Below are 103,582 nucleotides of genomic sequence, written 5' to 3' on the forward strand. Positions count from 1 at the left end.
CTCTGCGTCACGCCAGCCCTGCCTGCCCCAACACCCAGCCCCTGCCTGCCCCGGCCACGGGCTGCCTGCAGAGGGGAGGCGGCAGCCATGGATTTTATCTGCTACATTAAGACTCCATACAGAGAGGGGAAAAAAATGAATAATCTCATCAGCTGGGCTTTTGCCAGTCGATGGGGTCACTGTACACAGCAAACAAGCAAACAAACAAATAATTAAGTGGCAACTGCATCTAAATGAAGTCTCTCGAGCCAAAGGGATAAAATGCCACCTCACTATCACCTTTTGGCATTCTAACCAGCACTGTAGCCCTTGCCATACTGGGCAGGGGTGCTTAAGGAACTGAGCAAAACCTCATCCTGAGGGCAACACCGGGGATGCAGCAGCACGGAGCAGCGCTGTAAAGAGGTGTCCTCTCAATGACCAAAGCAAACGCATGTCCTGCTCCTGGTTTCCGAAGTCCAAGTTTGGGCGGATTGACACAAACTACTGCCCCCACCTGATTTGTTTTTAGAAACAAACACAATTTTTGTACATGGCCCTTTGTTATGGCACAGCAAAGCCCAGGCTTGCGGGGCAGCACTCGGGGTGGTGCAGAGCTGGCAGTGCAGCTGGGACTCCAGATGCTCCGGCGTTTGTCGTGGTCGCTTGGACGCTGGTGAGCCAAGAATAGCCCCGGCACTCGTCAGCAAGCTCGTAGGGAAGCGAAGGCTGCCTCTGCCCTGTCAGCTGCTCAGAATGAAGCCTCAGAGACAATTGAAATAAATAAATAAGCGAACACTTTTTAAAAAGAGACAAGTACGGCGGTTGCCTGTGGGGGAGGATGATGCTACAGAGCGTTAGTGCTGACTCACGGGCTTGTTGGCACAAATGGAAGGTCTTTTTGTCCTTCCCACCTCCCAAGCCAGCTCGGACATCGTGCTGTCCAGCTCTGGGGATACAGCACTGTGAGCTGCCAGGAAAGCCCCTCCAGGGACCACCATGAGGTCCGTTTGGCTTTGGGCTGTAGCCATGCTCCTGCAGCGCCTGCACATTTTAGCCAGGCTGAGTATGTGCTGGGGGGATCGGGGGCACGTTACCGGCACTGTGGCACCCCTTTAGCCCCTCTGAAATGGCAGGCACAGCCTGCGCTTATTGCCGGCTCCTGGACAGACACCGACACCTCTGGCTGCACCAGCTGTCTGAGAGGAGAGTGATGTTGGGCACAACAGGACATGGACCTGTTGGAGCGGGTCCAGAGGAGGCCGCAAAGATGATCCGAGGGCTGGAGCACCTCTGCTGTGGGGACGGGCTGAGAGAGTTGGGGTTGTTCAGCCTGGAGAAGAGAAGGCTCCAGGGAGACCTTGTTGTGGCCTTCCAGTAGCTAAAGGGGCTACAGGAGAGCTGGGGAGGGACTCTTGATCAGGGAGCGTAGAGATAGGATGAGGGGTAACGGTTTTACACTGAAAGAGGGGAAACAGATTTTTTCACTCTGAGGGTGGTGAGCCCCTGGCCCAGGTTGCCCAGAGCAGCTGTGGCTGCCCCATCCCTGGAGGTGTTCAAGGCCAGGTTGGACAGGGCTTGGAGCAACCTGAGCTGGTAGGAGGTGTCCCTGCCCGTGGCAGGGGGGTTGGAACTAGATGATCTTTGAGGTCCTTTCCAACCCAAACCATTCTATGATTCTATGTTGAAATTAATAAGCTTTCCTGGGGCTTCACCCTTTTGCGGTGTGACCCGCTCCTTCAGCATCCACCCCGCTGTCAGCATCCACCTTCATGGCAGCCCTCATCCCACGCTTGGCCAAGAGCTGTGCCAGGACAGGCGTCCGGGCTCAGTGAATGCAAGAGGTGATGACTCCTGTGTGTAGTTATTTGCCTCTCCACGGCCAAAGCCACCCGGGGTCTGGCACTGTGGGAGAGGATGGGATGGTGCTGAGCTGATGGTGATGGCCATCAGTTGGGTACACCACGGGGCTGCTGATGCTGCAGCAACGGGAGTGATGGCCTCACCCCTCAAATCTTCCCTTTGCCTCTTGCATGTAATAAACATAAAATAAAGCCATGCTGGAGTTTTTAAGCCCAATTAATACAAGCCGCCAACAAACAAGTCAACGCCTGAGCAGTTTGTAAAAACCCTTCACAGCTTCTCTGCTCCGCCTGCAAGCTGGACGGGCCATAAATCAGCGGTGTGCTGAGGCGGCTGTACAACACACACACAGACACGCAAACACACAGACACACAGACACACAGACACACAGACACACAGACACACAGACACACTTTTGGGGCAAGCCAAGCAGTGCGTGCTCTACCCCGGCCCTTCCCAGTGCGCCCCGGCTCTGGCTGCACCCGGACAGACAGAGGGACAGACAGACTGGGTTCACTCATGTTGTCGCGTGAAACCCCGCGCATGTCAGGTATTTTTGCAGCTGGTGGTGGAACGCAGCGCGTTAAAAGCTCATTGACAGTTCTCAAAATAAAGTACCTGAGTTCTCCAGTTGTTCATTTTGCCATCACGGTAATGCCGCTAAAGCCAGTGGGAGGGGAAAAAAAACCCAAACAAACAACAAAATGAAACAAACAAAAAAAGGCAAAACAAAACAGACTCCAAGATTTTTGGAAAAAAAAAAAAACTGAAAAGATACAATAAGATGCCAAGAATTCATGTTTACAGCAATTGTATCACGTGTAGGGCAGGAAATCGAGCACATCCATAGCACAGACAAAAATTAAACAGCAAATTGAATGCCATGATTCAATTCTCACCTAACAACGGCTGTAACAAGCGCAGGAAATGGAATTCCTTGACTCAGTTGTCATGACAATACTCTTGAAAAATATCTGCCATAGGATAAACCCTCACTGCCTCCGTGTGACTGGAAGAGAGCGCACGTTTCTGCTCGTCTTTCCCCCCACTAATGCAGCATTTTCCTTCAGATCCAGGACTCACCAGTTACTGCTGGGTGCGAGGGCAGCAGGTACCGATGGTGCAGTTCATACTGCAGTTGCTATAATTGGTTTTTGAATCCAGCACTGCACCGGGAACTCCTCAGGCCATATCATTATACATATAATGGGCTAATTGCAACACGGTCACATTGTATTTCTTTTTTTACTCACATTTTTCATTGGTAAGATGCTTGTGAAATAGTGACAGGTATAAATGTTTATAGCAGAAAAACGAAATGCAAATGCTATTGCCATGCTAAAAAAAAAAAAACAACAAAAAACCACCCTACTGTATCTTTTTTATTTTCTGATACCACTACTTCTGTGCTGGTCCAGGATGAAAATGTAACATATTCCTTGGAATATAAACTGTGAGTAGAGTAGGACAGCAGTTTTGGCCTTAGTCTTAAAACTTGTATTATATATATAAAATATATATATTTTATATATGTAATAAAGGAAAGGGGGGAGAAGAAAGAAACTGGGTGCCTCTGCTGTTCAGTGTATACTTTATTTTAGAGAAATTTAAGAACTGGGCAGCAAGGGAAAAAAAAATTCACACTTTCATCCTTGAGATGTGCTGCTAATTCTTCCCCTCACTGACTTCGTAGCACATATGTTACTAATAGCTCTTCCAAAATACTGATAAACTTTCCTGGTGTGTGATTTAGCTGATGCTGGTATATGTATTTATTTGTGGAAAGAAATAGAGGGGGGGGAAGAGAGGAAAAAAGTAAAGTGGAAACGTGAGAAAGGGCCATGCGGAGTGGCGGACAGGGTTTGCCCCAGGAAGGAGCGGAGGAATGAGGAATGGCCGAGAGCAGAGCGGCCTCAAGGAGGCCCCTGTTAACCTGTCTCGGGTGCTTATATACAAGAACCTTTTCTTCTAAGGCTAATGCCGAATAATTTCTTCTTCTAATAGTTTTAATGATTTTTAACACTCAGTTTGTTTATGCTCCCTCCTCACCCCTCAAATCTCTTTCCCGGCCCCTTTTGTCATTTCACAGCCATTTTTCCCCACCCTCATGTCTTTCCAAAGGCTGCTCGCTGGTTGTTTGCGTTATCTGCATCACCACCAGCGCCAGCAGCGTTACCATCACTCCAGGGAACCGGGATCCTCATTAATTAACTCATATCAGAGAGCAGCCCATCAACAGCGCACGCACGATGTCGTCTTTTCTCCACCGGCTCAGCGCAGTGAAGGGATGGGGGTTAGAGACCCCACGGCCCGTGGTTCCTGAGCTCCTTTGTGCAAGCAGGGGCTGATTTGCTGTTCTGATCCTTAGAAATGGGGCGAGCGGGGCGCCGGCCGCTGGCCGCTCCCTCTCTTCCCACAGGGATGAACGCCACGGCCGCGAGGCAGCAAGGGAGGAGCGATGGGAACGGCTCCCGACTTCCACCAGCGGGCATGGAGCCGCGAAGGCCCTAGAGCTGGGCGAATGCGTGAGCGGTGCCTCTGCATTTCACCCACAGCTAACCACCTTTTTTTTGGTAAAGGTTGGCATAGCCAAAATTATTAACCACTGGAAAAGGCATCAGCCATCACAGTGGATCGACACATTTCAGCCAGGTGTCATTGCCAGCCGGCAAATGTGCCGGTTGCAGATTCAGATACTTGGAAAACTTTTGAATTAGTCCCAGCAGATGAGTCGCTGTTTGCATTGGACTAGATTGAAGCAACTTTTGGACAAAAAAAAAAATAACATATACACACAAGCAACAGGACTCTACGCTTTTTCTGCCTTGAAATGCAGAGAGCCACTTAATTCCTGCTTAAGCTGGACCCTGATGGCTCCTTGGCAATGTACTCTGAAGATAAGAGCAGATAGTACCTCAGATGATCCAAAAATGTTCCATAAGGTAAACTGAAAGTTCAAAATAAAAATTAAACTGGGACTTAAACAAAGAAACAAACAAACAAAAAAACCCTAAAAATGATCTTGCCCTTTTCTCAGATGATGTGAAACAACCTAGAGGAAAAATAATACCATACAGAATCACTGCGAGGATGTGCTCATGGTTCGGCAATACCCCACGTTTTTCGTTCCTTGCTATAAATGAGTTGGCAAGAGCTGTAAGCTGAAAGCAAAGCCTTTGCTTCAACCCTACCCAGCACAGAGTTCAGGTGGGAATGCTTCCCAGCAGCCAGGGAAAACAAACCCACCAGGTTACAACAGATGATAAATAGTTCTCCGAGAAGCCTCTGGTTTGGCTAAGCACAAATTACAAGAGATGGGAGGTGACAGAGGGGAGATGCTGGAGCAGGGAGGGAGGACTGCAACCAGAAATTAAACTGCCAGCTCAACAAAAACACGCCAGGCCACAAAGGTAACATCTCTGCAGCTGTGGACAGCACGTGGGGTACCCTCCTGCTCCTCCTCCTCAAGGCCATCTTCTCGCCGCCCGGGGTGGGAAGGAGCTGCTGCTCGGCGGTGACTGGGCGTTCACTCACTGGGGCATGAGCAGAAGGCAACGGCTGCCAGAAAAGCACCGTCACATTAACCGCTGTGTTTCTGTTTCAGTGCGAAGGGCGTATGGAGGATGGAGCGGGACGAGGCCCCGCCTGGCCAGGGACAACCTGCCGCTGCAGCACCAGCACGACAGCTCGCAGCGGTGCAGGCTGCGAAAAACACCCCGAGGGACAAATCGGATGGTCCGGGACAGCCGCCACGAGTACCACCACACCGCCTTTAGCGAGGCCGTGTTCAAGGTCACCAGCATCGCGTTGAGGCGCAGCACGAGCTGGCCTGGGACGGCACTCTCCGTATTAAAAGGAAACAATCCATTAAATGTGCCTTTTGATGTCGTCTCATCCTTGCTGGTGATCCCAGCCCACCTCTGCCAGCTCAGGGAATTAGTCATCAGAGCAGCGTAATGTGCCCTACGAGTCGGCGGCGGGGACAGCAGACACCTGCAAGCCTGCAATTTGCTGGCCATCAAATAGATGTGGATGGCTTGGCAGATCCCAAATTACAGTGCAAGTAGGAACTGAAGGTTTTACAGGAGAAATTATTATTGCCAGGGTTTTATGGAGAAAATAACCCCGTAGAATGTATTTTAAGGTAGTAGTTTAGACAGGAGCATGATAACATCATAAACCATAAGAGGAAAACTTGAGGCATTTAAAAACATCAGAGGAAAAAACAAGAGTGAATTACTACTGTCTCGCCTTTCCTAGTTATTTGTTGTCTTAAATGATATGTGTGTGCCTGTGTGTGCATTTGTAAATATATTTCTTTAATTCTTTTTAGATAGATAGGTTTTACAAACGGAAGAGCTTACAGTGTTGCTGTATTAAACAGTAAAAAAAAAAAATAATCTGTGAGCGTTTACAAGCACCAGCCGGAGAGCACAGGTAAGTAACCGCATCACTACAGGAGATGAAGGATGCTACCACACGGCAGCCCATCCGTCTGACTGCAGCCACCAGGGCCAGCAAAATTCCCCTTGAGAATCTCCCACCCCCCGGCCCTTGTTTGGGAAGCCACCAGAGCCCTGCCAGAGCAGGCACGCACCCCCATAAGTAGGTTTGATTTGTTTGGGGACCTTCTTAGTGGTTGGTTATGTGTCAAAACACACAAAAGCTGCATCAGCACAGCCTGAAGGGTGAGGCGCAGGCGCCGGGCTACAGCCAGGGCTCAGGAGGGTGCACCGGTGTGGTGCCTTCTGCTGCCTCTGTGGAGCGACCAAAGTCCCCAGGGATCTATGTAGGAGTAGGTCGAAGCTCACCTTAAGTTGCACTGCCCGGTGTCATCCCACACAGGGGTGAACCTTTGCTCTCACACAGCATATCTCCTTCCCATATCAGTTTTACTGGAAAGCGGAAGAGGCAGACGGCAATAACCAGGGCTGGGAAGCGTTCACCCCCGCACATTTCAGCACGGAGGCAGTCATGGAGGTTGTGACGTGGGATAAACTCCGTATGTCTTCCATTTACCATAACTGAATGTCATAAACAAGTGTCCTCCAGCCAGCCTGGGGAAGGAACGCCAACGTCAGCCTGTCCTCAGCCTCGTTACCCAGACACTCACACTGCATCAGGGACTTCTGAAGGAAAGCAGAAGGTCTGACTGCACGGGGAGAGGCAGTGGGAACCACCTCCTCCTTCTGGGGTGGGAGACTGGAAGGTGGCGGAACAGCTTATTTTGGGAGCTGCGCACGCGCCCAAGTGCGTCTGTGGGCCTGGTTTGAGCTGTTTCTTACTCGTTTGCAGGGGGCTGCTCGTTCCTGTAAAGACCCACGCATGGGGATGCCCATCCTCCACACGTACCCATTTCAAGCAAGCAGAGCTGCCCTTTCGGCATTGCCTAACACAGGTAGAAATATGTCATGGTGGAACCGTCAGCACCCCGGGAGGTTGTGTGCAGTAGCGTCACGGCGATGCAGCATTTTTCACAGCTCTTAGCACTTCTGAGGAGCCCTTCATTATCCCTTGGCAGGGAGCATCCAGGGCAGCTTTTCCTGCGCTGCCGTCCAGGTTCAGTTCAAACCTTGTTGGACCTTAACAGAAAAGCTCCCACGGGCTCTCGCGGACTTGGGAACAAGGACCTGAAAACATGATGGCAGCTGTACCCGGAACACCGAGCGGAGGATTTTCCAGCTTTTCCCTCATTTTCTAACCATGCCTGACCACCACGGGCAGGACGGTTTTGCCCAGCGCTGTGGCGTTGCTGTGAGAGCAGACATCCCGCCAACGCAGGGTGGCCCCAGGCTGCTCCGGGCCGTCTCCCCCACAGCCAATTCGTGTGATCCCCGATTGCTTCGGGTCCCAGCAGGGGAGAACACGAGCAGGACCTGCTCTCCTGCTCACAGCTGTGAGACACCTTCCTGTAGATTTAAACCTCCGCGTCTTGCTTGGCGCCGATTAGAATGAATTGCAGGCCAGGCCCAATTTAAGCTAAGTGCCAAAAGATAAATACCTGTAGGTGAAAGTCACCTTTGGGTGAGCAAGCAGGGTGGGAAGGTGCCCGCACGGCTATTTCTCCCCGGCGCAACACGACGCAGTCTGCACTTTGCCAAAAAATCACAGCGTACGTACTTCAGAAAGAGTTCAGTCGTGTAGGGAAGGTAACATCACCCTTAAATCTTGTTTCCTTTCGTCCCTTTGACCTGCTCGAGGTGTGCTTACATAGCCATGAGATGAAGGAGACTCTCAACAGGGGCAAAATCACCGGTGCGGGACTGACTTCCCGCAAGAGCGGACGTGCCCTCTGGGTGATGTGCCCTCCGCCCGGGAAACTCAGCCCTGCGGGGTACCGTCCCCAAGGCACCAAACTGCCAGCAGAGTTAAGAACTGAGTTTTCCTCAGCCCTCACTGAAAGCCTTGCTCCTCCGCTTTCTGCCCACACAGATCAGGTCACACTCTTCCTCCTCCTCCTCCTCCTCCTCCTCCTCCCTCAGCCCAGTGCGCAGGGCTTTGCCCAGCATGCGCAGCAGACACTCGCTTTAATAGTAAAACTAAACTACGCAAAACGATGCACAGGAACTGCGCAGGTTTTCCCTACAATTATTTTCAGTAAAATACTACATCAAAAGTATCCCAGAGCTGCCCAAGGTTTATTGGAGACGTACGGAAATTAGAACTGGAAAAGACCTGTCATTGAACAGGCCAAGAAAAAGACCCGTTAGCTCCGATCCCTGCTCTGCACACTGGCGTAACACCAAAAGCTTGTGGCTGATAAAAGAAGACGTGAATGAAAGTCCAAAACATATTTCAGCAACTTTCCAGGAAGGGTTTTTCTCTCTTTTTCAAAACTATAATTAGGATCCACTACTGTTTTGAGACTCCAGTCCAACATTTTCACTGCAAATCACTACCCAAGTGGGAAGCTGATGCATGGAAGTGTCTGGTTGACACAGAGAGAGGTGAAGTGATTTCACCCTTCACTGAAACTCTTGCAGCTTCCCAAGGCTTGTCTCTCTGAGTCTGGCTTCGGAACTTCACTGGAAGCTTTGAATTACAAAAATCCTGCTTCTCGGTGCAGGATACGGAGACAAAGCAGAGCGGGACATCTCCCAAGGGTGGGAAGAGCTGTCCCGTTCCAACCCACAGGCAAAGCAGCCCGGCTAGCGTGTTGCGGGCTGGCTGTGGCACGTCACACCTAACTAAATACAGCACAATTAATTGCAAACTCCACCAGCAGGCATTTTTAGGGGTAAGGACAAAGCGGTTTCTCCCCGGAGAAGAGCTTCCTAGGGGGTGTGAACCAGCCTGGATGCAGATTGTAGTGGGGCGATGCTGATTTCTGTCATTTAGAGGTCTGCCTCGGACTGTTTCAAAAGGGCGTCTCTCTTAAAGCAGCTCCCTGGTATCTTCATGGCGTAACACGTCCGTTCCTCGCAAACCGTCAGCGGGTAGCATGAGTTATTGCAATGGCTACATCACTTCAGACAAAGCCTCGCCATCTGCTCTACCCTCTAATTACAAATGCAGAGAACATAACTCACAATCAAATCACATAAAAAAGGAAAGAAAATGAGCAATTAAAATGCACATTCTGCCAGGCACATCAACCTTCCCTTCCCAGCCACGCTGTGCCCACTACCGCTCTCGCCTGTCACAGGCAGGGTCAGAATTAGGCCCGGACCACCAGAGACTTCAGTCCCACTGGTTTCACTGCCAGCAGCCTTCCCGGCTTGATCTTCTCATCTACCAGGCACTCGCTTCGGCTCGAGCCCACTGCTCTACTTACTGGTGACTTGCTAACCCTCGGGATCAATTTACCTTTCCAACGGACAGATGCATCTTCGTTATTTCCTGCTCCCTGCCTCTCTTCTGGGGTCCTCCTGACCCACGAGTCAACGAGAACTTGCAGGTTTCGGGGCAATAAGCAGGGATTGATGGTGGTGCGGTTGCAAGCAAACACCCCGGGCTGAATTTGTCTTTGGTGCGATGTTGCTGCACTTGGTGAAGTTATCATCCACTCTGAAGCATTCATACTGAAATGTACATTAACGTTCAGGCATCATTTATACACTATAAGTCATCAAAGCCTACAGAGGCAATTTCTTGCATGTTCAAAATTCAAAGTCTCCTTCTCTAACATCAGCTGGTTCGGAAGGGCTGAACTCCGGCTCTGAGGCCAGAGCAAAGGGAGGTCCTTGGACAAGGAAACGGGGAGAAGCATTTGACCACTATGTCTTACCCCCACCTCCCCGACCGGCAGGACTGGAGGACAGACGGCTCTGTCAGTCCGTCCATCCATCACTGATGCAGGGGCTTTAGGAGCAGCCCCCAACGCCCATCAGGTCCATCCCAGAGGATCAGGCTCAGCGCTCTGCAGTGGTGCAGAGCAGAGGGAGGGGAAAACTCCACTCTCGTAATGTCATTCAAGGAATTCAAAGCTCTGCATCTGACGTGTCTACAGGGCCCTTTCTGGTGGCGCACACCCCCGCTCCCGCTCCCTTTGCCCACCAGCACTGCAGCCTGATCTTCCTTCCCTCCTGTCCCTGCGCAACGCCTGCAGAAGTCTCTCTTTTTGGCAACACTCAGGTTTCCCTGAGGGGGCCAAGGGACACCCAGCGGACGGTCCCCGCTGTCCCCTCACTGTGTAGCTGCTGTACCACGCGGCCACGGGAGGGGAAAGGGATGGGACACGGCGCCAGCGCCGCCAGCCCTGCTCCCAGACGGGAGAGTCCCACGGCATGTGTGGCACTCGGTCATTGCAGCGGCTTCATCTTGTAGGGCAAAACTCCAGCAACAAGTGGGCTGCCACGGACCCAGGCTGAGGGGAGTCCCTGGCCGGATCACATTGCTAAATAATTTCTAATTTTCCTTTTCAAAACCTGCTCCGGTAATCTTCCTCCCCTGCCTGCCTTCAAAGCTGCTCCAGGAGATGCTTGTTGGCAAGGAGAGCACGAGGCTCTGATATAATTTCGGAAATGTTTCGGGGCTTCACGATAGTTTTACAATACCGTGCAGCAGAGTGGCAGATGGGATTCTGGACTAATCAATACACTAAGCAGCGCCAAGTGCCGGATCACTGATTTGAACTGAAAGAATAAATAGGAAATCAAAAGAATACAAAAGCGCCACCAGTTCTGTAAAGCAAGAAGATCCGGAACTTGTTCGTTTCCCAGTTTGCAAGCCCGTACTGTGAGCTCAGCGTGAGAAAAGGAGGAGAGGTTTCCCCTCCTGCAGCACCTGCGGTGCCCGAGGAGGAGCCGCAGCCCCGGCTCATCGCGGCGGCAGCTCCCGGCCGGCGCAAGGCCGAGCACGGGCAGCCTGAGCTGCGCACCGGCACCGGGCAGCACCCCCAGCCCAGCGCCCAGCGCTGCGTTTGCCCACCCTGCCCCGACTCCGCTCCTCTTCATCAACCAAAAAGGTACGATGATGTTAGGGGAGAAGTGCCGGATGCCATCAGCCACCCAAGGCCCCCGCAGCTGCCCGGTGCGTCACTTCGAAGGCTCCACAGCTCCCTCCCTCGGGGAGCGGCGTTTGCCATCAGACTTCCCTGGCAATTAGCAAACGGGGCTGAGATGATTCACGGCTCTCGAGTGCCACCAGAGCCATGACAAGGCCTCAACCAAAAGCCAGGGGCCACATCATCTTGGCTGGCAGATGGGAACGGGTGGCCAGGAGGTTGACTGGGCCATTAGGCAGCTCGCCATTAAGGGACGAGTGACCGGCTGCCCGGCTGTAACACCCCAGACGCGCGGCTCCGTCTGCGGGAGACGAGGCCAAGGGGAGTCCCGGCCACTCACAAGGTGCAGGGGCACCCGTGACCCCTCCGTCCCTCTCCTTTACAGTCTTCAGTCAGGACTTGCGGGGGTACCGTGCCGAATCAGGAAAACCAAACCGCTCCCAGCAGGGGAGAAGGGATCTGTCCTTCCCATCTTCTTCACAGCCCCCGTGCCCAGGGATGAGTCAATACCCGTCACCTATTATTGCACAAGAAAAGTATTTTTTCTCTACTGTTTCAAGACTATAAAAGCCAAACAAAAGACATGCAACAAGTTCTGTATTCAGAGGTGATCCTTCTAAGTGCCAAACTGCAGCTGAACTGTAGTTACGGTTATTATACAGAAACAGACATAAAACCATAATGTGGATCAACACATTTTACCAGTCATCCAACAAAATACTGAGTCCATGCAGCTTAGCTCTTACCTTCCTACAGCTCTGAAAGATTTACCGTAGTTTCAGCTTAATCTGGAATTTTATTGTGCAGTTATTTTAATCTCACTTTATTTTATCACTGCTTGGAGTCCTATTATCAAAGTAAGATCATGTTTAGCTACAGCGATGATGAATAGTGTTATAAACAGCTAAAACAGAAAGAGAATCCAGCTCTGTTTTGCTACGTGCAGTAGAAAAACATCAAGAGAGCCTTTATGATGCATTATAGAGTGATAAAGGGGTAGTTCCTACTGGGGGGAGCTGGGATGAGTGTTTAATTGGATGCTTCCCTCCTCATTATTTGTCTGTCTGAGCATCTCTCATCAGTGTGAAAGCCAGAAGAGCCCATGAGACTGTCTGCTCTGAGCCCATGGCCAAATATCGGGCACTAGCCTGATTTTTACATATTCTTATGCACGTTTTGCTGAGGTGAAGTACGTGTTCAGGCAGAAGGACAAACCTGCACCAGAAGATCCCTCTCCCCTCATTTTCTCTGTAACACTGAAGGAAGGCTGGGACTCTGCAGCTGCAGCCAGTGACTCCTGCCGGCGGAACATCATGAGAAGGTGACTTTCACAAAAGATGTGAGATTGGCAGCGTGGGAGACTAACCATGCCCTGTGCTCAGAGCTGACCGTGCAGGCAGGGTCCCGGCATGCCAAAACCAGCCCTGTCCCCAGGGGCAGCTCCGGGGAGAGGAGAGCTGGTGGGGCGCAGCCCCTGCCAGCCAGCAGAGCCTCTCCTGCAGGTCCCCTGCGTGATTGCACCGAGCGCTTGGCCCGGCCATAAGGGTTTTGGAGGTGGAACTGCTCCTCAGGCTGAGGGGACCTCTGAGACCGAGCCTGGCACACAGGGCTGCAGCCTGCGCCCTGTTGGTATTTTGTTCAGACATCCCCTGGTGAGTGCTTTGCCACCCCAGTTCCCCAGTAAGGAATTCAGGAGAGCATTAAAGACAGTCAAGTGCTCTAAAGCACAATTTTACTTCTCGTGTGCCAAGGCATTTGAAGCACATATTCAAATGCTATCCTGAATCAGAACAGTTCCCTAAATTGGGACTGAGAATCTTTAGGACACGCTTTAAAAACATAAGGATGAAATGCCACACGTGGGAAGAAGCGGAGAAGGCGGTTCCTTCCCATTCTTCACTTTGGGAAGAGCCAGGAGGGGGCTGCTCACGCAGCAGAGCGGTGCAGCGTCAGCAAAGTGTTCACTGGCACGGGCTCAGTCATGGCAGCTGGTGACACACACGTCACCTGGACCAAAGGAGGGTTGGAGCCCACCGTATCACAGCCTGGAAGTGCAATGGTGGGAGGGAAAATCAGCACCTTTCATTCAAAATCATCTCCATCCCCTACATCGCGATGCCCGCAGAGACACCTGCGAGACCACCCTGGCAAGAGGGAGGACGCTGGCCAAGGCCACCGGCCCAGGCCACCCACATGGACCTCCCTGCAGTTACCTCGCACCAGGACGCAGCCGGACACTCCGACTTTTCTTTCTCCCACCCTCAGTCCTGCAAAGCCATCACCCCCCGCGGGACAAGGGGATCGCGGCGAGGCAGTTCCTTTGGCAGGTCCACCTCAGGTCCCGCTAACCCCCACGTGTCTCTGGTTTGGGGGGAGATTTACCCTCCTACATGTTTTGCGGGGGGGTTTACTCCCCTACGCGTTTACACACCTTCCCGCCGGCTCCAGCCCGGGTGGGCACCGGCGTTCCCGCAGGAGCTGCCGCTTTCCCCTGGCAGCGGACGGACGGACGGACGTCTGCACGGACACAGGCGCCTGGCGGGAGCCGAGCGGAGCCGCCGGGCCCGGTCTGCACCGTCCTCTAGTGGCCACCAGCCCCGATTCACTGGCCCGGCTCTGTGTCCTCCCCGAGGGCAGCCCCGGCTCAGCCCTGCCTGCGGCCCCCTCCATCGCATGGTGCCCTCACCAGGGTCCCATTCCTTTCCTCCACCTTCCCCCCTTCAGTCGAGCCAGGGACTGTCACCGCTGCGATAACAACTCCTGCAGCCATCACGCTAACCATCGGCGAGGCTCCGATGTCACCCGTCGCCCCAGGAGCAGCGACGAGGAGAGCAATCGCCACCGTTTCTTCCAACCTTTCCAAGGCTGAGCTCCATCCCCGCAGGCAGCCAGCCCTGCAGGGCAGGAATGGAGTGCTCAGATTTCAGGGGGAACCTGGATGGGAAAGGCCACTGTGATGGCAACACGGGTCCTGGGCCAGTCCTGAGCGTGCTGCTCTGGTCTTTGGGACCTGCTAACCTGACAACATCCAAAGTTACTTCCCATGAGAGCTCCCTCATCCCTCCTTGCCCCGTGCTGGCTTTGGCGTGGCTCTGGGACAAATAATGGACCCCAGCAGGGTCATCCTACACCAGCCAGTGTCCAAAGAGCCAGTTCCCCCATCCCTCTTCACGCATCAGACATCCTCTGAGACCAAATGACCTCACCGGTCTCTGCACCAAAACAGTGGGACACTGCACTAATGTTACAAACTCCGCTCTTCTTTCTGATCCCTGTGTCTTAGTTTCAAACCAGAGGTTTTTAAATCTGGTTTTCTCCATGATAGCGCACGCTGCCAGCTTCTAAAAGCTTTTCCACAGTCTTGTAACCAGGAGGTGAGACCAGCAGTGGACGAAACTCCTGAATAGCAATCACCTGCTGCTCAGCTCTGCACTGAACGCTCAGGGTGGCATTTCCCTCGAAACAAGGTGAGGAGCACACAGGAGGAGTCAGGAGAACCACGCAGGGTGGCTTCCAGCTCTGCTGGCCTGTGGGACGCCGCCTGGCAGGCTCCACACCAGCAACTCAGACCACCAGGGCCAAAGTCCCCAGCCAAGAGTTGCCAGTGACAGCAACACCCCCCAGGAGGGAGATGGGGGGCTGCAACCTCCCACTCTTGCGCACAGAAAACAGGGACAATTTTTGCTGGGAAAACCACCTCTGCTGCCGAGCATGAAATAAACAGAAAGTTTGAGGCATATCAGGCCATAAATACCTTGATAAGCTGAAAGAGAATAAAAGCTCTCATCAATATCTATACTCAGCTCCTCAAAGATAACAGGATTCATTTACTAAACGCCTAAGCCTTTGGGCAGACATGGGCCGGAGGAAACATTCCAGCCAGGCAAGATGCTCCAGGAGTCACCTTAACAAGGAAAAGCTTCAGAAGAGAGGACCATATCTCTGGAAGGAGCCACACGCTGCAGCTTTACACATGATGCACTGAGCGCAGGAAGCCAAGTCCTGGGGCAGGATGCAAAAGTGGATCTGTTCCCGCTCCCTTTGGCTCCTCCAAGGCTCAGAGCCATCCCACGGGCACGTTGGACTGGTGAGTGGTCAGACACCCTTCAGGCAGGTATCAAAGATACCCTCAGGATGCACCCTCAGTAAATTTGCAGACACCAAGCTGGGTGGAAGTGTTGATCTGCCTGAGGGTAGGGAGGCCCTGCAGAGTGATTTAGACAGACGAGATCGATGGGCCGAGGCAAATGGTATGAGTTTCAATAATGCCAAATGCCGGGTCTTACACTTTGGCCACAACAACCCTCGCCAATGCTACAGGCTTGGGCAGGAGTGGCTGGAAAGCTGCTCAGCAGAGAGTGACCTGGGGGTGATGATTGATGGCCAGCTGAACATGAGCAAGCAGTGTGCCCAGGTGGCCAAGAAGGCCAACGGCATCCTGGCCTGTATCAAGAGTAGCGTAGCCAGTAGGACCAGGGAGGTGATTTTACTCCTCTACTCGGCACTGCTGAGGCCGCATCTTGAGTGCTGTGTTCAGTTTTGGGCCCCTCACCACAAAAAGGATATTGAGGAGCTGGAGCATGTCCAAAGAAGGGCAATGAAGCTGGTGAGGGGTCTGGAGCACAAGTCTTCTGAGGAGTGGCTGAGGGAAATGGGGTTGTTCAGCCTGGAGAAGAGGAGGCTGAGGGGAGACCTTATCGCTCTCTACGGCTCCCTGCAAGGAGGTTGCAGAGAGATGGGAGTTGACCTGTTCTGTCAAGTAACAGGTGATAGAACAAGAGGAAATGGCTTCAAGTTGCACCAAGGGAAGTTTAGACTGGATATTAGGAAGAATTTCTTTACTGAAAGGGGCATCAGGCATTGGAACGCGTTACCCAGGGCAGTGGTGGAGTCCCCCTTCCTGGAGGTATTTAAGGGTCGTGTAGATATAGTGCTCAGGGACATGGTTCAGCGGCGGGTTGTCAGTGTCAGGTTAATGATTGGACTAGATGATCTTACAGGTCTTTTCCAATCTAGGAGATTCTGTGATTCTGTAAAGATGACCACTGCACGCTGGGCTACGGACCCAGCCGAGCACGCAGCCAACTGGAGCCGCTCTGCCGGGCCCCGCCGCAGCACCCCAGGGCACACGCTGGGTAACCAGCAGCAGTGACGATCACTGCAGACATCCCCGCTGCCTGCCCACAAGGCTGTCACAGTGGCAGGGCTTCACTTGCTGCCTGCGTCCCTCGCCCTGGCCGGCCCCTGTAAGTCTACCTGTGTCACACAGCAGCAAATTTCACCTCCAGCAAATTTCACCTCCAGTTTTTCTCAAGGCTCACTCAACTCCAGGAGCCGTTGCCCGGGTTGCAGGAGGACCTTCTCTGCACTGAGCAGCACAGCCGGCAGAGAGACCTGTCCCTTTGCCAGCAGGCAAGACTGAAGGCCTTCCACTTGGGAACGGTAGTTCTTCGTCATCAAACCTCTGTTTCCAATACCCCAACACATGGTGTCTCCCGTCTCAGTCTAGATAACAAAAATGTACATCCTCACTTTCCCAATCTGCAGGAAACTGATGCAGGCAAAAGGGATGTGATGATTCATTCGCTTCATATCTCGGAGCCGAACGCTTTCCCCAAGAGCAGCACAAGAACACACCTCGCCACCCACCTCCATACTTGATGGAAGTTAAATACAGGCCCCTGTGATTGATGCTTCTCACATACGCACTCCAGCCACAATCTGGATAGTGCGTAGCGTTATTAAAGCATCAATTATCTTTAGCGCAAGCGGAGCTACGTTAGCAGGGCTGCAGCCTGCTCGTTTTTGATAAGGTTCGCTCCCTTCGTTTATCAACAAAATGGGGACATGGGCAGGCCACCGAGTCTGCAGGCTTTAACTTTGTTAGGATGGAGTTGACATTCACATCGTCTGTGTGCGCACCGTCACCCAGAGCATCCTGCTTGGTGGGGCTGGTTCTCAGGAAGAGACGGCTTGGCACTACAGCCCCAGAGGAACATGGTCATCGCTGGCAGACATCCTCCAGCCAGGAATCACCCACCCAGGGTGTGTTCCCTGGGTTCCAGAGGGGTGCTTACGCCTGATGGTGCTCCAGGTACCCAAGCAAAGCGGCCAGAGCACTCAGCCTTGCTGCCAAGCAGGTGATGTCCCCAAGCAGCTCATGTTTTGCTCCTCTGGTGTGCAGGCAGGGTGGCGGCTTAGAAAATTACAGGGAAGCAAGAAGGTTACCTCTGAAGCTGGCCATACACCAACCCACAGGTGCCTTCCACCAGCTCTGAAGAGAAGTTTCCCTCCGTTCTTCTCTCTTTTGGCTCTACTCACATGCTCCAGTTCTCTCTTTTTAGTGACAAAAGCACGGCCCAGGGACAGGGCTAAGAAACTGCAGAAAAGGAACTCTTTTTATTAGCAGACCTGAAATGTCCTTCATAAACCACACTAAGGTAGACTCCTGGCTTATTAATAGCAGTAAATCTCCAAGTCCAACAGACTTCAGTTAATGAATATTGATTATGACAGTGCTGGAGAACACTGGTGTCAGTTGAACTGCGATCCTGTACCCCTCTTTGCCTGAGCAGGGCTCTAAATTACCCAAGAGCTTATCTGTTTTTCCAAACTAGGTAGTGGAAAACAGTGACTAGAGCTGTGCTGCAGCTTCCATGGTCCCAGGGCTGGAAAACCACCTTAACTCTGATAGCAGCTGGTCGGTGGGGCTAAGCAGATTTTACTGTTTGTTTTTTTTTAAGCCCTTGGGAGCCTGTGGATCTGGTCCTTTTGGAGCCAAGACAGGATGTATCCCCCCGCCCAGTGTCCAGCCCCTGCATGCTGAGGAGCTCACACGCAACCCGGAGGGGCAGAGGTGGACTCCCAGGTGGTTGAGAGGACGGGCCAAGGATGCCGGTCAGGCAGCTCCTAATACCCACCTGGAGATACCTGAATGTGCGGTGTGAAATGAGAGGTATTTTACAGGGACAAGCCTAGTTTCTTGGAGGACCACTGCCAGCCCACCACCAAGCGTAGCTACACGGTGCTGGAACAGGACAGGCATCAACTCTGCTCGAGAGCAGAGATCCCTCTACTCGGGGCATGCCTGCCCCAGGCCTCTGGCTGCCATTTGCACTTTTCCATCTATTTACAGGCGTAAATGCACACTTCCCTCTATCCCCCAATGGATATCTTAAAAGTAAAAATCTAAGGTGATTAACAAAACCACCATGGTCACCCAGACCTTTGACCCACGAGATAAATCTCATTGTGCTCTTGATGAGTGGCTCGGTCTTTCACCTTCAGGCTGGGATGACTTTGAATGGCCTTTAAATGAATGAGAGCTCAGGAAAATAAACCAAGGGCAGTGCACTGCCACGCAGAGACCTTATCGCTATCCTCTGGTGGGGGACGGAGTCAGTGAGGAAGCGGGGAGGCTGGAGGACTGTGTCAATGTTTTCATAAAACTATCTTTTATGCTCACTGAAATAACCCAACAACAACAAACCCCAGAACAACCCTCTCCCCCCCTCCCCACACCTGATAAAAATCAAATAATAACAGGAGTGACTTACGCGCTCTCTGCCTGGTACTTCAATCTGGCCTTCCAGTTAATACACACTATGATTAAAGCATCTATAATCTGCAGTCTGTGGAGACCTGTAGAGCAGGAGCAGCAGCGGCTGTGCAGCCTGATAAGGGTTGTTCACTCAGTGCAGATGGAACTTTTAATATTTATAACTGCTGATCTTTCTTCCTGATGCCTCCTATTGAGGGGAGGGGAGTGAAAGTTTAAAGATAAAAGCTTGATGAAAGACCAGGTGGAATGTTTTCCCAAGGACAGGCAGGGACTTAAAGCTATCTCCACCTAAGAGCGGTTTAAGAAGGCTGCTTAGGCAAGCACCACATCAGAGATGGGGATGAAGTCTCTGGAAGACCTTCGAGGCTTGGCTGAAGTGTGCCCAGGCTGAGCTGTAAGCTCCCCTGAGCTGTCTGCGGGCTGTCTTGTCTGCACCAAGCACAGTGCGGCTGTGCCTGGGACCGCCAGGCATCACCACAAAATAATTAAGTCACACCAGGTCAGCTGCACATACTGCTAACAGCACTTCCAGCTCAGCACTGAAATACAACGAGATCCAAAACCAGACTGCGGCAGCCTAAGCCTCTGTCGCAGCGTCAGCGGGAGCCACAACGGTCAGACACGGCACCAGAAACGCACTTGAAAAAATAAACTGCATCGCACTCCAATAAAGTCACCATTAATTGCAGCACAATACTTAGGATCCACTGCTGGTGGCACAATGAAGATGTTGGTGCCTTTGTAGTTTTCTTCCAGGGAAAACACAACCCCCCCCTACTTCCAGCAGCATCCCGCTTCCAAGTGTATTGATAATATTTTAGTTGGTGGCCATATGGCCTCAGTGACGGAAGGCTCTGCCCACCAGGTAGCAGCAGGCCGTATCACAAGGCAGGAGCAGCTGCTTTCCACCACTCACCAGCAACTCCCTCTGCCCCACGTGCAGGATATCCTACGGGAGACCCTGGGACGCAGACAGATGCACAAGGCTTAGGTGGCCCTTAGGATGCCACGCTGACAGAGGGATTCCGTTTACTCTCTGTACAGATCCAGGAACCCAACCAAACTCCCCCATTTTCAATGCCATGAGACCCGGACTTGCCCCATGCCCAAATGGTTTAATATTTTTGCATTAAAAAAAGAATCTTGACACTTCCAATTGTCAATATTATGAAAGATAGGAGTGATATTGCCCATCAGCAATTTCAGACAGATATAACTGGGCCAACCTGAGCAAAACAAATAGATACAAAGTTATGCAATACATATTCATTCTTTCATTTCAATATTCAATATATTCATTTATTTCATCTGAAAAATATTAAACTTTAAGTACTTCTTTCAAAGGTAGTTCTGTGGTCCTCATTAGCATCAGAGCACTTCAAAATGTTTAATAAACATATACATACATTGTACATACGATATAGGGAGATAGACCTTAGAGCTGAAATACAAGGCTTGGCTGAACCTGAACTGAAGTCTCAAATTGTAAGTTATGTCAGCCACTCTGCCTTCCTACCACAGATACCAGAAGTCAAAGAAAAAAGAAAAGCAGGCTGGCCAGGGAGGAGACAGGATTGCTTTTTCACAAGAAAACAACAAAGATTAAGACTTCTTTAAGACAAACAAAAAAACCCCAAACAAACAAAAAACCCAACAAAACAAATGCTGAAAAACACCCCAACTGAATTCAAATGTATCAGAGAAAAGAGGAAGAGCTCTACACTCTGAGGACAAGTCCACTGTTTGGAAAGCAAGAAGACAACTGGATGAAGAAAACATAACACAGTGTCTCCAAGAGAGCTGCAATTTTCCTTGATTTAAACAGACTTGTCTGCCAGAAATGAAATTTCTTGGCCTCCACTTTGACTGAATTCTCCTCCACAAAATATGATTTCAAAATATGCAAGCAGAGTTAAAGTCTAACATGATAACATTAAGTCATTGAAAATGATTACAAATATAAAGTCCTGAGTTTATCTGTGTTCTTAACAAGGACTTAAAACTTTGGGAGAAAAAAAAAACAAAACAAAACAAACCCAACTATCAGAAGGAATTCCTGTATGACTGCTGGAAAAATATATGAAAAATCCAAATTAACAAAACCACCTGGTATCAGTAGACTGGTTAAAACTTCATTAGCACCTCGATACACACTGGCCAGAGCTCCTACAACATCTGCAGGCTGCAAGCAAAACTACATTAAGCTGCTTATCATTCGGAAGCAAAACCCAAGGATTAGACATACCTCCCACTGCACATCAGTTGGCCTCCCCAGCTACAGCAGCCACCAGGATTACGCTCCTTTCCAAAGCTCATAAGCATTTTGAATTAAGCAACCTTACAGCATGAGATGGACATACACGAAGGAACATCTGCAACACTTCATAGATGGAATTATCAAGCATCATCTATGAGTTGTTTTTGACGAACCTGAGTTTTCGGTGCCTCGAATGTGGGAGCGTTCAGATGAGTACATAGAAGCTAAACATCCCTCTGAAGACTTGAGTTTAACAGTGTATATAAAAAAATTTAATTAGAATATCATCAGGTGTTTACAGCTATGTATTGAAGTCACTTGCGACAAACAGGTTGTCAGCTCTAGTATAAAAGTAACACATCTGAAAAATAAGAGCAGTAGTCAGAGACCACACTTCCCCTCAGACCCATCGAACGGCAGCAAGATGGTTCGTCGATGCAGTCACCGATCACAGCCAGTACCAGCAGCTTCGGAGAAAAAGGCTGGAATCCCAGCAATGAACAGGTTCAGAAAATGCTGCTCCGAGGGAAAATCCCTCCCAGATATCAGGCAGCAGTATGCAAGCAGGAGAAACAACGGAAAGTCCATCCATGGCTAGTGGCAAAGGTCACTGAAGAAGGCTGCACCTTTCTCAAGCAGTCCACCTCTCATCACATGAAAACACTTCAAAGGCAGAATTGCCCAGCACAACACGTGAGCTCTGCGTGTGTCCCTAAGATCAGTCAGTTGCACGGATGTGTTTCTAAGACATCGTGTCAATCTAAACTGAAGTGCTCTGCAAAAATATCATTTTTCTTTCCAAACAAACCTCGTATTTGCTCAAACTCCAGGGGCACATCAGCAGCCTTTTTCTTTACTTCTTTATCAAAAAGCTATGAAGAAAAAAATAGAAGATATTGGCAAAACTCAGCACAAGCTCTTCACCCTGGCTGATACCACTGCTCACTCTAACCTCTTACAAGATCCAGCAATAAACCTTTTATATAAAAAGCCATCCCTGTCATGACCACCACCTCACGCTCCATTATTTAAGAGACATTTTCCCATTTTCCCTGGCTCTGGGAAACCAAAAGTCAGCCTCGCTCCCTCCCCAGCAGCAAAGCTGACACAGCTACAGTGCCCCAAAACCAGTCTCCTGTCCACTGGTTCCGATGGTTCACAGAGGCACAGCAACGCTACCTCATAAGCTGAGAGCTCCAGGAGCCCCGATATGTCATCCTCTATTTCAGACAGTGACTGGTTCAGGACAGCAGCTGCCTTGGCCACATCTGGGTGATAATGGTTTTGTAGAGACTGTAAAAGCAAAACAAATAGGAGATGGTCTCGTAAGTACAGGCTGACATACCCATCCGGCTTCCCACACAGGGATCTGCCCTTTACTGGTCAGATCTTCAGTGAACATCAAATTCTGGCAGAGGAGGCAAGTTTGCTGTACTGTGCTGCTACATGGCTTCAAGAAATCCCGATTCCAGCCATCTTGCAAACAAAGGCCCCTTCCGCCTGGTTCACCTCCAGCTCAAGACAGATGGACGCCTCCGCAGGCCATGCCTGCAGTGCATAACCCAATTCTGCCAGCTCCCACCGCCCCGAAGTCACATCTGAGCTCCTGCCCCCCGGGCTTCCCGCTCCTGCATGACATTCCTGTTGCTGCTTCAGATCCTCACACAAATCCCTTGTAGCATTTAAATGGAAAGCGATAATTCTGCCATTAAGGTTTTAGAACCATCAGGAGTAATTTAACCAATTTCAGCCTTCATACACCATCCTACAAATGATTCAGGTGAAAGGTGAACGTTACAATCTTCTCCAGATTTTTAAACCCATTTCTACAGGATGACCTGGCTGTACCCAATTAATTACCATCAGTGCTCAGCAAGTTCCTCTCTCCCCTCCAAAGCAAATAAAAAGCCTCACACATTTGCAGCTATTTAGTCTGTTTCAGCTGTTAACTGCACACTTTTCAGCTGCACAGTCAGAAGTGTGCTCACAAGTCACCTACTAATTAGCATGTACAATTTCTCCAGTGTGTGCAATCCTTTGCCTCTTGTGCTAGGATAGAAAAGGATGCAGAATAAAAGATCAGCTAGAAACTCATCTCATTTGCAAGACGTATGTCAGCAGGTTCTTGTAAGTGGCACTGCCCATGGCCAACATGTGTCAAGGAAGCAGCAAGCGTGGAAGAAGCCCATACCAGACACAGATGTTCCTTTTTAGCTGACATACCCGAATCTCCCAGAGAGAGCTCTCCAAAGCCCTGCTTTCAGATGGCGACTCCTCCCCCATAATATATGGATCTTCTGACATATCTAAGAAAATAGAAATACAGAGCTAGTGCCTTCTGCCTGATGTACATAATCCCAAAGGGAATGCAGAGACCCAGAGTTGCTCCTTCCCAAGACATTTAGGGTCCAGAAACAAGCTGACACATCCCAGCATGACCCAAGCATCACTGTAGCATGATGGAGTCACACTACTTTTACAGTGCACAGGAAGTAGGGCACAGAGAACTGGAATAGTCTGATGCATAAGGTATCTCAGGCAAATCTGAACAGTCAACTAATGACGTTCAGCACTGGTCAGTTAAATCACAGAGAGATGAAGTAAAAACTCAGGAGACTGCTGAGGCCTCAGTGGGGCCACCTACACAAAAACACCACAGACGGAGATTGAGGAGGTCTCTGGTTTCTGCATTTGGTTTCTTTTCTCTTTTCTTTACAGTCTTGTGGTGAACAAGACAAGCTCAGTGTCTGGTACATCTCCCCCAGTACTTTGGCACTTGGAAGGAGCCTGGGGCAGTGTGCCAGACTCAACGCAACCTTTACCGGGGAATCAGAGGCTGGGGAGCCAACTGTGCGGCCCAAGGTCAGAGCAGAGCAATGCAGATGAGTCTTCACAGCCAGAGAACTTGCAGGAGCAGCCTGCTGGCTTTCCACAAACTCAAGGGACAGAGGGATCCTTCTAGAACTCAGAACTGGGGCTGGGATCTCCCCTCCTCCTCCAGAGGAATCCTGCTCTTTATGTTGTCTAAAGGCATAATGCAGAACTCCCCTGCCCACTTTCCCTCTCACCTTCTGGCCCATTAGGTCTGTGTACGAGCACTTTGCAAGCAGGGTGCCTCCGAAAGAGATTACAGATGAAGGGAATGACCATGAGTAGAGCCTCGGGAGGAGCAGTGAGGGCCAGCCGGGAAAGGCGCTTTATAAATGCTGCCACCAGGTATGCCGGCAAGTGACTGTTGGAAAGGAGACAGAAGAAACCAGCATGTAAAAGTCCTAGCAAGTGAGCCAGCAGCTTCACCAATCCAAAAAGCATGTCAGATTAAAGATCAGTGGGGCTCTTCAGATTTTTTGGGCTATGGAACAAACAGAAGCTATAAGAATCCTGGTCTCAAGCAGTAACAGAGGGTCTTGTGCGCTCTCTGGAACACATTTGGGGGCATTTCCATCTCAAATCACCCTGTGATACAATCCAGATGCATGGCACCGCTCCAGGCGCTTGCCATAGCCAAGGAGAGCTCTTGTATGTGGTCATTCGCATGCCAGTCTTTATTCAGTCCTTCTATGAACTTCTGAGTGCTTGGCCAGGCAACCTCAATTATATTCTTCTAATGTTTTGTGGGTTTAATTAATACACGGGTCATGGTGTTGTATTTCGGTAATACTCCCAGGACTAAAGTAAGCAGTGCAGCTGCTAATGGGAACATAAAGCTGCTGTAATGTAAATGTGCAGGACAGTTCTTTTATTTTTTTTATGGTAAAAATGCAAATTTCTAACAGCAATCAGCTCATCTAGGCACTTTCTTCAGGTCAGAGGAGCTGGGATGAAAGACGACAATTTGCAGCCACTCAGCCTTCAGCCCTAGGGCTCGCTACACCCACAAGGCTCAGCAAAGCCACCCCACAGGACACCATCTGTCAGGTCTTGTTACTGTCTCCAAAGCACACTATGAATACAAGGCGTGTGATAGTAAGTGCCTAGTGCTGAACTGCAAAGCGCTACTCTTGGTTTATTTTATAACATATGATGGCAACTATATGGCCAGCTCCTTATCTAGTTTCTTCCCTGTGTACAATGAGTTGACAGCATCAAGACAGACTGTCAAACACTTTACATTTCAATGTTACATGTCTGCAAAAGGTCATCAATTTATCAACAGCTTTATGATCTATAAAAAGCCTGCAAATGTTACTTTTCCATATTCATAAAGACAGACAGAAAAATCATCGCTTTCAGCCACAGTGGAATACAGATCAAAATATATCCATAATCACTTGCAGATCAAACTCAGATAACGAACTGCATTTTTACCTTCTGAAACTAGACGGCTGTGTGGCAAATCTTCAAAAACAGCACATGAAAAATTACACAGTACTACAGTAACACTCTTGGATTTAGCTTTCTCAATAAAAAAGCATCTAATCCAGTAGGCACAGTGAATACATTATATCCAGACATGTGAGGGACTGTTCAAGAACAGCCTCTGGTAAACAGAAAAGCAGAAGGAAAATATGTGAACGTACATAATAAAGATGCTACTTACGATGATGATAAAAACAGATCAGCCAAATGGAAAAAGCGGGCTCGGTACTTCACATGATATATAGAAGGGTCCAAAAGACTGTACAGCTTTTTGTAAAAGTCAGGATATTCCCTGTTAAAAAAAAAAAAAAAAGACAACATCCCTTGCTGATTAGTGATGTACAACGGGACTACACTGTGTCTAAACATTCCTGTGCTTTCTTTACAGACTACCCCAGATCAGTGCTGTGCTCTGTTTAGCTTTCTTAGGTTTCTCTCCACAGCCACCACTTGAAAACAAGCTGTAAGGTGAATTTATGGCTCTTGCAGTACCCAGCCATTTTGGGGATGTGAAGCTATGTCCACTGACTGCAATTGAACAGGATCTGGTGAAAGGCACACCAAAGACTATGGCTTCACTGTGTAATCAGATCAATAGAAATCAATTTTCAAGCGCTGAGCAACCACAGCCTGGAAAAGAGGACATTTAGGCTCAGCTGACAAAAAGGTCAGACTATCAAAAGAGCTCAGCATCCAAACAGCTGAGCCTCTTGTGCAGAGTTTGGCTTTCTCATGGGGGAATTTTAAAGCCTGAAGGTGCGAAGAATCCATTTCAGTTCCTTTTACGTAAAGACACAAATGCAAAACCCCATGTTTCTTTAAACAATATGCTCTTTTTACTTACAAATTATGCTGATGAATCAGAATAAATAATCCGTTTAAGGCTAGAAGACTGATGGCTCCACCTGTAAGAAAGCAGGCAGGTATGAACACAATAAAATTTTTTAAATAATAAAAAAAAAGATCAGATTCAACTTGTTTCTATTATAAAACCTTCCTAGAAGGAACACAAAACTAAGAGTGCCTGAAATTAGAGCCAAATTTCCAGAGGCTCACAAGTTTCTTACAAAGATTAAGCTGTAGTTTAGAACAGACTCTGAAGGACTGAGACACAAAAACGTGTTGCTCTAATCCTCCAAGAAAGCCACACTGAGGAAACAAAGGTCTCATCAGAAAGGACATTTCTGTAGGAATCTCTGCATCCTGTGTCCAGATGCAGCCCAGGTATCAACAGTGCTGGCTGAATTCTATATTTAAAGGAAATCACTCCATTATTCTACTCTTCCCAAAGCCTTAAATATGATTTTCCTTACAAACAAGGAGCAACAACACTAACACAGGTGAAAGCATCCCACGTGCAGGGACAGTGGAGTTCACTCTAGTTCCTTAGCTCCATCCCAGCCAAAAGTACATCTATTTTATCATCCAGGCCCTGGTGCTGCATCCAGCAGATCTTCCAAGTCCATACATACCATGCTGCAGGTACATATCACAAAGGATTCAAAACCTGTTTTCACTCACCTATGCCGTAGGCCACTGTCAAGAAGTCTATCATGAGGGTGGGTTCGTTCATGTAAGGCAGGATGGAGTCATGCAGAATCACAAGAACTTTTTTGTACAGGCCAGTGGGCAGCTGCAAAGGATGAAACAGTACAGTGAAACAATCATTGCAGGGAGAACTCAGAGAGCAACAGTAACCGATGGCTGAAAAAGACAACACACAAAAGGGAACGTGCCAGGACACTACAGAACAGCTTGCAGCAACAGTTCCCAAATGGGAGAGTTTACAGGTGACACCTGACAAGTTCATTCAAAGAAGCAGGTGCTCACAACTAAAAGTGTCATCACAGCTCAGAGGGGAAAGTCACCAGCAAAAAGGCTTGGGAACCTTCAACTTGTGAGCAGAAGTTGTTCGCTGCAGATCACTCCTTACGGGCAGACTTTAACATGGGAGAAAAAAAACAAAGGTTGAGAGTAAGGAGAAAAAACAGAACGTATATGAGGTCATGCTTCTTGGCAGGAGAACGATCCAATAGAAAGGGTGACCAGGCTGTTCTCATCTGACACTGAAAGCACAGTGGGGCCCTACCAGGAGCTCCATGCAAGGACAGACGCAGCCTCTAAGGATTAGCAGTGGAAGAGTGATACAGACCAGTGGCGGCAGTAACACTCACCTTATGCTTCAAAAAACTGAGCCACATTTTTTCAAACGCTTGCTTGTGTGCCTTAAAACAGAATTGCAAACAGTGAGTAAAACACACTGGTGTAGATAAAGCTCTATTTTAAGTAGAAAAAATTTCAACACTGAAGCACCAAATGAACAGTTACCTGCAGCTTCGACACTTTCAATTCCTCCCAGTTATCTAAGAAGAAAGGGAAAATGGATGTTGAACTTGAAATGGATGTTTAAGAAATTAAGACGACCCCTTTTTACTTAGTCCTTTGATACCCTAAGAATTTGGGCTGAAGTCCTTGTCTTGATACAAGGCCATGACAGACCCCACTGTAGACTAAGGAATGTGGATTTTGTAATACTGCTTAGAATCACTGTGATCACAGAAGCAGACATTTTTCATTAGCAAATTATAATAAAGTCTTTACACAATAAAAGCCTTAAACCTGATTTTCCTTTCCATACATAGTTCATCATGTGGAGTTTACTAACCTTGCTTCACCATAAATTTGACCATGTCACACTCCTTGTTCGGCATGTTAATGGGTGAAATGAGGGAAAATACATTCTGTTGGTAAAATGGCAGCGGCCTCTGAGAAAAAAAAGCATATAATCGAACATGAAGCAAGTTCCACAACAGATAACAAGACCCTGGACTTCAATATTGCCCTATTGCCCTATTTCCCAAGAATTGAATATATTTAGGAAAGAAAAAGGAAAGGAAAAATGCTGATGGCTGAACTATATACTGGTATATTGTCTATTGCTGCCTTGTCCTGGAGTATTACTTGTTCATCTAACTCAAAACCTATCTCTGAACTAATTCTGGTTTAACAAAACTGGTGGATCCAATTAAAGAAAACAGACTCTTCTTCTGCACCAGAGAGAGAATGGAATTATAAGTTCTGTGTGTGCCACCCAAGCTGCAGAGATTTGGGTAAAACAGAAGCTAGAGCCCAGACCAGAAGGATTTGCAAGAACAACAGTACATGTCTTGAACTATTGCTAATTTCAGACTGAAGACAGTCTTAGCATAACTGTCATACATTGTGAGCAAGAAAAAAAAATTTAAAAAAATCAATGCCTTCAAGTGGGCACACTCATTTCTCTCGCTTCCAATGGCTTTTTGTGCATTAGTCCCTCCCTGCTTCACGCACGAGACAGACATTTCAGAGCAGTTTATCCAGACCCACCTCAACAGTAACAATTTGTTACCTCTTTTGTCTTCTGCATGACTTGTCCAATGCTCTCAGTGACCGCCTTTATGACAAAGTACCGAATGTCATCGTACTCCATATATTCTTGAAAGCGGGAGATCAGGAGCGAAGCGTCCTCATTTATGGGAAGTAAGCCATCAACAACTACCTAACAAAAGGGTTGTAAAGGAAAGCAAGAAGTCAGTCTCACACAGTACTGGAGCGACGGCGAGCTGCGATGGCTGAGGGCACCCTTCATCTTTCTGAAAGGCAGCTAGCATGGCTGTGCACTGCTTGCCCCAGGGCAATATTCATAAGCCCTTAGTCAGAAGGTGGCCCTCCTGGCCTCTGAGATGGGCCCCTTCTATCAAAGACAACCGGAAATGAGACAGTGGCTGAACCAGGGGCAGCACCTTCCCTCTCATCTCCCAATCCTTGCAAGTGAGGCCAGGGTTTCCAAAAAAACACCCCAGAACTGACACCTCATAAACATTCGTGAATCCAGCTCGAACCTGTACAAGGCAGCTGCTCTCACGCCTGTAGGTGCCGCCTCACCAGGGACAGAAGCTCGAGGTCTCAGTGCTCTCTCTAGGACACTACCCTCCCTCCTCACTGAAAACCTCCTGGCTTGAAATTTTAGTCCTGGAGAAGGTGCGCACATAAGGTCTCATGTGCCATTGGGTAATGACAGGAGGAACTTTTCAGTTCCGCAGCTTACCTTAAGAAGTTCACGAGGAAAAGTTAAAGCCCCTTTCCACTCTACTTTGATCAACGGATACTGTGCCTCCAACTCAACAAACTTCATGAGCGTGCAGAGTGACAATTCCTTTAAAAAAAAAAAAGAAAGACAGAAAGAACCCCACCTCAACAAGGACACCAGCGGTCAGATCCAAAGGAGGCGACTTCTAAAGGATGAATGAACTAAGTTGCTCTTCATGGAGAAAGCCGCGTGCCTTTTGCCGGCGGGCTGGTGAGCAGAGGCGAGCCGGAGCGCCAGCGATGCCTCACAGCACCGACACGCCAGAGTAGGACTTGCTTCTAATTCCCCCCGCCGCAGCCCTGCCTCAGCAGCAGGCTCAGGACCTACCTTCACCTGGAAGGCGTCGTGGCCCATCAGCTCCGCCAAGCAACCCACGCAGTCGTTGTAGCGGTGCCGCATCCATATCTTGTATTTATCCTCAGCGCTGTAGTTCTCTGAAGGATGAAACACGGAGAAGCTGTGAAAGCCCAGGCGGGCCGGCCCGGGCCCAGGGCCCTGCCTCTGCCGGGACAGGGCCGCAGCGGCACCCCGCCCGCGCCTCCCGCCTCACCGGCCAGAGAAGCCTCCTCGGCGGGCAGCCGGCCCACGAACAGCTCCCCGCGCTGCAGCAGCGCCCCGAAGAGCCGGCTGCAGGTCCTGGCGGCGCAGAGGACATCCTCCTCCTCCTGGCCCTGGGGAAGAGCGCGTCCCTGAGGAGAGGGCGGCGGGGCCGGCCCGGCTGCCAGCCGCGGCCCTCGGCCCCCAGCGCCGCCGCACCACAGCCCGCCCTGCCTGCCCTCCCGCCCCGGGCCCGGGCCCGGGCCCGCCCCGCACCGCCAGCAGCTCCAGGATCTCGAAGACGCGGTTGGCGTTGCCCCGGCTGCCCAGCACGGCTTCCAAGCAGGAGGCGAGCGCGGCGGCCCGCGCCATGCTGCCGGCGGAAGGGCGGAGCGGGGGGAAGAGGAGGAGGAAGAGGAGGAGGAGCAGCAGCAGCGGCCGCTCCGCCCGCAGGCGGGGCCGGGAGCCCTCAGCCCGCTCCTCCAACCTGAAAAACCCCAATTTTGAGGGAAAAAACCCGCCCGAGTCCCGTCCTCCCCCCCCCCGCGCGGTACAGAAGGCAGGGCCAGGCGGCGTTATAAAAATGTACACTTTATTACACCTTCAGGTAGGATACATCACTAATTCCTTACAATCCTACTGGATCAAGTAACAAACGCTTACGTTCATAAGTTATTTACAGGTTGACTTCCTAACGCACTCCTGGGAGAAGAGACACATCAAAAGGAAAAAAGAAGAAGGAAAAAAAAAAAGGAGAGAAAAAAAAAAAAAAAAGGTGTTTATCTTCATTAACTGACCTAAACAAGAAACAATTGCCTCTTTCGACACCAAATCAGACCACACAATGATGCAGCCAACAGCCTCCCCGCTGCTGGGACAGTTCCCCCCCTACCCCCCCCCCCCCGACTTTCATGCACATAGTAAGAGCTAAACATTTAAAAGTAAAACTGGGGCTAACTAAGCAATATTTTTCAGATGAGCAACACTAAACTGTACACAGCGCCAGTTATCCGTCACCACTGCATTTGCTTTGCATTTTGAACTACTCCGCTGCCAAGGCTGGCAGCTTCCCAGTGAGGAACAAAGTTTGGCACAAACCAGCGGTTCAGCAGGGTCAGGGGAACACAACTGTGTGCACGAACAGCTTAAAAAAAACCCAACAGTGCCCCTGAATTCGCAGACCCGAGGGTCCAAGAAAAAGAGGATGCAGGGGAAGAGAGGTATAAAATTAAAAAAAATAAAAATAAAAACCAGGAACGCTGCCTGACCCAGTGTTTACATTCGTGATCTTAAAGAGAACGGGCTGTAGCGATCCTACTCAAAACAAAGGAGCTGACTGGGTATTCTTTCTTGTTTAAGCCATTTGGATTGCTAGGTACCTATAGGTGTGTACATACAGAGGTAAGAACGAAAGATACGCTTCCCTTGCCTTTAAATAGGCTCCCCTCCTAAAAGAGTAAAAAGTTCACAGAATGGAAAAATAATTTTAAAACCATCTCAGTAAAGGAATGTTATAATTTTGTCTGACTTTTACACATCATGCAGTTTTATGGCCAAAGTAAAATAAATCCATTCAAGCCACCAAGAGTTTCTGGATTCCTCACTCAGTGCTGTTTGCAAACAGAGTTGGTTTTTCATTTTATGCAAGAAAAGTAAAGAAAACCCTTACGGTTCTATGCAGCTTTTTACTTGGGTTTTTGTTTTGTTTTTTTTCTTTTCATAACAATAAGGCAAACTGATTTGGAGGAAGAGACCACGCTCTATTCACATCCAAAATACCCACCTGAAGATACATTCATCATTAGCTTTAGTAAAAGAATAGTACAAAAGTTAGATCTTATTCTTTACACAGTTGAAGAATTAAGTTTTAGATTTAATTTCACTATTCTCCCCTTCCCCCAGCCCCCCACCCCCCGAGCTGAAAGCTGAGTAGAAAGTACTGAACATTTAAACATGTTGCAAGAGCAGAATGAAACGGAGATTAAATTTTATCAGTTGGAGAGTTTCCTTGACAGAAGTCCCATGAGAAACAGCTATGGATCATTTGTTTAGCTGTATCCACCGAACAATTCTTTTAAAAAAAAAAAAATGGGCTACATTTTAATACACATCTACTATCAACACAGTATTTACTCAGTTCATGCCTAAAATATCCATTATCTTAAAGTGAAATATGAGAATGAGCGCACAGGTTGGGTGACTCGGCAAATTGTACACAAAACTACTAACAAACATTTTAAAAGACTTACAAAAATGGAGAATGAAACTTTTTTTCCTTTTTAATTACATATACTTACAGGTTTTCACATTTATTGGCTAAACTTTGCAGGGAGCACTTCAAATATGTTAGATCTTCCAGAGGTATTTACCTCAAGCGAGAACACCACGCAGCCTTTATACAGATGGAAAATACTTTGCTATGTTCGCCACACTTGGTGCTCCGAATGGCTTCACCGTGGATATTGAGCACACATCCAAACTATAGCAAAGAACTGCATATTCCCACGGGCAGTTTGTGGTACGCTAACATAGATGAATTTTACTGACATTTATGGCATATTACCATTTTACTTTCATGAAGCTGGGCAGAATTTAAACATAAGTAATGTTCGCTTTATCTGGTTTGAATGAGCACAGAGAACACTGGCAGAATGCATCTTGTACATATTTTTTGGGTGCTAAACAGTTGCTAATACACTGAAGTTATATGAGAGTTTCCATGTTTAAATGTTCACCAGCAAAACACCTTCTGCTTAAAAAAAAAAAAAATAAAAATAGAGGTGGCTTGTCTTCATTTGGGTGTTTAGAGTAGCTTCTCACTTGGCTTAGCAAACAAGAAATGCTGTGTTTCCCCATTATTGCATTTTAATCATTAGTTCAACTTGGTTTAGTCGGTGCCTTTAATCTGACAGTAGGCGTCCTCATTTGTACTTTTGCTTGCTGATTCTGGGCTTCAGGTGTTGCTGGTGTCTGGGCTGGATTCTGTACACCTGGAGCCTGAATCTGGGGGGATGCTGTTGTCACGACTTGCTGTTGTATCAGTTTCTGCTGGACAACCTGAGCAGTAGCAGTTGTTGCAGGAATCACCTGAACCTGCTGTTGACCTGCTGTCGTCTGAGAAAGTGTCACAGTTTGGGGCTGAGCTTGTACCTAGGCATCAGGACAACAAGGCAATTATGAAAGAATAGTCTGGCATTAAACTGAGCATTCATTTGATTTCCGCTCTACAGAAGAGATCTTACTTAGATAAGCATTTGCCCTCTTGACTGACAAGCATCAGTCCCTGACATTACCCTTTCAGACTACAGCTGCCAGCCTCTATTCCCAATTTCGGGTAGAATAGTTTGAACTCCATCCAGAAATCTAATTTTCATAGCTTTACCCAGAGCAAGGAAGAAAAAAAAAAAATAAAAATCAACATCCCTTGTTCAGAGGACAAAGTAATGAAAACTGAGCAGCTTCCGCTGCCTTTGCTAGAGGCAGAAGCCAAATGAAGCTGCAAGGGCTTCTCCAGGGGAAAGTTAACTCTTGACCGATCCAAGAGGAATCCACCAGGAAGCACTAAAAACGCAGGTAAGAAGAATGCCACCTACACGTCAAGACCACAGTTTTAAAAGTACTTAGCATGGCCTAATCCTACTGCCACTGATGTCAGTGACTTGTGCGGGAGGGGAGCTGTTTGTCTTTTCACCATGGACTTCAACAGTCCCAGAGTTATGCCAACATCAACGACTTTTGAAAACCTAGCTTCTAATGTCCCTTGAAAAATTACCTAGGAGCTCTTACTGACTACAGAGGACAACTCAGCTTGTGTTGACTGATGAGGTTTCTACTCCCTGCTGTCTACCTTGCCCTTGAAGCATTCACATCTGAGGTGGTTATCAGTCAGCTTACACCACTTTATCATCGTTTTGAGATAAACAGTCCCAGATTTTATTCTGTACTAAAACACTGCACTATAAACTGTGACAGATTAAGAGTCGATTGGCTCAGATTTTTGTGCACCAAAGGTAATAACTTCATCCACCATCCAAAGTTCAATCATTCCTGCCAATCAACTGCGTAAGTTATGCCTGTTGCTAACGTCTGAATGACATTGTTCTAAACAGCATTAAACAAACTGCCTGGTAGTTAGGGGAGGGGAAACTAAAACATCTCACCTTCTCTTGCCCTAGTCCCCTCTCTTATCACACCGCATTTAGAACAGACACCACACCATTCTGATTTATACAATGCACTCGGCACAGCCTTACGAACTGGAACAAAACAACCTGTAGCCTTCAATCTGTCCCAGTTTTTGTAGAACAGACTCGGATGATACTCTTTAGTTCAATTATTTGCTATCTTGACTATATATCACAAAAAAAAAAATTAAAAATTCTTTCAGCTCAAGATCTGTGTTTCATCTTCTCTACAGCAAATATTGCTGTATCTACCAAAGTTTTAGACTAGAGAATATATAGCAGCTCACTCAGTATTCAAACGATTCATTTTTATAGAAGGGCACCTGCTATATCTTTCAAAAATATCGCCTATGCCACACATAAGGTGGAAAATACACATATTCCAAATAAAAGAGCCTTCAGTAGGATCATGTTTCTAGTGCTATATTTGAGGCGTGCAAAACCCACCTGCTGGGAAACTGAAACCATCTGTTGAATGTTGGCAACCGTAGCCTGTTGCTGGACCACTTGTGGAAGTTTTGCAACCTGCAGTGACAAGAAATAAAGATTTGGTCAAAATAAAAAATTGCTAATAGCAGCAAAACACCATACCTATCGAACCTGCTACCGAGTGAAAACCTTTCCAGAGTCCTGTTCATGGTAAGTTGCAGCTTGGCATTCTCAGTGATACTGAACTTTTGTAAAACTTTTTAGATCAGTGTATTGAAGAACTTAGCTAGGAGAGGAAGAGGAAAAGTCGTATTTGCAATTTTAACTGCAACATACTCGTTTCCTCCTAACTATATAAAAAACCGAAGGAAGCACAGAATTTCTATTGGGCTACATCACCTTAGATAAGAATAAGGCTTCCAATTCCTAACCCCCTTCTTTTTCCTTGGTTAGACTGATCCAGTTATGCCAAAAAGAAGATAACTGAACTGTCACCTATCCTTGGCTGCCAGAGATTAGGCTGGGAGGCAACAGCAGAAGAGAGGAAGAACTGGCTGAATTTTCCTTAGTAAACACAGTACGGAATCCCTCGCTTAATAAAAACGAGCGACTGAATTTATTTATTTCAAAGAGGAAAGGTGAACCTATATCTCAGATAGTTCCCCTGACCTGCTACAAGGCCACATATTCACCACCAATGAATTTTATTGTAAAGTCAATAGAATTAACACAAGTGGGTGCTAAAATGCTACATCACCTGTCATCTTCACAATTCTCCAGTCACAGCAGAGTTTAAAGGTGTAAAACCTGTGTTACCTGTACCTGAATCTGGGCCTGCACTTGCTGGGTTCCACCTGGTTTCTGGGTTTGGGAAATTGGAGTTGTTAAGAACTGTGTTTTAATGGCAGGTTGTGTAGTGTAAGTTACTTTTTGTTGCTGTGAAGTCTGCTGTTGGGTTTGGACCGTAACCTGTTGAGCATTTATCTGCAGAAGAGAAAAAAAAAGGCATCAATGACAAGAAAATATATTATAAACAGTGAAAAATCTTTGCAAATTTCCCGCGTTTGGTTATATTAGCAGTGACTGAAGAGAATCTTTATCTTTGTTATTTAAAAAAGAAAACCCAGTTTGGGGCATGAGAAATCAGACCAAACAGCCGCCTTATTGAAAAAATTATTAAGCACCTGACAAGGCACATGAGAAACCGTTCTCTCTGGATACGGTTAAGATTCACCCCTCGAAATACTGACGGACTCTCTAGGAGTATCCTCGTAATTCAGAGCTGAAGCTTTAAAACCACAGAAGCATTACGCAGAGCAAACAACAAGTACCTTTTGCTGCACAGTAGCTTGACCCTGTGCAACCTGAGGCTGGATAGCTTTCTGCTGCTGTGCTGCTTGATGATGCTTGAGTTTTAGAAGCTGCTGGACATGCAGTGGCTGTGCAACTACTGTCTGGCCTCCTGAAAATTACAAAAATAATTAGAACTGTTAAGAGTCTTCATTTTATTGCTTTGTCCCAGTAAACACAGCTTGCAAACACAGACTGTGCTTTTTATAGACTTCTACATCTGTGTAGCTTTGAGCACTAATAACCCACTGATTTTAATGGGAATAAGACATATGATTTTGACAGTGGAGGAAAAAACATTCTGTTATCTGAGGGCATGAGTAAGCTAACGTTGTGTTCTAACAACAGTCTTCCTACAGGAAAAAATTCTGTCCCCAGTACAGCTATGAAATACAAAAGTTTTCCTATTTCCATTTTTCATTTTAAGAAAAATGACGAAATTGCTATGTCTTTGTTTTTAAAACTGTATCTGCTCACCTACACTCATGCACAGATTAAAAAAAAAAATCCCAACAAAACAAAACCAAAACCAACACCAACCATATCTGGCTAAAGAATCATATTAACGTCTCGATAAAGCGGAATAAGCTCAATTCTGTTTCCTCATTTTAGAAACAAACTGTCATGCAACCCGTTTTTAAAAAGTGTGAGTGTCCCACACAAAAGATTATTATGAAACATCCCACCTTTAAAAAAGTGGGATTTAAAATTTTATTATGTTTTAGCAAGTCTGTTGACATACCTGCTGCTTTCTGTGGCTGCCCAATGGCAACACTAATGCCTGCAACAGTAACGGGGAGCGTAGTGACTCCTGCAGATGACACGACAGCAGCTGGAACAGACACCACCGGGGGCTTTGCCAAAGCAACCTGTGCTGCTTGCGGAGTTTGGGCCTGGATCTGTCCTTGTGCTTGAAGCTGGGAAGCAGGAACACGAGTCTAAGCAGTAAGGAATGAAGATTATTGTACTGGCACAAAAAGCATTTGCTGCATATACAAGATCATTATAAAGCGATAGCTGTAAATGTTTCTAAATGTAATTGCTCCTCTACAGTAATAGACTTCAGAGACGGTATCAGTGGGTAAGTGCAATTTAAAGCTATTTATGTTACAGCTGTATCTTTTGTGCTGCCCAAGTAATGCGAAAGGGCACTCGTGTGCGTGAATGACCAGTACCCAGTTCATTTAAACCAGCAAAGAGAGTAAGGTGTTAAGACTGTTTTTGCAAAGTCGAAGACAACTTACAAGACGAGCAACTTGCAGGTTTGTCACAGTAGTGCCCGTGAGCACTGCGCCAGGACGAGGCGCTGTAACAGCAGTCAGTTGTTGAGTTTGCTGTTGCTGTTGCACTTGTACTTGTGCTGTTTGCTGTTGTGCCCCTTGCTGCGTCTGCTGCGCTGCCTGCTGCTGGGGAAGCTGCAGTTTCTGCTTCTGCAACTTGATCAACTGTTCCTGCAAAAATCAAACACTTCCATCATTTCCAATCTTTTACACGACTATCGGAAAAAATGGAGATGAATCTGGAGCTTTAAAGGAGAAACATGCTATGCCAGACCTTAGTTAAGGTCAAAGAGCTGAGAACGCAACTCTTTTATGCAGTGGGTCACCACTGAAGAAGTAATACTAAGCGCTTTACATCCCGACCTACTGCGACAGTGGTACTATTTGAAACGGCTGTCAGACTCGCTGCCTTCATGAAATTCTAGTAGGAACAAATTTAAGAAAGAGCTGCATTTAACTCTAGCCCAAGAAACAAGGATACAACCCACATTGCTAACGATGCTTACAGTAACGAGAGTAACACGTCACATTACTTTAGAAGCATTTCCTCACCTGTGACAATTTTCCTACAGTTTTTATTTGAGCCGGAGACTGGGCTTGTGCCTGAGCCTGAATCTGCGGGACCTGCACCTGAGCAGCCTGCTGCTGCTGTTGCCTGAGAAGCTGGAAGTGAGCAGGGGTGATCGTTTTGCCGGATAACTGGACTGTTGGTGTAGCTGTGAATAAAGAAAAAACAAAATGCTCTGAGGAAAGATTTTCAACATACAATTTAATTCATTGACTTCACCTGAAAATCCAAGCTGTTAAATGTGTATTTCTTCTGCTCCAGCACAGTTCGTAGACTAACTACAAATAACAACACATTGGCATAAACATGACGTAGCAGAGTAAATAATAAAATACATGCTCCTTTCTTCACAACGTTTTTTAGTGCTAAATTATTAATAATCTTTCTTAATTGTAATGTCTAGGGGCCAAGCAGCTCTCTACTGCAATACTTCATCCAAAAATACTGGAGAAAAATGTAGTCTGAGCACCAACAATAATGCAAGTTAAAAAACATAGCATTGTTTAATTGTGCTGCCAAGAAATCCAGACTTTCCATATTGTGGGGCTATGGCAGTCAAGCAACCTACAGATATTCTGGGCCCCTTTACATACCCTTGAAAAAAATCCCTAAATACACGACTATTACCTGGCGTAACTTGAGTCACCAAAGACCTCGTCTGGGTCTGCACGGGCGTTAAGTTTGTAGTTACTACTGCTGATGCTGTCACTGACGTTACTGCACGCACTCCCTGGGTGGATGCCAGGGTCACCAGCTCTGTGGAAGCAGCAGGTGCGGCCGCAGCCCGCTGCTGGGTATGTACCACTTGTGCGGTTGCAGTGCCTCCCGAAGTCTGAAAAGGAACACAGTCAATCTTTCTCACAGTTTCCATACCTCATATAAAGCTATGGAACCTTATGGAAACGGACTATACAATTTTAGAAACAAACATAAAAAAATGCAAAGGCATTGCAAAAGCAAAGAAGGTCCAAATCTTTCTAACGCGTTTATCTGTTCGGGTATGCCTCATAATCAGCAGCTGGTTAGATCTCCTTCAAACAGGCTGATCACCAAACCCTTAACTACATTACAGAAATATGATTTTACTACCTTTCAATTTTTTGCTTTATCTTCCATAGTCTTACACCATTAAAATAATAATAAAGATCATAATTAACAAAGCACAAAACAGTTACAGGATGGGAATGATAACAACATAATACATTGCCTATGACAGCACTTGTCTACAAACTATTTTTAACAGTAGTATCTATTAGGCACTTCTTTCTAATGAACTGTCCCAGTGCGTTCTGATATTTTGGTAAAGGAGAAGGGTTTGATACAGAATCACGTGATGCACATGAAATTTGCAAGCAGCAAAGTTTCCGACAACATGAAAAGCTAAAGAAGGAAAGGGATACACTGATAAAACATGCAACCAAGATCAGTCCAGGGACACAACGAGCAATGCGATGTACTCACAGTCAACGTTCCAGGTATAACAGGTGAAGCCAGACGTTTATTGATGGGCTGAAAGGTAGCAGCAGGGACTCCAGCAACGGTATTCACTATGACATTTCCGCTCACTGTAGCTGAAAGCAAGCCAAGATTAAATGTGAGATTCTGAAAATGAAAATCTGAGTGTCCTATCATCTCCAATGCCTAATTATGAAGTCTTCTTACCGGTCTGTATACTTGTCCCCGTAACTGCTGTTTTGATCGTGCCCGCCTATTTAGAAGACAATTGAGGTAACAGTTCAGAAAAACAATAAAAGAAAACCGAATAAAGCTCTTATGCTACTATGCTGTTTAACACAATGCTGTATTCCAGAAGTGACAAAATAAGAAAAATGCAATAAAACGTACAGATACTTCTGCAGTTGTTCATTCATTCTACGTATCAACAACAACTGAAGTATATATTAGGAGTCTGCCACACTAATGAGCAACTGGAGACCAGTCAAATGTTTGGTAAATACTGGTCATTTGACACACTTGTTAGCAGAAGGCAGCAGCAAAATATTACTCTGACGCACCACAGACAACCACTCACACAGGAACGCCGCTGAGCAGTAGATACACAGCAATACTCATGGGTCAGAACCCACCCTCTGCCTCTCTCTGTAAAAACTGTAGCATTCTTGCCCTTCAACAAGCAAAATAAAATCCCCACTGCCTGCACACGTTAGTGTGCAAATGGGATTGGCTCTAAAAACAAAAGCCTCAGACCTGCCATCAGATTAATTAAAACAGACTCTAGATTTAAGGAACCCACGAAAACTTTGCACAGATTTGCAATAAAATAACCATGGTAAGTCTTGTAGGATGCAACATTCCACTTGCCTTGCAAAAGTTAATAAAGCTTTGGTTTTTAACCTACTTAACAGCATAGCTTTTACAGCTACATTCTCTTTATTCTCCAAGTTCTCTGTATAAACACTGTTCACTGACAGTAGAAATGTATTTGCTCAGACTCGATTAAATTAAATTGAAGTCTAAACTGAAAAAGGCAAAAAATCTTTGCAAAGATTTTCCACCAGTGTCGTTCTTCCACCTCAGAATGCCAAGACCTACCGCTATAATGGTACGAACACGGCCTTAATAAATGAGCAAAAAAGAAGACACTCAGCATCCTCCGGAAAAAAATCAGAAAGAAAGAAACAGCTTTTATCTCACTACACTGACCTGCATTTTTCACTTTCCAGAGACAATAAAACACGCAAATACGGTACACACAGAAGTTACTACATCAGAGGCACCAAGCCCTCCCTTTCTTACCAATACTGCCGTGTTGGCCACAGTAGTTACTGCAGTCTGCACTACTGCCTGTGGCTGCTGAACTACCTGTGCCTGCGCCTGGGGCTGAGGCTGGGCTTGTGCTTGCTGTACAGCTGGTTGCTGAGCTTGCTGCTGGCCAGCTTGCTGCTGCTGAGGCTGCGGACCTGTCTGTTGCTGTGCCCTCTGCTGTTCGGCCAAAGCCTAAGAGATCAAAGCGTGAGCTTCACAGTCTTCAAAACAGTGCACGTAACAATCAGGATGTATTTTTTTTAAAAACAAAACAACAAACAAACCCCCTTTAATTCTAAGCATGTATTATATATGTGTGTGCAGAGACAGCATGCATATCTGTCTTCACTGTAACTCTCTAACTCCAAGTTACATGACTTAACTCCAAGCTCCAAACTCCAAGCTACATTCGTGTTTATATGGCTCAGAGCACAGCACAACGAGCGATCTACCATCAACAAGCCAGGACAAGTATCTCTTTCTGAATAATACAAGAAAGGAGGCTACAGAATGGTCAAGAATAAAATAAGGTTTTTACATGTTTTTAGCATGTCTTCCAAAAAGATGCTTCTAAACAACGAGCATGAGTGTGACATACAGGGCCAAGGAAAGGTCTCGCTTTGGACCTTGGACAGCCAAACCCTAGTACATGAACAATTTGCAGCTGCCCATAATATCTACTGTACCGCCAAAACTTCTCCCAGGAGGCAGCTTTTCTCATACTTCCTCTGTTGTCTAATTTTTTTTTAATTACTGCAGTCATATGTATAGCTGAGATGGAGACCATACCTTTTTCTCTTTTGCAATACGTTCTGCTCGGAGGGATGCAACTTGAATTGGAGGAAGTGGCTTATCATAGTTGATTCCACTAGAAACAATGATAAGACAAAGCACACGACCGTTAAAAATAAATAACTGAAAGTTAAAAGAAAAGAAAAGAAAAGAAAAGAAAAGAAAAGAAAAGAAAAGAAAAGAAAAGAAAAGAAAAGAAAAGAAAAGAAAAGAAAAGAAAAGAAAAGAAAAGAAAAGAAAAGAAAAGAAAAGAAAAGAAAAGAAAAGAAAAGAAAAGAAAAGAAAAGAAAGCACTTTTATGCAATTCATAACTCCTTTAAGACAGAGAGTGCCCACCTTTCTGCAAGCACTGATGCATGCTTTGGATTCTTCTGGAAAGGATTCATGCCAAGTCTGAAATTGAGCAAAACCGTATTACTGGAGACAGAAAAAACTTAAAACCAATATTTAATTTCACATGTTTTAGTGGATGACATGGCAGTTTTGGTGAAGTTTTTGTGATATTCCCACCAGTACTGGAGCCTGCATACAGACAGACATTTTAAGAAAGACCGGTAAATATTAAATGAATACACAAAAAGTTACTGCAGGAATATACCTAGAAAAACTGTACTACTGAACACCATAGATATCAAAATGTTTACAATTCAGGCAAATGGAAAATGTAGTTTATAAAGTAGATTTAATAAAAAAACCACGGAAGTACTCTTCTGCTATTAATCGAGCCAAACAAATGCATGGAGTAAAAGCTAACCCAAACACGTGAAATATGAAGGCGTTCCAATAACAGAAGGTCAGGATGCAAGGAAAGAGATCAAGAACAGAGAAACAAAACAGCGGTTTGAAATAGTGTAAAATAACTCTCGGTTGCGAGATCAATTCAGAGCACAGTTTCCAGGAGACCTGTGGTGACAGGGAGATCAAACGATCCCAGTTAAACTTACAGAGGTTTGATAGGTGGACTTCTTTTTCCTGCAATCATTTTCATCATCTCAAAATGATTAGTATAAAGTTGCGTGTGGGTGGCACCCTCATCTTGAGCATAGATCTGATTGGTACGAAGTGGGCGACTGTTTTTAGTCTAAAAAAAAGAAAACAAATCAACTTTCAATTGCGAACGCAGCCACATGGCATTTTGTCTATGTATAAACACATGGTGCACTTGTAGATTATTTAAAAACGTACTCCAACATATCTATCAGAGACTGGTTTCTGCCTCGTGTCAATGATAACTTACTGTTACACAAAACTCTATGGGAAATATATAAAGAAAGAGCAAAATAAGGAGCAGTTCTCACGGTCACACTGGCATCAGCACTTGGGGACATACAAAGTGGCAAACTCTAATTTGAAAAAGAATCTTTGCTTTAGTTTAGATTTTGCAAGTTTAATTCAGTACCCAAACCAAGAGCCCATTAGTTTATAGTTATGCATAGCGCACACGTAACATAATAAAACCATCACTGCACTGCTCTCCCAACAAAGCTATGTTAACATCCAACACACCATGCCACGCTAACGTTTGGCTTCTCCTAAGTAGAAACTGCCAGTCAGGGACAAACCTGCTTATTAGTCAGAGAATGGGACTACAGTCAGAAGTTCTAGATTTTCTACCCAGTTCTGTCACTAAATTGCTGGATGGTTTGGAAGAAGTTGTTTATAATCACGGAATTTATTTTTGTTTCTGTAGCGTACTATCATCCTCATTTACTAAAAGGTGCTTCAAGCATTAAGTTCACTATATATTCGCAATCCACTTAGACCCTAGCACGAAGTACATTCTTACAGATCTTAAGTACCGTCATAATAATCAGGATAAGTTACATGGTGGTTGTTAGGTGAAAAAATACCCCCTACAGTTTAAGTGAAATCACAAACTTCTTGTACGATTTAAAATTTATCTACCAAATCCAAAAGCTGAAGTCTGGTGTCAATCCACTGTATCAACTAAGAAAGGAAAAATAAATTTGGTATTTTAATTGATGTTTCAGAACTCAAGTAACACTCAACATGGATCTCATATGAATTATCTGCCCACCTCCATTGCTGCTAAATACCACAGTGTCTAGATTTGATTTGGAAAGAATACCAATGCACACCTTATAAATACTTTTTGTCTTCTTTTTAGGATTAGCTTCGTACATTAGCTGTAAAATAAGAAGGAAAGTTAGATGATCTTTTGTGGAAGATTTTGTTCAGGTGCTTTTTCTTTTCAAAGAAATCACATAAAATAAGTGGAAATCCTGATGAGGATAATTTTATAATCTTTTAAAAGTTATTTATTTACACTGTTGAAACATTTAATAAAAAAAAACAAGTGTTTACGGAGATAAGGAAAAAAACTCTACAAACTTAAGGTAAAAAAAGACGCATCGTTCTATGTAAACTCACCTTTCCTTCTTCCCTTGGAATAATGACATTTTCGTATCTGTTTCGGCATTGTTTTGGTGAGCGATAGACTCTGCTGCATGAGTTAACAACATCACTAACAAGGTCCCAATTGGGAGTGTGTGCTGGCGATACAACAGCAAGATTTAAAGGAAGCTCCAGCAGCTGCTTCACTGCCTGCAATAGATAAAGGTACAAAAGCTTCAGACGACAAATCGTTCCAATCTTCCAGACCTACCCTTATCTGCATGTGTCCACACACCATTACTACAAGGATACAGATAGCTCAGGGCTCAGGCTACGAGTTCACCTACATTCACAGAGAATAAATAAGCATAAAATGCCATTACGCAGACTGACGCGCAAGAAAACACTTGGCGACTGGTACAAGAGAAAGCGAGAGCTGCCACTCAAGTGCCGCTCGCTTCTCAAAGGCGGGGAGAACTTTAGCTGCATTATACAACGTTCAGCCAGCACAACTGATCCGGAACATAACAGTAAGTGGTCTCTACAACCAAAATAGGACTTAATCCTGCATTCTGTAGCTTAACCTTTAATTTACCCTTAGAGGAACACAAATGAGCGGCTATTTGTTCTGAGTTACATCCGCAAAATGCCAAACTGACCATTAAGAATTAGAAAGAACTTTGAAGAGATAAAGTGCAGAAAGAGCCATTTCTGAAATTAGAAGCAGAAATACAGTAAATAATAACAGCAGAAAGTGCAGGTATCATCTGACCTGCAGAAGTGCCCAGTCTTCGCTGATCAACCACTCTGGATTATCCTGTCCAGCCTCAGCAGCTGGTTTGACAAGAGTCGGCAAAGGCTTTGCAAATTGTGTTTGTTGTTTCAATAAGATGTTTTTCTTTTGCTCTTTGCCCTCTCGGCGCATTTTCAACATTCCTGGAGTTGCTCGATCAAAAAGTGAACGAGGTGGAATAACTGTCTCTCCATGACGCTGCTTTTTCTTCCTACCAGCAGCTAAGACCAAAAAAAACCCAACAATTCTTGGTAAATAGTTACTACCATTCTTTGATTCATTTGCTACTTGGAGTCACAAAATGCTCCTACGTGCGTACAGAGTATTTGCCACTGCCTCTTAAAAGTGCACTGTCAGGAACTAAACAGAGCCTGGTATAAAGTAAGATCAGCCATGTCCTAACTCACACAGTAGAATGCTTGTTTTCTAAAATTGTCCTTTAAAAACACCTGGATGTCTAAATAAAGACACACTCTAAGAACTGGGGCTCCCAGTGATTCTATTGCTGCAAAACCACAGTGAAACAAGAATATCCAACTCTTCAAACCTGCAAATGTCATCTTTACTGGACCAGACATGTAAGAGGTATGAAAAATCCCCCGATTTTTAACTTTCAGCAATAAATCTCAGAACTGTTTTGAACAAACATTTACCAGATGGATCTGTTTTGTGTCGTTTACGTTCCTTCCTGACATACACCGGTGGCAACTTTGATTCTGGAATAGGAGTGGTATCATACATCAGGCACATAACAGAATCAATGTAGATATCGTTGTCATCCTGAGGTGGAGTGGGAGGAGTCCAAAGCTGCACAGAACAAAATTTGTAGTTACTGCAATATTAACTCTCCACTGATCTTGATGTTTCGAAAAATAAAAAGCCTATTTCGGCTGCCTGGTGTTACTTCTACTTACTGGCATTATTTCGGTTTGTCCATCTGGACCTTCATAGACATATTCCTAGAAAGCAAAAAGAGAATACAGTTCAAACGATCCAACCGAACTCTGAAGGAAAACGTATTCTCAGAATAACTGTTAAGAAATTTACTATTAAGAAAAACAAGACTGATTAGGAATTACTTTGTTGTATGCATCCTCCCGAGTGTACGTTAGAAGTTCCTCTTCATCCTCCCAAAGCATTTTTTGCTCTTTTTCCTTTAGCTCCTTCATATGCTGGACTTCCCATGCTTTCTTTGCAGTTTTCAATTCCATCTAGATGAAAGTCAGACTCCTTATAAACTTTATGCAGTAACAGACACTGGATCTGTATTTTTATGGACAAACTCCTTAAACTTTGACATTTTCAGGCACAGAAATCTTACAGCAATTATCTAACAGATACTTTCCCAATCATTTAGAAGAGATTTTTTGGTCTCTGTTGATGGTCTTTAAACCCTCAAAATAAAGCAAACTCAGAATTTCAGTTGAACAACCAAGACAACCAGAACACAGCTCCTTTACCCAGGTAAGGAGGTTCATTGAAATTAATGACATTTTTTCCCCTGCTATCAATGGAGTACAACAAATATTTGCTGAGCTGTGCTGAAGAATGTCATTCCCATTTTATAAAAAATAAATTAAGAACTGACACCTGCTTAAACCAAGAAAATCCCCAAATAATAAGCTCTCTCTAAGGCATTCCGGTGATGATAAAGAATAGCATTCCCATTTTATAGAAAATAAATTAAGAACTGACACCTGCTTAAACCAAGAAAATCCCCAAATAATAAGCTCTCTCTAAGGCATTCCGGTGTTGATAAAGAATAGCAAAAGAAGATCACAGAAGCGCCTACAATATATTCCACGTCACTGGAGAAACTTCCACTTTACATTGAAAATATGAACCTACTTATGTGACAGAACAACATAGACAAGAAAGATGATTTGTTTTACCTCATTCAGCCGTGGCTCATTCTCATCAACTGAAACGTGGAAGAGCTCTAAATAATTCAAGGCATACTTCTCAATTGGCGTGAGCTGAGACAACGTTATCAAGGAAAGAAAAAAGTTAGTATTGAGGATAATAAAAGAAATGTTAACTGAAGGAGAGTGTACCAAAGCTCTCCTTAAAACTAATCTCCCTCTCTGATGGCTTAACATCTTAAGTCAGTAGGAGATTTCCCATCCATTTAATGGCATTATCAATCCCACAGACAACAAAGTTGCTTTAAGGGCAGACTGCAAACAAATTGAAATATTTGAACTACACGTTACTTTTTAATCAAATATTCATAGAAAGTCATGGTACCTGATCCACAACAGCAACTAACTCCTGCAGCTGTGACGGCTCTTCATTGTATTTTGTCTCACAGAGCTCTGTGATTAAAGGTTCAATGCTTGACTCGGATCCTATTTCTTGTACACAATCATTTGACTCCTCATCCTCTTGTTCGATACTGTTGAGGGCCTTTCAGAACGACAGATTTTTAAAATAATGAAGACTTCAAATATATGGAAACAAACCCCAGAAGAAGTTCACGGAAATCCAACACAGATTTCTGCAGCAAGTCTCTGCTGAGGCAAGAGAAACAGTCCCCAGAAAGTATACAACTCAACCACCAGCTTTTGGAAGTTTTGTTACAAAGAAAATGACAAAACATAAAAACACCAGGAAAAGAGATTGACAGAATTTACCCAAATAAGAAAAGATAAGGCAGCCGTTTAATGCTAATGTTGCACAGCTGTATTTTTAGTGTATGTGTTAACAATTACCTCTATGAATGGTCTTGCAACTTTAGGTGAAATATTTTCTGCTGGAGATGGCTCTTGAGAAAGTACTACAAATTCTTCTGCTTTCACTCTAAATCCAGAATCCTCCATAGGAGAATGAACCTCAAACAATTCCTGAATCGTTTGCTTGGTAAGTAGGGAAAAAAAAAAAAAAAATAGAGAGACGTACATTCAGCTTTCAGGACCACTCTATTTTTTATATAGCTTTGAATTAGCACAGATTCGAGTGACCTTATAAACTATGGACTGACTAAAGAAAAAATAAATAGCTATTATTTCTGGAAAATTGTCCCTCTTCTCTTCTGTAACTTTCTCCTGTACAGGACAGAGTAGAATAAAGTGTTAAAGAGTTCATATATAGGAAAGTCAGAAATACACCCTGTTCTCATCCTGCACCACCATGCTGGGAGTGCCAAAAGGGGATGAAGAGCTTCATCAGGGCAGCCACTGCCGTCTGCATCTTCACAGCAGCAACCGAGAGACTACCTCACTAAATACCCAAACTTTCCATTTCATGTTTTTAAAGTTGTTGAAACCTTCATCCTTACAAGCTCTGCAGAATTTTGCAGCAGGGTACAAGAACCCAGAATACTTAAAGTGACATAGGTGCTGCCTGTGCATCCCTGTGCGAGTAAAGGAATGAAACCAGATAGGACTACTTGAGAAAATATGGCCCTAACACCTAAGTTCAAGCAATCCTGAAATTTAATATGCCTACCTATCAATTCTAGCCCAAATAGATTTCTACTAAACTGTTATTGCACAGTCCAACACAGATGCTTGAATTTATTAAACACTGCAACACTGGTGTTTGAACATATTTTGAATATTAACTTACCTGTGTTAAAAAGGCCATTGAATAGTCATTTCCCTGAGCAGCTACTTCTCTGATCAAGTCCTTTGTGCCATTTTTCAAAAGCTTCTCTTCTACAGAATTACCACTGACAAGCCTAAAAAAAAAAAAAAAAAAAAAAAAAGAGGAAAAACAAAAGAATAGAAATCTGGTAAGCCGTTTCCAAAACCGCTTTCGGGAACAAAAAGAGAAATTGCCCTTTGAGAATAACACTGAACTTTCAAAACGTGGCGGTTTGTGAGGTTTTGTGGGGTTTCTTTTAGTTCTGGTACAGGCCCAGAACAAAATACACACCTCTATTTCAAAGCTTTCTTTTAACAATCCGTGCAATTTTTTAAAAATTAATTAAAAAAAAAATAAATCAAAAAACACCTCACTTAAACAATTCCATGTAAACTAACAGACGAAACCCATGCAAGTATGATTCATTAATTACATCTAGTGTTAAGAAAGACCATATTTTCATATGATAACCTGGCATCTTTTTTACCGAAGTGAGATGAAGTTTTCAGCACTGTTTCCACTTTATTTCAGCTCATACAGAGGAGCGCTATCTGAATTAACCTTACATGAAAGCATGTTAAAGCGCGGTCGTTGAGCTGTAACCATCACCTGTATATATGGATATCTTTACATCTCCCAATTCTGTCACACCATTCCTGAGCTTTTGCATCCATCACTGGGTTTAGGTCATTGTCATAGAACACAACCGTGTCTGCCTCAACAAGATTGACTCCAGTGGAACGACTGTGAGAGGAAAGGATGGCACAGAAAATGCGCTTGTCTCTGTTGAAAATTTTCATCAGCTCCTACATAAACGGAATAAAAGCGAGAAGTAAACTAGATATCAAGATAAAATTTCAAACCAAATTCACTACAGCCTAATAAAAAACAGACAAAAACAAGTCGAGTGTTTCAAAATGAGTAAGGAGCAAGGCAAATTTCCTTCCCCTGCTGCAGCATACAAAAGCCTGAGCAGCACATATTGCTGTGCCAGTGGATAACGGCTAAGGCAAACTTACCTGCCGTTGTTCATGGTTGGCATATTCATCAATCCTCACAAACGTGAGGAAATGGAAATTCAGGAACAATTCCAGTATGTCCAACATCAGAATCATTTGTGACAAAATCAGCACACGACGCCCTTCAGATTTCAACTTTTGAAGCAAGATAGCAAGAGCTTCTAATTTTCCTATATTTCAAACAAGAAAACCAACAATTATTTTATATAGACATTCCATTCCTGTGAAACGGGAAATTACCAGAATATTATCCCCAAATGCCCGCCTTTACCTGAGTCATACTGCACCAGCCGGAGGTCAGGGAACTGCAGCAAGTGAGGAGTTGTAATCCGTCGCAACCGATGCAAGTGAGGAGCTGCCTTCTGCTTAAGACTCTGCTTAAGGAGTTTCAGTCTGTGACTGTACGACGGGGGGGGATTCGCTACATACAAACATGGGGGAGCAGCAACTGCAGCTGGCAACACGAAGAGAGCCCTGTGAAAAGCACCAAAACAAGGGAATACCAGTTTAAAAAAATACATACAAACCGATCTTCTGTAGCAATAATCTTCAGCCTGTCAACCATGTAATTTTACGCTATTATCTAAGCACTTTGCTAAAGTGACTTAGGAAGTGCTGCATACCTTCAAAGCGTTAACATTCTCTATCTCCCTTATCTTTTTGTTTTGTTTTGTCTGCTTTGAGGATAGCTTCTGTTAAGGTGTTTGCGCTGTGACCACTGTATTCTGTCACTGGAGCTCAAACACGAGAAACACCCATCATATCAAACTTACTAAAAGCAACCCAAAAAGGTTTGAGGAGGTCGAATTGCATTTCATGTTTCTAGAAAACTGCAGTTATTGCTCTGTACACGATCCACTAAATGTCAGCTTTAGCTAAACTAGCTTCTGCCGACGTGTCTGTGTCTCAACTCTTGTTGGTTGGCTCTAAGAGGTACCTACTGGGAAGTAAATCCAAAGTCTAAGAATGTAAGCTGAAGTACGGTCAGCCGAATTTGGGCTTGAAATTAGGAATGAGGCACTGAAAATTCTTATTATAAAGATCCTAAAAGAAACAGAAGTGACTGTTACTTTTATGTTCACACTGCACGCCACTTACTGCTGAATAAATCAGTCTAAACCAAACAAGCTCATGAACAGAAACAAAGTGTTAAAGCTTTTTTGAAAAGGAGTGTTTAAGAAATAACTAAATGTGGTAAAGGCTTACAAGGCAGAGTCACACGTTACCTGTTAACAACATCCTTCAGAGATTCCTGTTGCTGAACCAAAGTCAGGATCATTTCTTGCAACGGGTTACTGGGGCCTCCGGAGGCACTTGAAGAAAGGCAGCAGTTCACAAAGCCAGCCCACCTCCAACTGTTGTCTTCGCTGGAAGACAGCTGAGAGGGCTTGCTTTCACCAGTCAGAGAACAAACACTCAGCAAGTCTCGGCCGTACATCGGGGCCCGTGAACAACGGCGCTCATTGCCAGAAAATATTCTGTCCAAGCGCTCCTTCAAAAGCCGGTTCTTTTCTTCGTATGTTTCCTTTGCCAAGGAAAGTGGAAAAGAACATTTGCTGCTCATCACAATCACTTAGAAATTGGAGTTTCTTTAGAATTAACCTACTGGGATCGGAGTACCGTGCGCTTTATACCACCAACATCCTAGACTATAACCACTACTTAGACCAATCACAAAAGGTGTAAATTCCAGATAAAATTTGAAGACATCAGCTAAATTCAATTCATATTTGAGTCAATTCTATCTCAGTTTAGTACCTCCTTGCCTTTTTTAAAGTACCTTTTCATAGCTTTGGAAATAAAACAAAATTAATCATTTATATTTGGGATATTTCAATTAACACATTGATATTGATAAGGTGCAGTATCTTGCACAATTTAACATATACTTGATGTTTCCCTACACTTTACAGGTTGCTTGAGTATCTTTTCTAAAAACTTATTAAGATTAGAAATCTATAAAAATTTGTCCAATTGCCTTTGTGTTGAAAATATTCTGATTAATAATCAGAAAGTATTCCAATTCCTTTATTTATGCATTACTACATAATTACGATATACAAGTTATAAGGACCTGTCTGCTATCACAGTACAAGAAAGCTTTTAGCTGCTTTTATACACCAGAATTTATTTTAAACTATGGATTATAGATGAAAATGCACCAGATCTGTCAACCTGAAACACTGACGAAAGTGGGTTTCTTTACCTACTCTGTAATCATCAAAGCACCTAATTAATTGCAGCTTTGTAAATTATAGCTTCCAACTATTACATGGACTTAGTATCAATGCTGAAAAGTTGTGTTCCCCTAAGAAAATAAAAATTAAGTACCTGCGATTGTCCATGCGCAGGTGCTGGTTTTAACGCTGCTCCCATGTCACCAGTTGTCAGACTAGTAACTGCAGTTCTACCTGGAATACAAACTGAGGATAAACCTTGTGTTTATATATTTATCCTTTTGAAGATTGGCTTCATTTATTATTTTCAATAAAAAGACATTTCATAACTGTAAGACATCATAATTGCCGACGTATTTTTAGTCTAAATGTCCACGGGGTATTGCAAATTTGTACCTTGTTACACATCAGATACCTGACAGGTATTTACACCAACTGTTTTCACAAAAATCTAAGATAGATTAATGGAATTTTCCTTTGTTTTACATAAAGACCTGCTGCATTCGTAGTTTATTCAAGATGTCATGTATACTGCAATAGGTATTAATATTTAGAAGTTACACTCTAAATCAGGAAAAGATTGTTCTCTTTTATCTTAAAAAAATCATCTAAGATTTTTCAGAAAACATGTGAATTCAGTGTATCTACAAATTGATGAAACTGTATGATGGAGTCTCACAGTAGCGTTCTCGCGAATTCAACTGCTGGCAGGCGTTTTCCCAGACAGCCAACTAAACTATAGGAACGTTACACACAAGTAAACTAATTGAAGCTACAGCAATACCCTTCATCTACTAGCAGGCTACAGATGCTGCATAGCAGTTATTTTCTGGATAGGATATATAGGTTTCTCTCTCAGCCAGAATGCATTGCTCATCAGCACCGGTTATTTGTACCGGAAAAGCAGCACAGCCCTCCACTAGCGACTGTGAAACTCTACTTAGAGGTGAGTCAATACACCCACGAAGAACTGCACTCAAGTTAAGCAGGTGCCAGCCCTTACGTCAAGAATAACAGACCCCAAGGAGTATGCAGTGGTTTAAGCTTTGCCTTTCCGCATTTTTTTTTTTTTTTTACAAAGAAGCTAATACGGATAGCCAGTATAAAGCCAATTTCACTACACAGCCACATGTAAGCCCAGTAATTATAGTTTCCAATCACCCAAAGCAATGGAATTTATTTGGCATTTTATCCAAAATGCTGAAAGTCAAAATAAGTTATTTTCAACATGCTTTGCATCTTCCTCCAAAGACGAACAGCAAAAGTAATAATGTTTTCTTTTACCAATTGGAAACAGTACTTTAGTTATTATTGCCTTTAACGGAGGTCTCTTTTTACCATCATGAGAGTAGTAAGATGCATGACTTTTTGTAGAAATCTTACATCAATTTTCATTCTGAACTGCGGCCATATTAGGAGTACCTGTAATGTAATCAGAGCTGGAAGGTGAAACATTTGAGCCACAGATCTTCCAAACTATGACAGAAATCCTTTACCTCCCAACAACTGGGAGGCTGTTGAAGTTTCCTCTCCCCTTTTTATGAGGAGATGTTTACTCTTCAGAAAGTCAAAATATGAACTTCAATGGCACATTAATACTTCAAAAAGGAGCAGTAAACAGTCTGTTTTGAGGGAACGGCTTATATCCTGAGAAAATTACAGCAGATGGCCGTTTCCAGGGAACAAATTCCTAGCACTGCATTTATCATCATTTAACTATCTGCTGGTTTCTTGTAAATGCATCCAAGACAGCAATTTCTCTATTGCTTTTTGATCAACATCTTGATTGCGTTTTTAAGCGAGGAACTGAACACATTCGCAGCAAGGCACCAAACACCTAAGCAGTATTTGCGCAGAAGGAAAGGGGAAAACAGTAGCTTGATTAGACAGCAGAGCAAAGAAAATAAGCTAAAAGCTAAATCAATATGGAAAAACAGAGAGAATTGCTAGACATTCCCTGTCAGTGTAAAAAATAATCACGCTGATCTTTCTTTGAAAAAAGTAACACAGTATTTCAAACTCACTTCTTCCCGCAAAAATCAGACCTAAGACACAACTGGTAAAAAAAAAAACCAAAAACAAACAAACCTATGTATTTAATAAAGTTTCAAGCTCTCCTAAGTTTGTACTAAAAAATTATCTAAAACTCGGGTACAGATCATGCACAAATCAGAAGGATTTGCTTCATAGTTTTCCTGCTTCTGAACTCAACTTGCAGAATTACTATCTATAACCATTTGGAGTTACGTATCAATGTGATTTTAGTAACTGAATGTTTAAGATAGAGACATTTCTTCAGGCTAGGAAACCTACCTTGCTGCGTCACCGCTGTGGAAGTTGGGACACCCGCTTGATGCTGGTTTCCTAAAGCGTTCAGAGCGTTCTGAACAGTTCCCGCTTGGGAAACCGTCTGCATGACAACCGGACCCTGAGGTCTCAAGTACTGCTGACCGGGTGCTGAAACAATCTGAAGAACGCTTCCTGCAATGGAGGATTTAAAAAAAATTAGGCTGGATAGAGGGCAGAAGAAGAAATAGTGTTCTCTAGCAAAAGGTACTACTGTTACAAACTGATCATTACTGTTTCAAACTATGTTAAATTTTCCCAGACAAGTTCCTTACACCAATCATTTAAAGTTCCATAATACCCCACAGGAGGGAAACACCTAAGTCCTCATAGTTAAAGAGGAGTTTCACGTCCCAGGGGTACCATTCTAAATCCAGGTATTTTATATGGGATTCGGACGAAATCCAATCAACCAAAAAATCCTCACTTAGCGTTCCTTCTATTTATTTTGTTAGTCACAGAGAATCAAGATTTCCAGGTTCTCCTGTATTTGGCAACACACGCACCACCAGCAAGGGAAATTTGAGGGCAAAAGAGACTGCAGGTAGAGCATTCAGGTCAGAGTAATAGGCGGGTGAAAATTCAGAGGCACACCAATCTTGAAGTACTATTGACATAATTTTAGAACAAACCAAGAACATCCTCAGTTTTGTCTGTTTCTGCTCATCAGGGAGTTTATCTGAAATAATGCTCCGCCTTACTTTAGCTGTATTGCACACATGTGAAAAGACATTCAGTAACAAAATCTTGAAATACAACACAGAGAAAGAAAAAAAAAAAGAAAATAACCATGTCTTTCGTTTGATAGGCATTTATTTTTCAAAACAGAGCTACCTTGTTATCCCTGTCTCACGCAGAAAACAGATGGAGCAGAACAGTACAAGCAGAGGGGAAGGAAAGAATCTCCTTAACACAGAGCAACAAGGAACGTGCTGCCCGTATCAAAACCTGAGCATCCTGAAGAATGGAAAACTCCCTGTTTTGAAATAAGTACCTTGTAACTGCAAGGGTTGCCCTGCAGTGAGTTGGCGAAGTTGACTATGTGATAAAGTGAACTTGTTCCCTTGGAACTGCAGTGTTACGGGGGTCTCTGGCTGAGCGATTCTGCCTTGCGCTCCCGCTATAGAAGCCAGCTGGGCTATTTTTACTACCTCACCACCTGTTAAGGAGGGAAAAAGGCGTTAAAAAAAAAAAAGCCAAAGCGGGAGGCGGGTTGTTCAATATTCACAAGTCTAAGTTTTGGTTAGTAAACTGGTGCTGAAGCGCCTTCCATGCATAATTATACTTAGTGCATCAAAAGTGTCATATAGAAGTTAAGCAGGTATTGCTTTCTATATTTATTGGACAAACTGGAAAAAAGCTGATTGTTTAAAGGGTAAGAACATCAACATTTTAGAAGTTATCACTCTCATTAGCAAAAAAGTTAAGAGCTACCTGAAAACTCATGTGACACTTTGTAACAGAACGAGTATAGACATTAAAGTGATTTTCACTGCCTTTTCAAGAGCATGAAGGAAGGTTTAAGGAAGAGACAAAAATATTCACGCACGTGGCACCGTAAACACACATTTGAAATGGCCCGAAATTTGCTGCTGAAACACGATTCATATTAAGCGATCTGCACTTAGACAAACCAAAAAGCTTTAACGTGACAAGGACCAAGCTTTGTGCGATTTAAACGCAGAAAGGTTAGAGGCATTTAAGCGTTAAGTCGTGTGATATCGAGAAAATATTGGCGTGAAAATTTAGCTTTTGTAAAGGCAGTGCATTACCCCAGAGATAAAACTAATACATCAGTGCTCAGTACTCTATACACATGCTAATAGGCAGTGCACATACAACCTTAAAGCAAAGCCTCATCGCTTTTCTCTGCCTAACAGCTGCGACGCTCCTCTCCGCGAGAGAGGCCTTTAGCAGATGGATTAGTGTTTAACACGAAAGGAATAATTAGGATAGAGCTAAAACGTTTGGTCTGAAGGAAGTCTTGCCAGCAGAAGAAACATGCAGAAACAGGAGATTAAGTTGACACCGCTAATGTATGTCCACAGCAATTCTATTGTTTCTTATCCAATTTTCGATTTTCCTTGGTCATAAGCAACGCACTGAGCAAGGCTAATCAGAAGAGTGAAAAAAAAACAACGATTCTGTACACATCTTAGGGTGCCTAGTAACTTAACCTCGTTGTAGTACAAAGGTGGGAGAAACCTGGAAAGGGGAGGCCACTTACTAGGCAACCGTGCCTGGGCCTGGGAGGTGAGCACCAGCCTCTGGGGCAGCACACTCTGTTGGACGGTGTGCGGGGGGGGCTGCGGCTGGGCCTGGCCCAGCTGCGAGGCCGGCGCGGAGGTCTGGCCCCGCGGTTTCACAGGGTGGGCTGCGCTAGTTGCTGTGCTGAAGGTCGCTGCGGGCTGGTGTCTCGGAGCACTGGTGGAAGCCTGAGTTGTCTGAAACTGTGCTGCTGCGGCTGCAATCAATAAGGGTCGTTTGGGCAAGCTGTTAGAGGTTTTAACTCCACTCTTTTAAACAACCTGCATTAAAAAGAAACCTTCCAACAGGATATTAAAACGGCTACAGGAACGGCTTTGTCCTTACGGACTGGGATTTCGAACCACACCTTTTACTCCATCCTATTTTTACAACATTATATATTTGGAAAGCATTGTTTAAAGGCTAAATACACACACAAAAGCGCTGCAAATTCCCATCTTTGACAGAACATTACAGGTGAGGAGGGTTTAAATACCAACTGTCCCATATTTACTCCGCGCGCTAACAGTTAGCTTACACAAAGCTTAGTTTTGCGTAATACTGTCAGATCATACTGTAGAAACTAGTAGGGAAACTTACTGGCAATTAGTCTGTTGGTATTTTTAAGCCATTAGTATTCTAGATCATTAAGCTAGAGGGAAAAGGAGTTCTACGAACAGACTAACTTGTATCGTCAATGCAGAGGTTGAAGGTGACCAACCTAGCGCTAACCCTCTTACCTTGATTTGAAGACACCGTAGCTATGGGTGACCTTCCTCGCACTTGTCCCTGTTGCGTTACCGTCGCTGTGGTCACCGTGCGTTGTACTTGAGAGCTTGGGAAAACTACAGTCCTGCCCTCAGGTTTCTGACCGTACTGAACGGGCTGAAACAATCTGAAAAGAGTACGAAAAATCCAAGTCTATAGGAAGATCACAGTTTGACCTTTAAAAATAAACTCTATCACCTGAGGAAAGTATAAACTGATCACATCAGATGCTAATGTGTTTCTCGCAGATGTCTGACACTGGCAAGACTCATCACTTCAGCAAACCTCGCATGTGGACATTCTACCAAGTCATTTTGCTAAGTCTGAGAAAGAAGAAAACTTTCATTGCCACGCATCCAATCCTATGCCAGCTGCATCAGAATTACAGCAAACAGCTTAAACAGCCTACCCAATATCTGGAAAAAGAATGGGACTCTTGTATCACTTCCAGAGAGACATCAACATGGCGAGCAGCTCCTTCGCATCAGAAAAAACTGTTCCACATTACTTTGAGATCCCTGCTTCACCAGGAGAGCAATGCTCCTAAAAATTTACTGCCAGAAAACTTCCTATGTCTCTTAAAACACTGCAAGCACAGCTAACACTGCAGGTCCAGCTTAGTCTTGAAGCATTATTTCCATGCTAATTTTACAAAACAAGGCTCCCTTGCCATAAACAAGGACCCCAAGAATAAAACTCATCTGCTGGTGAAGTAAAAACTATGGGAAATCCATAAATAAACTTCAAATGGAATTGTATGCCTCAAAAAACTATTAAAATAGAATCCCTATTTTCGAGGGTAAACAAGAAAGCAACAGAATAATAAAACGCAAAGTCAAGTCTGAGGTTTTCTGTGCATCACATCACCAGAGATGCAGACAGAACACTGTAAAAACACAGCAACAGAACTACATCTCCTCCTGTAACTCCAGCTTAAAGGGAGGGCGGCTGTACGTACCTGCTTGGTTTGAGCTTCACTGGGTTGGGCCTAGCTGGTGGTGGAGGGGAGCTGTAGATTTCTTCTATCAGCTTTCTAGTAACCTTTTGTTTTGGCAACATTTGTGCTTCATAATGAGTCATCTTATTTTCCATTCCAATGAGATCAAAAAGAGACAGGTCTGATTCCTAGGGACATTGTAAAATAAGGTTTATTTTAGGTGATGACTGGAACAGTTAAGACCTCTCTATGTTCTATGCTGAATTCATATTTTACTTTTTTACTTGAAATAAACACTGTAAGTTTAAAAAGTAAACTTAATTATTAGCCAAAATTGTCTAGGAACCTCGGGAATATATCTTAAGCTGACTGTCCCATTTTAAGCATCAACATCAGTAGAAAAAAAATTGAAATCATTAGCCAGTTATGGAAATCAAAACAAGTCACATTTAACAATATACCACAGATTCATATACCATAATGTCCAAAGAATTAAGCAGAACTCTTAGAAGGTGTTTGTGAAATATTGAGCTCATATGCCAAACAATAAGGGCCCACATATAATTTAGGAGCAAAAAAATATGAAGGACAGAAATAAGATCAACCAAAAAGATCACCTCATCTGCTCCATTAGTCATACGTCTCTCTAATGCAATTATTTCCTTTGATTCTCTCAAAGAGGGGGATCACTTCTTTAACGATAACACAAATAGAGGTACTTCAAATGGATTAACAGAAGTGTACTAATTTAGTCATTGAATGAGAGTGTTTACTCTTAAGTGACAAAGAGTAAGTCTTGCTCTCCTTTAGCTACTGAAAGCAGAAAGAAAATTACAGAGTGCTGTAAATAGGCACTGTGCTACCCAGAACGTTTTCAGCGTCGGAAAATTCCTGCAAACACGAGTACGATGAAAGCAAAGCTAATTTCTCTTTGAGCAAGTAGTTTATGAGAAATTACTGATTACAAACCACTTGAAAAGCTCAAACTACTATTACGAAAAAGAGATGCAGCAAGTACGCACTTGGTAGGCACAGTTATGGAATAGCGAATCCCTTCTATTCATAAACTTCAAGTAGACTTATGATGTATAAGAACAAAGTATTAAGTACTGAAATTCTACAAGGGTACCAAGAGAGAAAAAAAGTTTACTTTTCTACTCACCTTCCAAATGTCTCTTTCTAGGGCACTCAGTACCAGAGACGCAGTTCTGTATTCCAGTGTTTCTGATACATAAGAGGTACTTGAAAGCCGGGGGGTTATCAGATCAGGGTGATTACAAATCCGTTGCAGCTGCATCAGGACATGCAGGACACTAATAAAGTGTCCACTTTTCAGGGCTTCTTGAGTTCTACCAAATAATTCATACAAAAATAAATTAATCTAAGCACAGCTTTTATGAAGGTGTCCCTAAATCAGCAAGGTGAGGATGTGCAATGCAGACACAAAGGTCTTAAAACAAACTTAGATTTTACCTTTCTAGAGATTTTTAAGTAGCACTGTACCAAATGTAAATTTGGAAATACGAAACTTAAGGACCAGAGCTACTTCACAGTCAACTATGACCTAACCAGCTCCCTATCTTCTACTTGCTTTGCTTATGTTTCATCCCTGCACCTAGCAATAACCACTTGATATCACAGCACAGCTACGTGGGTGGGTGGGAAGAGAAAGACTTTGGGCTTTCAGAAATAAAGACCCACTCAATAGAGACATATCTTAAAAGAAAATAGCAACAAACCTTACCATTACAACTCGATTTTTAAGTTCCAGAGGTAAATGCATGTTTTGCATTAGGCCCATAGCATCACTTGCCTGTAATTTTAGTTTACAATGAAATCATGTTCTACTCACTGGTCACAATGGAAAACTTCAGAAAAACACTCAAACACTTTCAACTGTGACAATCATTTATCATCTTGCTTAAGCACTAAAAGTGACAGCCTTTTTTATTTACTATTTTAACTCCTTACCCTGGTTGTAATATGACATCTTCATACATAGCTTTTTGTCGACTAGAAAGACGACACTTTAGCACATGTTCATATTTCTTTGTTAGCTGCTTTTCAACGTCTCTCTTTGATCTTCGCAAAATAAACGGCTGAATCATCTGAAACATTTCATAATTGAGGGAAAACAACATTCTCACTTCAAAGATGCAGCTTTACAACAGGAAGCTAAAGTCATATCTAACACATTTGATGTGATAAACCTCATATGCCATACACAATCATATTGCTATGCACACAGTTGTATAGGCATTAATTTATTCTTTAACTTCTGCATGTTATGCTTAAAAAACCGAGCCTTGTATTATTTCTAAAAAGAAATCTCCATACTATTCTGTAGCAGAAACCCCTGCTTTCAGCAGAACTTTCTGCCTGAACTAAACAATGGCCAGAAATTTTGAGCTGAACCACATCTTTTCATGTCTTCCCCCCCCCTTTTTTTTTTCCCCAACAGCTTAATGACTGTAGTAGGACAAATGAGAAAAAAAATTACAACATACTCTGTGTAACCTGATGACCAGTTTATGGCAATAATCCTGGTTCTCCTCATTAGCTGCTTTTACTGGAAAATCTAGATAAGGTCTGGAAATTCCCGGGATCAGAAAATGTACCATGGTCCACAACTCCATCAAAGTGTTGTGCAGAGGAGTGTCTATCAGAAGCAAACGATGCTGGCTGTGAATAATAAAAGAAGATTTTTAACCAATATAGCATTTAGCTAGTATCACTACGAAAAGGTCACCAATATTCAAACACTGTAGATTTAGGTTTGTCAGATACACAGAAGAAATAAGTAGTGCTAATAAAATTAAATCTGGGATAAATTATCTTTTAAATCTTGAAGATACCACCAAACTAGATTCCTTACTGCAGTGTATCAGAACATACAAGGGGATCTGTTTGGGAGCAGAGTATCAGCAATGAAGAATTATAGTGTTACGATACTGGCAACAAAAAGATCCTGAGCACGTCTCTGAATCCTGATTGTTTCAACTAAAGTCACTTCTGTAGGTGCGTGTTGCACAGGAACTTGGGCAGACCAAATCAAGAGGTTCTTTTATCAGTTTTCTGTTAAGAAGAGAACTGTGTCACATGAAGAGAGAAAAAAAAAACACTGCCAGTAGGAAAACAATTCTCTGCTCCATACCTGCGGAGACTAAAAAGTGCCTCCCAGTGTTTCTCAGTCATGTTCTTTATTTGTTGCATCTCATCTACTATTAAGTATTTCCATCGCATTTTCATAAACGCCGGGTGGCCTTTGAACAGCTGTTTGTAGGAAGTGATACACACATTGAAGCTGTTGGGTTCTGTCCATTCCTGCAGAAAAGGAAAGAGAGGATGAGACAGAAAAGTTAAGGTAGAACTCTCAAGAATCTTACAAGCTGCTATTTCTTCACTGAGAAGAGAAAGGTGCTATGACCCAAAGCATTCTAAAAGACAGTCTCGGTCTTTGAATTACAGTCAGTGCAGAAAGCAGGTTAAGTTTTGCATGTATTGCTCAATACCAAGGGAGTTCCAAAAATGCCTTTGAAAAATCTAGAACTTTTAGGTGTGAATCTCTTTGTAAACAAACTCATAGTGTTAAAAAGTTCTCATATCCCATCAAGATGTAAGGAACATATAGATAAATGCAGGTTAAAGGAAGAGTCTTGCCATCTAAAATTCTAAATACAACAGTGTAAGAGTTGTAAAATACAGTACCTGTCTTTTTGCCCTAAGTTCCCTTTGGCTGCCAAAGTAGAGAAGTATTTTCAATCCCGGGCACCAGCGTTTCAATTCCAGCTCCCATTTCAATATGTTACAGCTCCGTACAACAACAAGGTGAGGGCCCCAGTTACCTACAGAAGGGGAAACAGAGCAGTTAACAGTAGAAAGAGACTCTTGACAATTCACATGGCTTATATTCTCCCCTGGGTTTTTTTTTAAGTGTAGTGCACTAAATTATCATTAAAATGAGATCCAATAACAACAGAGGTATTTTAATGACTAATCTATCCTTTATTATTTCAGACCTCAAGTACCCCTTGTGCCCCTTATATCTATTTTCCCCTCAACTACATCAACTGCTTGAATAAGAGACACTACCTCCACAACAAGCTTTGCCTTGCTTATATTCTTAAGCCAACCTCAGTACACCACCACTATTAACAATATCTGAGATGATAATATACAAGACACACTTGTTCATCCAACTGTTCATATTTACTCCTTGAATATAACTATCTGTGATCGTCTGGTCATTAAACAATTTGTGAGGCTGTTTTATACTAGAAAACGAGGCTCCAGAAGAATTTTATCCCTTAGAAGGTAACGGCAGATTGATCAACCAGTATACTTGATAAGAAGGCATCCCTATGTCACACAATCTAAGAAGGTTTTTCTGATGTAACCTTACTCTGTGCATTAACTAAAGCCTGATACGGTTCAGCAGAAACAAGTGAGACTCTAGGCTACAATTCACAAAGATAATGCTGGCCCAGTACTTGTCTAAAATCGTTAGGCAAATGAACTTACCTTCATTACAAGCCAAGTGGGCAAAAAAGGCGATAATTTGTACTGTTTTTCCAAGCCCAGCCTCATCTGCCAGAATGCCATTGAGGTTCTTCCTGTAGAGCTTTGCCAGCCAGTCAAGCCCAATCTTCTGATATTCTCTGAGGGGCCCATACAGTAGTGACGGAGTATTGTATTTTATCTGTAGTGGGAAGGATTTGATACTTTTTTCCCCAGACTTAAATTCACAGAGCACATAATAAAGCATAACCATTCTATAGAAAATACTTCCTGTAACTTGTTGCTAAAATCTGTGAAATCATGAGAAAAGCATCCTTTATGTAAAAATAAGCACACACAGTAGCAGAAAACAGGGAGTCTTACCGCTGTTGTTATCCTAGAGCTGCCTTTAGGTAACAGCATTTCTGCTGCAGCAGCAACTTCTGATATGTCTCGCATATGCTTCTTCGGAGGACTTGATCTGTCTATACCCTTGTACTGGTCAATGCTAAGAAGGGAGTCTATGAGGACAACTTCTTTCTGAGGACTCTCCCTGTCAGAGATATGGTCTTCCATTTCTATGAGACAGAAAAATTACACTGGCATTTAAAATAAACGTCAGTATTGGTTACACACAGGAATTGAGATCGCTGGAAGTCAGATAGGGATCTAAAAGGAGGCAGCTAACTTTTAAAAACAATTCTATGATTTTCAAGCTCGTCAAGCTAAAATGAAAATAGCCTAAGCTCAGGATCATGTACGTGTTCTGGATGTTCACACTAGCTAGGCTAACATGATCATTAGCTTTTCACAACTGCTAGAGAGGTCCTCGCATACTACCTAAACCTATCCTCAAATATGTAATTCTACCATCACTTCAATCCAGAACAGCTGGCAACTGTGTAATAACAGCTAGCCATGAAGCGTGCTGTTTAATTCAGTGTAGAGAGGCTCTTCTGTGGTTCACTATCATTCCTGAGAATCTCACACATCTTGACTTTAACATAGGCATTTAACATAAGCTGAGAAATGAGAAAAAAAGACATTTTTCACAGATCATTACCCAAAAATATTTAGTAATAACAGGAATAAAGCTAATTTTTCTAATGATCATTCCAAATGCTTAGCAAGAAAGCTACTATACTTTCCATTCATTTTTGTGTATAACATTCTTCTTCAGTTAAAAAATAAAAACCACTTTAAATGTGGTTCACTCAATGTTTGTTTTCCCCTAGTATAAAATGTCTTTTAACAGAGACCCGAGGAGCCAATCAACTTATTTCACCTTGTAAGTCAGCACAACTTCTAAACAAGAAGTAATTTACCTTCCTCACTGCTATCCTCTTCGCTGTCAGGCTTTGGCTGGGGCCAGTGAAAATTTTCTGCAAAGGCACCTTCATACATCTTTAGTAAATCTTCCAGAGGCAATTCAGCTGAAGGTCATTAAAGGATGTAAGTTTAAAGATATCAAAACTTGTAACAATCAATACCATTGCTTTTAATCTCATTACATTCTTCACAATTGTATAAAGCCAGTTGTCTAATCAGAAGTTAATTGAAGAAGTAATTATTAGGTGCACAATGGCAATATTTACTTAATGACCTCGATTACGGAGAACACTTGGCGTCACACCAAGCAGTTTGCTCGCACCCAGCTTGCTTTGTACCACATTACAAACCCACCATGCAAACTGACAGTAAACCACTGGTTGGGGAGGTAGGGGCATCTAATCCAGCCCAGTGGCTGAAAGACAATTCAAGACTTCAAAGTTTCAAAACTGACCTGTACCTCAACCCCACTAAACAGTATCTCCATGATCTCTTGTCTGACCTGCTGCAGCGGGAACGTGCATGCTGGCGGTGGCCAAGCAATCAGGAAACATCCTCATTAGGAACTTGGCTGACTGGCCAAGAGTTATAATCCCTCCAACTGGCCAGCTGGCTGCAGCCAGTAAGCTGCCAAACAGACCAAACAAATGGATTTGGAAGCTGCATATTAATTGCCAGGCGAGCTTAGCTTAATGTGAAACTTGCCTCTAAAAATCAGCAAGGTTTTTACCATAAGTGAAGTGATCGCTATAGGATACTTTGCATACATGAAGCTCAGCAGAGCAGTTATTGTTACGCTGCTAATAGAAGGGAGTTGCTAACCAGAGCACTGTCCCTAGAAGCCCCTTATCTTAGGTATTTATACCCCAGGAGATCAGCACTTCGGGGCCCTTTCAGACTTATCAGGTGGGTCACAAAACCCTTCTGTGATACTCAAGACAGTTGATGATAACATGTTCAATTTGATACATTTCCAGTTTTAAGTATTTATCAGGCATTCCTAGAACTTAGATTGAGAGTAGCCTGGGCTGCATCAAAAGAAGCATGCCCAGCAGGTCAAGGGAGGTGATTCTGCCCCTCTACTCTACTCTGGTGGGACCCCCCCGCAGTGCTGCCTCCAGCTCTGGGGCCTCAGCACAGGAGAGACATGGACCTGTTGGAGCAGGTCCAGAGGCCATGAAGATGATCAGAGGGCTGGAGCACCTTTGCTATGAGGACAGGCTGAGAGAGTTGGGGTTGTTCAGCCTGGAGAAAAAAAGGCTTCTGGGGAGACTTTATAGCCCCTTCCAGTCCCTAACGGGGCTACAGGAGAGCTGGGGAGGGACTCTTGATCAGAGAGTGCAGTGATAGGATGAGGGGTAACAGTTTTTAACTGAAAGAGGGGAGATTTAGATTTGGTATTAGGAAGAAATTCTTTACTGTGAGGATGGTAAGGCACTGGCCCAGAGAAGCTGTGGCTGCCCCATCCCTGGAGGTGTTCAAGGCCGGGCTGGACAGGGCTTGGAGCAACCTGGTCTAGTGGGAGGTGTCCCTGCTCATGGCAGGGGTTGGACTAGATGATCTTTAAGGTCCCTTCCAACCCAAACTGTTCTATCATTCTATGATTCTTTTAGTGTGAAGTTTTAAAGAAATGCAGTGCTTCAGCAGAGAAATACTTTTTCTCGAGGTACCTTGTATCATAACTAGTTAAGTATACAGGCCGTTTTATAAAGTACAGATGTCCATCATCATCATCCCATAAACTAACTGCTACAACTTTCCAAATAGAAAAAAATAAACATGGATTACATACAACTGACCACCTGAATGCATTCACCTGCTCATTTATAACCCTATTTACAAATACAATAACCACTGCATGCTTTCACCTGTTGTTTCAGAGCCCACCACAGTGAGGAACCAAGGTACATGCCTACCTTCTTTGGCTAGATTAGACAATTCAGTTTGATGGTTTATGTTTCCTTCTTTAGCTTCTTGTTCTTCAATTGTTTCTTCTTCATCTTCAACTAAAATAAAAACAAATGCTAACCTTGGCATTCAAATCACACAACCGAATTACCGTGTATTGGAATTTTGTAATAATACGCCTCTGAAGTTTACTAGCATATAAAATTGCAAGTTAGCAGGATTCAAAACGAATGACACGTATGGAAAACAAGAAAATCGGAGAGTAACTCAACTATACATAGAATGCAGAAGATAAGTGAAAAGGAGAGGAGCACTTTGCCTCAGGACAAAAGGCAGTCTGGAACTCCTAAGTGTTGGCTGACAATGGTCACCAAAGACAGGTTATCCTGTAGCTTTAAACTGGGGATTTTCTTTGTCAGAAACAGGACACACGTGTCGTCACAAGAACGGAACTAAAGTAGAATAACTACTAAAGTAGTTATTCAGTTTGAAATCCTCAAAAGAAATTTAAGACCACTAGCAAGGTTTGAGAAACAAAGGAATGAGGACAGAAAGAATTAAAAAACATCAACAATGATGGCAGCGTGTTCTCCGGAAAAATTTTATTTTCAAATTTTCACTGAAGCTCTCTTAAGGAAAATTTGCTGTCTAATTTATCTAATCTCTCTAAGAAATGCACGAGGGTTGGTATTTGGTTTGTGAAAAGCACTGCATCCGTGCAGTAACGGACTGAAAACCTGTGGTTTCAGGGTTTTAACATACAACTTGGGAACTATGCTATAGATGCACAATTTTGAAAAGTGACTTACCTTCCTCATCAGTCAAAGATGTGCTTGCCTTCCTTTTCCTTCCAGATGATGAACCACCCTAGCATTAAAAAATTAGAATGTGTAAAATCACAGAAGGAAAAGTTAGAGAGGTTTGTTGTTCGTTTTTTAAAGAAAGCAACAAGTGCCTTGTAATCACAACAGCATTCCCTAATAGACACTTAGCACTTATTAGCACTTTCCTGGTCATGCAAAAACAGATACTCTGTGGCAATCAGCCACTTCAAGCGTTTGGGGTTCAAATTACTCAGATCCAGCTGTGGCATGGAGACATAGTACACTCTTTCCCTTAAAAACATTATTGAGGCACATAACTTTTGCCCAGGTTGGAATCGAGGGCTAAATTTTCACTAGTCAATAAAAAAAAGGGATATGGCACAGGCCTACAACTGTTCATTCTCAGCTGTGCAGCACACTGTAGGATGGTTCAGCCTGTGCAAATTAACACCTGCAGACAATGCTAGGCCACAGTTTGGCCGATAACACATGCTAAAGCTTGTTCCTAGCAGGAAATTCAGATGGAGGCACTCTGCTTGGGGAAAGGGACGCATTTCAGCAAGCGGGCATCAGCTGTGCTACGCCAGATGGCTCAGGCCCTCAGAACAATCCCTCGCCCATTTATTTCCAATTGCACAGATGTAGCCAAGGCATCCCAGCACAAGTTTGGTCTGGGGCAAAAGGTATTTCAGTTTCGTTCAGTTTGATCCATTCTCTAACATATACCTACATCTCTCAGCAGATAAATCACAGCTGAACAGTTGAAAACATGCTTTCTGCCCCCCAGAGTTCACCCCTGGTTACAGTAGATGAAACTCCTGCCCAAAACGAAGTCTGGCAATTAATCTGTACGTTTTTTCGGTCTTGCAATCTTAGAATGCCTGATTCAAAGCCATGGAGTAAGTACAAATTCTTCCTTTAAAAGACATGTATCAACTGCAGTGCACTTCCCTGTTAAAAGTTATGGTTCGTAACCAGAAAAAGTGGTATTTGTGCTTATGACAATACATTCCATTGTCAGTAACTACACAGAAATCTGCTTATCACTGTGTATTTAAGGAAAACATTTCACTTTTATCAAAACTTTTTCACACCGGCAGTTATTTCTAAACTAATTTGATGGGCTTTTTTAAGAAACAGAAAGACTTACCATTTCACTTTCTTTTTCCAATAAAAGGTCTTCTGCAGGTTTTGTATCCTTACCTGGAAAATTATATACTTGATGTATGCATTAGTAACTTAGCAATTTTATGTTTCTTACGTGAACTTTTAAATGCATTCAACATAAAACACAAGAAATATTAACAAAACCTAGCACAAAACCATAAAAAAAAACATAACTCATAGTTCATATCTGTTCACAACCTATTATTAGCATCTCATAATTCTATCCCCAACAAGATTAAACCCCACCGAGTGAAATAATGTAAAACAATAGCACCAGAATTTACACCGAATTTCTTATGAAATGGAATACAATTACCTTTCCTTGAAAATCTCTTTAAATTCAAAGCTTTTTTCCTTTTCTCTTGAAATTCAATTTGCAGTTTAATTTCAACAACCTGAAATGTAAATCAAGTCTAATAAAGCACTTAAATTTTATCAATAATTTACTGAAGATGAAAAAACAGCATGACTTGCACAAGTACTAATAAATCAGTATTTTACCTGTTCAATGTTAGACCAGAAGTATTCTATTTCTCTAGCAATTGAAGCAGCAATTCGCCTTAGTTTGTTTTGTTCTTCCCTTTTAGCTCGCTCTTCATTAAGTTTCTTTTCTTCATGATAACGAGCCACAGTTCTTACCATCTAAAATACCATGAGAGATACTGAATTAGGTTACCTCAAAATACGCATCATTGAGTTTCTTAAGATTATAGTGGTTATGAGCAGCCAGATGTTGACCATAGCTTTACACACATAGCGCTTACCTCCAATATTTCTAAGTCTTACCATGCCAGGAAAACAAGAGACATGAAACTCGAGGAAAAAAGAAAATACAAGAACTATAACTAAGCAATCAAGTAGGAAGCTACTCTCTCTCAACACAAAAAAAAATAGAAAAAAAAAAGTCTACTGAAATTAGCAGCAAACACACAAAGAAAACTTTTTTTCAGACAGCACAGATGAAGCCATAGAAATCACACCACAAAATGTCAGAGACCAAAGGTAAAACGAGTTCAAAAAGAGCATACATACATGAGTGAAAGATCTGTCAATGGCTGTTAAAGACTGACTTGATTGCAATCTTTAGCTCAGGAGGTCCCTAAAACATTGACTTCCAGAAGTTTGAAGCATACCACCAGAGGAAGGATCATTTCCTATTTGCCCTTCCTGTTTCTCCTGTTCTTAAAAACCTACCACTGGCCACAAATAGATTAAGTGCTTCAAATCCAGATTTAAATTACATTCAAAATGCAGATCTTCATTTTACAAAATGATACCCCTATTTCAGTGCTTGTACGGAAGAGAGTTCTGAGTTTCCATCATTTCAGAATATACAGCAGAAAACAGCATGGCAATTTAAACTAACGTCGCTCTCTATTACCCCAAACTGGTCATAAATGTAGAACGAGCTACACTGCCATAACCCATAGAAAACTCTTGCTTATTGTAAATAAACATGTTTTACATGTTTCGTCTCACACCACCCCAATTTTCATTCCAGCACTGACTTAATTATTCCCACTGTGCTGCTCTCTTCCCCTATGGAAACAGTTCTCTACCATGTTTCCACTGCTGTCCTTAGAACGCCATGGTTTCTCCTTCATCTTTTTCTGAGATTAAGAAAAAAGAATTAGACAGACAACCACATCCAATGGAAGTTATTTACAAAATTCTGTATTTACTCTTCACTGAGACGGAATAACTGATTTGCGAGATAGGCACAATAGCCGCACTTTTTAAATATGACACAGTCAACATATTGACCGGGTCCCCGAAACAAGTTATTTCATTTCCAGAGGAATAAAATCCACAAAATCCAAAACTATTATTTGCATCCACAATCAATACAATTATCCAGCCTGTTTCAAATATTAGAATATCCAAAGCTGACAACATGGCTTCTCATTTAAGTTAAAAATCCGTGTCTTATATTCCCATCACTTCTGTCTATAGGAAAGAACATTTAAATAGCTTCGCTACCAAGCTGAGTGATACCAAGATCGATTGTTGCGAGTGAAAAAATGTTTTTCAATTACCTTCTTAGCAGTTGCCATCTTCCACTTTCTCTCTTGGGCAAAATCAGTTGCCATCCACTGCATTTCTTCCAGCAAATAATCCCAGTGAGACTTTGGTCTTGGAGCCTCTTGGAGCTTAGGCAGTCGCCTCAGGGACCATAAACCCTCCTTTCTCAGTTCTGCTATTCGCTGATGGATTTGATTTTCCTTAAAAAGAAGTACAGTTACAATGAAGCTGCAGAATGCACCTAAACCAGTAGCCAACTAGAAAAACAATAATCGCTTCCACTCCATCGGAAATATTGACAGCAAAAAGAGGTGTAACAGCATGACACATGCATTACAAAAATCAAGCCTGAGCACTGCATCAATGAAAAAAATTATCAGACTAAATTCAACCTATGCGTAAAAAGAACCACAGTATTTCAGCCTGTATCACAAGAGGTACTTTGCTAAATAACAGGATAAAAAAGGTTCACTGGGCAGCACAAAAAAAAAGTTACAAGACGTACGCAACCTGCAATCAAATAATTGGGTTTATTCACGAATTGAAATTGCAGCTGTATCTATCCATAGAAGATAAATACATCTTCACTATTGATACTGCTTGATTTTGTGAAAAAACAAGTTCTCTATGATGTTCCTGTTACACAAGCAAAACAACATCTGCAGTTGGCTATAAGAATAAATAAGGTTGCAGTCACCTCGAATGAGTAAATAGAATCAACATAATAGAAAGAACACAACAATGGTATGAAGACCAGCGAGTCTTCTACAACTTCTCTGAATGCCCATAAAAGCAAAACTCAGTATGTAAAGCAGATTAAAAAAACAACCAAACACACACCCCACTCCCCCAAAAAATAGCCCGTTTTCGTAACTCGAACACATCGCTCATGTTAATTGTTATTTTCGTGTTAACTGTTCATAAGTTTCAAGGAAAAGCAAAAAAAAAATCTTACCAGCTTTACTTGCTCAGCAAGCTTGTCTTGAGAATTGTCCTGCGGTAATACTGCTGCATTCTGAGCTGGACTTTGTGTTTTAGGTGCTGCTGCTACTGCTAAGCCTGGGGGTTTTGATGCGATAGGAGACAGAGACTTGTTAGTCGCCGGAGAGGTCCTGTTTGTTTGTACTGGATATGTAGAAGGCGGTGTTGTGCCCGAGATAGTTGCTGGCGCAACGGATGAGGTAGGCGGTAGTGTATTTGCCGTAAGACGCTGAGAAGTCTGAGCGGGATCTGCAGATGGTCGTGTCAGAGTCACAGTCTGCCCAAGAAACACACTTGTTAGGGATGAATTTACGATTCAATACCATCTTAGTCTACGCTACAGCAGAACATAATGCGGACTTAAATTTAATTTAATAAAAATTTACACCTGCATTTTTATAAGGAAATTATTTAAGTGTCCAGTGGAATTGATAAAATAACACATTTCATATATTTTGCAGAAGATAACATTCTTAGATTTTACTGGGCAGTGAAACAAACATATTTTCACCTCAATAAAGTTCACATACCTGTTGTTGTATTGTAGCTTGCGGCTGCGACACTTGGTTTGTTGTCTGTCCTTGCACATGGATTGCTGGTGGCACCTGCTGTTGGAGTGGTGCTGGAAGTGGAGTGGAAGTCAGGGGTATGCTCTGAGGCTGGATCTTCACCTGAATCTGAGGCTGAGCTGGAGATTCCACCATCTGTGGTTGCTGCTGTGAAAGCTGCAGGGCAGCTGGGAGAGACGTCATGGGGACATTCGCAGGTTGCAGTCTCCCCGGCAGCTGCGGCGGCGGCGTATGCAGACTCGCGGCGTTCTGCACGGGAGGGCCTTTAGATGGGTCATACTGTTGTTGACTCTGTTTCTGTCCAGTCAGCTGTACAGTTTGAGGAGTGGGAGGCATTCCGCCTACGGAGCAAGAGAAAACACAGCACAGATGAAATTAAAACGTCCAATGCTCTCTACTGACATAGAGAGGAAATCAACTGCAAACAGACTAATTTGTTACTTACTTTGCCACAAGACACCATCACTTGAAAATACCACATCACAATCACAAAATAAATCACCATTACAATAAACAACAAAGTATTTCATGCACAGGACTGCAGCTAAAATTTGGAGCACAGCAACTACAAAAAAAAAGGTGTCATTCTGCGTCTTCTGAATTTCTTACACTTACAAAAGAAAAAAAAAAGGACTGGTGAGCTAATGGAATTTAACCTAAAATAACAGCATCAACTCTAAATAATATTTAGTACTTTACACATTCACTCTAACACGTATTTTAAAGCTTGGCATGACTAATGAGTAAAAATTTGTCATGGTGTCGCAAATTAGGAGGTTTCCTTTTCATAAATCATTGGCTCAGTTCCAGAATTCTCAGACTAACCATTTTGCATCAGCACCTGTGACGTATTTCCATGCCCACATGCACTTTTGGAGCCCGTCACTTAGCTCCTTAAACAAACCAGGCATTGCATACCAAGTATTAATTTACATGGAGAAGTGTATGGTGGGACTAGGATCTTGGAAGGCCAGAAGCCCAAGTTTCTAGTCCCATCACTAACATCTCCTTGTTAAATTAATGTGCAATTGGCATGTGGTGACACAGTACCTTGTGCCGTTGGCATTAGCTGTTGAAGAGGAACTCCTGAAGCCACACCCGGGTGCTGAAAAACCATCCCATGACGGCCCACTTCAATTCGTGGTCTCTTAGACGAATCTGTGATATTCAAATTCCATTTATGGCATGGTATAATGGAATGGGTTCAATTTTACAAAGCAAACTACTACACATGATTCCAACATCAGCTCAGAAAGCTACGACTACTATACATGTGTAGCATTTACGAAGAACATGCTCCAAGGGCAGAGTCCCTCAAGCTGGCCATCTCCAATCTTCTTAGCCAGAACAATCCACCTAAGAGTGTCTCCATGCCTGCCAAATCCAGTCCTATATATTGTGAGTGGAGTGCGCTCTTCACACAGCACCATTCACAATCGATAGTCCTGAGGATTTGGCATTTCCCAAGGTGAGGCAAAACCGTATGTCAAGAGTTACAGAACAGTGGGCTCCATTACTGTTTGGGAAAAAAAAAAAAAAGGACCAAAGTGAAATTCTGTCTGCAGAACATACCTGCTGGTGCAAGTGCCTGCTGCCTCTTAAAAGCTTCAATTTCTATGGTGTTCACAGTCCCCGTTACTGGAGTCCCTGTATGCGTTTGCTATCGGAAAAAGAAAACAAATCACAAAAGTTCAATCTGTAGATTGTCTAACAGCAAGATGTAACTTACAAACGGATCTAAAGAGGCCAGCACGGAACAAATCCTTCAGAACAGCTGTACAACGAAGAAAACAAGACTCATTCAATATCTGCTTGAAAGTTTCAAACGTCCATAATGCACAGATACTCCTCGCTGAGTTTAAAGTTTAAAACAGTCACTAAACTGAAGTTGGTTATGTATAGTACACGTCTACATTTTTTAAGTGATAAACTTGCCTGATATTTATTTCTTTTCTTTAATAAATTGGAATTTTCATTAATGTATTACCCTTCATCATTTGCATAACATTGCAATGAAGTCAAAATGATGTATTCATATAGTACACAGCTGCAATAAAAAGCTGACATGACAAAAATTAAACGTTGTGACTTCATTACAGGATTAATTAGAAGGGAAATTAGATGAGGAAAGAGAATTTATGCATAAGCTGTGTCATAACTAACAAGGCAGAAAAGTAAGAAATGCGAGTCAATACATTTGTGAAAGCCAATCCTTTTCACTCTGTGTGAAACATCAGTAACACACAAATTAACTCTCATCCTGGAGACAGTTTAAGCCTCCACCGCTGTCACTCTCAGGACAGAGCTCCATGAGTGTTAGCCTTGAAGTACTTCAGGAAAGACTGCTAAGACTCAGAAGATGGAATAAAAGCCTCTCACAAGTTATGCAAGTTCCAGCTTTCCAGGTGCCAGACTTGTACTTGTTTGCCCAGCCGGAAAAATGAGTACCATGAAGAAACTCGATGAGGAGAAACACAACATTGCCATAAGGCTAAGGTGACATCAGGGGTCATCAGAAATTACTAGACATTTTGTCTGCGGACAAACATCACACAACTATGAATTAACAAACCTGGAAGAGCACTACTGATATTGGGATGGAAAAGAAATCACAGGGGGTTGATTCAGCACGTTGGAGTTTCGCTCCAGTAGGATTACATTGTGCACGAAAATTTTATTTTAAAATTACTACAATTAATATTGGCAATGATGGCAGAGAAAATATCCTAGATAATCCTTTCAGCATCAAACTTAGATGGCAGACTTACATATAGGGTTACTGAAACAAACAAGTTTGGGTATATGACGATTCCCCTGCCCTTTGGGCCCTCAGCACTACTGGCAAGTACTTATTAATGTCCAGCAGTGTCTGTGCAAGCCCAGTTCTTTTCAGTGAGTTTCCAAGTCACATTTTTAAGTTCTCATCAATATTTAGCCATGCTATACCCAATATTCTACTACGACACATATTATGAGAAAAATAAGAGTCCAAAGAAAGGGCTTAAGAGATTCTGTCAGAAAATGCAAAGATGGACTTTACGCATGCCGCTCCGTCCTGGGAAATAAGCTAATTTAACATTCAAGTTCCTTAAGTGTGAGTTGGTATTGGCGAGAGCCTCTGCCATATCGACGTACAGTGAGGGTTTGCAAATGTTGTGAAAATGTATTATGACAACATAGCAAAGACAGCAATTTCCCAAAAGAATCTTCTAGTTTCTTCACAGGTCTTTCCTTCTCTGATTTTTAATAGAAATTCTATCAATGTAAATTAAGCCTAAGGAAGTAAACACCAGCCTATGTGGAAATACAACTGTAGCAGTCACAACCCTGCATCTTCAATGCTCCATCAAACGTATTAATAAACATAGCCAACATCACCTCAAATGACTGGGTTTCAAACACTCCTTTTTGAGCTGAATATATCTCATGCCACTCAGATTCTATAAATAGCTTTGAATTAATAACATTTAATCTCTTTGCTGCCTTTGTGGCCACTCTAGCGATACAGCTATAGCCAGAAGATGTGAATTTTCGTTTTAAGAATCTCATGCTCATATTCATCTCTAATGGTCACAGTACACTGCCATCTCACACTCGATATGGATTCAATTTTCAAATGTTTGTCTTCTCACAAGGCAGACGTGCAGCATATTTCACGTCCAAAAGCCAGTGCCCGGCAGAGCATCATACACTTAGGCATTTATAGAATTTTCAAAGTAAATCACAAAAACTTATTTTGTACCACGCTACTGAATTAACAAAGTCAGTTTATGTCCTATTTGCATCAAATGCTTTCTGGGACATCAGTTTAATAAAGTATATTCTCCACACTCTGCTTTAAATGCCATTTATTTCACCTGCACTCTTACTCTGGATGATTGCATACTCACAGTTTCAGGCTGCATCTCTACTTTAGGATTTTTGACTGACATTTTCTTAAAAGTACGCCTCCCAGCTGTCTGCATTATCATCCCATAATTTAGGCCAGAGGCTTCAAAGAGCAAAGATGTTATGTCTTTATAAATTGCAGTCACACACCACTAATATTAGACTAAAACTGTCCTAACTTTAATTAAAATAATGTAGTTCTCCGGAGGTCATGATTATGCAGCACACTCACAATAATCATTGAGTGCTGCACTTACGCACTCAAATTTGAATGATGATGCTGATCGGGACACATTACTTCTCTATAAACACAAAGACTGATGAAAAGAGATTATACTTTCTTCAAACAGTTTGTGCTAAAAGGTATTATCCCAATTGCAGAGTTATGTACGTTTTTAGCATGTACCTGCTAGTTTCTCTGAAATGGTATAACACTTTCAAAAATACTTCATCGCTGCTGTAGCTATAGCTTGGTGATAACCCTAATCACTGCAATAAATAACCTGATATAATATCACATATTTTAAAGAACTTAGATGAAGCCTGACTACCTAAGGAGACTTCCAAGCCATGTCAGCAATGGCCATAAGAAAGAGCTGTCAGTGCAAGCCCCTTTACTATGCAACTCGTGTGTAAAATCTGTCAGTGACGTCCCATTTGTTATACGCGGGAATACAGCCCATCTTACATTTCATTTAACCCTCCGTTTTCCAACGCCAGTCCAGACTCTACAGCTTCCGTGGTACAGCAAAGTAATTCACCCTGTAACACCTGCTATTCAAGTGTATACAGTCGAGGTAAAAGGTAAATATTTCAGTTGCAGAGAAATTAGGGTATAAGACTACTCATGGTATATGAGCAATGATGTCCGGGTAGCACAGATTTGCAGGCAGCTGCATAAACCCATACTAGCCTGAATTTAAAAGCTGCATCATCACTGATCCACAAAAATTTTAATTGATTATCAATGTATTTCTTTGTTCGGTATCCCCTAAAAAAAAGAAAAAGCTGTAAAAAATGACTTGTATAATAAAAATAAGCACTTCGGTTTCTTCTTCCCAACATTTATGGTAGAAATGAAAAACAGTTAGTTATTGAAAAAAAAATTGTGTCAGAGGGTTATTTTTGTTGTTTAAAACATTTCAAGGAAGGCAAATCCAAAAACTTCTGTAGCCACACTCAAAACCTTTAATAGATAAGGAAAAAAAGAAAAGAAATTTAGAAGAAAACCACAATTACAATGCCACAGACAAAAGAATCCATATTATCACTATGCGGAATGCACAAATGAACCAAATGCATTAGGGGAAACAAAAGACAAACAAACCAAAGTGAAAACATTCAAGCTGAAAGTTAATGAAATAAGCCAGCAACCTGGAGACAAAGATTTAACTTCCTCAAGGCTTCATTAATATTGATGCATTCGAAGATTGCAAAGGTTCTTTTTTGGTTTCGTTTAGATGATAAGGGATGGGCTCTTGGGAAAATTCTAATTCATCTAAGAAATATCAAATCTGAATGAAGAAAAAAAATCTGGGATGAAACTACATTTTAGAACCATTGAAAAGTACCTGAAATGGTTGCTGCTGGGATGAAAAAGCAGCAGAAACATTTGGAGGAAGCTGGGTTGCTATAGCGACAGGAGTACCAGTCTGCCCATCCTTTCCTGTCACAACCTTTACCTGAGAGAAATATTTGGGGAAAAAAAAAAAGAAGGGAGAATCATTTTCTTTTTAAAAGTTTTTTTTCCTTTTTTTTTTTTTTGTACTGTTCAACACACTCGTTTTGGACTGGTGGTACCTCACTGAAGAGGGGATTATAATTAAACCACCATCAGTACGACTCGGTTTGAACGCAGGCCGTTTTTGAAGAGTTCTGTCTCTCTTTTAATAGCAGAACAGTGCATGGCCTTGACTATTTATAGTGATTTTTCATCACCGGAAACCATTTCTTAAATCTAGTCAACATAAAAGTGCGTTTTAAATTTAATGATTGGTGCTCCTAACGGACAACAAATTAGCATGACAGACAGTTTGAACTTAAGAGAGCTCCAACATTTATTTAAGCAATGAGCGCAGCCACCATTCGCTCTCCCCCTGAATTCCCAAAGTGATCAACCTTTCCAGGCAAGGGATGAAGTGCGTTGCTTTAGCAGAAAGTGATAAAGAGGGGGGAGGGGGAAATAAAAAGAGAGGAAGACCAAAAAAAAATACAAAGAAAGAACATACTCAAAAGATGCTTCATCTTTCAAAAGGATTCATCACTCAAAAACACATAAGGACTTTTGCTGTTGCACTTTGCAAAATTCTCCAGCAGTTAGACAGACAAGCGGCTTTCAACAAACAAAAGACGATCCGTCACAAGAAGGCAGTGAAGTACAGCAAACTCCAAACCCGAAAGACCGAGGGGTAGAGCCTCAACTGATGCAAATTGTAGTAGCGCCACTGACTTCAATGAACCTATACAATTTACGCCCGCTAAAGATCGCTCAAAATGTGCCTACTGTAGTTAAAAATACCTGGTATTTCAGCTGACAAACACGCAACCCAACAAGAACACCTAAACAATTTGACAAAATACAAACCAGGTGAAAAAAAAAATATTATTGAATATCCATTGTCAATAAATAACAATAACAGGCTACCTCTTATGTTACTATGTATAGAAAGAAATGATTCCTTCAAAATTACCAGTAACTATCACAAGCAGAAACACCTTTTTCCTAGTCAAGAATTTTAGACCACAAAACAATGAAAAATTAAGCTTCAGCTGATATACTGTTAAGATTTCCCGTAAATTCCAGCTGAAGATTTGATCACTAATGATTCACACTTAAGAGAGTCATCAATTTTCTCTGAAGACGCTCATTTCTAACAGACATTTCAAAGCAGTAGGAGCTCCTTTACACAACAGGTTTGGGTTGGTTCTTTACAAACTAGCAACTGTATACCCATACATATTTTTACAAATTTTCAAAGGTATTTTTGAGTGCCGGGTGATGCAGTGGCATCGGTTATATCCACCCTGTTGCAACCAGTTGCCGCGTAGGCTCGCAGGTAGGTGCTGCGCAGGACAGGCACCGCACCAGCACCCACGGGTGCTGCAGGTCAAAAGCCACACGAATGGGTACAAACGTGCAGGAAAACTTGCACAGCATCTGGCTGGGGCAGAGCTTATTTCAAGTCCTCTACCATTAATAAACAGTGAATTCAAGCTAGTAATTTTAAACCTTTACATCAATAACAAATTTAACTTGTTATTTTCCAGTCTCTAAGAGCTATTTTTCAATCCTTTAGACAGCTCTACGTGCACAGAGCTCTAAGACAGCTTAAGTAACCCGATTCATTACTACGCACCCATACACATTATAATTCATATGTTCTTGCCGAGTAATTAGATTATTTCAGGTTTTTTGTTGGCTACAGCAACACTGAACTTCAGTAATATCTACGGTTAGAGGTCACAGAAGTCAAACAGAGCTTAACCTCTTATAAGAGTTTTTGCTCATTCTTTTTTGGCTTATTTAAGTCTAGTAAGTGAAATTTAATCTATTATTCCTATTCATATTCATTCTGATAGCTTAAAACAGCTTCCACACCAATGCCGTCTTTAGTTGTGTGCTGGCTTACATACTAACTAGGACAGCACCTCTCTGTTCTTTGCTTTTAAATGCGTACATCTAACGGCATGCTCAAACCGACCTGTCCAGTCACACTCCCCAGCAGAACTGCATTCCGTCAGACCAACTATTCAGAGACAAACTGCCGTACCTCATCAAGCAAAAGCGATTTCTCAGGTATTGTCACATTCTCTAATACTTCACAATCCAGGTGCCACAACTTCATCTACGATTTCATTCCAATACGTTAACCAACAGATTTCTTACCTCGTCATTGATGACTTCAGATTGTTCTTCCTCTTCTTCCTCCTCCAGATCCAGGTCATTTTGCCTCAGGTATGCTTGCAGTGGGACACAATGTTTCTTCTTAAAAGCTAAAAAGTCCATCATATTCCCTTGAAGATGTTGCAGGAAAAAAAGTTCAATCAAACATTCCTTGAAAGTTTCCTTAAGAATTTCCATCTGCTTGTGGTGATGATCCAAACATTGTTTTCTCATTTGAGCAGTCTCTTGGTTGGCAGGAGGAATCTCCTCCAATTTCTTGGGTTGTTTTTTAACCGCCGTACTAACTGTAGGAGTAAGAGGAAGACTCGATAGCGCCTGTGGTACAGTGGCCCGTGAAGGACTTGTGGGAGGAGGTGGTGATGTCATTCCAAATGCACTAGCTCCTCCAACTCCTGCTATTAATCCACCAGAAGTCCTGTCATATCCAATGGGTCTACCCAGCTGCTGTCCCTGAAGCACTTGCTGCTGCTGTTGCATAAGTTGCCCCTGGATAATATTGCTGATTTGGGGTGGCAAGCTGGTCGTCGTAATATGGCCCGGGCTAGTCAAAGATTGCATATTTGCTCCGCTAGCCACAGGACTTTGAGGACCGAGATGATGAATGGTGCCACCAGACTGCGAATGAGGTTGCGAGAGCCGGCGTTCCCTGACCGTAGCAGGGGTCCCAGAAGATGGAAGCTGTACTTGTGCAGCAGCTCCTTGAGCAATCTGTGCAATTCCCGGTCCTTCCTGATACACAAAGTGTCCGCCGTTTGAAGGACTCAAGCTGATTTGTCTCACAAGCACACTCGCGTCTACAAATCCCCTAGTAGGGCTCTGGCTGCACATGCCCAAGCCGGGGCCTGGCGTGCCCGCCCGAACACTCGGTAGCGTTTGCACCGGCACAGGGTTAGGCTGTGTAGGGCTTTGAGACTGAACTTGCTGAGGCAGCGGTGACGTAACTTGAATATATGACGGGGATCCATGCTCAAACCGCCGCTGCTGAGGACTGAACTGAAAACTTGGTGACGTTGGGTTTGGAATCGGCAATGGGGTAAGCGTTATCTGCTGGTTTCCTGAAGCCACCGGTCCAACGTTCTGCAGCGTGATGTTCACATTCTGCCCAGCCACTGGACTTCGACTCATTATAAATTGCTGTATTTGGTAACTGGGGGACTGGGGTGCAGATGGACTTGCAGAAGGTGCAAAAGAAGCTGCAGGGGACTGGGGTAAGTTTGCTTGTTGCTCTTCTCCCTCACTGCCCGTGAAGGACCTGGACCTCTGGAGCTGGCGCTGGGCATTCTGAGGACCATTACCATGGTGCATTCTCACTGTTCTAGGGGTTTTTTTTACAGTACGCTCTAAGGAAATAGACAAAACCAGAAATTTAGGAAATAGACAAAACCAGAAATTTAGAATTAACTGAAACTATTTAGTTACTATTTGAAAGACTATCTTATAGTAGGAACTTGGTTAACCTCTCTTTGCAGTTACTTAAAATGTTTAACATCAGCAGTCAAATTATCTAAAATCCTCATCATCACAAAAGCTCATTTAAATCCTTCATATATTTCTCCAGCTAACAAAGTGCTGTTTAATAGTTTACAAATGGTATGTTCCTCTTAGCTAGTAGATTTTAAATAATTAAAAAAAAAACTTTTTCCCTTCCTGTGGGACTTCAAGAATCAACAGTCTCCAATATTAAAAGTATCTACTCTTTTTTATGTTCATTATTCCCAATGTTTCGGTGCCTTTAACACTTAACACAATATTCTTGAAAACATAACAGTTGCTTAAAATGTACAGTAAGTTTCTTCAACAATAGCTAAAAATGATAAAAATGGACACAAGCCATTCAACTTTATTGTCCTAGATACCAAAGAAAAAAACACATCGTGAATCTCCCTACCAAATCATCTAGATGGCTGAAAAAGTATTGTACCTGTCACTTAACTCTGCCTTCTCTTTCCTTCAGAACACTAACCCCTTAAAAAGATGAGAATTAATCCAAATCTGTACTTCATTTAAAACACTGTTTATTAAGCCACACCATCCAGAAACCCCAAAACATTCTGGTTTTATATTTCAGTCATTGACCAAAAAATAAAAATAAAAATCCCCCGACACGCACTGACAGGTAGGTTCGGTGCCGAGTGCCACACAGCAGTAGCAGAATGATGAAACGTGAACTTTTTTACTTTTTTTTTTTTTTTTTAAATCTCTCTCATATTTTGCAAACAGTGGCTGGTGTTTCAGGCCAAACGGGCACAGAAGCGTGTGTCTTTGCTCCTAACTCCTAAGTTGTTTACCAGTGCCAACCGGCAGCACCTCACCGATGCCCCAGCAGCTCCGCGGCTGCGGCTCAGGCGGGGAAACCGGACACGAGTGGCCTGGGCTGCCGGCGGCCACCTGCTCCAGCCCCGCCGACGGCGACGTTCCCCTCCGCGCCCGCGGGGCGCTGCCCGGTAGCGGGTACGGGGTACGGGGTACCGGCACGGCGGAGCGCGGGCTGCCCCTCGCCGCTCCCCGGAGCGCAAACCTGCGGGAGCTCCGCCGGCGGGGCGGGAAAGGGAAGGGAAAGGGAAGGGAAGGAGAAATTCCGCTCCTTACAGGCACCTTTTCCAAAAGATTTAATAACGTTGCAATACTCCGTGGTATTGTTATTCTTTCACAGCACTGATACCAAATAATTAAGATTCGAATGATATCACCTATCGCCAGTAACAAGGTCTTATTATTTTAATTACCTATACCTCGCTAACGTTTACGGCGCAAGTGAAAACACTTAATTAATTCCGCGCTGATAAGGAAGCGTCACCAGCGCGCTGCCGCCGCTCTCCGCCCGCCCGGGGCGCAGGCATCGCCTTTTGTGTGCCAAAATTCAACTCTGCGAGCGGCCCCGCGGGCCGGGCCGGGCCCATGGCGAGCGCCCGGCCCGGCCCCGCCGCCCCGACTTCGCGCGGAGCTTCCCCCGCCGAGGCCCGCAGCAGCAGCGCCCCGGGAAGCACCAGCGCCGCCGCTTCCCCCCTGCCCCGCCAACCCCCAGCGGCGGGAGGCGGCCCGGCCCGGCCCGGCCCTGCCCTGCCCGCCCCGTGCGGCGGCGCGGGGAAGGCCCGTTCCTCCGCGGCCGCCCCCGCCGCCCGCACCGGTGCCGCCGGGCCTCGGGCGCGAGGCCTGCGGGGCTGGCGAAGGGGCTGGCGGGGGCAACGCGGTGAGGAGCGGGGCTCAGCCGCCCGCCGCGGCCCCCCGAACCCGGCGGGGCCCCACTTACCGCCGGCGCCGGGGCCAGACTTTCCATTCGCTCCTGGCAGGAAGCGGGGGCGGGGGGCGGCCGCGGCGGCAGCCGCTACCAGCGCCGGCAGGAGACAAACCGCGCCGCCGCCCCCAGCGCAGTTTGCGCCTGCGCCGCCCCCCGCGCATGCGCCGTGCCGCCACAGCGGGGCCCGGGCTGGCGGGGAGGGAGGCGGGCCGGGGGGGGGTTGGCGGCGGCGGCCGTGTGTAGGCGGTATGTCGGAACCGGGAGCGCTGCACGGGCGGGAACCAGGCTCGGGGACAGGGCAGAACGTTAAGGTTTATTGTAACGCGGATACAGGAGCGTGAGAGCTGTCCAAAGTGTCGTGGAACGCTTTAGGTTGGAAGGGACCTTGAAGATGATGGAGTTCCAACCCCCCTGCCCTGGGCAGGGACACCTCCCACCAGCCCAGGTTGCTCCTCCAAGCCCCGTCCAACCTGGCCTTGAACACCTCCAGGGATGGGGCAGCCACAGCTTCTCTGAGCAACCTGGGCCAGCATCTCCAGTAATTTCTGTCCAGGCAGGTTAACAGTTACTCAGAACTCAGCAGGCAAAATGCTGATGATTTTCTTTAGTGTAAAAATCCACAAACTAAACTTGCCAACTTCCAGGACGAATAGACACTGCTTACCCAGGGCATGGGCAACAAACACCTCATATAATGTGAGGGAAAAAAAAAAACAACAAACAAAACCTAGCGCAACTCTGGATTACCATGAAATACCGCCAAAAAAACATGGGGATAGTTTAGCTATAAAGAAAATACAACTGCAACCTGCTCAATAATGACATTCAACTCTCATTTACAAAGCATTTCACTGCTTTAACCATCAGTCGCTGAGGTTGCCGCACACGCTGTGTGCAGGCTGTGGGAGCGCTGGCATCCACCCACCGGCGGCCACGTCTGCACCCATTCCATCTCCGCCAAAGAAGTCAGCGTGGTCTGAGCATCGGGACTTGGTTCCTGCAACTTTCTGCGACTAAATCTAAAATTAAATTTTAGATAAATATTGGTTACTAGCTAAAAGTATAAAGATAAAACTGTGTAAGATAAAAACAAAGTGACAGTATACAAAGGTGTTTACAATTCTATGTAATTAAAATTAATTACACTTAAGTAATACAACAGCTGGGGATATTCTGTCTTCTAGAGAGTAAAGGCTTTACTGAAAGACTATCCTCTCATCATTTTCATTTATTGTCAATAAATTTTAAAGCGAGCAACACTATTTAATAAAGATTTGAGGATTTATTTTCAGTAGCAGAATGTGAACTGAAAATAAAAAGTGGAAGGTCACCTGATATCAGAGAAGTCATCACAAGCATCTGCAGTGTTGTCATCAGAGCGATGGTGACAAGTGATGCTGTCAGATGCTTCTGCTCGCAGAGCGGGGCCACGGGCTGTGGGCTGCAGGAGCGCCGGAACGGCAGATACCACCAACACCGTCTGCAACACAGCTATGGCTGGAGGGAGCGCAGCTCCTGAAGCCGCAAAGTGCCATAAAACATATGGTATGTTTAACATTTGCAAGTGTTCTAAAGTGGTCTCAAAAGAGGGTGTGAAGTTTTAAGAAATTCTTCCAATAAGGGAGATAAATACAAGTTACATTAGTACCATAAAATGACATTCGTTCCCCTCATAAAATCCACTCTGGGATGAAGCCCAAAATTCTGTATCTTTAAGAAGGAGCTTGTTTATAATTATTCTTTGAATACTATTCTTATATCCTTGAACAAGACAACTGTATTTTCAGTGACATTTAAGTCCATTCACCTCAGCTCAGATAAAATGAAATGCTCCTGTTACTCCATGTCCCAATTCTCCAGATTTGCTGAGAGTCCTACACGCAGCCTCAGCCAAGTCAAAACAGATGCCATGAGTGCACATGAATCTGGGCTTACAGATTTATTTAGCCGGGAGGAAGGTACTGCCCTGCTTGCAACTGCAGGAGTGAACCAAATTCGCATACCGCACAGCAGTTGTGTTTTGTGTCTCACCTGTGTTTCCCCCTGTGATTTACACTGGGTTTCAGTTTGCCCTACTCTTTGCTCCTCTTCTTGCTTCTGCCCAGGCTGTTGCTCCTGCAGTTGTGGAGCTATTCGCTCTTCAGGCAATGCCTATGGCAACAGAAATACAGGAAGGGGGGGGCAGAAATCACAGCAATAGGTTTCTTTTTAATTATTTTAATTCTGAATAGAACAAACACATGACTGTTGCCATGAAGCCACGGAAAGATTTATCCTGAAATGAATTCCTAATTTGTCTATACAGAAAATTCTGACTTGACAAAAAGTTATTATGTATCATGTTTGCCTGCTTCTGACACGGCTAAAATGCCAAAAAAAGAGACAACCACAATACAGTAAGGGAACAGATCTGGAACAGACAGCTGATAGCTGATAGCTTTGATGCAGGTGATTAGTGTGAACAATTTTCAGTCTTCCAAAAACGCTGATAATTTCTCCTTATTCCCAGCCTTTCCCATTGTTTTTACAGGAAAAAGTAATTTAAAAGTATTTGAAACCGAAAAGAATTGAAAAGTTATTGAAAAGAATGTACAGAATGGAATGCACCTGGAAAAACTGAACAGACCTTTTCCTGCATCGTCGTAGGCTCTTCACAGACGGAAACAACTTCAGACATAGGTAGTAACTTCTCACAATTGTCTGCACTGAAAGTAAATGAAGTAGTTTAAGTTAGCTTAAGTTTATGCAACTATTTTAATATGCATGGCATTTTTATACAAAGAATTTAAAAATCCTGTGAGAGGACTCTGCAATTACGATTTGACAAAGCTGGAGTTTAGCAGGGAACTCCAGCCAGTTCTCTACCTAGAAATATGACAGCTGTATTGTTACACCTGAGAAAAGAGTTGAGGAAAGCCTGGGCTGACCCTCCTGGTACACAACATGGAGCAATACTGAAGCACTTCGAGGTTTTGTTTACATCAGCACAAGCACAGGTTTGATTCTTTGACAGTACATGCACTACTTTAACTTAAGGCTGAAGGTCATCGCAGCACCTCTGATGTGAAATGCCACTGTGAAATACATTTGTGCTTAAAGAGAAAAAAATTTCACCAATCAGGCCACCAAACCGATTAAATATTAAATCTGGGGAAAATTCTCATTGACAGTAGAAGTAAACTTACAAAAACCTGTTTGAGGAACTTCTTTTTCTACCAGTCACTGTCATCAACTCAAAGTATTTCATATAGATTTCAGTACGTTCAGAATTCTGGTCTTTAGCATAGGCTTGTCTAACACGAAGAGGATAATCACTTGTGTTCTGGAATAAATAGAAATTGAAGGCTTAGGTACAAAAAATAAGTAGTAATAAGTGCCCTGTCTCCAAAATCAGAGTTTACAGTAGTCGTGACTGAAGACAATTCATATCCTGCCACTTAAATAGAAGTTAAAATAAACAGCTCCCCTTCCTTATTTTTAATATACTGATAGTACAAAGTGATACATCCAAGGTTATATCATTGTCACAGCATTGGGGAAATTCATATTCTTAAGTGTATGGAAACTGTAATAAATATAACCTATAGTAGTCATACTGACAGGGGAAGATATTTACTAGCATTTTCTTGTATACCAAACTATTCAAACTTCTAAAAGATAGTTATGGTTCTGTTTATTAAACACTTGTATAGTTCACTAACAGCAATGAAGAATTACAAAAAAAAAACCAAAACAAAACAAGAAAAACCCAAGTCTTTACAATGTAATGCCCATTTCAGCGTAAACTCACCTTGCCTTCTGGACCTGCAAATGTTTTTATGTAATGATTTTGGCATTGCTTTGGGGAGCGATAAACATAGTTACAAGAGTTAACGACATCGCTGACAAAATCCCAGTTTGCTGTCTGTGCTGGTGACACAATAGCGAGGTTTAAAGGAAGTGTCCGTAACTGTTTCACCGCCTAGGAGGCAGAGAGAAATCAAACCAGCGTGATCTTTCAATTAAATGCTTTTCTTGCACGCACAAGCACGTATAATCCTGTATTAATCAAGGTCTATGGATGCTGTAATAAACTTCCAAGTAAAAAGCTTTTTAAATCAATAAAACCAAAGTACTAACTTACTTTTAACAGTGCCAAGTCTTCAGCAATTAGCCATGCCGGACTATCTTGCCCAGTATCAGCAGCTGACTTGGTAAGAGCTGACACAGGTCTTGCAAAATATGTTTTCTGTTTTACCCAGAGGAGGGTCTGCTGAGCTCTGCTCTTCTGTCGTGTTTTCAATATTCTTGGAGTCGCTTGCTTGAAAAGTGAAGGTGGAGGAACAACCATCCTTCTGTGGCAATGCTTCTTTCTCTCACCTGAAACTAATTGACAGGACAAAGTTACTATCTCCAGTGAGAAAGGAACTTTGTGCAAGAAGATCATGACAGAAAACCGATTGCTGCAAATCATCTGACTAATGGTAAGCCTTTTGCAGTACTTTCACAAATGCAGGTACCTTCAACCTATGGTCCCCTAGTACAGTATTTGACTTGAACAGTCATTTTTAATAGCTTCTCACTTCACTAAGAAAATAAGCTTAAAAACAGATCAAATGGACGCACAGGCATCTCATTGCTTTACTCCTGCTCATTGAATTCACGCATATTTCTTCTATTTCTATTTCTAATTCATGAGGACAATAGCAAGTTTTCACAGTGCACTCTCTCTGCTCTCACTCGATGTTCAATCATTTTGTCTGAGTGATTTCAAGCTTAAGAGGGATAATGGTACACGCACGCCTAAATTCTTAAACACAGAAGAGTTTTCGTATTGTTTCACACAAAAACATTACTGCACCCTCCCATGCAATTTTTAATGCAACTTACACGACAAATCTGTTCTCTGTCGCTTACATGCCCTCCTGACAAACAGAGGTGGAAGCTCAGACTCTGGAATTGGGGTATTACTATACATCAGACACATAACAGAATCAGTGTAGACATCATCACGCTTCTCAGGTACAACAGGGGGAGTCCAAAGCTTAAAAAAAAAAAAAAAACAAACCAAAAACCAACAACACAAAACATCAACAACAACAAACAACCCATAGTTTGCCATTAATTATAGTATTTTAGGTAAGGTTTCCTTCATATGAAATAAGCGCTACTGACTTACTGGCATTATTTCCACTTCTCCATTTGGGCCTTCACAGACAAATTCCTGTGTGAGAAACAAGGAATTTGTGATACCTCAATACATCATCCAGCCCAGAACACTTAGAAACTTAAGCATTTTTGCAATAACTATAATAAAAATAGTTAGGAAAAATATATGTTTTAAGGGATTAATCTTAAGTTTCAAAAGGCAGCATATTTTTCTCAGTCTCTTGCTTCAGTTATTATTACCTTGATACATAACTGGGCAATTCCAAGTCAACCTACAGACCGGCAGTCCTCCTGCTAAAACAGCAACCTGCTACTCTACAGAATTAGAACTGTCCAGAGGGACAGCTTCAATTGCAAGAGTACAATACTTGTGCAAGGGTACACAACGAGTGCAAAATGAACCCCAGACATCCTTAAATACACAGTTCATAGTCACAATACGCAAATTATTTGAAAAGCAGGGACTTAGAGATCCCTTGGTGTTACCGTGTTATAAGCATCTTCTCTGGTATAGGTTAAGAGTTCCTCTCTCACTTCCTGCTGAAATCTTTCTTCTGCCTTCTTCAGCTCCTTGGCACGCTGATATTCCCATCTTGTATTTGCAGTTTTTAACTCCTTTTAGGAAGAAAATTTGTACACTTTAAAATATTACCGATTTTCAGAATAAATATGCTAACAGCAGTAAATTGCCACAGATTTGAGTCTGGTAACTACATAATAAATTCACTTTTCATACAGTCATAGCAAAGTTAGCTAAACTGAGTTTTTGTTCTTGGGTAAGGTGCTCATGCCAGTAAAGATAAAGTGAAATATGTCTACCTTTAATCAGGAACCAATGTGTTTTTAGACCATGCTCATTTTCAGCAAAATTTCAGTCTCATAAATAATAATAATAAAAAAAAAACAAACAACCCCCCCCAAATAAACAAACAAAAAAGAAAATCTGACAACTGTTGGGGTTTTCTGATTTGTTTTTATTTATTACTCAGAAAATGAAACATAGTCACTTACCTTGTTGACTTTCTGGCTTCTTTGATCATTCAAACTATGAAACAATTCCAAGAAATTCAACGCATACTTTTCAATCGGCTTAAGCTGTTCAGAAAAACATTTTGACACACTGCTAGTTATTTAGCTTTTGAATTAGAAACACATAAATAACCAGTGATTTAAAAACAAGCAGAAAAAGAAACCCCAAACAATAAATGTATTTATTTTGGTTGCAAATAATGGCACTATAATTAAGGTAGAAAAGAGATCTAAGGACCAAAAATCTGACATTCTGGTCCCTAGCTAGTCTGCTCACGCCCCACAGGTATCACTGAGAACAGGCTCCAAATACTGACTTCCACTTTCCTAAACGTCAAAAAAAAGAAAAAAGGAGAATCACATCCAAGTTATTACGCACACTCTTGCCTGGTTGTAAGTAAGCAGGCTGCTACTCAGGCTCAGCACAAGTGGCCAAATGGAAAGGGAGACAATCCGAATCTGACAGAACTTAGGGAATGCTAAGAATAGTCATTTAATGGTTAAGAAGAAACAGATCCAAGACCTTCAAGAAAAATCACAAGTATCTGGCAAAGCACAGGACTGTAAAACAGTTTTATATCACAAGATATAATTTAGTCCAATGCACTTCACAGTCCTCAGGAGAACACTTGGCAACTTAAATGTTTCGGTACTGGAACAGATCTATTAACAAGCTCAGATTACCTCCCAGGATTGTTTCAATATTTAAGTTTGCACAGAACAATTTCATGTAAATCGAGTGAAATAAGGTACTTCATGAAAGCCATTTGAGAGTTGCACAGGAAAGTAAATTTCAAATATTTCTAAAGGTTTACATACAACAAGAGAAATGATCATACCTGACCCACAATGCTAGCCAGCTGTTCCAACTGTGAAGGAACCATGGTATTTCCTGAATTGTACATCTCTGAATCTATGTCATTCCTTATCTCAGATCGTATCTCTTCTGTAAATTTCCTGGAATCCTCTTTTCCATATTCAGAGCAAAGGGCCTTATGGAAACGTATTCAAGTATTCAATAAGACAACGTATGATGTCAAAAGTTTTTTAATCATCCTAAAATTTAGTTTAGAAAAGTCAGATTACAGACATATTTGACACCTTTTGCTGCAGGAGATGTTGGTTTTGTTTGATTAAAACAATGCCAAAAATAGTGTAAAATTATCATTGGAACAAGACCAGTTTTCTTTCTACATACTTTTATCTTCTGATTTTCTATAGGAGCTAACAATTCAGGATTTTTGCTGATTTTAACTGTGATCACATACCACTGGCCCCCAAAGAAGTCTGGAAATAAATATTAAACTAGATGGATGATGTTTAAAATTCTTGACTCTGATCTAGTAAAGCACTCATTTTTTACATATCACTAAAGAACTGCTCACATTCCTAATGTTACAGTACCTGAGTTAAGAAGTCTGCTGAACAGTCATCTCCCTGTGCAGCCACTTCTTGAATCAAACATTTAATACCTTTTTCCAACAGCCTCTCTTCGACAGAATTACCACTTATAAGCCTGTAAAACGAAGAAACTCATTAAATACTGTTCCCTAGAAAACAGTGTCACTTTCTGAAACTCGACTGTTTCATGTTAAATGTTCCTTCCCTATGGCAGTGAGGACCAACACTCAAGTCCATCAGTTATTTTCATAGGAAGTTCTCTATTAGTTTTTTAGTTTCTTAGAGGAAAGCTTTCTTTTCACATCTGATTTCATATTTTCAAAACACCAGGTTCTTTTAAGTTCTTACTTTCAAAATGAACAATAAACAATATTGTCTTCTACACAATTGGATTTTTAAAAAAATCCTTACAATAGCAGGGTATCTGTTAATAGCGTCTGCACTGCACACCCATGCATACCTGGCCAGTGGTGTAAGGCGAGCAAGAGCTCCCCTCTGCTCTCAGCACATCCTTCCAGGAAAAAAAAGTCACGTGCGAGAAGCTTTCAAATATATCTTAGAACTACATGAGCATCAGCATCTCATCACTAGCGGATTTGAAATCAAATTATATGACCATCAAGAAAGACATTTATTGTTTATCAAGAGCAGAAAACACCCTCAGATATTCACGTTCATTTTGACTGTCCCAACACAGAAATCCAGGTGGCTTATAAGATGAAAATGGGAGAGGAAAGACTTATGAGGAAAGATTGAGGGACTTGGGCCTTTTTAGTCTAGAGAAAAGAAGACTGAGGGGGGATCTTAATAATGCTTATAAATACTTAAAGGGAGCGTGCTGGGGAGATGGGAACAGTCCTTTTTCAGTTTTGCCCAGTGATAGGACAAGAGGTAATGGGCACAAACTTGAATATAGGAAGTTCCATGAGGAGGAACTTCTTTACTTTGAGGGTGGCAGAGCACTGGCACAGGCTGCCCAGAGAGGCTGTGGAGTCTCCCACTCTGGAGACATCCAAAACCCGCCTGGATGCCATCCTGTGCAACTTGCTGTAGGTGACCCTGCTCGGGCAGGGGGGTTGGACTAGATGATGTCCAGAGGTCCCTTCCAACCCTGACCATTCTGTGTGAAAAAAAAAAAAAAACAAAAACAAACAGGAATAGAGGATACAGGAAGGGAAAGGACAGGACAGGACAGGGTTTTCATTTTCCCTTTAGTCTGAAGTGAAGAAGCATGTCTGATTGATCCAATCTCTAAAGGGATCTTAAAAGGCCAAATGACATAAACTAAAAATTACGACCTCACCCCTAAAAACATCTTCCCTCATTTTTTGATTTTAAAGCAACTATACTATTTCTTAGCGTAAAAGTCACCTGTATATGTGAATATCTCTGCCTCTTGCAATTTTATCACACCATTCTTTAGCCTTTGTATCCATCAGTGGATCTAAATCAGTGTCATAGAAGACAACAGTATCCACATCTACATGGCTGACACCTGCAGGAGGAGTGCGGGAAGAAAGAATAGCACAGAAGAATCGCTTGTCTTGGTTGAAGTTTTTTATGGATTCCTAAAATGGGGAGACAAGCAACTTAATTACAAATTCACATTAATAAAGCATAAATCTCTGAAAAGACTTTTTTACACAACAAGAAGATCAGAAAAATTGCTTTCTTATTACTTCCCCAACCTACATTAAGCATGCAAACATTTTAAGTTATCTGACTGCCCACATTACAGATCTACACAATTAAAAAATAATTTGTGTACCATTAGAACTATTAATTTATGGTGCAGTCAACCTGATACAAATCTAAAGATCTATTACAGTAGTCACATTATGTCCTATGACTAAGCAAACTTGACTGGGTTATTACATTCTATGCGTGCTTCGTAATTTTTCTTGTCTACTGACTAAATCAAATCCCTTCTATTGTGCTGCCTTGTATTGCTTTAAGGCAAAGTATTCCTTTATGTTTTATACTGCATCTGACAGAAAGCATAACAATGCAGTTTGAAATAAAAAATAAGGAAACAACTTAACTGTATTGTTAATGTTTGCTCAAATTGTAGGCCCCAGAGGATACCGAGAATCTTACTGGGGAGGGAAATGAGCATATTTTCAATTTATCCTCAGGCAATGCCAGGGCACTCTACAAAAACCAGAAGCCCCTGGAGTAAGGCTGAGGAAGTGCCAACATAAAAACAGCAACTACATTTAAAGTACTAACAATGTAGATAGCTACAGATAATGAAAGCAAAAGCAATTAATCAAAATGCTATTGTGAAATAAAACGTCTGCATTTCAAGCACAAATTACTCATAAATATAGGACAACTACTGACATACCTCTTGGAAACGCCCTGGATGCCTCATCAAATAGTAATATGAATGACATGTTTCATATATAATTGCATATTTTGTGCTACAGCTACATGCATAATTTGCTTAACTAGTGAAATTATGCAAATGATTTTTGCAAATGTATTAGACCTTCCTTGAGCATTTTCCCTCCCACTATGAGCATCTATTCACCATTAACTTAAGTAAGAGGTCCTCTTACCAGATAATGCCAACTGTGAGCATCACTCTCATCAACCCTTATGTATGTAAGGAAATGGAAATTCAAGAAAAGCTCCAGTATATCAAGCATTGGAATCATCTGTGTCAAAATCAACACACGGCATCCTCTTGCTTTCAGCTGCTGAAGCAAGACAGCCAGAGCTTCCATCTTTCCTGTTTATGAAACAAGAGTGTGAAGGTTCTGCAGGTAGCATTCAACAACTAGAGATAGCACATTCTCACAGTTATAACAGGCAGTGAGGTTTTTTAATACCTGAATCACGCTGCACCAGCTGGGGATCTGGAAACTGTAGAAAACGAGGCCTCGCTATCTGCTGTGTTGAATGGAAGTAGGGAAGTATCTGTTCCTTTAGATTAAATTTCAAGACTTCCATTTCATGGGTATATGTATAAGGAGGATTCGCTACATACAAATATGGTGGAGCAACAGCTACAGCTGGCAATATGCACAGATCTCTACAAAACAAACCAAAACTTTAATATACTATTTTTTAACAGCTTGGGCTATTAACTACTCAAAACCAGTAATAAATATGATGTCTGCATGGAAGCATACAGGACCTGAGTAAAAGTAACTGAAAGTAAATCAGTAGATGAAGTTTTATGTTAACATCAAGAAAATGCAAAAACACTAAAGATCTGTACAAGAGGAAATTACCACTATCTGTAAAGTTACTCAGATAAACTGGCTTACAGCTCCTACTTTTCTCTAAGTATTCACACAAAAAATACAAGATATGTCAAAATAAAGTAGAATTGCTATAAAAGTAATAACAATTGCCATGAAACTATTAAGAATTTTAAAATCTTAGAATGATCTAAAATTATACATCAGGGACGCAAATAGATTCTGCAAAAAGGAATTTAACCTGCAATAAGGATAAAACAAGGCAACTCGTTTACCACTTCTACCATTTTACAGTATTTTACATAAATATCCTGGTTTGGATGGTAGTATACACCCATCAAATTTATGCAAAGACTGCATATGGATTTGTCTCAATTACCTAGTAACGAGATCCTTCATGGCGATCTGTTGCTGCTTCAATGTCAGAATGAGTTCTTGCAGTGGGTCCTTTCGAACCTCTGAAGTACTTGAATGTGGAAGAGAATTTGCAAAGCCAGCCCAGCGCCATTTGTTAATCCTGGCAGAACAATGCTGAGAGCTTTGACTTTCACTGATCCAAGAGCAAATTTCCAACAAGTCTCTGCCATACAAGGGGGTTCTGGAACAACGACGCTCATTTCTAAAATATATTTTGTCCAGGTGTTCCTTTAGTTGTCGTTTTTCTTCTATGATACCCTTAAAATTCAAAATTCTTTTCTGAATGTATTTTGACCAGATAAAGCTTGTGCAAAGAAGAAATTTATGCAAAAGAAAGTTGAAAATAAGGATAATTTAGTTAATGCGATAGTTCTATGCTGATTATGAAAGAAGAAGTGAGCAGCAGAAAAGCTGACAATTAGAACAGTATCTGTGATAGAAGGACAGATGTTGGGTTTGGTATTTTAGTGAAAAACCAATCTGCTTTCCTACTTTATGTCTATTGCCAAAAATATAGCGAGACTTTCAAACTACCACTGTAGAATCCATTAGTACAAATGGATAAGACTAGTTGATTATAGTATTCTACATGATTTAAAAACTAAAGCTTTGACTATTTCAGTGAACAGATATGCACACACAAATCTTGTAAACTATGTATTGTTCACAAACACGTATATACTCTATCATATAAAGAGTTAGTACCTGAGTTGGACACAAAAGTGTAGATACTGATTTAGATTTAGTGCTCAAGTCGTCCACTGTCACATTAATAAATTCAATTTTCCAGGAAAGCAGCAAGACAAGAAAAATATTTTAATGAAGAAAACCAAATTAATTTCAGACATATGGTATTGCAATATGAGGATACTGTGGCTTCTAGAATTTCAATTTCTGAATTGTTATAAAATGGAAAAAACAAAAAAATTTAGATAGAGGTCATTAATGAGCTTCATTAAAGTTCTATGCTCCTCAAGGAAGACAAAAATTTAAAGACAGGCAGAACATTCACTCTGCTAAAAAGAGGGGGAAAAAAGGAAAAAAAAAAAAAGAGAGAGAAGATGCAAATAGAATCATCTAGCACCTTACCTTGATGCTTCAGAGACTGTCCGCCAATAAGCCGACAGAACTGACTGTAAGACAAAGTAAATGCTTTCCCTCTAAACTGTAATGTTACAGGCTTCTCTGGCTGAGCAACGCTCACTTGTGCTCCAGCTGTGGAAGCCATTGGGCCTAGTACTATCGTGCTGGCTGTTAAGAGATGACAAAAAATGTACTAGGTTTAAAAATAAGAATTTCTTCACTGTACACTGTGGGATTTGAATGCTTATCCCATGCATATCGTGCATATGGTGCACCATATTTCCAACAAAGGGCAATTTTACTCCAGATATAACTCTTAGGTTGCACTTAACTGCAAACAGACTAAGTCTCCCTCTACTACTGTGTGGTTTTAAACTACACATGAAGGGTTCTTCCCTTCAGTACCACTGGTAGAACTCTAAAAAGAAAAAAGGATTATTTCCTATTTACAGTTTGACTGGTATTTCATATGTGTACTCATTCAATTTGACAATGTACAAACTTTGCAAGAATAATTATGAGATATAATTTTCAGTCTCCATTCATACTTAACATTTCCCATTCACCCAAGCAACAACTTATACTTTACCCATCCGAAATCAATATGTAGAGAACTTAGAAAAGGCCTGAAAAAGTGTGTGCTTGAAATTCTGCACTACATCCCCAATCATCTGAAAACAGTCTGTTCCAAAGGACTGTATCATGTCAAAAAGACTAAGTTAATAATGACCTTTAATAGTGGCTCAGCAGAGACCCAGAGAACAGGACAGCGATGCCTAAATCTGCTCAGTCAGTTAAGACGGACACATGTGAGAAGCTGTCTCACATACCGCGGGTCTCACACACTGGGAGACCAACACAACTGCCAGGAAAATTTCCAGTGTCTGCACAACAGTATCATTCTGCCTATAAAAGACAGACAGATATATATAATAAGAAATTTTGTTTTGATTTTGTGAGCGAATTCCCCAAATTCAAGCAATATTTTAAAAAAAAGACAGCAAACCAGAAAGCAATGCTTTATTGTATGCACCACATACCTTTCCTACGATGACTTTCTGAAAACATGGCAAGGGGTTGTCGTTTTTGTATTTTCTCATAATGACCTGCCATAAGTGTTGTTGTGCCCACTGTCTGCTGCAACTGAGACCTTGAGAAGCCTCTAGTCCTACCTTCAGGTTTCTGTCCGTACTGCACTGGTGCAAATAACCTAAAAATTAACAAATTATCTTTCTATGCATAAAAAAAAAAACGTACTTGAGGAAGTTGTTAATCCCTTCTTCCCTATACAAAAATCAAGTTAAAAAGCAAACAGCTATTTTTAGCCAGTAATCTGAGCTGGAAGAGGTACCCAGCTGCAGAGCATACGGCAGGAGGGATTCTACTTCTGTCAACGCGCAGAGGAAACACAATATACTGTAAAATGCAAAGTACACCAAATGCTCTGAGGCCCCAGTCTTCTCTGAGAGATTATGTTGAGGGGTACATGACAGATCTCCTGTACTCCTTAATCATCTTTGGAGTCTGGAGACAGCAAGAAAACTTCCCAAAAGATGCTAATAAGGATCAAACCTCTTAATGGAGCAAAGTCTTAACTATGTCTAGGTGCAATATAAATACAAAAAGCAGTGGATCTCTACTTCCATGCATCTTCAGACAGTCTGGTTTTAAAAACATTCTGCAATTGTAAAAGCTGACTTTCCAAAAACTGTCTCATGTATACTACTTCAGGGGAACTGAACATTCTTTTTCTGCTTTACATAAATATTTTAGCTATTGCTTCCAATTCTTAAATTTCATTAACTGACAAAGCTCCCTTCTGGCAGAACTGCCTAATAGAACTAGCACAGGACATCCTTCTTGAATCTGTTACACAAGCTGTCTTGGGCTTCAGAAACCATACTCTGCTTTTATTAGATTAATCTATTGTAAAATGTTTAAGTCTACATTGCTCTGGTGTATTCTACAGCAGAATTATATTCACTCCAAGACTCAAAAATGAACCCTCCCAACTGTTCCTCAGAGAGAAGAGTCCATAGCAAAAACAAAAGGTCAAAATTTAACAGAACAGCTTTTTTTTTCTCCCCCCACCCCACCCCCCGGCTCCCCAAACCCTCCCCTAGATTTCTTTCAGTGCTTTGCAAGCACATCTTAGACTTAAAATTAGTTAGAAGGAGAACATTTAATTATACTGCTTAGGAAACTCTACTACAGAAGTCACTTCCACTGTTTGATCAAAAACACAACAGACTTCAACTTTATTGAGTTTGCCAGGAAAGATAACTGAGCCTTCATAAATGAAAAGAACTATTAAAGTGGTAAAAAGCAGTCTGCTTTCCCTCAGAAGACTGGCATACAGTCTTTAGCAGTGATCAGTTTGGAAACAAAAGATAGCAAGAAAAACAAATGCTTCTGAATGAACTCTCTCAGTCCTCACAAATATTAATAATTTTCACCTATTTCTTCAATCAATCACTGGAACACTGCATACCTGTTTGGTTTGATCTTCACTGGCACAAGTCTGGGTGACAAAGGAGAACAGTAGATGTCTTCAATAAGCTTCCTGGTCACCTTCCGTTTTGGCAGTATTTGTGCTTCGTAGCAAGTCATTTGGTTTTCCATCCCAATCACATCAAAGAGAGACCAGTCTGTGTGCTTAAGTTATAAAACAAACAAAGAAAACCACTACCCCAAAACCGACCTAAATAAATATTCTACTACTGTTCAGTTGCAGTAAAAAAAAAGAATAGTAGTAATAATACCATATTATCTGAGAATGATAGAATGATTAAGAAGCTCACAGCTGATGCCAGAATTAAACCAAAACGTGGAAGAGCCACGTCATGTGATTTTTGCAGGAGCAGCTGCCGTTACTTTAAAAGGTTTCAGCAACCTACACCATGAAAATAGAGCATTATGCTCATGTTACCAAGAGACAAAAACAGGACAGCACCCTCAAATTACAAGCTCTGCAGTTAATTCAATGCTTGTAAGTAAATAATTTGCATTTGTAGAACTGGCATTCCAGACATATTCATTCCCACCTTGATACAATAACCCTATTTCCTCCACAAGCCCCTGTCCTCCCACCCCAAAATGATTTTTCCAACAGGCTTAAAGAAGTCCAGGACACATAATGCTACTGTTTTAGCTTTGTCCAGTCTTTCTTAAGCCTCTAGTATTGCTGAAATCACTAAAAAAAAAAAAAAAAAACCAAACAAAAAAAAGGATAAAATCATTTGCAATATAACTTTAACAAACAGACTACAGTTAAAACTAAACTGTGTTATCTGATACAGCTTCTCATCTCCAGAGCTGTACACAGCTTAACTATGCCCTTACTATTCCTCAGGACAGGACAAGAATGGCACCTTTCCCTTGATTCCAAGACCCATCACTTTAGGTTAATTGGGAGCTTTAAGCAAAACCAGAAAACGTTGCAAAATAGTCTGACCTTCTTTGACAAAGACAGCAAATTCCCAGCATACCTACTAAATTCAGTACTACCATAAAGTCAATGGTTATTATTTATAGTCTTAGCAGTTGCTTCTAAAAATAAATGAATTAGCAATTCAGATTTTGAAATTTAATTGGAACCTGAATTATGTGTAAGAAATTTTATGTCCTAAGCCACCTGCTCTCCCAGTCAAATCAAGTCAAATGCAAGAGAATTACTTCCCTACTCACCTTCCAAAGATCCCATCCTAATGCATTCAGCACTAGAGAAGCAGTTGTAAACTCCAGTGTGTCTAATACAAAGGAAGAACGTGGAAGCCGGGGTCTTAGCAGACCAGGATGGTTGCACACCTTTAGCAGCTGCATCAGAACATGGAGGACACTGACAAAGTGCCCACTTCTAAGCCATTCTTGAGTTCTGTCATTTAAAATGAAAATATAATGTAAATTATCATTAAAAAGCAGTGCTTTTTAGGATCTTAGCTCTTTCTGCACACTCAAATTGTTTTTCTGAATAAATCTGATAACACCAAGTTATCAAACGTAGAAAAGTATGAGTTTAAAAATGCAGTTGTCCATTCCTCCAGTTTCTCTCACATTCATACAAACTTTTAATAATTTATAGAATATATTGTGATTTTAAAACCCACATTATCATAGGCCTGAATTTCTCAAATAGCCTTTTTATTTCAAATGAAAATGATGACGTTGGATAATATATGAAACACATATTGTCAATAATAAGTCCATTTTTTAAACGCCTGAATAAACACCACTTAAAATTATCAAATTCACTGGAAAATACTAAGTAGACATACTGGAAAAGCAAAGTAAAATATAACCTAGGATATTCAGTTCCTAAATAACTCAAGAACTAAATTTAGACAAAAACTGTGACACAGTCCATTGTCTAAGTTATAAATATAAAATACTGTGGTTTAGAATCATAGAATGGTTTAGGTTGGAAAGGACCTTGAAGATCATCCAGTTCCACCCCCCCCCTGCCATGGGTAGGGACACCTCCCACTAGACCAGGTTGCCCAAGGCCACGTCCAGCCTGGCCTTGAACACCTCCAGGGATGGGGCCTCTCTGGACAACCTGTTCCAGTGCCTTACCACCCTCAAAGTGAAAAATTTCTTCCTAATGTTTAATCTAAACCTGCCCTCTTCCAGTTTAACACCATTCCCCTTTGTCCTATCACTACATGCCCTAGATAAAAGTTTTGTCCCATAATCTGCAAATGCTCTTTATGCTTCTTTTCACCTTGTAAAAGAATTAGATACAAAAAACCCAAAACACAGAAAGAAAAAATAGCTGAATACAATTACCACTTAATGTAGAACATGATTAGCTTGTATAGCACTATGATTATGCCATGTGCTGTAATCTTCAGGTTTGCCCATGACTCACTTCAAAATAACATACTAGCAAACAAGCTCTCTTACTGTAACTGGAATGGTTCCTAACTTTAACGATGAACAAACAATTAAGAACTACTTAACAGATGTACCTTGGTTGAGACAAGATGTCTTTATACATCGACTTCTGCCGATTAGAAAGAGTACATGTCAGCAGATGCTCATATTTCCTTGGTAACTGCTTCTCAACGTGAATTTTGGACCTCCGTAAAATAAATGATTGCACTACCTAGAAGAATACAAAACAATAACTTCCTAATTGTATTTCCTCAGAGGAAGAGATACTAGTATTAAGACACTAGCCTCAAGGGAGACGTACTCTCTGCAGTCTCATTGCCACTCTCTGGTAATGATCTTCATTCCCCTCCACAGATGCTACCTTCATAAAATCCAGATAGGATTGGGAAATCCCTGGAATCAGGAAACAGGCAATGGCCCATAGATCTTTTAAGGCAGTAGGCAGAAGTGTATCCATCAAGAGTAAACGATGATGACTGTGAACAATGAAGATAACAAGTAAGATAAGATCTATTTCGTAACTTAAATTACATCACATCAAGAAAATTTTAAAAACCTGCAGTTATAAGAATGAAAGTTATTTCAGAAAGTAACTGATAGACAAAAGCAGAAAGAAAATTTTTAATGAATGCTCCAGACCTCCGGAGATTGAATATTGCATCCCAGTGCTTCTCTGTCAGATTATTACCATTCTGCCTCTCATCTAAAACTAGGTACCTCCATTGCACTTTCACGAATGCTTCATAGTCTTTAAAGAATTGCTTGCAGGAGGCAATATATACATTAAAGTTGCTGGGGTTGGTCCATTCCTGCAACATAAAAGCACATAAATCCTAAAGGGTTTTTTTATGGATTACCGAGCAAAGATTATTGTTTCCTCTTCTGGGATTAAAGTAGATTATCTTGCACTTTAACCCAGTGCAGTTCTTCAAAGCTTTGAAAATCCCAAAAGGGAAGAGAATGCTCAATTTAACTCTCTGGTTGTGATGTTTGAAACGTTACATAGAATATCTTTCACAGAAAATGTTTTTTTTAAGAAGATAAAAACTTCTTCCCAGAAAACACAGTAGACAAAGTCTCCTGGCCATCCAAAAACAACTGGCAATGAAAAGCCATCTTTTCTTACATGTTTTTAAATTGTTCCTTGCAGAGTTTGGACATGTTTCAGAATACCTATAACTTGTTTTTTCAGGTTATCAACAGTATTCATATTTAATGGATAAATTCTAATCTCTAAGATTCTTATGTGTCAATCTTTAGGTAAATTCTACCCGAAGAATCAAAATGGTTATGAACTTGATTGCAGAAGCAGTCAAATGTGTGAATTAACATCCTAATATTTGCTTTCAAAGGCAAATAAAAAATTAGAAACACAAGACAAAGTTAGAATTGCAAGAATTAAAGGAAAAGTAACAAAACTAAAGGAATAAAAATGCTCAAAGCTACAGCATTTTTAAAAATTTTCTTCTGCTCTGCTCAGGTCACAAGGCAAGAAAAAGTTCTTACATTATTTATATGGCCCATTCTACATTGGTAGCAAATCTAAGATTATATGAAGGACTCCAACAAGGAAAGAAATTGAAAAGTAACTGTAACAGACACATCATCCCAAAAGGAGGGATAAAAGTTGTATGCTGTAAAAGCATTAATGGAGAAACCCAAGAAGTTCTTTGTAACTATGAAGTTGAAAATAGAAAAATTAGAGGGGAAAAAAAAAAGGAAGCAGCATATTTTGCAAAGAAGTTTAGTGAAGGTTTGAAGCCTGAAAACATATACGTGGCTTCTAACCTCCAAAATACACACCAATCTTCCTGTTCCTTCTTTTGTGACATATCAATTTGTCATAGAAAAAATGGCTAAATTCAGCACATTTTCTTAATAAACTTCTGCGTATAGTAAGATGAGGTACAAGTCACTGGAGCACAGATGCAAGTTTCTCATACAGAGATTAGGCACTAGTCAAAAATGTCTGTGCAAAGGGATATCATGCTATTAAGTATGTACACCCAACTTAAAAAGGTGAGCTAGACACTGCTGGTCATCAAAGTAGATTTTATTGGTAAATATCAGACTCTGCTTATGAAACAGCATTCATGAAATGAAGAAATATCTTCATTCTTCCAGTATGCCACATAACAAAAGAGAAAAGAACCAGGCTGGGATATAACCATACTGAAATTTCTAACCACAATGGTATAAACGTGACTCAGGCTGTTATTTTCTGTGTAATTTTCTGTGTAATGCTTATTTTACCCAGTACAGATGAAATGATGTTACATAATACCTGTCTTTTTAAAAAAAGTTCTTGTGGGTTCCCAAGATACAGAAGAATTTTCAAAGCAGGACACCAGCATTTCAGTTCAATCTCCCATTTCAGCACATTAAAATGTTGTGAAACAACAAGAATAGGACCCCAGTTACCTATAGAGATAAAAGGTACAGCATGACTGGAAATGACTGCATACCACTTCAGAACTTACAAGAAAAGGCAAATGTGCATATATGAACAACATACACATGCACTAACAATGAAAGGAGTTGTGTCTCCTTTTTTATAAAATTTATTCCAGGTACATTTCTTTAAATTATACATCTTAAAAACAATTTTTTTTTTCTTACTGAAAACACATTCACTAACGAACTGCTAAATATACAGATTTATAAAATAAAAATCTACAATATTTCATACCTTCATTACATGCCAGGTGTGCAAGAAAAGCAACAACTTGCACTGTTTTTCCAAGTCCAGCTTCATCAGCCAGAATGCCATTGAGATTCATCTTATACAGCTTTGCCAACCACTCCAGTCCAGCCTTCTGATAATCTCTAAGAGTGCCACATAATAAGGACGGAGTATCACTTTTTACTACTGTTGTGATTTGAGGACTGCCTTTGGGTAACAATGCTTCTGCAGTAGCAGCAATCTCTGCTAAATCTGCCATGTATTTCTTTACAGTAGATGTGAGAAGATCTGGAAGTACAACTTTCTTCTGAAGGCTCTCTTTATTCAGAGAGTCTCTTATTTCTGCACAAAATAATAAAAATCATGGTGCTGCCATATCTGATGAGTAATTCATTAACAGATTCGATGCCACTTCCAGCTAATCTAGGGTCTAAAGAACACAAGAATTCTACACTATAAGAATACTGTAAGTTTGTCAAATGACTACATAAACAAGGGCAAAACTGCAGTGGGACACAGGTGCACACATGGTAGTTTTAGTGAATTCAGTCTCATGCATGGCCCCCAAGGGACATAAAACTAAACCCTAATACAAATAAGAGCTCAGAAACAGAAAGCCTTTACCGTGCATTTATCAAAACTTTAGGAAGCTACATGAAGTTAGCAAGCTAGAGAAAGGAGATACTTATGACTCAAAACTAAGACCAAAATACTAGCTCCTAAACCAGTATGCAAAAGAAAAAAAAGTCATGCAAAAAAAAAAAAATTCCTAGGTTCTTATTACCTTTTTTTGAGATGCTCTGTGAGTTTAATGCTTTCTTCCTCCTCTCTTCTAACTCTACTTGCAGTTTTAAATCTACCACCTAAAATGGAGAGAGTGGTGGGGGAAAGAGCAGAAGGAAATGCCAAACAGGAATGCACTTAGCTTCAAATACAGCTATGAATTACTTAACATTTCTTCAACAGTAAGACAGCCATCAGACATGGCTACAATACAGAGCAATCAAAGAAAAAAAAAAAGCTGACTGTGAGTAGAAGTCATCAGCATAATAAGTGAGAGCTACCCAAGAATAACTCACAACAAAACTTGAAGGTTCACAGTGAGCCAACTGTCCTGGCTAGGCTTAGTGAAGCACTCTCCTTCATGACATATAAGGCCTGAAATTATTTATGCAACCATAACATGAAGCTGTCTTCACCAACAAATATTCACTGCATGAGCTGAGCAAAGCTCAGTTGTAAGATTCTCGCTGTTATGGTCCAATAGGTTTTTATTCAGCATGTCTTTAGATATTTTTAAAATTTTTTTCCATTTACCTGTTTAATGGTGGACCAGAAATGTTCAATTTCTCTAGCAGTAAAAGCAGCAACAGCCCTCCGTTGTTTCTCTTCTCTTTTCTTGCATGTTTCCTTATGAAGCATCACATCCTCGTGATGACAAGCCACACTTAAAATAAGCTGAATAAAACCATAGAATTATTTTAAGTTTTTACTCTGTTCTATCTAAAAAGCCTATTTCTAAAGAAAGAAAAAAACTACAATCCCTTTAGGAGCACTGCTCAAACTTTACAAACATGGCAGAGAGGCAAACCAAAACTCACACATCCTCAGTGACCACATCCTAACCATGAAAATGCTGCCTATTCTTCCCCCCTTTTCGGGTTG

The 103,582-nt window shown here is 42.5% G+C and overlaps 3 protein-coding genes across 11 annotated transcripts; all 3 read right to left on the minus strand.

The window, feature by feature from the left end:
* Nucleotides 1–19,959: 19,959 nt before the first annotated feature.
* NOC4L (nucleolar complex associated 4 homolog) lies at nucleotides 19,960–30,513 on the minus strand. Its single transcript, XM_082491627.1, has 15 exons — nucleotides 30,408–30,513; nucleotides 30,145–30,265; nucleotides 29,922–30,028; nucleotides 29,553–29,660; nucleotides 28,854–29,003; nucleotides 28,131–28,230; nucleotides 27,794–27,828; nucleotides 27,640–27,690; nucleotides 26,987–27,098; nucleotides 26,310–26,370; nucleotides 25,647–25,757; nucleotides 24,175–24,338; nucleotides 23,330–23,412; nucleotides 22,286–22,399; nucleotides 19,960–21,978 (listed from the first exon to the last, which is right to left on the minus strand). Exons 1-15 carry the CDS (start codon nucleotides 30,501–30,503, stop codon nucleotides 21,862–21,864), a joined length of 1,530 nt encoding a protein of 509 aa, XP_082347753.1. The 5' UTR covers nucleotides 30,504–30,513; the 3' UTR covers nucleotides 19,960–21,861.
* Nucleotides 30,514–32,061: 1,548 nt separating this feature from the next.
* Nucleotides 32,062–82,091, minus strand: EP400 (E1A binding protein p400). The gene is made up of 55 exons (XM_082491577.1): nucleotides 82,067–82,091; nucleotides 78,799–80,156; nucleotides 76,484–76,594; nucleotides 72,597–72,684; nucleotides 72,075–72,182; nucleotides 70,986–71,365; nucleotides 70,430–70,732; nucleotides 69,489–69,674; nucleotides 67,954–68,094; nucleotides 67,769–67,847; nucleotides 67,436–67,488; nucleotides 66,271–66,328; nucleotides 65,470–65,559; nucleotides 63,550–63,657; nucleotides 62,609–62,802; nucleotides 62,249–62,426; nucleotides 61,436–61,572; nucleotides 60,882–61,051; nucleotides 60,235–60,409; nucleotides 59,699–59,835; nucleotides 58,890–59,076; nucleotides 57,749–57,915; nucleotides 56,763–56,917; nucleotides 56,003–56,239; nucleotides 54,770–54,934; nucleotides 53,743–53,910; nucleotides 51,584–51,675; nucleotides 50,479–50,777; nucleotides 49,524–49,726; nucleotides 49,253–49,422; nucleotides 48,843–49,039; nucleotides 48,216–48,327; nucleotides 47,360–47,503; nucleotides 46,896–47,054; nucleotides 46,541–46,624; nucleotides 45,728–45,859; nucleotides 45,563–45,607; nucleotides 45,302–45,455; nucleotides 44,628–44,869; nucleotides 43,892–44,065; nucleotides 43,600–43,647; nucleotides 42,445–42,581; nucleotides 41,837–41,893; nucleotides 41,498–41,576; nucleotides 40,700–40,900; nucleotides 39,605–39,650; nucleotides 39,404–39,513; nucleotides 38,570–38,774; nucleotides 37,927–38,090; nucleotides 37,339–37,545; nucleotides 36,837–37,032; nucleotides 36,076–36,206; nucleotides 35,561–35,728; nucleotides 34,763–34,840; nucleotides 32,062–33,281 (listed from the first exon to the last, which is right to left on the minus strand). The coding sequence occupies exons 2-55, from the start codon at nucleotides 80,119–80,121 to the stop codon at nucleotides 33,009–33,011; spliced, it is 9,405 nt and encodes a 3,134-aa protein (XP_082347703.1). The 5' UTR covers nucleotides 80,122–80,156; nucleotides 82,067–82,091; the 3' UTR covers nucleotides 32,062–33,008.
* A 257-nt stretch (nucleotides 82,092–82,348) lies between these two features.
* Nucleotides 82,349–97,087, minus strand: LOC309678659 (E1A-binding protein p400-like). 9 transcript variants are annotated; one of them, XM_082491773.1, is made up of 18 exons: nucleotides 96,833–97,087; nucleotides 93,221–93,516; nucleotides 92,467–92,669; nucleotides 92,194–92,366; nucleotides 91,004–91,200; nucleotides 89,636–89,747; nucleotides 89,071–89,223; nucleotides 88,214–88,297; nucleotides 87,689–87,817; nucleotides 87,213–87,257; nucleotides 86,924–87,077; nucleotides 86,178–86,419; nucleotides 85,845–86,015; nucleotides 85,240–85,376; nucleotides 84,681–84,759; nucleotides 84,086–84,205; nucleotides 83,386–83,534; nucleotides 82,349–83,073 (listed from the first exon to the last, which is right to left on the minus strand). In XM_082491773.1, the coding sequence occupies exons 2-18, from the start codon at nucleotides 93,238–93,240 to the stop codon at nucleotides 82,911–82,913; spliced, it is 2,331 nt and encodes a 776-aa protein (XP_082347899.1). In that variant the 5' UTR covers nucleotides 93,241–93,516; nucleotides 96,833–97,087; the 3' UTR covers nucleotides 82,349–82,910. The 9 variants fall into 9 exon arrangements, 8 of the variants coding, with proteins under 8 accessions (XP_082347899.1, XP_082347898.1, XP_082347897.1 ...); XM_082491772.1 differs by lacking the exon at nucleotides 96,833–97,087 and adding an exon at nucleotides 94,348–94,704; XM_082491771.1 differs by lacking the exon at nucleotides 96,833–97,087 and adding an exon at nucleotides 93,964–94,253.
* Nucleotides 97,088–103,582: the final 6,495 nt, after the last annotated feature.

The sequence above is a fragment of the Vanellus vanellus genome, assembly GCF_965231255.1.
Source record: "Vanellus vanellus genome assembly, chromosome: 16".
NCBI lineage: Eukaryota > Metazoa > Chordata > Aves > Charadriiformes > Charadriidae > Vanellus > Vanellus vanellus.

What these genes read in the sequence shown, in the direction of transcription:
- LOC309678659 (XM_082491773.1), bottom strand. Translation starts at nt 93,240, where the DNA reads ATGAAGGATCTCGTTACTAG. An exon ending in ACAGAGAACAGATTTGTCGT is followed by an intron (nt 86,420 to 86,923) that starts GTAAGTTGCATT and finishes CCTGTCAATTAG; the next exon opens with TTTCAGGTGAGAGAAAGAAG. An exon ending in CTACGACGATGCAGGAAAAG is followed by an intron (nt 84,206 to 84,680) that starts GTCTGTTCAGTT and finishes CTGTTGCCATAG; the next exon opens with GCATTGCCTGAAGAGCGAAT.
- NOC4L (XM_082491627.1), bottom strand. Translation starts at nt 30,503, where the DNA reads ATGGCGCGGGCCGCCGCGCTCGCCTCCTGCTTGGAAGCCGTGCTGGGC. An exon ending in AGATCCTGGAGCTGCTGGCG is followed by an intron (nt 30,266 to 30,407) that starts GTGCGGGGCGGG and finishes GCTCTTCCCCAG; the next exon opens with GGCCAGGAGGAGGAGGATGT. An exon ending in TCAGTTTTTTGAAGCATAAG is followed by an intron (nt 27,099 to 27,639) that starts GTGAGTGTTACT and finishes CATCCTTTGCAG; the next exon opens with CTGCCCACTGGCCTGTACAA.
- EP400 (XM_082491577.1), bottom strand. Translation starts at nt 80,121, where the DNA reads ATGCACCATGGTAATGGTCCTCAGAATGCCCAGCGCCAGCTCCAGAGG. An exon ending in AGATGGCAACTGCTAAGAAG is followed by an intron (nt 68,095 to 69,488) that starts GTAATTGAAAAA and finishes ATGGTATTTTAG; the next exon opens with ATGGTAAGAACTGTGGCTCG. An exon ending in TAGTTGCTGTTGTGGATCAG is followed by an intron (nt 46,625 to 46,895) that starts GTACCATGACTT and finishes ACGTTGTCTCAG; the next exon opens with CTCACGCCAATTGAGAAGTA.